This window comes from Aotus nancymaae, unplaced genomic scaffold (genome assembly GCF_030222135.1).
Source record: "Aotus nancymaae isolate 86718 unplaced genomic scaffold, 86718_ANA_hifiasm-v0.15.2.pri h1tg000040l, whole genome shotgun sequence".
Classification (NCBI taxonomy): Eukaryota; Metazoa; Chordata; class Mammalia; order Primates; family Aotidae; genus Aotus; species Aotus nancymaae.
Window position 1 is genome coordinate 128,665,149 of NW_026988454.1, and position 140,650 is coordinate 128,805,798.

General features: G+C 53.0%; 2 protein-coding genes and 1 pseudogene across 5 annotated transcripts; 2 read left to right on the forward strand and 1 right to left on the reverse strand.

Moving 5' to 3' along the window:
* Positions 1 to 9,788: 9,788 nt before the first annotated feature.
* On the forward strand, positions 9,789 to 25,049 carry LOC105723552 (ubiquinol-cytochrome c reductase complex assembly factor 2). Of its 4 annotated transcripts, none has more exons than XM_012461657.2 (6): positions 9,792 to 9,941; positions 21,213 to 21,287; positions 22,121 to 22,190; positions 23,254 to 23,344; positions 23,451 to 23,499; positions 24,877 to 25,049. In XM_012461657.2, exons 1-6 carry the CDS (start codon positions 9,804 to 9,806, stop codon positions 24,994 to 24,996), a joined length of 543 nt encoding a protein of 180 aa, XP_012317080.1. In that variant the 5' UTR covers positions 9,792 to 9,803; the 3' UTR covers positions 24,997 to 25,049. The 4 variants fall into 4 exon arrangements, with proteins under 4 accessions (XP_012317082.1, XP_012317080.1, XP_012317081.1 ...); XM_012461660.3 differs by lacking the exon at positions 9,792 to 9,941 and adding an exon at positions 11,791 to 13,078; XM_012461658.3 differs by lacking the exon at positions 23,451 to 23,499.
* A 977-nt stretch (positions 25,050 to 26,026) lies between these two features.
* Positions 26,027 to 105,308, reverse strand: ITPR3 (inositol 1,4,5-trisphosphate receptor type 3). The gene is made up of 58 exons (XM_012461656.3): positions 105,165 to 105,308; positions 85,143 to 85,213; positions 68,260 to 68,381; positions 66,180 to 66,266; positions 65,386 to 65,544; positions 65,081 to 65,179; positions 64,654 to 64,737; positions 61,294 to 61,440; positions 60,962 to 61,057; positions 60,434 to 60,484; positions 60,109 to 60,251; positions 59,020 to 59,119; positions 58,745 to 58,905; positions 57,953 to 58,094; positions 56,344 to 56,505; positions 55,672 to 55,844; positions 55,024 to 55,143; positions 54,513 to 54,695; positions 52,805 to 53,056; positions 52,566 to 52,710; positions 52,070 to 52,211; positions 51,191 to 51,390; positions 48,382 to 48,511; positions 47,836 to 47,893; positions 46,276 to 46,441; positions 45,185 to 45,349; positions 45,028 to 45,102; positions 44,496 to 44,621; positions 43,298 to 43,420; positions 43,016 to 43,216; positions 41,755 to 42,006; positions 41,435 to 41,560; positions 41,205 to 41,330; positions 39,867 to 39,987; positions 39,115 to 39,305; positions 38,348 to 38,496; positions 38,061 to 38,169; positions 37,847 to 37,937; positions 37,592 to 37,761; positions 37,016 to 37,190; positions 36,722 to 36,906; positions 36,310 to 36,510; positions 36,044 to 36,154; positions 35,470 to 35,565; positions 35,251 to 35,352; positions 35,006 to 35,092; positions 34,379 to 34,489; positions 34,115 to 34,307; positions 33,770 to 33,895; positions 33,165 to 33,337; positions 32,400 to 32,564; positions 31,476 to 31,668; positions 30,870 to 30,974; positions 30,661 to 30,788; positions 29,702 to 29,867; positions 28,847 to 29,007; positions 27,473 to 27,634; positions 26,027 to 26,858 (listed from the first exon to the last, which is right to left on the reverse strand). Exons 1-58 carry the CDS (start codon positions 105,251 to 105,253, stop codon positions 26,790 to 26,792), a joined length of 8,016 nt encoding a protein of 2,671 aa, XP_012317079.2. The 5' UTR covers positions 105,254 to 105,308; the 3' UTR covers positions 26,027 to 26,789.
* On the forward strand, positions 87,913 to 88,941 carry LOC110567157 (TIMELESS-interacting protein-like; annotated as a pseudogene).
* Positions 105,309 to 140,650: the final 35,342 nt, after the last annotated feature.

Consider the following 140,650-nt stretch of genomic DNA (forward strand, 5'->3'; position numbering starts at 1 on the left):
AGACTGATGTATTCTGCTTTTTACGGAGGTCTTCTTGGAGGCAGTGGAGAATGTTGACATTCTCTTCTACCAGGCCTGATTCATCGATATAGTAGCAGCACTGTTCCTGAAGAAACAGACAGGTACCTCCTTTTTCTGCCGTTAGTAGGTCAAGGGCCCATCGGTTTTGGAGAGTTACCTGGGCCAGTGACGTGATTTGTTGCTGGAAGGAGGCCAGGGAGGCAGCTGATGCTTCAATGGCCACACGGAACTTGTCTTCCAGTTGAGCGGCTGAAGTGACACTGTAGCCTATCGCTCCGCCTCCTATTCCAGCAGCCACTAAAGAGGATGCTAAGGAGAGGCTGACTACTATTGGGAGGAAGACAGCTGGTTTGTTTTGGCGTGCAGGGGAAGGCGTAAGGAGAGATAGGAGCTCAGCTTGCCTGTATACCTCTAACTGCGGTACTAGAGTAATGGGCACACAGAGGGAGGTGAGGGAGGCATTTATAACTTTGATTAGGGTTCCATTACACCAAAAGTATCCTCCTGGAGGTGCATAAAGGGTGGATTTTACTTGTGCAGTTGTGTTGCAGCTGGAGCTGTTGGCCGTTCCGTAGCAGAGAAAGAGCTTTTGGGAGTGTACCTTGAACAGCGGGATACCCGTTAGGGTGGTGTCAAGTCCTGTAGATGATTGTGACAGGTTGAACCGGGTCCAGAGGGGAACTGCAGCTAAGGGGGGTTTGTTAAGGGAGGCACATAAAAGCAATTAGTGAAGTTTATGGCTTCGGTTAAGTTTAATATGTTAACACCTTGCTGTACTAGCCTTAACCAAGAGAAAGGGTGGGGGTTGTTGCTCGAGGGCCTGAGTTGGTTAGTTAAGGAGGCCTCATTCTGTAGGATGGTGTTGCCTGACAAGTTGAGTTGGTCTATTTCCACTGGCACAACGCGGGTATAGGACCGAAATATTAGCCACGTACCACTGGGGTGGCTATCTGTAAACCTGGTGTATATTTTACCTGCAGTTCCCTTTTCCCATCGGCTGTCCCAGGGATCGCGGATAATAAGGGACACTTCACCTCAATTGTCGATGAAGAGCATTTCACTTTTCGGGGTAGTGTCTTTTCTGAAGGTTGTGTGCATAACACAAGATGCGTACGGGCATCCACCATAGGTACTGTTCCACAAATGACAAACATCCTTGGTTTGGTCATATAGAAAGCAGAGGCCAAAGTTATTCCAGGAGTTTTTAATAGTATTGGCCTTGGATTTGGGGAATTCAAATTTTATGGCTGATTGGCAGCCTGCGGGCTGGCAATCTGCTTGAGCAATGTATTAGGTTTTAGTGGTGGGGCCTTCCGTCCAGGATTCCTTAAGGTAGAACTGCCAGACACAGCAGGGGTTGGCCTTAAGAGGGGACACTCAAAGGATTGTTAGGAGGAGAAGTTGAAGGGTTAGGAGTTGATGGGCAGGGGCCACGGGTGAGGCGGAGGCAAGTGGGGCCCAGGGATTCGGATTTCCACTGATCATTTTGAGGGGACATCTTGAGGTGGGACATATGATACCACGGAGTGTGACCCAGGAGCTTGGTGGCTGTGGGGGTGGTTAGGATAACAATGTGGGGTCCCGACCACCTGGGTTGCAGAGATCCTGGTTTGAGCTCCTGGAGGAGAACACTGTCACCTGGCTGGAAAGGTGCTGCTGGGTGGGAGTCTCCAAGTCCTGGAACAACGGGGAGAGTGTGATCCATGTGCTCCCTGAGTAAATGGCAAAGAAGAGAGAGATAGGGGAGGTAGGAGCCTAGGGGAGGTGGTTGCACTGGGAGGTTATGGGAGACCAGGAAGGGCCGGTCGTACAGCAATTCAAAGGGGCTAAGGCCCACTGGCCCCCGTGGGGTGGCTCAGACCCGGGCTAGAGCAAGAGGCAGGAGTGTGGGCCAAGAGAGTTTTGCCTCGATGGTAAGTTTGGCCAAATGGTCTTTGAGGATGTCGTGAGCCCATTCAACTTTACCCGATGACTGAGGGTGGTAGGGGATGTGTAGTTTCCAGGAGATGTTGAGATACTTGACGACCAGCTGGACCACCTGAGCTGTGAATGCTGGACCGTTGTCTGACTGGATGGTTGCAGGTAAGCCGAAACGAGGGATGATTTCTTGAACTAAGAGGGAGGCCACCGTGTCCACGGTTTCCCTGGAGGTGGGAAAGGCTTCAATCCATCCAGAAAAGGTATCTACAAAGGTTAGGAGGTAGCGGAGTTTTTTGTGAGCGGACATATGAGTAATATCAATTTGCCAATCCTGGGCCGGCAGGTTGCCACACATTTGGTGGGTAGGAACCTGTGGCCTTAAGCCTCCCTGAGACGAGACCTTAGAGCAAGTAGCACATGTTTTGTGTACCTGCTCAATTATCTGTTGTAGACCTGGTGAAAAAAAAAAAGGCTACACAAAGCGGTGCAACGCCTTGGGCCCTATATGTAAGGATTGGTGGATTTCAGCAATAATTTTAGGGGCCTGTTCCCGTGGAAGGGCAATCCTGTTGTTTAGGAAGATCCAGCCCTGATTAGACTCGGTTCCCCCTCTTAATATGAGGGCCTGTTTTTCTGAAGGCGAGTAAACCGGCGGCGTGGTCATGGTGAGGAACAGGACCGGAGTGGGGGCTAGCCTGGTACTGGTTAAGTATTTCACTGCTGCATCTGCCCTTGCATTGCCCCAAGAAACGGCATCCTGCTGGGCCTGGTGCCCCCGGCAGTGGATGACAGCAACTTCTTTGGGCAGTGACAGGGCCTGCAGGAGATTTGAGATTTGGGTAGCATTGACTATGGGGGACCTCTTTGTGGTAAGGAATCCCCACTCTTTCCAAAGGGCAGAGTGGCAGTGGGTAATAAGAAAAGCATACTTTGAGTCAGCATAAATATTTGCTTGCTTTCCCTGTGCTAGTGTGAGAGCTCGGGTTAAGGCAATGAGCTCTGCTTTTTGTGATGTGGTTCCATCAGGGAGGCGACATGCCTCGAGGGTGGCTGAATCTGTGACTACTGCATAGGCCACTTTTCGTCACCCCTCGGCTGTCACTATTGAACTCCCATCTACATAAAAGGTAATGTCTGGGCTAGAGAGAGGAAGGTTAGACATGCCCTCCCGAGGTTTAGCAAATGCATTTATTAGTTCAGGACAGGAATGGGCTAGGAAGGGGAATGGGATGGAATGGGATGGTATCGGAAGCAAAGTAACCAGGTTGAGTGGAGAAGTGGGAAGAAGACTGACTGAAGGATTTTCAATAAGAGTGGATGAAACTCCTGTAGGCGAGAGGGTCCTAGGTAAGCGAGAGATTTGTGAGAGAGAAGGTCGGTGAGCCAATGGGGAGAAAAAACTGAGATGGGCTGGCCCAAGGTAAGTTTTAGGGATTCCTTGGTGAGTTCTGTTGCTGCTCCCAGGGCCCGCAGGCAAGGCTGCCATCCCCTGACTGTGGGGTCAAGTTGTTTTGATAAGTAGGCTACTGGATGGTACATGGGGCCCAGGGGTTGGGTTAAGACCCCAACCGCAATTCCCTGTTTTTCATCAGTGAACAAGTGGAAGGGGAGGTTGAGATCTGGCAGTTGGAGCGGGGGTGCCGTGGACAAGGCAGTTTGTAGGGTTTTAAAAGCCTGTTTTACTACCCCAGGGTGGGAAAGGGGCCCCATGGGTGTCTCTTTAGCAGCTACATATAGAGGTTTAGCTGGAGAGGCAAAATTAGGTGTCCAATGGAGGAATAATCCTACAAACCCTAAAAAGGAGAGAATTTGGTCAGCCATCTATGGAGGCTGTAGCGAAAGGAGTGCTTTTTGGCGATCTGTTGTTAAGCTTTTAGTTGTAGGGGTGAAGTGAATGCCCAAGTAAACTACTGAGGTGACTAACAACTGTGCCTTGGAGGGAGATACTCGGTACCCTTGAGATCCCAGAAAGTTAAGAAGAGTGGTGATATGCTGTTGAGACATGGAGAGGGAGGGGCTACAAAGTAACAGGTCATCCACATACTGAAGGAGGAGACTGGAGGAGGAGACTGGAAGGAGCTAAGGTCAGCTGCTAAGGCTTGTCCGAAAATATGGGGGCTGTGTCTGAATCCCTGGGGCAAGACCGTCCAGGTGAGCTGTTGTGACAGGTTGGTGTCCGGATCAGTCCAGGTGAAGGCAAAGAGAAAGTAAGACTCAGGGTGTAGAGGAATGGTAAAGAAGTCATCCTTGAGGTCAAGAACTGTAAAATGGGAGGTAGTGGAGGGAATGTTGGATAGCAAGGTGTATGGCTTGGGGACTAGAGGGTGGAGGGGTACCACCACCTCATTGATAAGGCGTAGGTCCTGAACTAGGTGGTAGTCACCGGACGACTTTTGGACTGGCAAGACAGGAGTGTTGCAAGGGGAACTGGTGGGGATAAGGAGTCCCTGGGCTAGGAGTCAGGTAATGATAGGCTTTAGGCCCTGGTGGTGGGTTTTTGAAACGGGAAACTGGGGACGTGAGGGAAAGTGGGTAGGATTTTTGAGAAATATCTTAACTGGAGTGTGACGTCTGGCCACTACAGGCTTAGAGGTATCCCATACCAAGGGATTAACCACATCAGGAGGGATAGGGGGTTGAGGCGAGGGGTTGAGACCAGGCGTAGGGTCGGTTAGGAGGGGCAGTAGGAGGTGAGTGGGTGATGGGTTTGAGTACGGGGGGCCAGTAAGTTGGAGAGTGGCCCCCACAGTCTGGAGAATATCTCGTCCTAACAGGGGAACTGGGCATGAGGGTATGATTAGAAAAGAGTGAGAAAAGGGGTATCCTTCGAGGACACAGGCTAAAGGATGAGTTTGATTAGGGCATGAAGGCTTTCCATCAATTCCCATAACTGAAACCTGGGAAGGTATGCTAGGCCCGGAGTAGGAAGGCAATAAGAATAGGTAGCCCCCATGTCCACTAAGAAGGAAATGGACTTACCCGCCACCTGCAGCATTACCCTGGGCTCAGCAAGGGTGATAGGGGTCCTCGAGTCCGGGTTGCGCCAGTCATCCAGAAGGCCGAGAAGTTCAGGCGAAGGGATTGCTTCCTGCGGACTGGCCTGCCCCTCACATAGAGGTGTGGGGGGTGAGCCTGTAGTCCAGGATGGGCAGTCAACCCTCCAGTGTCCAGCCTGTTTGCAGCTTGGGCAGGGTCCGGGAGGTGGACAAGGACAGGGGCACTGCTGTGCCCAATGTCCCTCTTGACCACATTTGAAACAGGGCCCAAGCGGGGCCCTTGAAGAATTTTGGGAGGGTTTCGATGGACCCCCTCCACTGGATGTTCAGTGGGCTGCCGGCCTCAGGGCTGCTACAAGAGCTCGGGTTTGGAGGCTTACCTTTTGCTGTAGATGGGCCTGTCGGGTGGCCTCAGCCTTTTCCTCTCGGCCATTAAAAATCTTAAATGCCATGTTTACCAGGTCCTGTATGGGAGTTTGGGGGCTCTCCTCAGCCTTTTTAAGTTTCTTTCTTATATCAGCCGCTGACTGGGAGATGAAGTGGGTGGCTAGGACTGTAGCCCCCACTAAGGAGGCTGGATCCAGCTGGGTATGGAGGATCATAGCATTAGTTAATCGGTTAAGGAAGGCGGCTGGGTTTTCATCAGGTCCCTGAGTTATTTCCCTCAACTTGTCATAATTACCTTTTGGGCTGCGCTTTGCATGCCCGCTAGGAGGCACTGTAGCATTTGGTCTCGGCGGCAGCAGCCATCTTGACCAGTCTGATAGTCCCAACTAGGGTTGGCCTCAGGGACCGCCACTGCGCCTACTGGCATTTGATTGTTTGTGAGATGCACCTGATGAGCGTGTGTCTGGGCCACTGTAAGAATGCAGTCATGCTCGTCTGGAGTAAGGGTGGAGGACAGGATTACATAGGTATCATGCCAGGTGAGGTCGTACACCTGGGTGAGATAGCGAAATTCTTTGGTGTAAGCAGTAGGGTTGGTGGCGAATGACCCTAGGCATCTTTCAATGGCTGATAGATCGGAGAGGGAGAAGGGAACATGCACTTGGACAACGCCCTCTGCTCCGGCCACCGCGCAGAGGGGGCAAAGAAGAGAGGTTTCGTTGTTAGGAGCATGGCACGAGTGAGTGTGAGCACTAACAGAAGAGGCCAGGTTGGGATCAGGAAGGGGAGGAGCCGAGGGGGGTTGAGGTTCTGCATAGGGCGGAGGATTATTGGGTCGGGCGGGTGGAAAGGAGAGTTCCTCGGGTGGGTCGGGGTTGGAAAAGGCAGAGGAGGAGGGTGGAGGGACTGAGGGCGAAGAGGAAATTTCTTTGGCTAGGAGCACCTGGGTGGTGGTACAAGAGGAGCAGAGGGTGGGGCAGGAACAAAGATACCAGAAAGCTTGAATGTAGGGGACCTCTGACCATTTACTGTTTTTTTTGGCAAAAGTTGTCTAAGTCTGTCAGGATATTGAAGTCAAGTGTGCCCTCTGGCAGCCACTTGTTGTCTAGAGGATACTGTGGCCAGGCCACGGTGGAGAGGAAGAGTACCTTTCTCTTTTTTATGGAAAGACCCAGTTTGGGTAGATTTTGGACTAGGCATCCTAATGGCAACTTGGGGTCTAGGCGGGACTCCTGATTACCCATAGTCGACTTGGGGTTTAAGCGGGACTCCTGATTCCCCATAGTTGGTTTTTGTGGAGTAGTCGGAGGCAAGGAAGGGATAGGAACAGATATTACACCCAACACGGGCAGAAGTATTCCTTTCCCGGAGGGGTGGCTGAGAGAACTTACAGGCTGCAATGATTATAATAAGGAAGAAGATAAAAAGAGACAGGGCTAGAGCTACCTGCCACATGGAAGTGAGACCTCAGTGGTAGAAGAAGAATAGGAGGAAAAAAGAGAACAGAGTTATTTCTAGGGGCCTGAATTCAGTAAAGGTTCCCTGCAGCCAGTGGTCTGTTACCCACTATAGAATATCTGCTACTTTAAGGGAAGCAGGTTTAAACCAATGTACATTGGCTAACAGGAGTTTAACAAAACTGGCAAATGTACAATAAAGACAGAACCACATATAGGATTGACGGACGACGGATGGGTGCCCCCGAGATGGGAGACCAGTCTGATGCCTTCCCGGCCATGTCCCCAAAGGGATGTTTCAGGGCGTCTTGGCTAAGGTATACCTGTATAACCCCTGGGCCTGGTCACCTCAGAACTTTCAGTCCAGAGGTGAATCACCGTTATGCCTTATGACGTCCCCATGGAACCGCGGGTTGAGGCCCACACAAGCCCTATAGCCGTTAGGCCGTGGGACTACACATAAACTCACTCACTCACTCGTGCCGGGGGTAGGAAGAGAAACTGAAAGTACAGTTACTTAAATAACGGGAGTTTTTATGCCAACGGGCTGGTTTGAGATAAACGTTTTGGTGGCGTAAGCCGGGGGTTTGGTTCTGCTGTGGGGCAGGGCCTGGATTTACAAACGGGGTTTCTGATTACCCACACCTCGACTGCTGCTGCGGAGATGGTCGGAGGAGCGGCTCAGCATCCCGGGCCACACTACCGAACACCGGAGGATACGAGAGGGTTCAGGAAGGTGGGGATGTCTCCTTCAGAATCCTGACCCTGAGAAACCCCTTATGGGGAGAAGACAACAGTGTAGGGACGTCTCCTCTAGGCTCAGGTCCTCAAGACAAGGCCGGGGCCCCGGGCCCACAGCGAGAGATGAGAAGGAGTCCCCGACGTGATTGCAATTATGAGCGGGGAGTCTACGAGGCAAGCAGCGGAAGGGGTTGTGGGCAACAGAAGTCTTATCTTGCAGCAGAACGGCTCCCCGGTCTGGCTTTGAGTGGAGGAATCAGTTTCCCCCAGGAGGGGTCTTACAACTCCTCCCGGGTTTCGGCACCACTTGTAAGGGTTATTGCCGAGTTTAAAATGAGGAAATTGAGACCAGCACAAGAAGATTAAATGCAAATTTATTAAGCTCCTGGGTGAGGTTCTGTGGTCTGAGAAAGGGGCCAGAGAAGTCCCGCTTGACTCCTCTTGGGCGTGGGGTTTTACGGGGAGAGGAGGTGTTTAGATTGGTTGTGGGGAAGCAGGATGTGGATGGGGCAAGCTGCCATTGGCAGGTAAGCAGGATGCAAAATGCTATTGGGCAGGTTTTGGCGGACCTTCTTTTAAATTTTGGAGGGGTTCTTCAACGGTTGGCTAGGTGCTGAGTGCAGAGGCTAGTGTTGAGTGCAGATTTGCATGCTGAGTGCAGAAGCGGGCATGGGGGAGTTTAACGGCAGGCTAGGTGCTGAGTGCAGAGCTTGGTGTTGAGTGCAGATTTGCGTGCTGAGTGCAGTAGTGGGCGTGGAGTGGTGATGTGGTTTCTAGGTGTGGAGGGGGGTGGGCGTGTCTGAGCTCCTGGCGAGGCGACTGGCCTTACATCTATCAAGGGATGCATAAACAAAATGTGGTATATACATGCAACGGAATATTATTCAGCCTTAAAAAGAAAGGACATTCTGACATATGCTACAAAAAAATGAACCTTGAGGCGAAGACATTATGCTAAGCAAAATAAGCCAGTCACAAAAATACTGCAGGATTCCACTTATACGAGGTACGTAGAGTAGTCAAAATCAGAGACAAAATAAAATAGTCATTGCCAGGGGGTCGGGGGAGAGGGGGAAATGGGGATTTGTTGTTTAATGAGTATAGAGTTTCAGTTTTACAAGAGTTATGGAGATGGACGGTATGATGGCCACACAACATTTCATACCACTGAAATGTACACTTAAAAATGGCTGGCCAGGCATGGTGGCTCACGCCTGTAATCCCAGCACTTTGGGAGACGGAGGCAGGAGTATCACCTGAGGTCAGGAGTTTGAGATTAGCCTGGCCAACATGGTGAAACCCCGATCCTACTAAAAATATAAAACAGCTGGGTGTGGTAGTGAGCACTTGTAGTCCCAGCTACTCAGGAGGCTGAGGCAGGAGAATCGCTTGAACCCGGGAGGCAAAGGTTGTGTCATTTACTGCACTCCAGCCCGGGCAACAGAGCAAGACTCCAACTAAAAAAAAAAAAAAGAAAAATTAAGGCCAGGCATGGTGGTTCACACCTGTAATCCGAGCACTTTGGGAGGCCAAGGTGGGAGGATCACTTGAGTCCAGGAGTTTGAAACCAACATGGACCACATGCCAGGACCTTGTCTTTAAAAAAAATGGTTAAGATAGTACATTTTGTTATGCGTATTTTACCATACTACAAAATAATAATAAATTGAAAAAAAAAAAAAAAAAAGGTTTTTCTAGGCCGAATCAACCCAGTTGACATTGCTCAGACTAGAAAACCTGGGTCTCCCAGAGAAAAATGTCTGGCTTATGGGGGGCGGGGCACAGAAGGGATACTAATAGGTGTTGGGCAGAGAGGAACAAGAACTAGGAAGCACTAAAGGAATTGCGGCAGGGTAGCAAGGATAGTGACAGGTACAGGGGCACACACGAACAACGTTCAAACACATCTTCATCCAGTAACCTGTATTTACATGTAAATATATTGCTTTATGCAAAACAGCGGAGGCCTCGGAGGAGGGTTTTTTTAGTCTCAAGCTTCTCCAGTCATTGAAAAAGAGAAGCAAAGCTGTCTCTGGGGTACTCCACGTCGGCCTTGCCCCTGGGAGCTAGGCCGGTTCCAGGAGAACGAACACTGAATTAGCTCTACCTGCAGAGACAGGCGAGCAGCGCCCCTACCCGGACAGTAGCTGGGCGCCTGCAAAGTCGCGCATGCCCACCAGGACTCCCGCCCCCAGCCTTAGGAAGGCTGCGAGACTTAGTGCGCAAGCGCCATCCGGCGGCGCCGACTCCTCCCCCAAGGGCGGGAACGCGCGGGCCCAAAATGGCGGCCAGCCGGTACCGGCGTTTTCTTAAGCTCTGTGAGGAATGGCCAGTGGACGAGACCAAACGGGGCCGGGACTTGGGCGCTTACCTGCGACAGCGGGTGGCACAGGCCTTTCGGGAGGGAGAGAATACCCAGGTGACCGGCGGGGAGGCGGCTGGGACGAGGGGAGGAGAGGACAAGGTAGAGGCGGGGCCGCGAGCGCGCTAGCTGCTGGATATGCGCATGCGCGCGCCCTTCCTTCCAGGCCGCACGTGCGCGCCGTCCCTTCTTTCCCCCAGGCAGCTACTGATAGCGACTCCCCTTCTACTCAGTGCTCTCCCCCGGCTGCACCCTGGAATTGCCGAAGAAGCTTTTTAAAACTCCAGATGGGCCGGGTGCGGTGGTTCACACCTATAATCGCAGCACTCTGAGAGGCCGAGGCTGGAGGATCGCTTGAGCCCAGGAGACCAGCCTGGCTGGGCAATATAGTGGGACCTCGTCTCTGCAGATCAAAAAACAAAATCTTAAGATACCTGGGATCGCTCAACCTTAATGATTCAGAATCTAGGAATGGGGTTTTGGCCTCGGTGTTTTTTTGGTTTTTGGTTTTTGGTTTTTTTTGGAGACGAAGTTTCACTCTTTTCGCCCAGGCTGGAGTGCAGTAGCGCGATCTCGGCTCACTGCAACCTCCGCCTTGCGGGTTCAAGTGATTCTCCTCCTGCCTCACCCTCCCTAGTAGCTGGGATTACAGGCGCCTGCCACCATGCCCAGCTAATTTTTGTATTTGTAGTAGAGACAGGGTTTCACCACGTTGGCCAGGCTGGTCTCGAACTCCTTACCTCAGGTGATCCGCCTGTCTGTCTCCCAAAGTGCTGGGATTACAGGCGTGAACCACTGCGCCCGGCCTTGGCCTCAGTGTTTTAAAAGCTCTCCAGGTGATTCAAGGTGCACACAAGAGTTGAGACCCACAATACCAGTGGCAGCTGGTGACAGCATCAGCTTTTTGCTTCCGTGTCATGGTACCATTATCTCTCAGTGTTGTATATTGACTGAGCTGATCCCCAGTCAACTCCTCAGGCCCCCACTAAGCCTTTGCGTTCTTCTTGAGCTCCTGTAAGCCTATGCATCATGTTTGGGTCCTCAGCTCCGGCAACTATATGTGAGTAGTACTACGCCTACGTTCTAGCTCTCTTCTAGGTTGGTGCTGCAAGCTCTGGGATTCATTCATTCATATAGTTCGTATTTATTGAGCACTTACCATATGCCTGGAACGGGCTAGGGAAACAGTAGTGTTAGGTGAAGTCTTGCCCACATGAAGTTTTACACTGTAGTTCAGGGCACAATAAACAAGTAGGTGTACATAAGACAGAGAAGTACTATGATCGATAGAAAATAGGGTAGCATGATAAAAGTGTAATGTTATAGTTGGGCATTTCTGAGGAGGTGACACATAGGTGAGACCTAAGGCAAGAGGATGAGCCAGCCATGTACACTTGGTGGGAAGGATATTCCAGGCACTGCACATGTCCAGAGGCAGGAAGCAGAGTGACATGTTCAAGGACAGAAAGCCAGAATGACTGCAGGGTAGTGAATAAGGTGGAGTTTGCTAAGTGGAGGTCAGGAGCTAGGCACAGTAGGATATTATCTGCTCTGATTAGGAGTTAGACCTTATTGTAAGGCCAGTGAGAAGTACTGCGGATGTTTAGTGAGGGAACTGATGTGCCCTAATTTACTTTTTTTTTTTTTTTTTTTTGAGACTGAGTTTCGCTCTCGTTGCCCAGGCTGACGTGCAATGGCATGATCTCGGCTCACCACAACCTCTGTCTCATGGGTTCAAGTGATTCTCGTGCCTCAGCCTCCTGAGTAGCTGGGATTACAGGCATGCGCCACCATGCCCAGCTAATTTTGTATTTTTAGTAGAGACGGGGTTTCTCCATGTTGGTCAGGCTGGTCTCGAACTCTCAACCTCCAGTAATCCACCACCTCGGCCTCCCAAAGTGCTGGGATTACAGGCGTGAGACACCACACCCGGCCCTAATTTACTTTTTTTAAAAGACTTCTGGTTGTATGTGGTGAGTGTGCTATAGGGGGCAAGAACAAAAACAAGGAGTCTGGAGAGAAGCTGACTGGTAGTATGAGCGAGAGATGGTGGCGGGTTGAATGAGTATGGCAGCACAGAAGATGGAAGTGGCTGCATTCTGGTTATGCACAGGTGGCAGGTCAAGTCACCAGGACTTGCTGATATATGGGATGTGGGATAAAGGGAAAGAGAGGGCCCGGCGTGGTGGCTCACGCCTGTAATCCCAGCACTTTGGGAGGCCAAGGTGGTCGGATCACCTGAGGTCAGAAGTTCAAGACCAGCCTGACTAATATGGAGAAACCCTGTCTCTAAAAAAGTAATAATAATAATATTTTTTAAAAATCAGGGGAAAGAGAGGAGCCAAGCATAGCACCTAGATTTTTTTTTTTTTTTTTTTGGCCTGAGCAACTAGGTCTAAGATAGTGCCATTTACTGAGAGAGGAATGGGTGGGTGTAGGAAGAATATCTTGAGTTCAGTGTTAAACAGGTTAAACTTGAGATGCCAAGTACACTGATTTCCAAGTGGAAATGTCAAGTAGGCAATGCTATATTTGAGCCTGGGGCTCAGGCAAGAGATCAGATATGAAATGAGATACATACACACACTGTCTGAAGAAATGACTTGTGAAACTTGGCCAAGACCTGTCAAAGCAGGAGCATGGTCTTTTTTTTTGCAGCTTAGCCCAAAACAGAGCCAAGCCAGCCCACCTCATGGAGCAGGAACATGCCCAGTGGCATCCCTGTGACTGAACTACTGATTGGCTGGCAGCCTGGCGAGTGTCTGGCCCAGGTTATGCTTTACCCAGGGCCCTTCCATCATTCATGGTGGTCTTTACTGGCCCAAAGTGTAAAGATTTTTAAGGCAAGAATCTTATCTAGTCCCAGTTCTACAAACCCCATAAACTTTCTGGCTGTGCTCCCTGCATATTTTTAGCATGAGCTTCCTGAAAATAGAGATGATGCCATTTTTATCTTTTCCTCCCTCCCCTACCAGTGTCTAGCGTAGTTCTTGGCCCATAAAAAATACTCAGTAAATGTCTGAATGAATAGATAACTCATAAAAAATACTCAGTAAATGTCTGAATGAATAGATAAGTAAATAATTGGTTATGGCACATGAGACAAAGATATTTAAATATCGTTTCAGATGTAGCAGAACTAGATGGAAGGAAGTTGTGAAGAGTGAGAAGGGAATATTTGTGTGTCCTGAGTGGTAAGAATTGATCTGAGAGCTTACTGTATGGGGAAATTGCAGGATCTATGGAAGAAGGCCATAACCTGGTCCTCACCACCAAGGAGCTTACAGTTGGGCCATCAGAGCATTGATCCTTGGTGAGGCGAGAGAGCATTACATTCACTTGCTTGTTAGTGTAAGAGGAGCCAGCAAGGGGGGAAAGAGTTTTCTGTTTTGGAGTTGTCATCCTTTGTCATCACCTAAGGAAATCGTTCCCGATCAGTCAAAGGCCCACACAGGTTTGAGTCCCAGCTGCAGATGCAAGTCATGCTCCATTGATGATTCTATATCAGCTGATGAATGCATTCCTGGTAGAGTGAACCAGTGCATCACGATGGCAGAAGGTGCATTACTCAGGACCACTGTTGTGGTACCTCATCCTAATGTCACCTGAGAATGCACCTGGGCTTAGTAAATCTTTCTGATAATTTTTGAAGGGTGCAGCCCCTCGCTGGAGTTGGAAACACTACTGTGAGTCACTCCTGCTGACACCCCCAGATCATTTATAAAGACCTTGAGAAAGAAAGGTGATTCTGGTAGGCTCTTCCTTAAACTGGCAGCAGGAGGTGGGGATTAGATCCAGTTGACTGACTACTATGGAGCTCCCTCTTGGTTGTGGACTTGGGGGGACAGTAGCTCTGCTCATGCCATCTTTCCATTCCCATAGAGGATAAAGGCAGTCAGTCCTCTCAGCCTCTTGGCTTCCTTGGTCCTAATGGTCACCCCGAAAGGTGCACAGCACACCTTTGCGTGATAATCTCATTTAATCCTTAGTGCAGCTGAGTGGTAGCCATTACTGTTCCCATTTTACAGATGAGGAAAGAAATCAGAAACATAAGACAACGCACTGAGGGTTCTCTAGCCGTAAGAGACAAGCCAAGTGAGAAACAGACCCAGCCCTCCTGACCCTGGTATGCGCTGTCTCCTGGGTGCCTGGCCTTTCCTCAGCTGCTGTTCCAAGTTATTGTTAGGACAATCTCTTATTCCATGAACGTCAAGCCACTTCCTTCCCCGGTTGCCTGTTCAAACCTTTTTTGGGCCATAGATAGTTTGGGCAGCAGATGGAACTCCCTGTGTTTGCCCACCTATTCTTTGCCCCAGCCACTACCAGTGCAGATGGGAAGAAAGATGGTCCTCGGTGAGACACCAGGCAGAGAAAAGCCAGGTTCACTAGAGGGTAAAGTAATAATTCATACTCAAAACCAGAGTACAAAAACCACTGCCTCCGTTTATTCCACCTCACATTGCCCTCTGGGGAGTCTCATGGTCCACCCGAAACCTACCAAGTGGGGAGGTGGTGGTGGGAGCAGGAACACATGTAACTCCTCTCACACCCCATAGCCTATTGTGCAGTTCTAAAAAGTCAGTGTTTATGGGCTTTGCCCCTTTTGAATACAGTTTTTCTAAGAACACGTGTTTCCTACAGCGCTAGAGCTTAATAAAAGAATCACAGCATGCGAGAAGATGGCAAAACAACTGTAATTGTTGACTTAACAATAGGGAAAGGAGCAGGTCTTTCTAATGAGTTCATTAGGTGCTTCCGAAAAGATCCTGGACGGCACACCAGCACCCACTTATGTAGCATGGGGTGCAGCTCTGAGGGGCGGCCTGCAAGAGCTGCTGCCCAGGAAGGGGCTCGCCCACCCGGGAGTTCTAATTGTATCCAAGTTTAATAACACTGGCCCAGTTTGAAAAAAGTTAAACTTTGTCTTGGGGTTTTAATAATGTAAATGATATTTCCACCTTCTCAGAGGAGAATTCAAAGGTTTTTTTGTAATTCTGTTTTCTCGGTCATGCAGCTGAGGCCTGGTCTTTGACATTCCTCAGCGTGGCAGGAGCTAGCTCCCAAGCCGCCTGGCACATGCTGGCCACAGTGAAGCCATCTCAACGTTGCACACCCCCACTTATGGGTCCCCTGAAGTCATGTTTTTGAAGAGAGTCCTAAGAACAGATTATCCTATTTTTAGTCGTGTATTGAGCCCATCGAAAAACAGGAGTTGTGAGGAGAATCATCTCTAAGAGGGAATGCAAACATCTCCATCTTTTTTCCTCTCCCAATTCTGAAGGCACCCTGCGAGCTAGGATAGTATTCACACTAAGGGGTGGTGTTTCTCTCTGCATATGTAAAGACGCAGTGCTCCTCCCGAAGGGAGAAATTCTTGGCCACTTTTGGTGCGTCACTACTTTATTCATAGATCTTTGGGGTCTGCCTGTTGCCTCCTGGACAGGTGGCAGGCACCTTTCTGACAGCTACAGTGCCTCTGATCCTTGGTCCCAGCCTGCAGTTCCAGCCTTGCCTCTCACCACCCCAACCCAAGCCCAAGGCTCAGCAAGGGTCCCTTCCCATGGCCTCCCAAACTGGCCATGGTACAAACGGTTCTGAACCTTTGAGGCAAGTGCACTGTGAGTCACCACACCCTTACAACCCAAGAAAACCCAGACACAGTTTCTAAAGAATTGGGTGGCTTCCCAGGCTCTTGGAGCCCTCCCTGGGTTCCCCTTAAAAACCTTGCCTGCCTAAAACACCCTTTTCCTGTGCTTTGTTGTGCCTCGTTCTCCCAGTCATTTCTGGTCCCTGTGTCACTCATGCCCATGTTGGCACTCCAATCTGTGTACTGTCACTGCAGTGAAACTCAACCCTTCCCCGCCACACCTCCCTTGCAGCCCAGCCTGGTAGCCAGCTCCCACCTCGAGTCTCCTGCAGCGGCCCGTGCTCGGCAGCTCTGGCTCTCGCTTGCACGCTGCCCCGGGCAGGGTTGGTTTCTAATGCATGTATATCTTGTCTCTGCAGTGTGTCTGCCAGTTTCTCCTCAGCCTGCCTGGGTCGTCTTCTTTATGGTGCCTCACACTCCCCTTGTGGAGCACGCACTCTATAGTAGGTGCTTAAGAAATACATTTTCAACTCAATTGAAGGGAATAGGCTCCCATAACGGAATGAACTCATTTCAGAAGTTCATTACCAAATCTTGAAAACCTTTTTTTAATAGATCCTCCTGGACTGAATCCAGCTGTACCTTAATTAGCAAAGCAATTTGCAACACCCTTTCCCAAAAGTGCTTATGTGTCCCTTTGTGTGACTAGAATAAGGGCCGCTGTACCGATTGCTGTCACCACCCAAAATTCAATTTTGAAAATCGAAATCGGTGCCTGCGGCACTGATGTAGATTTGTATGTATAAAAGTTTAATATGTTAAAGAGAAATTTACTGATGACTGAGCAGGGGAAATGCAAAAGGAGCAAAAACGGAGCCACAAAGGACACTCGTCAGATGAACATCTATTTTATTCACATTTCAGGAGCAGTGCTGAATTTTCCATCATGTTCCCACTGCTGCCTTTTTCAAACCCAGCACTGCTATTAGTCCTAAAACATCCATGATCTCATTAGGTGAGAATGCAAAATCAGGTAATTTAAAGCTTGTATTAAGAATATTTCTGAAAATGCACAGTCCATTTCATCAGAAAAACTGCATTTCAGGACTCAGGAATGTTAGTGCTGGAGTCTGTGAATAAAGTGTAAGGTAGAGGAACGTGGTGAGGCTTCCAGAATCTGACAGATGTCTCCATTGGCATCCTTTTAAGTAGTAAGCATGACTGTGTTTTAATTGCTGAGCTTGAGTTCTCTGTGGCTAGGAACTTAGCATTGACAAAGACTCCGTCACTCCTCAGGCAGTAGGAAGTTGGCTAGAAATGGGCATATCTCAAACTCCTTTTACACCCTCAGACACCTTCTGACCTCAGATGGGAGGCTGTCTGGCAAGTCTGTTTTTAGGACTCAGGTGTTTGGTCTTTTTTCTCAGATTACGATTGAGTCCAGGAATTCTGGGAACTCTCTAGGAGACTATCTCTTTCATGCTGAGGAAGCTTAAGAGATGAGGGCACCTGAGGGTCACTTTGCTTTTTGCACTTAGACTTTGTGCACTTTGCTCTTACAGGAGCAGCGCTCTGCAAGGGTGACCCACTCCCTGTGCCCCTCCCGTCTGTCCTGCTGCCCATCAGGGATGGGAATAGATGTCAAGGAAGGACAGCACCCTCCTCACCCACTTGAGGGTATGGTATAAGGTCACTGAGCAGCCTACTGCTGACTTCTCATTGCTAGAGAAGTTGGAGCAGGAAGGGAAGTTGAGTTGACAGGCGTTTGAGGGTGTGGCTCTGGTCAGAATGCAGGTTTACCAGGAAGCAGTATTGGGAGCCCAGGAGAGAGGCAGAGGCTCTGGGAGGAAAGCTTATCAGCCCGTGGACTCCTTTCCTAAGAGCTTGGTTGGGAAGGTGGTGGGGATGGTGGCAGGAAGGGAAGGTCCAGATAAGCGATCGTCAGGTGAAGACCAGGTACAGCAAACAGCTGCTCACTTGGCAGACCATGGAGAGCTCAGTGACCACTGAGAGCAACCAGGGTCAGTCAGGAGTGAAGCCTCGGCAGTTTCTCATCCATCCTCACTTCTGCCTCCAGTGCCAGGCTCGGCAATGCACATCAGCCACACTGATACACTGATAACATGCTGACCCATTCCCTGGCACTGGGTCCACCTGGTCCTGTGCCTGGAGCGCCCCCACTCCTTGCTGGTACATGCGCCCATCCTCAGCCACTCGTTCTCCAGCACTTCCTGCCTGGCTCCACGGGCCCACAGCCCCTTGAACATGCTGCTTCGTTCCACTCCCACCAGGGTGGTCCTGAACTGTTCTGTCTTTCCCCTCTCACTTTATGAGACAGTCCTGTGTTTACTGCAACTCTTCACTACTAATAACTCACAAAAACTAATCACTCACGTTTATCAGTGTTCCAGGCCCGGAATTCAAAACAGCCCAAGCATTACCTCATTTATCCTCACACCACCCTGCGAAGTAGGGCCTATTATTATCTTTTCTTTTAAAAGAAAGGTTAAGTTGACCAGTATGCTTCCAAAATGTTCAGTGCATGAAAGATAAAGGCCGAGGAACTGTCCCAGATTAAAGGAGACTAAAAGGTACATGACAGGTAAATGCAGCAGGACATCCTGTTTTTCCGTCGATGATTATTGAGACAATTGACAGAATTGGAATATGGACTGTGCATTAAATAGTAGTATTGTATCAATGTTAAGTGGCCTGAATTTGATCACTGAACTCTGGTTATGTAAGAGAATGTTCATAGGAAATGCACACTGAAATATGGGGTGAAGGGGCATTATGCTCCTACTTTCAAGTGGATCAAAAGAAAGATATGTATGTGCAGACACAGAGAAAGATAAAGCAACTGTGGAAACTTTTTTTTTTAAGTGTGTTTCATAGGGAAAGAGTGAGTGGTTTGCCTGACATCCCATGGCTGATAAGTGATGGTGCCAGAATTCAACGCAGGCAGCTTGACTCCACTGCTCCCTACAGCCTTGGAGATCCTTCACCCAAGCATCCCCTGCTCGTGCATGGGCCAGGCATGCTGGAAGGTCTCCATGAATGTCTGTCAAATTTATAGGCCGGGCACAGTAGCTCACGCCTGTAATCCCAGCACTTTGGGAGGCCAAGGTGGATGGGTCATGAGGTCCAGAGTTTGAGACCAGCCTGGCCAATATGGCAAAACCCCATCTCTACTGGAAATATAAAAATTAGCCGGGCCTGGTGGCAGGGGCCTGTACCAGCTACTCGGGAGGCTGAGGCAGGAGAATCACTTGAACAACCTGGGAGGCAGAGGTTGCAGTGAGCCGAGATTGTGCCATTACACTTCAGCCCGGGTGACAAGAGCAAGACTCTGTCTCAAAAAAAAAAAAAAAAAAAAAAAAATATATATATATATATGAGCACATCTACACAAGTATGAAGAGAGAAAGCAAAAGATGAAATGCACTGTTTTCTTTTGAACTAAATACTGTTGTGCACAGAAATCTTTGTGCCAGTATAATTTTCTTTTTCCTTTTGTGTCTTTTACTTCCTGCCCTTCTGTCTTCTGTTAGCTCTTGGTTATGCGTGCCTTGCTGAAGAAATGTTCCACGTGTGTTCATCCAAAGCATGTGCACAGAATTCCGTTCTAGCTGGACTTTCCCTGGAAGAGCTGACCAGCAGCAAGGAGGCACCAGCCTCAAACTTCTCCATTTGTTCTGTCCACTCAGATAATGACTTTGATTATTACGCTGGCCACCTCCTCAGGCCGTAATCCTTCCTCTCCTGATGTATCTAGCTGAACATTCTCATGATGCGTAGCCTGAACCCAGGAATGGATCAGGTAGAACTAAATGATGGATTGTCTTTTTTTGTTTGCTGTAAAGTGGGAACCTCATTTGACATGCACAGAGAGGCAGAAGTGGAGCTGCCTATTAAAGTGCTTTACTACTGGTTTATTTATGCTCTGCCTTCTCCAAGGAAGGATTTAAGTTAGGAAAAAATCCTTCATTTGAATTCTGGGGAAAAAAATGTAAAAGAGAAAGTTTTGTTCTGGGGAGCTTTTCAGAATTCGTGGCAGGAAAATGTGAAGGGAAAGAACTATACATAAACAATAGCAAGGACAGAGCAAAGGGAAAAGACTGCGTCTCATCTGTGCTGCCTGTCTTCCTGAGAATGTCCAGCAGGGGCGCCACTGTCTCTGACACCAGATTTACTTATTTCTCCCTTTCTAAGGCAAGGCCTCGGTGTTCTGGGCCATCTCCTTTCTAGCAGACCTAACTGGGGTCCCGTCTTGGTTCTCCACAGTTCACCCATTTCATCTTAAATGTTGCCTTCTTCGTGTTTCTATCCTTCTTGTAGAGTTTCAGCAAACTCAGATGATTTTTTTTTTTTTTTTTGTCTTTCCTGAAAGAATCTGATCTGAGGCCAGGCATGGTGGCTAATGCCTGTTATCCCAGTATTCTGGGAGGCCAAGGTGGGCAGATCACCTGAGTTCAGGAGTTCGAGACCAGCCTTGCCAACGTGGTGAAATCCCATCTCTATTAAAAAATACAAAAATTAGCTGGGTGTGGTGGTGCATGGCTGTAATCCCAGCTACTCAGGAAGCAGAGGCTGGAGAATCGCTTGAACCCGGGAGGTGGAGGTTGCAGTCAGCCAAGATTGTGCCACTGCCCTCCAGCCTGGCTGGGTGACAGAGTGAGACTCTATCTCAATTAAAAAAAAAAAAAAAAAAGAATCTACTGGTCTGGCCTGAAGCATCCTATGGGATTCCTGCCTCCTCTTCCTTGCTGAAGGCATTGTAAGGTTTGTTCTCGCCAAGTTTAAAAGCGAAGAAACTGAGGCCAGCACAAGAAGATCCAATGCAAAGGGTTTATTCAGGCTCCCGGGTGAGGTTCTGCGGTCCCACAGGAGGGGCCGGAGAAGTCGCACGGACTCCTCTCAGATGTGGGGTTTTATAGGGAGTGAAATAGCTCGATTGGTTGTGGGGGAGCAGGATTGCTATTGGGTAAAGTTACAAGCCTTTGTCTAGGACTTGGCTTGTTGTTGGTTGTTAAGACTCAACTGCTATTGGTTGTCAAGAGGCTAGGGTTACAAGACCTTGTTTGCATACTGGGTTCTTTAAGGGAAGGCCAGGCTGTGCGAGCATGGGAGAAGGGAACATGCCTGAGCATGTCTAAGCTTGCCCGAGCTTGTCTGGGCTTGTCCAAGCTTTTGGAAAAGGCAGGGGGCGGGGGGGCGTCCGAGCTCCTGGCGAGGCAACCGGCCTTACAGGCATCTCCTCCAGGAAGGCCTGCCTTCCTTCTGCTTGCTGACCCCTGTGCTTCCTTCAGAACCTAGCATCATCTCACTTCCTTCATGCACTGACCACTTGAGCGTGTGGGAACTCCCCGACTGAATCCCTGCAGCCCACCCTGCCCAGCACCCGCTTTGTTAGGCACACCCCCAACCTTAGGTTTCTATTGTGGCATCTCCCACTGCAGCTGGTGTGGTGGCTTACAAGCCACAGATGCTCAACAAATGCTTGTTTGCTGGTTAATTAATCTGATTCTTCTGCAGGTTGGGGAGTTGTGAGGCAGAGCTTTGCCTCCAAAAAATAGCAGAGCTGTAGTCCAGGTTTGCTTCCCACAGAATGGAGAAGCCAGTGCTAGCTGCAGGCCTGCTTCATGTGAATGCCTTATTAAGTATGGTCTTTCCTCAAGGTACAGACACTGTGGGAGGCAGGACTCCTTTGCTTACCTCCTTGGGGATTCTTTGCTTTTCAGATTGCAGAGCCTGAGGCCTGTGATCAGATGTACGAGAGCTTAGCGCGACTCCATTCAAACTACTACAAACACAAGGTGAGTGGGCCACCTTGCATACCCCCAGCTTTCTGACAGGACAACTAATAAGAATGAGTGAAAATCTTGATTATGTAATGTTTTGTAAAGAATTGAGTTTGCTGTTTTCAAATGAAACCAGTAATTTCAACCAAGCGAACAGAGGTGCCTGGTAGAGGCTTTTAGCCCACCTAAATAAAAGCTATTTAAAATTGTGAATATAGGGAATGGGAAAAAAAACAAAACCAATTATGAATAGAAGCCATGTATTTGATATGCCAGTGCGTGCTCCTGGGAGTATCTGACAGCCATTGGATTTATACCTATTTTCCCATCCACTCTGATGGAACTGACACCTCCTCGCACTCTGATAAAGATGGGATGATTGGGAATGTGCCCTCCTTTTCCAGAGCTGGGACCCAACGTGATTACTGTTAAATTCCATTTAGAGTGGTTTTTCCGAGACTCAAAAAATATATTCTGTAACTCCACAAATATATGTGGCCATATGCCCATGTGGTAAATGGATTTTTTCTAAATCCTCCCTACTAACATGTGGTCCATGAGCAGCAGTTTGGGAATCACCTGGGAGCTGGTTAGAAATGGAGAATCGGGGGCCCTGCCCATACCTGCGTTTTCCAGAGAGGACTCACGGGCATGTTGAAGTTCGAGCTGCCTCCTGGAGACTGTACTGGTTCTTGCGAGACCAAGTCTTGACCTCAAGGTGGCGCTGCTCTTCTTGCTAGGCCTCCTGGCCTCTGGTTGCCCAGTTCCCAAGTGAACCGCAGTTAGAGAGCAGGGCTTGTGTGCTGATCTCTCCCCTCCCTTCTCTTCCTCTCTGCCCCTATGACCAGTACCCTCGCCCCAGAGAAACCAGCTTCAGTGGCCTGTCATTGGAAGAGTACAAGCTGATCCTGTCCACAGGTAATGAAAGCACAGCTGCCTTTTCTCATTGCTTTGCAGATGATTCTCAGAGTTTGAGTGGCCAAGGGGAATTGTCTAAGAAGACAGCTTTGCTTGATGGAAAGTCCTGTAGAACAGCCCAGAGGAAATTCTGAAGCTACAGGCCTCATGCATTTTGACCATATACTGTGGAGAAGGTCAAAGGCGTTATTTAAAAAGGAAATCTATCTTTAGTGCTTTTAAATTCAAGGCTGGGCAGCAGGGAACAGGGGAATACATATTTGCCAAATGGAAGTAGTTGAAATCAAGATGGAAGGCAAATAATTTTATTTTTATGGTCCTAAGAGGGCTTTATAAACAATGAAGGTTTTAATTAAAACAAAAAGCCATTCAATAAATGTGTTTGGGGATATCCGCCGAAGAGTTATCTGACCCAGGGGACGTGGTCTGTGGGTTAGATGAGTTTACCCAGGTATGTTTTTGAGTCATTGATAGACTGTGATGAACAAGAAAGGAAACACCCTGCCAAGCCCGTCCTTTCCTTGCTTCCCTATCTCTATTGTCCCTAAGGAGGGAGGCAGGAGAGCCAGGGCTGAAGTCGGCAGGTACTGGAAAATTACTATTTTTGTTGCCAAGTATATTATATGCAAAAATAGGCTAACCTTTTCTGGGAGGGCATGGCCCTGAATCATTTCCTTCTGGTGTTCTAGAAATGTGTCTTTCTTCTTCTAATGGCAGCCTTCAGCTACTTAGTTTTGAGGATTTGGGCTTCTAGAAGACATTCTTCTTTTGAGATTAAAACCTGATGGTGTGACCTGCTGTTACGTGTCAACTCTAACCCTATTTTTATTCCAGTACTTGCTGGAAAATGAGGGTAAAGATATTTTGGCCAGGCAGACTCACTTTATTGGCAGTTCGTTTTAATGTGTAAATTTACTCCTGTATCCCTGGGTCTGTGTAATTAACAGCATTGATGCTCATTATTGCAAGGGCCCTGGAGAGTTTGAGCAAAGTTTGAGCTTGAAGTGAGGGTGGAAGTAAGTTCCGAAGACCCTGCCTCTGCCCTCTGTCTGTTCACCCTCAGGGCGGCCTCTGCAGGCGGGTAACTGGCAGCAACGAAGGCCGGGAGATGGAGGCGTCCCCGCCATTGGTCCACGCTGCAGCTTGTTCTGGCTGTGAGTTTAGTTCCAGGAAATTTGCTGAGAATTTGTTTTCACAGCAAGCCTCATATTTTTGTTGCAAATTGCATGGAGTAAGCTTACCAAATGTTTCCTCTGCCAGGACAAGAAAAGACCTGCAGCACCTTGTAGTGAGAGGCTTTGAGGGCCTGGTGAGTCTGAAAGGTGCTGTGTTCTGGGTCACGCCTGTGTCCACCCTGGGATTGGGGCTATGGAAGGCGCTAAAGGGAGGCCTCGGGGCTTGGAGGTGAACGAGGATTCCCTCAGTGACCTAGACTTCTGGAAGAGCCCCATAGCATGGGCTTTTTTCTGTTACCTTTTTTGGTCAGAAACGATACTCTTTTTTTTTTTTCTCCAGTAGATTTGTTAACATGAAAATTCAAGGTGGGAAAGCCAAACAATATTATAAGAATATCTAAAATTGACCATATGCATAAAATTCGATTTCATGGAACATTAGCCCTAGAGACTTGAGACAGATGATTCCATACTGGGGGTGATTTTGGCCCTCAGGGGACGTGGCTATGTCTGGAGACATTTTTAGTTGTCACAACTGGTGCTGGGGGCAGCGGCGCTACTTGGCGGTAGAGGCCAAGATGCCTCAGCACAGCCCTCAGTGATGCACAGGCCAGCCACAAAAAAATCATCTGGCCCAAAGTGTTGGTAGTGCCAAGGCTGAGAAACTCTGCTTTGGCTCTGGCTGTGGGGGAAGTTTGCTTTCTTAAACCAGAGCCCCTCCCGCCTGCGTTGGGGTGGAGACGGCTGCCTTTTCACTGAGTGCAGACTGTGTGCCAAGAAAGTTACTTCCATGATTTTCTTCAATCCTTACAACTCTTGGGGTACCTGTGGTTTTTTTTCTTTTTCACCTCTCCCCGAGTTGTCTGCAGATGTGTTTTTATCTTCATTTTACAGATGAGGAACTCGAGGCGAAGAGGGTTAAATGATTTGCTTGAGGGGACCCAGAGTGGGAGGTGATGGGCTGGGATTCGGGCCCCAGTCTGTCTCCCTCCTGGTGCCTGCTCAACTCCACAGCATGTGCTGGGCCCACACACCAGGATTCAAATCCCTGCTCCACTTCCCAGCGGTGCAACCTCAGCAAGTTGCCTCTCCCCCTGCCTCAGTTTCCACACCTGAAGAATTGAGACAGGAAGGACTGCATGGAGCAGGCCAAATTTTGCGATGAAGCATCTGGTCCTGTGGGCTGTGCAGCGGACAGCACAGGGCCATTTCTTTGCCCTCGTATGGAGCAGGGCGATGAGCAGAACACCCCACTTTGATGCCAAGGTTGAGGGGAGGGGAGAAGACCGCTGAGAGCATGCTGGGCACAGGACCTGGCACACAGTGCTCAGTCACCGCGAGCGGTCACTTCTGTTACCCTGTTTGATCTGCTCTTCAGAAGCTGCATCTGTACTTCCCTTTTTCAGGAACACACTGTGTGAAAAGCAAGGCATGCTTGTGTCGGGAAAGCCCCGGGGTCCAGTCTGTTTTAGACTTCAGTCCCTCTCTCATTTTGTCTTCCCCCCTCGCAGACACCTTGGAAGAGCTTAAGGAAATGGATAAAAGCTTATGGAAGAAACTGCAGGAGAAGTTTGCCTCTAAGGATCCTGAGGAGAAGCCTAAGGCCTGAGCTCTCCTGCCCTCATACCTAGGTGTGGAGTCTTGTGCGTTGCCATCGTCAATAAAACTGCCCGTTTTCCCCTGACCTTCTGCTTTGGGAATCTCCTCTAGCCTTCCCAAAAAGGAAGCCCTTGCTGCTCTAAAGAAAGTTTCAGCCTGAGAAGGGATGCTGATTGAGCCGTCTGCTGTGACTGCTGGCAAGGTTGGGAAATCTCCTGGGGAGAGGAAACGCAGGTTTCCCTCTGAGCCTGACAGGGGAGGGTTGCGGGGCCTCAGCACAAGGTGCTTCCTGCATGGCCACAGGAGCCCCACCCTCCAGCAGGGGTCTGGCGTCTCCTGGCAAGATTCTCAGGCTCCCTTTTGTTGTAGGAGCTCCTGGGAGGAAGCCAAAAATGGCAGTAAATACTGAAAAGGGCATCCTGTAGCAAACATCAGCAGGGAGGTGTGAGGCTGAGGCAAAAAGCCTGCTTGGCCGTCATCCCCACTGACTGAGAGAAGGACAGACCTCAGGCCTGTCCCTGACCTTGCAAAAACCCACATTGCCCAGTTGGCTTAAGGGATGGGGAAGCTATAGACAGGCCTTGGCCAGGCGGGGCCTCAGCTGCAGTTGGCTTCAGCACTGTGGGCAGGTTCTGTAGGTGACCACAAGTCAGAGGCCCTGCTGGCTGGGGACACACACAGGGTCACCTTATTATTCCATGGAACCTTGGCTCTTACTGATAGACACATTCACTTTCCTACTTGAGCATCCATGGACAGTCCCGGGGCCCACAGCGCCCCTGGTGGGTACAAAGTGGAACTTAATCTCCTCTGTATCTAGACTCCTCAGGATATTCTGAAATGCATAAAATAAGATCGACCAGGACTGCAGTAGACACCAGTTATGCCAAAATACAGTTCTGCCCAGGAACCCCGAGGATGTCACTCAGTGCATCTCCCGAGAGCCTGAGGAGAGGCCAGGCCAGCAGGGAGAGGCTCTTGTTCCTGTCTTCTGCCAGTGTTTCCTTTCTAATCCCCACAGCCCCTGGAGGAGTACAGGAAACACAGCCCTTTTTAATGGACTAGATTTCTGTTAATTTATTTAAGGCAATTAACATACTAGTTCTTAGGCCAAAGGATTTGTAAAACATTACACCAAAAGGAGAAAAACAAGCGGTCATGAAACAGCCGCACAAACGCAGCCCAGCCCTTGTTGCCTGGGTGCACAACTCCCCCAGGAAGCCCGGGAAGAGGCAGGTCCCGGGAGCAAGGCTGTCCATCACTGAATCAGGCCACCTGGAGCCAGGCCAGGGAGCGGCATGGACACGACGGTGAGGTCTGCACTGTCTACAGCAGATCTGAGGCACGGAGGGAGCTGTACAGCCATGGGCAGGGCTGAGCACAGCACCCTTGGAATAAGTTAAATAACAAAGCCCTAAAATTACTAGTAACAGCATTACTGCCACCTCCCTCAGAGGTAGGCAGCAGCCAAAATGTAGTGCTTGGAGATAAAGAGGTGACCCCACTCTTAACCACCCACAAGGAGGACTACAAAGAGTTGTCAGTTATTGCTTTAAGGGACAAAGGCTCTAGGATTTATCTTCTGCTGAGGCACTAAGGTAAACTGAGTCCCAGCGAACTTTCAAGTCTTTTTTAAGGGCTCTAGGCAGGACTGCCAGCCCTGATGCTCCCCCTCCACGCTGGTCAAAGCCTGGGTTGGTGTCGGGGTGTCTGGCAGAGTGGAAGTAGAGGCTGGCTGGGCCACTCCGCCAGAGGGAGGGGCAGTGCTTCCCAGTCGCAGTCCCCAGTGATGAGCATCCACTGTTGGGGCCTCCAGTGGCTCTCCTCAGCGGCTCATGCAGTTCTGGACATCCACAAAACCTAGGCGTTGCCTGCGTTTCCGCTGCTCCGTCATCTAGGGTTAAGCAGATCCAACAGGCCTGGTCAGGCCACCTGGCACCTTCTCTCCATGGGTGCTATGGAAGGACTTGGCGCCAGTCTTCCCCCATGGGCCCAGCTGCTATTCAGCACTGGCAGTGGGCCAGGGCCCCTCGGGGTGCTTCGAGGATGTCAGTGTCAGCACCAAACCCTTGTTCTCAATTAGCGTGTCACAAACCCTGGATTTGATGCAGCTGGGAAACCACCCCACTAACACATCTCATCCTGCCTCATCTTCACGCAGGCACTGCCAGATGCAGAGGAGGATGTCTGGGCAAGAACGCCTTAAACTCCCCATCTCCAGTGATGGGGATCCTCTCAGAGGCCCTGCCTGGCAGCTGCAAGAGGAGGGGGACGACAGACACAGGGCCCCACTACCGTGTACTAAGTTTCCACTTGGCCTTGTCTTTAGGGGCCCAAGGCAGGGGTTGTCAACCCCACTCTGACTTGCCTAGAGGGGAGAGTGGGTTTGGAAACTTCCTTCTTATCCAGGCCTAGGGCCAGAGGCCTGTGGGGAGAGGGTGGGGGAGGAAGGATGGAGGCAGGCAGGGGCTGCCCAGGGATAGAGCCCGGGATGGGGCGGGTGCACACCTGCTCCTTGAGCTCGTTGAGCTGGGCAGTGAGATGGGACACCAGCTTCATGGTGGAGTTGAGTTTGTCCTGAAGAATACGAATCTCATTCTGCTCCCCTTCACCCTCATTGCTCACAAGGGACATGGCCCGCATCCGGGGGAACCAGTCCAGGTTCTTGTTCTGAAAAACATCACCAGTGGGGTGAGCAGGCGTGGGGCTGGCCTAGAAAGGCCTCATTTAGAAAAACAGTAATGTGGGGGGAGGCTTCTGCCACACCCTTGACAAAATTACTCGTCAGGGATGTGTCATGGGAAAATCTGGATTGACCTGGTCCTCCCTGGGGCCAAAGTGAGCTGGCAGTCAACCCTCTGCCACCAAGACATGCTGACTTCCGTTAGGCAGCGTCGGCAGCTGACTTTGAGTCCTTCACTGGTATCAGCACCATCTGTTTACTCTCATAACATTCCCTGAGAGGTGAAGGAAGGCCTCTGCACCCAGACAGACCCTGGATCTCCTTCCTTCCTTCCACCCGCCCGCTTGCCTGCCTGACAAGCACGCCCCACGCCCCAGGAAGATGCGAGTCAGACAGATGGCAAATTGAGGGATCAGGAGGCTCCGCTGAGGAGGGCTGGCATCTCACATGTGTCTGGGAGGCAAAGCCACGTTTCCCAGGACAGAGGAGTGGGGAGGGAGGGGGCACCAAGCAATTCTCAAGCTTCCTTGTAAGCTGTGAATTCTTAGACCAACAAGTAAATCTGTACACAAAGATTGGCTCAAAATACACACTTAACATAGAATTCCTCCTTTATGATTCACTGCCTTCACTCCCTTCATTATTATAGAAATTGGGCAGATGACATTTGATTTAAGTGATAAAAGTTTTTCCAGGCTCCCTTTCAGCCCAGGACCATCTAATCCAAACTTTAGGAAGCAGCCTGCCTTCTCACCGAGCTAGAAAACACTCCCTGAGGGTGACCCACAGATACTGGGCATGGGCAGGGTCTCCCTTACCCCACCCCTCCTCAGCATCACTGCACCACCAGCCCAGGGACACCATGCACATTGTTCAGGGCTCATGGGTTTGCTGTGGGATTTTTCCTGACACCTAGAAGTGCGAGGAGGCCCCTCCACAGCAGCCGGTGGCTGGCAGGGCTCCCGTGCAGCCCAGGGCTGCTTCCAGCTGCTCCTCCTCGCCCTGCTGACCTTTCCACAAGTGTCTGCAGCTGTCCGAGCCCCTCCCCCTGGCCTCCCAGGGCAGGCAGGCAGATGTGACCACTCCTCTCCAGAGCCCAAGGTACTCAGAAGCTGAATCCCCAAGGCCTGTAGTGCATAGTGATGCTGACTCTAGAATGGCTGGTTTGGGCCCACAGGCCCCGCAGGCCCTGCTTGCACCTTGATCATCTGGGCCACGTAGCTCTCGGGGCCTGTGTAGTCCGTCTTGTTCTTCACGCGGACCAGCACGATGAAGTACAGGTAGTTCCACATGTTGTGCTCCAGCTTAATGTGTTCCTCAAATGATACCGTCTTGTTATCAAACTTGTCCCTCTCCAGACCTGAGGGTGCAGAGGGCGGGAATGAAACCATCAGCCTTCAAGAGCCACTGCAGAGCCACCTGCTGGAGGGGACCCGGCTTCCGGGGAGTGGAGGCATTTGTTCTCGGAATGAGCGCTTCCGACAGCTTGCTCTGGGCTATTTGGGTCACTGCTATTTAAAGCAGCAGCCACTTAGCGGTGGAGATCCTGCCCGCCGCAGCTGCAGCCCTCCCGCAGCGGCAACCGAGGACTCTAGGAGTAAAGGGCAGAATTCCCCGAACTCGGGAAGCAGGAATGGCTGGATGAGCAAGGTCCTACAGGTCATACAGGTGATGCCTGCCTGAGCCCGAGGTGGCTTGTTCTTCAGGGCTTCTCGGGGTCAGGCAGGCGTCACCTGTATGAGGGGACTAGCACTTCATTTCAGGGGTGGGGAAAAAGCACTGGACTGAGACCAGAAGCTCCAGGCACTGACTGGGCTCATGTCCTCCCCAAGAAACCCCAAGGGTTTACAGGGATGGCCCTGTCTCACTCCCTTCTGTGACTCCAAGTTCAGCAGGGTCATGTTCTCCCAAGTTCCCGGATGGGCAAATGCATGGAATCATCGGCCCCAGGGCAGGGTTCCCCAGGGCGGGAAGGGCTAAACCTCCACTGCCACTGGTGTCAGATGATGTCCCAGCCCCACCGCAGCCTCTGCAGAGCAGGAAGCAGCCCTCACCACAGATGAAGCATGTCGTCTTGAGAATCTCCTCCTTCTTCTGCTTCTCACTGCGCAGGTCAGCAAAGGTGTCGATGATTACCCCAAAGATGAGGTTCAGCACGATGATAATGACGATGAAGAAGAACAGGAGGTCATAGACCACACGGGCTGGGAACAGAGACTCCTGCGGGGCCAAGGAAGGGAGGCTGGGCCAGGTGGTCCCCACATTCACCCAGGCAAGACAGGACTCAGGTGAGGGCCAGGGCTGTGATATTGGGGATCCAGACCCCAGCAGAAGGAAATGAGGGCCTCTGGCTCGTGGGCCATGCAGATGGGAGAGTGGACCCAACCTGGCTCCACAGAATAAGAATTGCAAGAAGCCCCAAGTTTGGGTTAGGAAAGTGTAGACTCAGGACACACCGGGGTAAAGTCTTACAGGACTCTAGTGCAGGGAGGCAGGGCTATGAGTCTAGGCGTGTCTCTGCCCCGAACTTTGGTTAGGGAAAGAGCCAGCTCTGAATACTTCTGCCACACACTCACGACGCCTGGTCTCACACATTCTAGAAACCCTGTCTGGCCAGGGAGGCAGCTTCTCACTCTCAAGCAACAGGAAGGACTGATGTTCGGGAACGTGGCTGCCCAAGCCAAATCATGAGGCCTCCTGATGAAGCCGACTCAGCTCTGCCTTCTGCCTGCCTGCTGTGAGCTACAAAAGCGGGGGTTCGAGGTCCCTAGCCCTGGGGCAAAATTTGGTTGCCAAGGTCTTTCCTTACGGAATGGGAGGGTGAGAAGCAGCTAAGCAGTAACGTCATGGAATTGGCCAGGTATAGAAAGCAGGGAAAAGAGGATGCAAGTTTGGGGGAGGGAGGGTTCAACCCTGAATATCTGATGTGAGGCCAAGGACAGGACTCTCCACAGTTGCTGATCTGGACAGTGGCTTAGGCCCCACGGGTTTGGGAGTGGGCAGGAGTGCTCACGTCTTTCGAGGGCTTGCGGAGAATGTCGCCCACGCCACCACCGTTGCGTAGCCCATGGTTCATGACGGTGACGATGCACATCAGCAGAGTGTCACAGGCCCGCTCTGTGCTGTCCAGCTCCCCGTCCTCTGCAAGCAGAGAGTGTGCTCAGACCTGAGCTGCCTGCTCCCCCTACCCCACCCAGACTTCCACAGACACATCGCCCTCACCTTCCAGGACCTCGGGCACCAAGATCCCCGAGACACAGTCCATCTTGTCCCCGCTGCAAGTGTCCACAAATGCAGCAGCTCCATGTGGCATCCCCAAGGGGCTGGCTGCAAGGGGCATGGAGGAGGTCACCAGGAGGTCCAGTGCCTGGCATTATCACCCCCTGGCTCTGGCCCCAGCATCACATTCTCCAGGAAACCCTCCCTGATGCTGCCAGCCCTCCACTGTCTGCCCACAGTGAAGGGTCTTCACGCCTCTGCCCCCACTGGGTTGCACACTAAGGGCAGGGAGGGGTCTCTGTACCCCTAGGCCTGGCACATGGGCAGCTTCTGCAACTACTGGGTTTAACATGAATGACAGTGCCTGCAAGGGGCTCCAGCTTTCAAGCAAGGGGCTCCTTAGGGGCCAGAGACCCAAGACTCCCTCCCGCTCAGTGTGTTCCAGGAAAGAGTGAGACAGACTGGTGTGAGCTAGACTTCCCCAGAAGCCAAGAGGAGAAAGACGGGGGCCTGGTGGGGTAAGGGCTGCAGCTCATGGTACTGAGGCCAGGCACTTGTGAGACCCAACCTCATTCCCCACAGCCTGCCCAGGAGGGAAGCCTCCAAGACCTCTGGAGTGGTTGTTGGGCAGCCGGTCGACCTCGAGGATGAAGTCATCCTTGAGGAAGAGGAAGCCGACAATAGAGAAGAGGTAGACCAGGATAAGGGCCAGCAGGGCTGTCAGCAGGATGGAGCGGCCATTGCGGGTCACGCTTTTGATGACGTTGAACAGCGTCTCCTCGCGGTAGATGAGGTCAAAGAGCTGCAGCATGGGGGGATGAGACAGGGATGGTGCCTTGAGGGGCTGAGCTGGACAGTCTTGCTGGGGATGCCACTGGAACCCTGAGGGCTGCCTGGGCTCCAGACAGTTTCCCAAGGCTCCTCCAGGGAGGTCTGTGCTTAGTTGGGAGTAACCAAGCTGGGTGGGCCTGTCAGGGGAGCTTCCTGAGGAACCTGGAATTCTAAGGCCACAGAAAGAGAGTGGGCCAGGGGAAGGCACAAGGGGTGAAACTGGTGGCTGAAGACCAGCCGGCTCTGATAATGCACTTGCTGCATGCCAGGCAACAGCCTGAGTGCACTTCACGCATTCGCTCGTCTTATCCTCGCAATTATTCTAGAAGGCAGGGGCTGCTGTTAGCCCCATTTTACAGGTGAGGAAACTGAAGCATGAGACAGTGAAGAAACTTGCCCAGTTGCCCAGTTACACAGCTAGTGATAGCGCAGCTGAGATGCAAAGCCCTGGTCCAGCTTCAGAGTCCGGGGTTGAACCACCACTGTACAGGAGAGGGGGTCAGATGGCCACCAGGAGTGGCCATCAGGGCCTTCAGGGCCAGACTTGGGTCAGACAGAGGAAGACTCTGGAATTCCACTACTCCCAGCCAAGCAGCAAAAGGACTGGACAGAGAAACTGGCGCCAGAGAACTGCCAGCAACTCATGGGAAGCCCCAACCACCCCATGCCCCCCTCCAGCCCCAGCCCACCCGGCAGCCTCACCAGGATGCTGTAGAACAGCTCGTGAGCAAAGAGGCCCAGGACGCTAGTCAGGATGTAGCCCACGTGGTAGAGGAATTCCACGTCCATGACCATCGCCTTATAGCCCCGGATGAAGGTGCCACGGTTGCCCACGAAGCTCACCACAAACACGATCTTGTTGGTCAGCTGGGGGTGAGTGCAGGGCACAAGGTTGAGGGTCAGCGCCCTACCACCCACCCTGAGTCTGCCCACGTGCCCCACAATGCCCATCTCAGAGCCTGGGGGGCATGGCATTCATGAAATTGCTTCCAGAAATGCATCTGGGCTCCTGGGACTCAGAATACAGAAGCAGCCCCTTGGGTCCTCAGTTCCAGGAAGACAAAGGAGGATGGGGACAGAGAAGACCACTGACTGCATCTGTCAAGGAAAAGTACTCCTTGCTCAAGGCATTTTATTTTCATCTGTCAAAATACACGAATCTTCACATCTGCCGCGTAGCAGTGCCTCTGTCAGTGCGCAGCCAGCACTGTGCACGGCCACCCTGACCCTGTTGCTCCAAAAGGACTCTTGAATTTCTGTCTCTGAGTGCCAGCTGCCCTCAGGTGTTGAGGGAGAGGGAGAAGGCACAGAACGGTCCCTGCCATCGGTCTATAAGCAACTTGGGAGCCCAACAGAGAGGAGGGGATGGGGCAGAGGAGTGGCTCCTGGAAGCAGCAGACCAGCTTGCAGTCTGAATGCACAGTGAGCATGGGCTGGTCTGGGAATGGGGGCTCCCTCGGCACTCACGTTGAGGGCACCCAGAATATTGAGTGTGGGCCCGATGCCCAGATAGTAGATGGAGCGCAGGATGAGTGCCACGATGAGGGGGCGGATGCTGTAGCTCTTGGTGAACAGGGCAGCAATGGAGAAGCAGATGAGGATCCAGAACAGCAGCGAGATGAGAGGGGAATCCAGCACGCCTGGGGGCCAGGGACAGGGTGAGCAGGGCTCCCTCAAGCCCACCACGGCCCCAGCGCAGGTCCAACAGGTGCCGAAAAGTTAAGTTCCTGGTGCCTGCTTTTAGCCTCCTCCATTACACCTGCCTCTCAGGCCTAAGCAGGAGGCCCTGCCAGGCTGCGGCTACCAGGTCTGGTTTCTGGCTGACACATCTATGCGTGTACACGTGCATGCATGTGCCATCTCCCATGAGGTCAAAGACCCTGACCATCCCCTTGGACCACACCCGTGTCTCTCCATGATGGGGTGAGATCCCACAGGATGGTTCAGGGGGTGCTTCTGCACACTGTGCGTCTGGTCCCCTCAGAGGTTAGCTGGCCCAAAGGCTCTGCCCCAAGCCAGGGAGGAGGCATGGCAGTGCCCGGGGAATCTGCCGGCCAGCCCTGTGTCCTCACCTGTGGATGCACCCTCCACATAAGGGTAGAAGAAGGCAATGATGATGTTGATAAACACAGCCAGGTTGAAGGAGATACTGCCCCACAGGGTCATGCGGCGGGAGAACCAGTAGATCAGCGGCATGCCTGGGGAGGAGGGCAGTGGCGAGCTGCTGGGGGGCTGCGGTGAGCACCCTCTGCCGGCTGCATGCGGGACCGCTCAGGAGGAAGCCACGCGTGGAAGAGCCCTTCCTTGGGGTGAGGCGGGGATGGAAGCAGGGTACCCACAGGCAGGCGAGGGAGGCCGTTATCATAGGGCGTCAGTAGGCAGCCAGACCGCCCTGCCCTCCCGCCCACGGGTCTCACTGCGGAGCTTGCGTTGCCACTCCATCTCGTTGTGCAGAAAGGAGGACTGGTCGAAGAAGTCGCTCACTTTGCTGCCCTGCTCGTCCTGCTCGGTAGTGGTGAAGAGCCGGTGCTTGGTCTCTTCCGTCAGGAACTGGCAGATGCCGGGCACTGGGAACACGATCTGCTCCATGCTGCGGTCCTGCCGTACAATCTGAGCACACACCGCTCGTGGTCAGGCCCGGCCCAGGCCCCCGTGCCCGCCCCTGCCGCCCACAGGCTCACCTCGATCTGGGATGTGTGGTTCTCGTAGTAGGCCAGGGGGTCTTCCTCTTCCTCCTGTGCTGGCACTGAGGACTTGAGCATCTGTGACAGCTGCTTGTTGTTGAGGCTGAGCTGGAGGTGGGGAGGGCATGGAGGTCAGGCCCTAGCCTCCACTTCCAGGCCTGGCACTCAGCCCCTGCCCTCCCAGGCCTTGGCCCAGCTCTGAACTACACCTCAGTGAGTGTCCCCGCTAAGCCAGACCAGGCCAAGCCCGGCCCAGCTAGAACTGAACCTGGAGAATCTGGTGTCAAAGGGAGGGGAGCTGGAGAGCCATGACCAGAGAATCTCAGAGGACAGTCGGCCCCCCTCCTCAGTCCTGCCCAAGTGCAGCCCAGTTCCTGCTTGAAGCTTGCAGACCTGCCCCAGACCTACCTGGGCCTCACTTCCATTTCTCAGTCTGGGTTTCATCCCTGGCTGCCAGTCCTGATCAGCCCCCTGGGCCCCACTCCCAAATTCTAGCCAGGCTCAAATCCTAGGTCCTCACTCTGTTCCAGGCCACGCCCTCAGATCGCGGCTCCTCCCCGGGCTCCAGGCCCCGCCCCCAGGCCTAAGCCCCACCCCCGCCCCAGTCTTTGGGGCGGCACCCACCATGGAAGAGATACCCTCGGCCTCCTCCTCTTGAATGCGCTTCACAGGCTTCAGCAGGTGCTGCAGCTGTTTATTGTGCCTGGAGAGCTGAGGGAGAAGGCAGCACACTCACCAGGGCATGGTGGCTGGGGGCCATGGCGGCTGGTGAAGATGGCAACTGGGGGGTGATGGCAGTGGTGGGGGGCATGGCAGGAGATGGTGGCTGGGGGGAGCATGGCCATCAGGCACCCAGGGGGCCACGGTACCTGCAGCGCCAGGATGTAGATGTTGTGGCCCACTTCACGTGGGCTCACCTCCGAATTCTCACGCTCTTCCTCCTGCAGGTAGGCCTTCTTGATGACGTCCACCTGGAGGGGCAGGGCCTGTTCCAGTGCTCTCTTCCTGGGGCAGTAGGGCCAGCCGGACCCTCATCCCCATCCCAACACACTCCACCCAGTTCCACCCTCCTGACTGCCCAGCCTCACCAGCTCCTGGGGCCGCAGGCTGATGAGGATGCGCTCAGCGTTTTCACTGTCATGCCGGCTCTCCATCAGAGCCAGGAGCAGCTTAGAGGCATTGTCCTGGGTGGAGGGGCAGAGGGAGGCAGGCCACAGTCTCAGGGTCCCCACCATGCCCCCAACAATTTCTCCCCATTCCTCTCCGTAACAACCTCTCCCACCCCCAAAAATGTCAGGCACCATGACCTTCCCATCCTCCCTCGCTGAGGCTTGCTGAGAAGCATCCTACACAGCCAGCCTACCACAGGCTTGCCTTCAACCCAACTGTGGCAAACAGCCACCCAGACAGCAGACACACGCATCCAGAGTGAGTGTATGTTCCAGCATGCTTGCTCACACGTGCACTCATGTACATATGCGTATATTACACACACAGCCTGCACACATCACCACACACTTGTGCATCTAGATGACACCCCTATCACACAGTGCTACCACACACTACATACACCAATCTGCACACTTGGCACACAAGTCACACATACATGCACGCACGTCACATGCACATCCGCACACTCCCATGCCTGCCACCGGGCCCCACCTTGAGCTGCAGCACCAGATCCATGCGGTACTTGCACAGTGGGCTGATGTCATTGAGGATCAGTGCGGTGATGATGTCTATGCCGTTGGACTCATGCGTCACGATGCAGGTCTGGCAGGAGGCATTGGGGGACGCAGGGCCCAGGCTCTCTCAGAATTGTGGCAGCGCCAGAGACCTCAGCCTCTCTCCCTGCCCCAGCCAGCTCCAACCACCCGCATGTCCACACTGCCACCCTGGCCACCGCTTGAGTGACCAGGACAGCTCACCTGGTTCTCATGGCAGGGGCCCTGGCAGTACTCAGTGAGGGTCTCCAAGGTCTGGATGACGAGGCCCACATTGTCCTCATTGATGTAGAGCCCCAGGAGCCCCAGGCCGCCCGTGGTGCTGCCGCACATGATGTCCAGGAACTGCAGCGTCTCGCACACCAAGTTGTAGTTGGTTTTGTTGTTCTGACAGCGCAGGAAGTTCTGCGGGACACAGAAGGGTTGGGTACCACATGGCTACAGCATGGAGGGGGAGGCTGGCCTGAGGAGCTGCAGGGGTGGGGGAACCACCAGCCACAAAGCAGCGGTGCTCAGGCCAGGGCATACGTGCCACAGAGGGACACCAGCCACAGTACATGGTCTGCATGGCGTCTGGCCGGCGGGGAAAGGGGCAGGTGTGTGGCAAGGCACTCACCTGCAGGTCCCGGTTGTGGTTCTCGCACAGCAGCTGCAGAAAGCGCAGGATGGGCTGCATGATGAGCACGGACGTGCCCATCTCGTTGCTCTGCACACGCTCGCTCACCTCGTGCCCCCGGTGCAGGCTGGGGCTCAGCGAGTAGCGGGATGAGGAAGCTGGCATCGAGAAGGAGGCTACGCGGCCTGTAGGCGAGACCTGGTGAGGCTGGAGCGGCCCACTCCCGGGGCCCCCGCCCTGCACATCTTATGCTGGAAGCCACATCATGCCATGCCCCTGCCCCAGACCCCTGACCTTTGGTGGTGGGGTCAGCTGGCTCACGGTCCTCATGCGGCTGGCTGCCCAGGTCATTCATGTTGACCGCCACCGTGGACTTGGTCTCCTGCTGGGCTCGCTTCATGCGGTCGTGCAGCACCTTGAAGAAGCGCTCTGACTTCTTGTCACTCATCATCAGGTTGTGGAAGGATTTCTGCAGGTGGACAGTGGCCAGGGAGCAGCCTCAGCACTGGGCCCTGCTCCTGCCCAAGGCATGGGGCAGTCATGCCACACTGCTGGAGCCTGGCTGCAGGCCTGGGTGCTGGTGGCTAGCACCCGTGGCCACCCATGGCGGCTCCATGCCCCATATCTGCTCCTGCGTTGCGTGGTCCCTTCCCCACCCCCACACACCCCACTGTCCCAGCTGGGCCTGAGCCCATCTCCTCACCATCCTGCCCCCTCGTGCCCACCCTTCTCACCTCTCAGCCTCTGCTCAGGCCTCCTCCCCTCCTCTTTCACACCCTCCTCAGCCTTCAGTGCCTAACTCAAGGCGCATTTCCTCCAAGAAGGGAGGGAGGCAAAGGAGGGCATGTTCAGGCCCCAGGCCCCCCACACCTGGATCTCCGTGTTGCCGCCGTCCAGCAGGCGGATGGCCAGGCCGATGCTCTCCTGGAAGATCTTCTCATTCTTGGTGCTGGTGATGAGGTCACATACCAGCTTGGTGGCCCCCTCCTTGTCCAGCCGGCACTGGGTGGCCGTGATTGCTGACCAGTCTTGGTCCAGGCCTGGAGGGGGGACTCAGTTGAGGGAGAGATGGTGGGACAGGAAAGTGGAAGGGAGGGCCCAAGGACAGGGGAAGGCGATACTGACCCGTGCCCATGGGGTCGGGAAGGTCCCCCCGCGAGCTGGACTTCCGGTTCTGGAGGTAGTTTTGCAGCAGCATCTTGCGCAGCTGGTTGCCCTGGGGGAGGATGGGAGTGAGGCCCCATGGTGGGTACAGCACATCATTGACCACTGGCTTGACCCTGAGCCCCTGGGCACTCCTGACTGGCCCACGCAGCACTTGCACCACCAGGGCACTCACCCGGTCCCCGTACTTGGTCTTCTTGAGCAGCATCTGCTGCAGGGTCCGCAGCACCTTGATGCACAGCTTCTCCTCTGACTCCATCAGGTCCTTGGTGTGCTGGATCAGCCTGGGCGGGCCGCGGAGGTGGCTCAGGGCAGCCCCACGCTGCCTCCCTCCCGCCACTTCCCCGCCCCATCCCAGGCAGGAACACTCCCAGGCCCTCTGATCCCGTGAGCCTGTCTAGTCCCCACCAGGCCCTTCCCTGCCCCCAGCCTGCTGCCCCCACGCCCCCACGTCTCGCTCACTTGGACAGGAAGCCCCCACTCTCGCAGCGCTGGTAGGCCTCACTGCCCTCCAGGAAGAGCAGCTCAGGCCAGTGCAGGACGTCCACCAGCACGGACAGCTCAGCCTGTACCAGGGGCTTCAGCCGCTCCTCCAGGGCTGTGATGATGTCCTGGGGTGGGCAGGGCAGGGTCATTGCCAGGCCCAAGAGATGACCTGGGTGTGACTGCCATTCCCCTGACCCAAACACCAAACAGCCCCACAGATTGCCCTGCCTCTGTCTGAGGGGCCCACAACCACAGAGACACCCTGAACACAGCATGATGTCTGTCTGCTCAGAGCCCTGGCTGGGAGCCGCAAGGCCTGGCTTCTCTCCCAGCTCTGTGTGACCCTGGGTAAACCCCTTACCCTCTCTGAGCCTCAGTCTCCTCCCATATGAGGAAAATAACCCACCACATCTCTCTACAGGCCAACAAGAGCACACAGAAATGTGCTGCACAGACAGGAGGGCGCTGCAAGAGTGAGGGGTGGTCCCGAGCTCCTCATGAGCTCCAACCCTCTAGCAGGCCGCTGGGTTCTCCAGGCTTCCTCTGGAATGAGACTCACTGGTCCCCTGCTGCAGGGCCAGACCTTAGCAGCCCCAGAGTGGGGAGAAGCCAACCAGCTCCTTCCTGGAAATATGGGCAAGACAGGAAGAAACACCCCCCGAGAACCCTGCCCCTCCAAAGTCGGGGGGCTGCTGAGTCAACAAGCAGTTCCCATGGCAGATGCCAGGCAGCCCCACGCCCACCTGCAGCTTCTCGATGATGTTCTTATAGTCCCACTGGTTGGCGGTGGGGGTGACGCGGGGGAAGGCCCTCGTGGTTGCCTTGTAGCTGGAGGTGTTCCTCTGGATGGCAGCTGCACAGCTGGCTCCACTGCTGAGCATCGAGCTGATGTGGGCGTCCAGGTCCATGGGCAGCAAGATGGCCCGGCCCTTGGCTGGGTGGGAAGGGAGGGAGTGCTGGAGGACTGGTGCGGAGACAGTTTGACCAGCCAGAGGCCAGGCTCAGGGCTGCCACACCAGGAGAAAAAGTGAACTAGACTGAGGGTCTGGGGATAGAGACCCACACCCTGGCCTATGCTTGGGGGACTGAGAGGCCTTCTGCCCCTTGTTGGGTAAAAGGAGAGTTTCTGCCTCTTTGATTCCCCCCTGCTCTACCCTGACTTCCCCTTCCTCTCTCACCTGCCCTCTCCTCTTCCCCAACTGTCCCTAACAAGCCACAAGCCTCCCTCCTGCCTGAGCCCATCTGCAAGCTCTAGCTGGAGTTTGCAGCTGGAGAGTCAGCCAGCATCCTTCTCTGGGGAACGGACCCAGAGGAGAAAACAGCTTCTCTCAATTGCCAGGATGCCAGGCAGACACCAAGAAGGACTTACTGAGAGCCACCTGGGAGCAGGAGATGGGCGAGCTTAGGGATAAAGTGTTTATTAGCAGGGCAGGCATCCCGTGGCGAGTGGAGGGAAGGAGTGAGTTGGAGCTGGCCAGTGCCCTGGCACACTCACCGACCATGGCGAGGGTCCGGATGCAGGCCTCCACAGAGCCCTTGTGCTGCTGCTGTAGCCACGGACACTCGAGGAGCCGTGTGGTGGACTGTAGCAGCTGCACCACGATGGTCTGGTGCGTCTGCAAGAAGCCACAGAGCCCGCTGCTGCAGCCCAGCCCCCCACCCTGGGCAGCCCCAGGTCCAGGAATCAGGGCCCAGTTAGAATGGGCATGGGTGGAGAGAAGGAGCCTCCACTAGCCACCGTGTGCCTTTGTGCCAGTTGGAAAAAGGCACTCGCATTGCCTTCAGCAGTGAACGACTGTACACAGCAGCCCTGTCAGTAACTCCCCAAGGCCATGAGCTCATAGCCATGGTGCTGACCCTCCTACAAAATGTTTAAATGAATTAATGTTATAAAAAGGTCATGGATTTACATGGTTCAAAAGCCAAAAGGTTGTTTAAAAGATAACACTTTCAGAAGTCTCTCCCCCATCACCCTCATTCCCCTACATCCTGAGCTGGTGCTGATCAAGGATGGGGAAAGCTGGTATAATTTACCAGAGTGCCATGGTCCCAAAGGGATCCCAGGACCCAAACAATGTGTATAAAAATATACCCACCCTTCCCAGGAAGGCAGAACTCGGCATTTTTTAAAACCACTCTTAGAAGCACTATCCCCACCCTACCCCAGCCCCTGTGCCCCTAGGTAGCCCCTTTTCTTGGTTCTTTTGCATCCTTCCAGTGCTTCTTTGATTTCGGTCCTGTAGCAGGGCCCTTCCTTAAGGGAACCTGGCTCGCTTTCATTCAAGAGGCTCTGGGGCTAAGCACTGGCTTGAGTCTGGAAATCTGGGGATTGACCGAGGAGCCATGCATCTTGCAGTGATTCAAATCAGGCTTCTGCACACTAGCCTGGAGTTTTTCTGCTTAGGACTTCAGAAGGCTGCCTGCCTATTTCAGTTCTAGGATTGCTGTGATCAACTAGCCAGCAGGAAGGATATCTGCCAGGAAGACTGTCGTGATCCCTGCTTTGGCTGCGACGTCCCATGCACGGCACGTCCACCTATCTTTGTAAGTGCTGCCACTCTGGGATACACCACACCCACCGGATGTAGGACTTCCTGCTGGATGGGACCATTCCCACTGTAATTCTGGCCCACAGACACTGAGATAGTGCATGCATGTTTTAAACTGCTAGGTTTGGGGATAATGTGTTAACACGGCATAGGTAACTACTACACTTACGTATCCTTTCACTACTTCTTTATGTACCATAAGCAAATATGAACATACTTATGTCCCTTCTCCCCTTCACAGAAGCTAGGCAAGTCGGCCCTGGGGTGGGAGAGGAGAAGCCGACCTGCAGGGAGGTGCTGTTCTCGGAGAATGGGGAGCTGAAGAAGGCGTTGATGGTGTCCAGCACGACGCTCAGCACGTACTTCTCCAGGGCGGGGTCAGCCAGGCGCTTCTCACGCTTGCTGCAGACCTGAGGCAGGAGAGGAGAGGGGGATGCCTGGGGGGTCCACCCAGGGGACCCTCCACTCCCACCCCTCCTGGGAGACGTCACCCACACCCCCTAGGGGGACAGACCCGAGCCATGTCCAGGGTGAAGTTCTCAAAGAGCGTCCAGATGTGGTTGCTGGTGTAGATCTCCTTCATCTCCACCTCCGTGTCCACGTAGCAGTGGTTCACAAAGTTCACGTAGGCCATTTTCACCTGGGCAGCGGGCAGGAGGTCACGGGCACGAGCAGGGCCACCCGGCCGGGCTCTCCCTCCCCATTGCTCCTGTCCCCTGGCCTCCCGGTTCCTGCCCACCTCCCTGGCTTTGCTTCACCCGCATTTCCTGTCCTGTGGCTTTACCCACCCCTTTGCCCAACTCCAGCCGTCTCTCCCAGTCCCCTGACCCCCACCTCGGTGATGCAGTCCTCATGCGTCACCACAGACACCACGTCCTCCAGTGGCAGCAGGGAGGTGCACTTGATCTCAGTATAGACGTTCTTGCCCTCGGCGCAGGCAGCCAGCAGGTCCACCAGGGAAATGTGGTACATGAGGGGACTGTGGTCCTCCACGCCGTCGCGAGCGGCCTTCATCATGTCCAGCAGGTGGGCCAGCGACGCCTTATCATTGTAGAACACGACCACATCGTCACCTGCGTTGGTCAGCTGCGGGAGGGAGGGGCACGGGTCACATTCTCTCGGTCCAGCAGGCCCTGGGCTGTCCTCTCCTTTGCTTACCAGGGAGAGACTGGGACTCTGACCACAGCCCTCACTCGAAATCAGGAAAACCCTCCCCGCCTGGGATTTGGGGGTTCCCCAGCTGATGTCTCAGGCCCTCTGCCAGCCCTGTGCCGCTTCTCCCCACTGGAAAGAAGTCCTATGGGGGTCATCTCAGAGGCAGCTTCCTCCAGGAAGCCGTCTCTAATCCCACCCCCGCCCACCCCTCCCTCCCCTGTGCTCCCCCTCGCATCCCTTGCAATTGCTGGCATCCCTCTCGTGCCAGCAATTGCATTATTTGCAGTAATATAAAAATAGCAATTAATAATTAACACCACACGGCACTTCCAGCACATCGTGTCTTGTTTATGATGTCCTAATCTCCCTTCAGTGTTTGCTCCTTTCTCCCCCTACCGCCTACACTGTCAGACGCTCAGGGGCAGGGACCACGTCTGTTCCAGATTTAGATTCAGCCCTTTATCTTTTGTGCCTTCACTCAGCAGTTGTCTCTTGAGAACCTACTATGTGCCACACCCTGGGGCCCTGGTGATGCACACAAAGGACAGTGTCCCTGCCCCTGCCCCCTAGGAGCTGACATTCAGCTGACCTCCACGTGCACGTACAGTCCGTGGCCCGTAGCGGGTACTTCGTGACATTAAATAAACAATGCTAAGTGACAAGTGAAGGAAAGCATGCTTGATTTCTTTCTGGCCTATTGTCTGAGTTCTGCTAGGTGCCTGGTGCTGCTGGGACCCTGCTCAAGTTCTGTCAGGCCCACAGCTTCAGTTCTACCACATCTGCAGCCCCACTTCTCCCTCTGCGTCCCCTCCATGGTCCAGCAGCTGAGTGTTCCTTTTGTGAACCACCGTCCGACTGGTCTAACTCTGTGGACTTCCCGCAAGCCTCTGCTCTGGCTCCCCACCCCAAGATCCCTGAGCGCCCTCGGCCCCACCCTCACCTCAGTCATGATCATGTCCTGGCACTTCTTGACGTACTTGCCCTCGGCCTTGATGACAGTGTGCAGGAAGTCCAGGTACTGCACGTGGCGCCCGTGCGTGGCCAGCAGGTGCACGAAGTGCTGCAACACGGGCTCGCTGATCTCAGAGCAGAGCTGATAGTTGTTCAGGAAGATGTGCTGCATGGTCTCTGCCTCCAGGAGCTGTAGGTGCAGGGGGCGGGATGTCTGTCAGAAGGGGGTCTGGGCCCCGCCCCCACCACCACCCCAGCCCTTCGCCCTCACCCCTGGCGTAAGGAAGAGGTGCAGGTGCTTGTGCAGCAGGGCCTGGTTGCCGGGGTTCCCCGCACAGAACTTCTGCAGGAACTGGTGCGTGTAACGCAGGATCTCCATCATCTTGGCATCACCCTGAGCACAGAAGGCGGGGAGAGGGTGTTGGGCCCACCAAGGAGGGAGGCAAGGCCCCGGCTGAGTTCTGAGCAGGGGTGGATCGCGCTTGGGACTGGGACCTTGAAGAGGCCAGTGTAAAGGGAAAAGTCAGGATGGAAACGTGAGGGGCTGGGGCTCAGTGGCCGAGACAAAGCTGGAGTTGGGGCAAACTGACAGGGTCAGATTCAGCCTCAGGGTGAGGCCTGGGACACACGGAGATCAGGATCAGTCATGACAAAGGGCTGAGGGTCAAAGGTGGAGATGAGACTAAGATTGGAGTCAGGAGCCAGGGTGGGCCTGGGGACAGGTCAGCATAAAATGTCAGGAGGAGGAATTAAAACCAGGGGTCAGGGCCAGGTGTGGTGGCTCACGCCTGTAATCCCAGCATTTTGGGATGCCAAGGCTGGCGGATCACAAGGTCAAGAGATGAAGACCATCCTGGCCAACATGGTAAAACCCCGTCTCCACTAAAAAAATACAAAAATTAGCTGGGCATGATGGCGCGCGCTTGTAGTCCCAGCTACTCGGGAGGCTGAGGTAGAATTGCTTGAACCTGGGAGGCTGAGGTTGCAGTGAGCCGAGATTGCGCCACTGCACTCCAGCCTGGTGCCAGAGCGAGACTCTGTCTCAAAAAAAAAAAAAGTGGGGGGGCGGGGGTCAGGACAAGGCCAGCACTGACGTCATGGGTCATCAGAGGTTGGGTTTGGTTAGGGTCAACATGGGTCAAGGTAAGGAAGCCGAGAGTCAAAAGTTGAGATGAAGCTGAGATTATCAAGGTTAGGCTAGAGAGGAGGAAGAAAAAGAGGTCAAGGTCAAGAATCAGTGTGAGGCCAGGGTTAAATCAAGGTCAAAGGGGATAAGGATGCGGGGTAGAGGGTCAAAGGTTGAGCTGATGCTAAGACAGCGTTCGGGGTCAAGGTGTGTCTGCAAACCAACAGGGCAGTATAAGAGGCCAGGTGATGCCGGGAGAGGTCGCCTGCATTAGGGCCTAGTGTACGAGTCAGGGTTCGGGGGAAGCCGCCCCGGGGAGTCAGAGGTCAGAAGTCAGGGCCACCTTGTCGTAGGGAATCTGCAGCAGGTCCAGCATGACCTTGTGGGCGTCCATGTTCTTCAGCAGCCGCTGCTGCTTCTTCCGCATCTGCTCCCCGACCCCGCACATCTTGTTCAGCCGTTCCAGGATCTGCAGGGGAGGTGGGTGAGCTGGAGTCCCTTCCCTCTGCTACCCTCTACCCGGCCCACCACAGCCAAGTTCCAGCTGGCACTGGGACAGGAAGGGGGAAGGAGGTCACAGGTGCTGAATCAGACCCTCACAACAGGCCAGGGAAGCACTAAAAAACCCAATTCCACCCATAAAAGTAAACAGAACAATATGACTGTAAAATGGAATTTCATGAAATTCCTTCAGCTTTAAAATAATTCCATCTGGACCTTGGCAGGGCTGTTTTAAACGTGTAGCAAAGGACGGATGATGTCTGTTGTGAGGGCCAGTGGCCAGCAGAGGGAGACGCACAGGAGGCTGGGTCAGCAGGAGCCCCCAGGACCATTAGCGCTGCAGAACTCTACCGCGAGGACCCTTGGCCACTCACGCCCTTGACGATCTGGTAGTTCTCACTGCTCTTCTCCCCTGGCGGGTGCAGAAAGCCCTCCTCGTCCGTGGGCCGCTGGGAGCACAGAGAGAACGGAGGTCAGCCAGGCCCAGCCCTGGCAGGGAGGCCTGGCCCAGCCCCCTGCAGCCCCGCTCACCTCCTTCTTGTCCTTGGTGGCACCTGCCTCCGCCTCTTCACCCTTGCCGCTGCCCTTCTTGTCCACCCACAGCTCCGACTTCTCCACCATGGTCCGCAGCCGGTCCAGCTCCGACTTGATCACCTTGTAGTTCTCCACGTCCTGAGCTGAGATCAGCAGCTGCACCTGAAGGTGGAGGATGGGCCCGGCCAGTGAGATGGGCTCCAGGTGCATGCCACTGAGAGACCTCCAGCACCTTCCCCACTCCAGAGTTCCCCTCCCAGCATCACCTACCACCACCACCTGTCCCTCTCTGGTGAGCCAATTCCCACTCAATGTTTCTGGCTCTGCCATAAGCCCACCACGTCCAGGAAGCCCCCCGTTATGGCCACAGGCCTCCCTGCACTGCCTGCCCTGAGCTGCCACATCACCTGGTTTCAGTTACTCACTGACTAGTGTCACATGTGGCTGTGGCCTGTCACTCATCCACTGAGACCCCAAACAGGCAGGCAAAGCAAATTGGCAGCCCTGAACCCTGAAGACCCAGGCCCAAATCTGACTGCCACGGTCCTCACTCTGGGTCAGTGGGCAAGGGAGGAAAGCTCCCTGAGCCTGGATTTCTAGCCCCTCTGGAATGGGGAGAGTAACCATGCTGCCGGGGTTGCCGTGAGAATGCTAGGCAATCATGCAAGTCCAGTGCTCAGTGCCTGATACATGGCAGGCACTTATTTTTAAAGGTCAACACTGACTGGTACAGATATTTCACAGGGAGCTGTTGGGACTGCGTGACATCACAATAGCAAACACTAGTCATGTTAGTGAGGGTTGCCTGCATGCTAGGCGTGATTTGAAGCATTTAGCATAGGTGCACATAATTGAGTTTGCAAACTGTAAAGTGCCGTCCACATGATAAGAAGTGGCAGGCACTGAGCCAGGCCAGGAGACAAAGGTGGCCAAGCCCCAGTCTTCACCTAGGAGCTCAGCAAGGCTGAAAACCCCAAATGTGCATCCCAAGTTACTCCCTGAGCTGTGGGCTCCTTAATCATTGTTTTTTATCCCCCATGCCCAGCGCAGGCCTCATGCTCAGGGCCAGGGCCAGGTGGTCCCATCACCTGCTTGAAGGTGTGCATGGCCTCCTGGCGCTGGCTGAAGTGCTTGAAGAGCAGCTGCAGGGCACCCGAGACCAGTGGCGCATAGTCGTGCATAGTGAGGTGGATGAGCACACGCAGGAACATGCGGCCGCCCTCATCGTCCACCTCCAGCATGCTGCTCGTCTTCCTGCAGACACAGCGGTGCAGGGTGCATGGGTGAAGCTGGCACGCTCCCTGCTGTCCGTGGCAGGTAAGGGGCCCTGGCACAAGCACACTCTCCACCACCCAATTAGCAGATGCAGGGTCAGTCTAAATGTGTTTAAAATATTGACGCTTTCTCAGCAGTTTAACAGCCACTGCCCTGAACCCCCAGAGTGACCCCTGTGTCTCCTGGGATCTCTTGGGACTCCCTTGATTAAGCAATTAAAGCGAAGACTTTTTTTTTTGAGACAGAGTCTTGGTCTGTCGCCCAGGATGGAGTGCAGCCAGTGGCACGATCTCAGCTCACTGCAACCTCCACCTCCTGGATTCAAATGATTCTTCTGCCTCAGCCTCCTGAGTAGCTGAGATTACTGGCGTGTGCCACCGCCCAGCTGATTTTTGTATTTTTATTAGAGACGAGGTTTCACCATGTTGGCCAGGCTGGTCTCGAACTTCTGACCTCAAGTGATCTGCCTGCCTCGGCCTCCCAAAGTGCTGAGATTACAGGCATGAGCCACCATACCCAGCCAGAAGCAAAGACTTTTAACACAGATTCATGGATAGAAGCTGGGCCCATGAACAAATAGATGGAGAAAATGTTACATCTTTATTTTTCCCAACCTCTAACCAAAATACAGCATTTCCTTCAATGAGGAAATATTCGTGGCACCTGCGAGTCTGTCACCAATAAATATCACAGATGTTTTCACATCACCTCAGAGTTAAGAGAAATCACAAAATTTTGTTTATATTCATCACTGCCTTGAAGTAATGGTACTAATTATACCCATCAGTACGGCTTGCTAATTAAAGTGTAAGCAAAGAGGCACATATATGACTGTCACTTCTAATTTGTTTTCTCCAATATTTTGATAACTGTCACTCCAAGCCATTGGTCCCCTTTGTCTTGTTATATGCTTTATTTTATGAGTTTACAATCACCATTCTGAAAAGGAGTCCGTAGGTCCTGCTAGACCCAGGCACAAGCCCAGCCCCAAGATGCTAAGAGCCCCCTGTGAGCCTCTGCCTCCAGCCTCTCAGGGCTGCGGGTGGATGGGCTGCATGTCCCCACACCTCCTCCCTGCCATGGGACCAGGGACGTGCGTCCAGCTACCTGACTTAAGTCCACTGCACAAGTGAGGCACATCTGCCCTGAGTGGGGGCAGGGGAATGGCAGGATGACTGGGAACCAACTGGCCCCCAGATACCTGGGACTGGGGAGGCAGTGGAGGGTCTGAGCACAAAGCCTGGTGAGGGTCTGTCTGCAGGGGGAATGGCAGAGAGGAAGGGCCGGCCCCAGCCCAGGAACCCAGACCAGCCCAAGAGGAGGTGTCAAGCCTCCCAACCCCACACGCCCCTGCAGCTCAACCCTGGCCTCACCCCACTCCAAACATGGCCTCCGCCTGCTCCCCGATGCGATCCAGGTTCATGTTGGCAGCTGTAGGGGAGAGGGACAGATGGCAGCAGGTGATAGGCCCAGCCCGGGAAAGAGGGAAGCACAGGGAGACACTCAAACCACCCTCTTCCCTGCACTGGCTTCACAGCAGCTGCTCTGCCTGCACCTTTCTGGGAAGGAACCAAGTGGGATAGGAGCCACAGCCCCCCACTGCCCTGCAGGGCAGTACAAGCTGGGCAGAGATCTAGCCTGGGAGTCTTGAGACTGGTTCCTGGTCTGGCTCAGTCTCTGACTGTCTGTCACCTTGAGCAAATCCCTGCTCTTCTGTGAGCCTCAGTTTCCCCATTTGGAAAACGAAGGGAAGGATCCCTGCCCTTCTCCCTCACTGAGGCAATTAAATGCAACAATGGAGAGAAAAGGCTTTTGCAGACTAGAAAAAGGAGCAGGGCTGGGGAGCTGGCTCCACCCTGCTGCTGTGTATTCCCGAGGGAGTCGCACAGCCTCAGCCTGAAGGCAGTGCAGGGGCTCACTGGTAGAGTCGAAGGCAGGGGCTGTGCCGTCAGCCCCGCTGTCCTGCATGGGAAACACCTCCACAAATTCCTTCTTGAATACAGACAGCAGATAGGAGATGCGGTAATCCAGGCGGACATTGAGGATGAACTGGAGAAGGGGGAAAGAATAGGGAGAGGGTCACATGAGGATGGGGTGAGGACTGATCTGAGGTCAGAAGGTGTGGGTAACCTCCCATAGAGGCACTGGGGAATGAGAGCTAAGCAGAACCCTGGCACAGTTAGGGCTTGAAGAATATCTCAGTTTATAGTGTTACTACCCAGCTATTTCCTTTTACATAATCCTTTATATTATCATATGTCAGTTTATAGAATTAGGGCTTGAAGAATCCCTATCAACTATCCCTAATAGTTGATAGTATGAGTGCCTAAAGAATATTTCCTTACATATATGTATAATTATATCTTAGTTCATAACCGGAGGAATGCCTAGAGTGGACACAGTACAGAGCATGAATTAAGGAATAAGCAGCTTATAATCGGAGAAATGTCTAGAGCAGACACAAGGCAGAGCATGATTTAAGGGAAAAACAGTTATACCAGGACAAGAATCCATGGCCCAGGCGGCAGCGTTCAGTATCGTAAAGATACTCGCTGTATGGCAGGCTTGGGGTGAGAGCCACTCCTCCTCATAAAGGAGTTGTAGGACCTTGCTCCAGTTCTTGTGGAAGGCTGCCCTCAGACCGGCAATTGCACCTTGGTGACAGTGAACTTTATCAGCTCTTGCTACTATGCTGCTCGAAAAGCATCTTCCCATAGAACACACTGGAAGCTGCCAGCAGGTAGTGGTAACCCTGACAGCTCTGTCATTACTGTGTGACTTAAAGCATCCCCCGATAAATCTTCTTAGAAGTAGTTTGCCCATAGATAGAAGTATTTATTTTATTTTATTATTATTTTTTTATAGAGAGATGGGGTGTCACCATGTTGGCCAGGCTGGTCTCGAACTCCTGACCTCAGGTTTTCCACCCATCTCAGCCTCCCAAAGTGCTGGGATTACAGGCGTGAGCCACCACACCCAGCCCATAGATAGAAGTATTGCACACTGCACCCTCTTCACTGTGCACGGCCCACCTTCAAGCCTCCATGACCTAATGGGGTGGACTCCTTACTGCACATGACCCTTGCCTTGGTGGGAATGAGCCCCTTGCTGTGCACTGTCCACCTCCTAGCCCAGATGACCTAATAGGGGAGGACCTCTTGTTTTATTGCTCACGACCCTATCGCTATCCTTAAAGATGATTTCACTCACTGTCCTGCCCCCTAACCTATACACAATAAATACTCATGCTTCTGGACATTCGGGGCCTTGCCTGACTCCGCTCATAGGTGGCGTGGCCCCTTGAGCCCAGCTGTGTTTTCCTTGTATTTCTGTGTCCTGTCTCTTTATTTCTCAGATCCTGTACCTCAGCACAGCATAAGGCACACCCCACGACCCTGTGGGCCTTCAGCCCTACAAGAAGGCCCTTCCTATTCCATGAGGAATACGGGGACCCCAAATGGGCTCTAGCACTTGGGGTGAGGGGGTCCTCAGCACAGTCGTTTGGGATACTCCAGGATGTCACAGCAAAAAAACACAAGACCCCTCTTCCCAAGGAGGCCCAGGGTGCCCTCTCCCCAGCTCCTGCTCCAATGATGGAGGATGGGGGGGCCTCCTCTCAGCATGAGGCAGCGAGCACCCCTGCGCCCAGCCCAATCAGTCCCTCTTTCCCAGGATAGACACTGAGAGGAAGGGAAATGAAGCCCAGGTCCAAAGGCTGACTCTTGTCCTATCCTGCTCAGCCAAACAGACCCTGGATACTCACAGGAAGGAAAACTGAGGCCTGCGAAGGAGCAGGAGAAGCTACTGTGGGGCAGACATGAGGATGCGGGGTTTGCAGACATGAGTGAGTTACACAGCCTCAGGGGGCACAGAGCCTTTGGCCAAGCCCCAGGATGCAGACGTGGAAGTTCCCAGCCCCCAGAATGAGTCAGAAGCTCCCTCTTCTCTGACCACCCCCTTCCCCCCTGCCAGAGGTCCCCCATGGAGGTCACTGCACTACCCTTCCTGCCCTCTGGTGACAGCAAAGCCAAAAAAAAAAAAAAAGCAAGCATCCTCATTCCTCTTTGGGGATGATCCCCTTCCTGGGGTGTGGCTGGGGAGTCTCAGATAAGACCAGAACAGGGATGACTGTGCCCACCTCGCCGAGAAATAGGTTCTTAAATCTCCAGCTCTGCTTCGGAATCCCTGTGACCTTGGCAAAGTCCCCTCCATGCGTTTACTTTCCCATTTTGTAAGACAGGAGAATTGAGCTAGACTTCAGTGCACATCACAGTCACCCGCAGGGTTTGTCACAACACAGCCCACAGGCTCCTCTCCAGTGTTCCTGACTCAGTAGGTCTAGGGTGGGAGCCTGAGAATGTGCATTTCTGTTTTTATTTTTATGTATTTATCATTATTACTGTTTTTCCAATAAAGATGGGGGGGGTCTCACCCAGGCAGGTCTTGAACTCTGAGCTCAAGCAATCCTCCTACCTTGGCCTCACAAAGTGCTGGGATTACTGATGTGAGCCACGCCCAACTAAGAATGTGCATTTCTAACAAGTTCCCAGGAGAGGTTGGCCCAAGAACCACACTGTGGGAACCGCGGGGCCTGACAGCCAATCACGATGGAGCCTTCCAGTAGGAGATACTGAGATCTGAATGGATTTGCCCGCCCAGCCTCCCTGTACCTGCCCCATCGCCCTGCCCCTATCCCCAACACCTCCCCCAGGGTCCTGGCCAAGGCACCTGAAGGATTTCCAGGATCTTCAGCTTGGTCTCCATCACCACAATGTCCTCATTCTCCTCAAACTTGCTTCTGTCCAGCGACTCCGCAGCACTGGCCCCGGTAGGCAAGCTGGGGGCACCGAAGACGGACTGCTTGCGGCTCAGCACCATGGTGGACATCATGTGCCCCACGCCCTGGATGGAACGCCGCACATTCTTGCCTGTGGAGCGGGGAGCAGAGGAGGTTGCCTAGGAGTTGTAGAGGGTGTACAGTGGGGGGTTCCTGGTCTGATGAGGGAGGCAGAGTGTGCATACTCAGTTTATGTCAGCTGCAGCACAAAGCCTTGCTGAGGAAGGGACAGGGCTAATCCAGGAAGGCTTCCTGGAGGATGTGAGCTTTAAGCCAAATCTGAGAAAAGAGTGTCAGGGCAAAGGTGAGCTGTGTAAGCAGCTACGCAGCCTGGGGACTGAGGGGACACTAAAGGGGGAACAGCCCTGAAAACCAGTGCCAGGCTCTAGGCACCTTTTTAGATGAGTTTATTCAGCCTGGGGGTAGCTGGGAGGGCAGGGATGCCCTCATCTCTCAGACAGGCTGTGCCTCCCTCCTCACACCCCCTGACAGGGATGTCTCGCTCCTCCCTCACTGTTTCCTCTCAAGACTAAGCAGCGTGGGAGGGCAACTCCCCCAGACCCAGGGTCTCCAGGGAGTCCGGGCAGGGACCCCTTTGGTCCCGCTGAGGTGGGAGGGGCTTGAGCCCAAGATACCGGCTCGCGCTTGCAGCAGAGCCAGGTTGGGTGGGCGGAATGCCGGGCTGGGTCAGGTGTTGCTCTGAGGGGACTTCCTGTGCTAGGAGGAGGCTGAGGACCTCCAGGCTGGCCCGAGCCGGGCAAAGGCCTCACCGCCGGGGTCCTCGTAGGCCTGCAGCATGGCCGGGGGCCCCTGCACACAGTCGATGATGCCCAGCAGCGTACGCGTGAGCCGCAGCAGCTCGCTGAAGCTGTAGAAGCCGAAGTAGATGAGATTGTGCGCCAGGCTGACCACCTGCGGAAGGGGCGGGGCCGATGTGAGGTGGGCGGGGCCGCTGCACGGAGGCGGGGCTTCGTGGAGGGCCGGCCGGGATGGGGAAACTAGGGCGAAAGGAGCGTCTTGAGGGCGGGGTTCCCGGGAGGGAGAGCGGAGCAGGGAGAGGTCGCCCTTTCTCAGGCATTGGAACAGAAGCCTGCCTCTTAGAGAATCTCAGCCGTCTAAGTGGTGTCCCCTCCCTCCCGCACTGGCTGGGGACACAGAAAGAAGTGGGGTCGTGGATCCCACAACTCACTCCTGAGTGCAGACTGAGGCCAGTGTGGGGCCAACCAGAGCCCCACAGACCCCAGCCCCTGGCACTCCCCCAGTAACCTCAAAAGTGAGCTTGTTCTTCTCCTCGTTGGCAAAGGGCACGGCCTCGCTGACCACATTGTTGAGGTAGTCCTCCACGAACTCCATGGTGCTGGCAAACTTATTCTTCTTGTCATCTCGGGACGCGTTGAGGTTAGAATCATAGCTGAGGGTGGGGGCCATAAGGCATGAAGGTCCCTGAGATGCACCCACCCCAGCCTCTGCCCCTGCCCCGCCCACCCTGCCTCCACCCCTCTCACTCCTTGATGGTGATGGCTGTGGGGATCTCAGTCCAGAGACGGGCGAACTTTACGGGTGTGACCAGCTCCTGGGGGTCACGGTCCACATGCACGTGCAGCATCAGGTGGCAGAAGGAGGCGCGCAGGTCGAAGGGCAGCATCTCATCTGCCATGCACAGGAAGATCAGGTCCACGCCCAGCTGCTGGGAGATCTCATCGATGGCCAAGTACTGGCGGTCCAAGCACATGCGGGCAAAGAGCTTCAGCTGGTACCTGCAGGACAGGGAGGACGGTGAGGACACGGCAGATGGCAGCCGGGGGCTGCTGGCATTAGGCGCTGGGCTTCGGGAGGATTCAGTGAAGTGGCAAAGGGATTAGATTAAAGAGGCACCAGTGAGAAAGGTGAACAGAAAACCTGTCTGTGATGACGAGTACTTGGGATTCTCCCCCTCCTTGCTATCAGGCTCAGCCAGGATGGTCTATGGGAAGAGGAACGTCTGAGAGATGAGGGAAAGGGTGAGAGACGGGGGAGGGCAGTGAAGTGAGAAGGGCCAGCCTTGGGCAGGGAGGGTGAGGGCAACATGGGGGGGGGTGGGGAGGTGGTGAAAGGGGTGCGACCTTGATGAACGGTATACAAAAATGAGGAACGTAGGAAGCTCTGTGCTGCCCTGGCAATGCCAGGCCCTCTGCCTCCTCCTCACAGACATGACTTCCAGGGGGCTCTGGAGCCAGACAGCCTGGGTGTGAGCTGTGACTCAGCACCGATGGCTGTGTAACCGTGAGCAAGTCCCTTTACTTCTCTGTGCCACTGTTTCCCAGCTTTACAACAAGAGTAACTATAGTAGCTACAACAAGGGTTGTCGCGTGGCTCAAATGAGCGATCCTGACAAGTGCTTAAAACAGTGCCTGCTACTTGGCAAGCATTTAAGAAGGGTGTCTGATGTGACTATTTTTAATTTTTATTTTTATTTATTTTTTTAGACGGAGTTTCGCTCTTGTTACCCAGGCTGGAGTGCAATGGCGCGATCTCGGCTCACCGCAACCTCCGCCTCCTGGGTTCAGGCAATTCTCCTGCCTCAGCCTCCTGAGTAGCTGGGATTACAGGCACGCACCACCATACCCAGCTAATTTTTTGTATTTTTAGTAGAGACGGGGTTTCACCATGTTGACCAGGATGGTCTTGATCTCTTGACCTCATGATCCACCCGCCTCGGCCTCCCAAAGTGCTGGGATTACAGGCGTGAGCCACCGCGCCCGGCCTATTTTTATTTTTTAAGACAGAGTCTTTCTCTGTCACCCAGGCTGGAGTGCAGTCGTGTGATCTCGGCTCACTGCAACTTCTATCTCCTGGGTTCAAGCAATTCCCATGCCTCAGCCTCCCGAGTAGCTGGGACTACAGCTGTGCACCACCATGGCCAGCTAATTTGGTGAGATTATTTTAATAATATACACGTTTGGAAACAGGTTGGGTTTCTTTGAAGCCTGGTTCCTGTGCTGAGCCTGGCCTCAAGGCTGCCCAGTGCTATTCAGAGCACACAGTCCTCCTTCATTCAGCCTTCCTGAAATGAGGCTGTGTGGCAGGGGAGTGACAGTAGGGATGCCTCTTCCAAGGAGGCAGAAGCCCCACTTGAGGCTGTCAGAGCTCATCTTCAGCAGGGATTGGCCAACAGCCTACTGGGAAGGCCCAAAGGCACAGGAAGAGGGAGACGAGGAGCTGGGGCCAGGGCACCTGTAGTAGCTGAGCACGTTCTCGTCGTGGGCGTTGCCAGCCCGCGCCTCCTGGGCCAGCTGCCTCACACTCTTCTCATGGTGCTCGTTATTCTTGTCGGTCCACGTGAGCCACACTTCCTCTTCTGAGTACTCAATGCTCAGGTACTCATGGGATTGGGCCATCTCCTTCACGGGCCGAAGCCTGCAGACCACCAGCACCCTGTCACAGGGAGCCCAGGCCAGGGTGCCATGCCTGGAACCCTCCCCGGCTGCACAGTGCCAGTCACCATGGGGACCCAGACAGGCCATGAGCATCTTAAGGACAGGGTCCATGGCTCACTCTCCTCTGCGCCCCTTCCCCATTCCCCCACAGTGCCAGGCACACAGCAGGGCACGTGACAGGCACAGGGATCACAGCTGCAGAGAGCAAGGGTGCTAGTTCCAGCCTAAACCCAGACAAGGCCTAAGCTCTAAGACAGCTGGGGGCCAGCAGCATGGAGCCCGGGTGCGAGCAGGGGTGCAGGGCTCACTCGGTCCGGATGAGAATGTCGCTGTTCTTGGGGTCCAGCACACACTTGCAGATGAGCTCCTGGGTGACGGGGATGGCGATGTGGTTGGACACACACAGGTCAGAGAGGTAGTCCAGGAACCTGGGGTGGTGACAGCCAGGGGTGGGTAGAGGAGCTCAGAGGCTGGTCCCTCTAAGGACAGAGCCCACCCTTCCCCTTCCCCAGCTGGGAGCACCACCACCCTGGAGCTCCCTCCCAATGCTTGGAGATGGGTGGGATGGACTCCAGCTCCCCAAAGAGGGACAGTCCTGGGGCATCACCCTGGGGTCAGGGAAGGCTAGGTGGGAGTTCAGGGGGTCAGGGTGAGAAGGTGCAAGGGCAGAGGTGATATTCAAAATATTTAACAACTGGTTCAATACAGGTCCTGACTTTGTCACTAGAGAAGGTCTTGGGGGCCTCCCATGGTACCAGGAGTCATTCCCATTGTTGTTAGAGTGGGCCAAATTTGGGAGGATCCCAGAGAAGAGCTAGGGGCGCTAGGGCCTCAGGAAGTTGGCAGTTACCAACAGGTGCAGGAATAGTTCAGTATTCTTAAAACCAGCAGACTTTCTACCCAGGGAAGGGACAAGGGAGGGGCAGGCACTGGCCACAGAGGGGGTTCGGGCCCACCTGGGCTCTCGGTTCTTGCGCACAAGGCTGACGAAGGTCTCCACCTCGGTCTTGGTGATGTGCTTCTCCAGGAGCTTGCGGTTGTTGTGCAGCAGGGCAGTGATGGTGTCCTCCGCCAGGATGTCATAGCCAATCTGGGACTGCATCATCCCAAACTGCTTGGCGATGTGCTCCTGGGGGGCAGACAGGCTGGCGGTCATAGCGAGTCACGGGCGGAGCTCGGGGCCCAGCTCTGCTATGGAACACTGCCTCCAGACCCCCCGAGGTAGGGACCCAACACCCTAGAAAGGCAGAGGTCCAGAAGAGGAAACAGCGCTGGGCAGAAGAGTGGCTTAAATTACATAGTTATTTAGCTTGTGGGCTGTTTCCCACCAGGGTGAAACCTCCATGAGGACAGAGTCCTTATCTGTCTGGAAGGATTAGTGACATAACTTGTAGGGCCCAGTGCAAAATGAAAGAGCAGGACCCTTGCTCAGCAGCAGAGCATCTAACCCAGTGCAAGGCCCTTGTGAGTGCCAGGCCAGGTCCCATTCCCATGAACCCGGCCTTGTTGTCTAGTGCCCTACCGGACCCCAGGCCCCAAAACAGTGCCTGGCACAGCACATGCACCCAAGGAAATACTTGCTGAGGACGTAAGGCGTAGCCAGCGAGTGGGCAGCGGGCGGCGCGCACCTGGTTCTTGCGGTAGTCCTCCTGGGAATGTCGCAGCACGCGGTAGCACAGGCGGAACATGTGCTGGTAGGGGGCGTTCTTCTGGTCTGACAGCTCTTCCAGCCGCACCAGGGGACCTTCACCTCCCTTCTCACGGAACGGGGCCTTCAGAATGCCGAAGATCTGAGGGAACACAGAGGATGAACTGATTCCCCCACACCCGTCTGCACCCTTAAGTCATCCCACAAGCCCTGAGCCCCTGCTGACTCTGCCCCAAAGCCGCCTGGACATCAGCCTTGAGCTGATTTTTTTTTTTTGAGACAGAGTCTTGCACTGTTGCCCAGGCTGTAGTGCAATGGCGTGATCTCGGCTCACTGCAATCTCCACCTTCTGGGTTCAAGCAATTCTCCTGCCTCAGCTTCCTGAGTAGCTGGGACTACAGGCGTGCACCACCATGCCCAGCTAATTTTTTTGTATTTTTAGTAGAGACGGGGTTTCACCATGTTGATCAGAATGGTCTCGATCTCCTGACCTCATGATCCACCTGCCTTCGCCTCCCAAAGTGCTGGGATTACAGATGTAAGCCACCACACCCGGCACCTAAAGCTGATTCTAAGCTGGACCACAACCCCAGCCCAGCCATCCTCAGCCCCAGTTCCAGCCCCAGCTCTCCCCAACTCCTTGTTGGAATCCCTAAGCTGATCCCAGCCCATGCCTCCCTGATTCGGATTCTAATCCCAGCTCAGATCTGGGGCTTGGGGGAAGAGCAGAGGGTCACTGCAGCTCAGGGTCTGAGGCTAAGAGAAAAGGCGAGTCAGGCTGCTGTGGCCAGGGCTTAAGAAACGAGACACAGGCTTTCCTTGTCCAAGTAAAATGTTACATTAATTACAAAAATTTTTTAAAGGTTGGGGTTTGGTGGAGAGGTGAAAAATTGTTCTGGAACAGAGACAGAGCAACAGAATGGAATGAAAAAACCTTAATTGAATCTTCATTTTTTAAAAAAACAAGCTTTACAAAGACATTCTGGGAACATTAGAGAAATGTGCTATGGACTTGGTATTGCTAAAATTTTCTTATGTGTGATAATGTACTATGGTTATATAAGGCAATGTCCCTATTGTCAGGGATGCATGCTGAAACTTTTGGGGGCAAAATGCTGCCTATTTTGAAATGTGTAGACGGCAAGATGGATGTGTGAAGAGAACTACATAAAGCCAAGGCGGCAAAACGGCGACGCACCTTGTTCCCTGTACTGTTCTTCCAGTACTTTCTCACTATTTGACGATTCTCATAATAAAAATTTAGAAAAAAAAATGTGAAGCACAGCTCTGGACCTGACATCCTGAGCTCAAATCCTGGCTGCCGCTTCCTAGCTGGGAGTCCTAGGTCAAGTGAGTCTGGTCTGCATCTCAGCTTCCTCACTAGCAAAACCAGGTAAGAATCATGGCACCTCCTCCAGGCAGTGAGGATCAAATTTGTCAACACACGTGGGGCACTTAGGGAAGTGCCTGGCACGTGGTCCTTTCCAATAAATACTGATTTTTGTTAAAGGGGTGCTGAGCCGGCAATTCAAGGCATCCTGCTCCCAGGCACCCGGCCTCACCTCGTCCCCTCCTGAGTGCACACGAACCTGTTTGAGGATGTTCTGCTCCCTCATCAGCTTCTGCCGTTCCCGGTTGGGCTTGGTGACCATGATGTCCAGGACATTCTGCCCATTGTTGGGGACATCGCTGACAAAGAACACCAGGTCTTCAAGCAGCTGGATGACAAACCTGGATGAGGGGACCCGGGATGACAAGTGTGAGATGCCCACTGAGCAGGTGCCCCTAGTGGGGAGTCAGTCTCTCCCAAAGCTTGGCTTTCCTGAGTTCACTCAGCAGCCCCCAAAGCACAAAACCCATCCTTAGCCTACAACTCCTCTCCCTGGCTTTCCCCTGAAATGCTCTCCAAACACGCCCAGCCCCACCCACCCTGGATTCCAAAGTGCCCCCAAGACACAGAATCTCAGAATATACCGGCCTGGAAAGGAAGTGCAGGGCACAAGGTGAGGAGTTTGGTGTGGAGGGGGCTGCATTTGCGTCCTGACTCTGCCACTTACTAGCTGTGTGACCCTGGGCAAGTCTTGTGACCTCCCTGAACCTCAGCCCTGTCATCAGTAAAGCAGGGTTAACTGGCCTTGGGACCAGGCTCAGCACAGTAACCAGCTCCATCATAGGGTAGTTCTGGGAGTACCTGAGCCATGAGGCAGGTCCCAACTCCAGGGTCCCGGGCTCAGTCAAGGCCCTGCAGGGGCCAGCCCCTCCCTCTCTCTCTTGCCCCAGCCCAATTTGCCTGGCTTCTGCTTCATGACTTCTTTCTTCATGAAATGCAGGCCCTGGGAAGGCAAAATCACTCAGAAAACCTCTGTGCCACTGCGGCCCACCTGCGGTCATTCTGGCTGATGAAGCCCTCGTTGAGTTTCTCCACGGCACTGGCCAGCATGGAGCTGGCGTCATTTGCAAAGTCCAGGTCTCGGATCTCGGACACAGGCACCGACACAATGGCAAAGGCCTCCTTGTCCTCCTTGGTGGGGCAGGTGCCCAGCTGCAGGAACAGGGGTCAGCAGGACACCTGAGAACAAGCTCCAGCCCTGGCCCTGGCCCCAGCCCCACACCCTCCCCCACCCCCACCCCCACCCCCACCCCCAGGGACCCCCACCATGAGCCTGATGGGCCGCTCCTCCTCAACGTCAATGGGCACGTTGGTGCTCTGGATCCAGGTGTTGGTGCAGAGGTGCCGCAGCCGGACGTAGGAGTTCCTGCAGGCAGTAGGAGGGCGGGGACTTAGGGAGTGCACCATGGAGCCTGTCCTGCTGCCTGCCGGCCTACCTCCCCAACACTGTCACAGCTTCCGCCCCACTCCACACCCTCCACAGCTGTGGGACAGGGGCCACTGGTGCCCCTCCAGGTGAGGAGGCCGAGGCCAGAGAATAGCAGACAGAGCTAGCCCTGTGCCCAGGCCCCATCCTGACCACTGCACTCACGCGGGCCCCGGCCTTGTCCATGCTTCCAGAACCGAAGCATTCCCAGGCACCCGGTCAACTTGGGACCAAGATTCATTTGGATAAATGAGGCTATTTAACTATTTATCCCCTTAAATGTCAAGATGTACACATTTCATAGAAACACATGCATGACACAAAAATACTCAGTGTCTGTGATTACAAAATACAAGGTTAACTTTCCGAAATGAAAAACAATCTGAATACCAAATTCCTCTGTCCCTGAGTTTCAGGGAAGGGACTGTGGGCCTTTGTAGTGACTCACTTAACTCTCCCATTAGCCCTGTTGATAGGGAAACCTGATGTTCCCACTGAAAAGATGAGGCAGAGTGAGCAGTGGCCTGAGGTCACACAGCTTAGGAAATGCCAAAGCCTGGACTGGCACTGAGAAGTTTCTCGAGGTCTGTCCTAAATCCCAAGATTGGAGGGATCTCAAAGGCCAGAGACTCTGGCATCCCCACCCAGTGTTTGGGTTCCCCGTGCTGCTGTGTCTTGGACAAACTGTCACGCAGCCTGCGCTTGAGCACCCAGACCGACGGGCAGGCGCCGGGCACGTGGAGGTATGCAATGGTGGTCAGCCACCGACAGACCTCAGAGCTGCATCCCCAGAGGGATGGGACCTGCAGAGACCCCGGAGGCCGAAGGACCTCAGGAGAGTGGAGGAGTGTAGGGTTCAGAGTCCCACAGACAGAAGGGCCCAGCCTGAGCACCACCAGCCAACCCCCAGGCACACGGCGCATACCCACCGGGGCACCAAAGAGTCAGTTTTCTGCAATGTGGTGGGGTCCAGCTCAAAGAGAGAGGCGATGTCGTTGCCATGAGGCACAGCCACCAGGCGGTACTTGATCTTCTCCCCAGCATTCCTGCGGCCTGCACGACCCTGGGCCCCCTGGGTGAGGACCTCAGATCAGGTAGGAGGCCCTCCCTCCTCTCAAGCCCCTGAAACACCTGGGATCCCATCTGAGGGGCTGTCTCCCTCCAGCCCACCTCCCAGGGTCTCACGGTATCCCCTGCCCCCGCCTACCCCCACGGCAGCCCCAGGTCTCGCTGGAGACCTGCTTTGCTCCTCACCATTCCTGCTGCCTTGGGATCCGAGGCATCACCTTTGTAGCTGGGGTTCTCCTGGACAGAGATACAAGATGGTTGGGGGAGCTGCTGGACACCAAACTATACCCATGCGACCCCACTGCAAAATATGGTCATCTACATAGGGCCCTGGGTTTGGGCAGGCGGCCTCTACCCTCCCAGGGGTGCCCATGTCATTCCAGGGGATCCCTTCATGGCCCCTCCCCATAGAACCACAAATGAATACACACACACAAGAGTGTGCATTACAGACAGACAGGAAGTTTTGCTCACTCTGTATCCCCAATGCCTCAAATAGTGCCTGGCACATAGTAGAAGCACAGTGATATTTGTTAAGGCTTCTTCACAATCATGCCTTTATTTGATAATGTTGGTTAAATGCATGAGTGCAGAGAAGTCGGGGTCCATAGGCACATGTGCCACATATACAGATATGTGCACGAGTGCTCCTGCATACCCATGTGTACATGCATATAACATGAGCCCCCAGGATGCCCTCTGCCTCCCGCTCACCTCAGCAGCCAGGTAGTTGCCCGTGGCTAGGTGCTTGAAGCGGTACAGGCCATTCCAGTGCCCAGCTCCTCCACGGCAGGGGTCGTGGTGGACTACCTGGGGACACACAGGGGTGAGGCAGGAAGGAGGGACTGGCCAGGCAGCGGGAGCTCAGACCCCGGGGAGGCCTGAAGATCTCTGCGTAGGTGGGTTCTAGACCCTCCCTGGCCTTTTGACTCTGGAGGGGCTCAGAGGGAGGTAGGGTCAATATCCCACCCTCCAGGATGGTGGGGAAGAGGGAGGGGTGACATCCAGGGCTGAGTCTAGGGTGCCAGAAGAGGGGCTCTTCTGACCTCCACCTCCCAGAGGGCATTGGAGCTGGTGGCTGAGGTGGCAGACTGGCGCAGCGTGGTGCGCAGGAACACCTGCAGCTTGCCCTTGTACTCGTCACACGTCAGGAACTTCTCCTGCTCCGCATGGAACAGCCGAACCACGTCTCCCTGCAGGCAGTGGGGTGTGGCTCAGGATGGCTGCAGCCCCTCCAGGCTCAAGGACCTGCCCAGGGCCCAGCCCCACCTGCCTCAAACACGGGTGGCTGCTGGCAGGACCCCTATTCCAGAGCCAGCAAACAGAGTGGGGGGATGCAAGCTGAGGCTCCCCAGAGAACAGCCAGAGCCCAGGCACTCTGCCCTCAGCCCGCATCCCAGAGCCCTCACAGGCCTTCCCATGTTCAAACCCACCCTGGACGGCCTCCCTCCCTATCTGTACCTCTAGATACCCTGCCTAACCTCTTACGGCCCATCTCCAGTCTCCCCCTCCATGAAGGAGGGGACCTCACGCCCTCAGTGTTCTCGGGCTGTGGCTGCCCTTCTCCCAGGGTCCTCTCTGCCTAACTATGGGTAGGCTGTGCCCATGTCTTTTGCTCCCATGCTGGACTGGAGCAGCATGGAGGGCATCTCCATGGCTTTGGACAGAGACCAAGTTTGGATGCTGTCTCTGCTTTTTTTTTTTTTTTTTGAGACAGTATCGCTCTGTTGCCCAGGCTGGAGTGCAGTGGCACAATCTTGGCTCACTACAATCTCTGCCTCCTGGGTTCAAGCGATTCTCATGCCTCAGCCTCGCATATAGCTGGGACCACAGGTATGTGCCACCATGCCCAGCTAATTTTTTGTATTTTTTAGTAGAGATGGAATTTCACCATGTTGCCCAGGCTGGTCTCAAACCCTGAGCTCAGGCAATTCACCCGCCTCAGCCTCCCAAAGTGCTGGGATTACAGGCATGAGCCACCGTGCCCGGCCTCTGTCTCTGCTCTTAAAAGCTGTGTTGTCTGAGCCTCAGTTGCCTCTTCTGTAAAATGGGAGTACTACGACCTCCTTGCAGAAATTGTGAGGATTACAATATACATGATGAAGTCACACTGCACACTTAGCCACTGTGCAGGTGCTTTACAAGGACTTTCTTACTCGATCCTCACACCAACCCTCTGGGTAAATACATCATTAGCCCTATTTGATGGGTGGAGAAACTCAGGCATAGAAAAGGTAAATATCCTGCTGAGGGTCATGCAACAAATGGCAAATGGGACATGAATCTGTGGCTCAGTTCCAGGGCCTATACCTTAATCACTCCATCACCTTCCTCCCCCAGCGAGCCTGCCACCCAGCAGGCACTCCATGCATGGCTGCCACTCCTGCTATCATCACTAATAGCATTTTCTGTCTTCCCTCCACTAAACATAACACTAGACACAAAGCATTCAGTGGATACCCGCAGAGTGAATGCATCGGTGAATGCAAGAATGCATGAATAAATGATGATACGCAGGTTGGGTCAGTTACTATGGCAGAACCTAGTGACTTTTGTGCCCCAGTAGTGCAGGGCAAGGGCAAAAAAGCATTGGACTTAGCATGAGAAAGCCTTGCTTCTGAGCTGCCTTGGAACCATGGAGCCATGACGGATTCCCCAGAAACAATTCTATGTAGACCACAAAGTAAGGCCCAAGTCATGCTTCATATTATTTATTTATTTATTTTGAGACTGAGTCTCACTCTGTTTCCCAGTCTGGAGTGCAGCATGGTGCAATCTCGGCTTACTGCAACCTCCACCTCCCAGGCTCAAGTGATTCTCCCGCCTCAGCCTCCTGAGTAGCTGCGATTACAGGTACCTCCCACCATGCCCAACTAATTTTTGTATTTTTAGTAGAGAAGGGGTTTCGCCATGTTGGCCAGGGCTAGTCTCGAACTCCTGACCTCAAGTGATCTACCTGCCTCAGGCTCCCAAAGTGCTGGGATTACAGGTGTGAGCCACCACACCTGGACAAGATGCTTCATTTCCTAAGTGCTGCACAGATTCGGGGCTGGAACATTAGGGAGGGCTTCTGGGAGGGGCAGTGCATGGCTGGGCCTTGACTAATGTGTGGACAATGTGCAGGCTTAAGAGAGGGAGGGAGGGAGAAGGCATTGGGGTGGTGCATGGGTAGACGGGAAGCAGCCTGGGAGGTGGGAAGGATGAGAAGGGTGGGCAACTGAGGCAGCCTGAGCAGGGCAGGAGACTCTAACAGAGCAGCTCGGCGGGGGGAGGAGAGCAAAGGGAGCCACTGCAGGCTTCTGAGCAGGGAGGTGCATGAACACACAGCCTCCTTAGGTGGCTGCTCTTGGGCCTCTCACCTGTCCCTCTGACAAGTTTCACTGCCGGGTGTTCCTGCCTGCTGCCCTAGCTGGAGAGCCTCAGGATCTTTTGAGATGGAGTCTTGCTCTGTCGCCCAGGCTGGAGTGCAGTGGCGCAATCTCAGCTCACTGCAACCTCCGCCTCCCGGGTTCAAGCAATTCCCCTGCCTCAGTCTCCCGAGTAGTTGCGACTACAAGCACGTGTCACCATGTCTGGCTAATTTTTCGTATTTTATTAGAAACAGGGTTTTACCATGTTGGCCAGGATGGTCTCAATCACCTGACCTCGTGATCCGCCCACCTCAGCCTCCCAAAGTGCTGAGATTACAGGTGTGAGCCCCCACGCCTGGCCAGCCCTGCACTCTTTACAAATCTGCCTTCCCACAAGACCATCTACACCCTGTCTGCTGGTTCCATTCCCTGTAGCCCCACCTAAGAGACAACTGAACTCTCCTCTCTTGCCCACATCTGGTGTTCAGGGTTTCTCGAATGGTCTCTCTGGTGGCCCCAGACAGCTCCTTCTGCCCTCAGTCCTGGACCTTCCCAAAGTCTTCGCTGCAGTATTTCCCAGGCCCCTCTTCTCTCCCAGATCCCACACTAACGTGTCTGGGACCAGGAAGGAGACAAGCAATGACCCCTAACTCAGCAGACAGGGCAGCCTCACTCCCTTGCCGAAGAAGGCACAGGGCAAGGGGCAGGGGGCCTGGCGTGGATCCAGGCAGCAGGAGTCAGGGAGAGGATGGTGCTCAAAGGCTCTGGGTTGGGGGATGGAGACCCCCAGTCTGACACCCCTTAAATAAGAGAGAAAACATAGGCCAGGCAGGACCCAGAGAGGATGGAGAAGGGGGCTGTGGCCAGAGACGAGAAAAGGGGCGGTCCTGGTAGAACCATGTGGGTGGGGCCCTGAGGAGGTTTCGGGAGGCTGGAGGGCACAAAGCCGGGGAGAGGGTAAGGGCCTGAGGCCTGGTGGGTGGAGAAGGCTGGAAGAGGGCCCTTGTGGGGAGGACTGGGTGGCTAACTGGGCAGGGCAGGGGTTCCAGTCCTTACCCCCTTCAACACCTCCTCCAGGTGGTCCCGGAACTGCATAAAGAGGTTGATCTTCCAGCTGGTGTTGCAGTTCACAGAGTTGACCTGGGGAAGGGGGACAGACCCATCATGCCAGGCAGGCCCCAGCCACTGAGGGCCCAGAGAGGGTCTGAAGGGAAGGACGAGCCCAGCCACCATTATAGCACATGGACAGGTGTCTTCTCCCAGCCAGGGTCCCCAGACCCCAGCCTGGCTGCCTTGGGGTCACCAGCCTGTGGGGTGGAGATTGGGGGCAGTGTTGGAAAATGGATGCAGGAGCCGTGAGGCCCACTTGTCCAGCGGGTCAGATGGGGCTAGAGGCAGAGACTATGGCGGGCAGCGGGGTGTCTACACCACCAGGGGTGTGTGGATGCCCCTGCACTGCACAGCTGACCCTCCACCCACTCACCTCCTTGCAGCCGGCGTTGTCGCTGAGCTCGTAATTGCTGGCATGCAGAGGCTGCCCAGCGTTGACAGGATTCAGGATCACCTTGTCGCCCACGACCACCTGGGCAGACAGGCAGGGCAGGTGAGGTGGGAAGGGCAGGGCCCTCCTGTCGCCACACCTCCAGGCCTCCCTCTGGTCTCAGTCTGTCCTTCTAAGAAATGGGCATGACCTTATCCAGTCTCCACACCAAAGACCCTAGAGAAGTCCCTCTGGAGTTGTGCCTGGCACCTTCCACCAGGCCCCTCCAGCCCCAGCCCTGCCCTCACGTTGTCCCCGTTGCTCCGCAGCTTCCAGAAGGGCTGGATGAAGAGCCAGGAGCCCTCGTTGCCCGTGGCATCCAGGGTCACCCGCATGGCGTTCTTCTCCAGCAAGGCCGGAAGCCGCTTGTTCACCGTCAGGTACTTGTTGCTCTTCATGTGCAGGAGCTGGGGGTCAGGTGGGTGCAAGAAGGTCACTGGGGCCCAGGGGCCCGCCCATCAGGGAGGGGACATGGGGTGATCCACTAGACCCTTGGTCACATCCTGGCTGCACACATAGTGTCAGACACCTGTCACAAACACACAGGCTGACACCCACAGCCACAGCCACACACAAACATGCACGCAACAGGCACACCCCCATGGACACCCCAGTGATCACAAGAAAGAAGAGGTTCTATATACTTTACATAGATTAGCTCAAGTCACCTACAACGATCCAAGAAGGAAGTACTATTACTGCCTGATTTCACAGATGGGGAAACCGAGGCACCAGGGGACGTTTAGTAACTTGCCCAAGTTAACTCTGCCACCATTAAGAGTGGCAAAGCCAAGATTTGAACCCAGACAATGCGGCTCCAGACTCCATGCTGATGACCACCATGCTGTCAACACACCCATGGCACAGCTACTCAGGCCACATAGCAACAGGCATACACACAGTCAGACGCACAGCCACACAGCTGGCCCCAGGGCCACTCATTCCCCAGGGGACACACATGCGCAGAGGGCATTGCCTGCTGGCAGCCCTCACTCAGCACCAGCACAGCCTCTTAGGCAGGGAGAGGGGTGGGCGGCCTCACCTGGATCACACTGCCGTACTTCACCACATCCCCATGCACCTTCTTGTTCTCTGTGTCGTTTTGCTTCTGCTCCATCTGGGCGGCATGCTGGGCAGACACACGGAAGTGAAGGGTGGGTTCAGAAGCTGCTCCTAGAGGGAGACATACTCCAGGCCCCCACACACACACGCACCCATGCACACAAACACACACACACAGTCACCTTGGGACTCCTGCCCCAGCTCCTGGTGCTGCACCCAGAGTGCTGCCCTCCAAGTGCAGATGGCAGCCTGAGGTCTCACATCACGCACAGCCCAAGGAGCCAAATTGCTACCCGCTCCCCAGCCACCTCCCCTGGAGAGGGCATGCCAGCAGGACCCTGAGCACCCCCACAATCCCCTTACACCCCCAGGAACGTATAGCTGTGCCTCACCACCCACCCCCATCTCACCAGACTCCCAGTGCCCCAGACACGGGACCCTGTCCCAGTCCAAACCCTGGCAGGAGCTGCTTGGTGCCATTTCCTGGTTCCCTCCACCACCCCGACTCCTCTGCGACCTTCCCTCCCAAAACTGTGTGCACTCAGCCGACTGCCTCCAGGCGACCCACCCTGACTGTCACATCCCACTCTGATGGATCCAATGCTGGTGGCCTTGAGGATTTGGGCTGCATCCCATTAGAGACAGCTTTTTTAGACTCTTCTGTCCTGTTAGACTGGAAGTTGCCTAACTATAGGTGCCCTGTCTTCTCCACCAGATTAGGGGTTCCTGGACGGCAGGAGCCCTGTCCTTTCCATCACACTGGCACTCTCTGAGGGCAGTGGTCTCTGCCCTTTCCTCCTCAGTCCTTTACTGAGACCAGGGGAGGGTGGCAGCTGGAGAGTCTTGCTATGGACCATGTGACTTTCCACAAAGCAGCAGCATGTGGCTGTGTGACCGCCTGATGTTCTGATTACATGGTTCTGCACATGTGAATGCCCTCCCCCCAGGCCAGATCCCCAGCTCAGCCTCCACCTGCCAGCAGCAGGGAGGAAGCCTGTGGGACCCCCACCCCAGGAAGAGAGCTGGGGTAGTAATAACAGAGCTCAGGCAGCCCACCTGCAGCTCCCTCCCTCCAGCCCAGTCCACAGCTATAGAGTGTAGCCCAATGCCCCCATTCTACACCCACCTCCACCATGCATGGGGCTCAGGGGAAGGGGACAGAGGGAAGCAAGGTTTGTATGACAAGGGGTGGGACAACAGGGCCCAGGGCCCTGGCTGCAAAGTTCCTGACCACAGTCAAAGCCTCCCACTCTCTTTGTGGTTTGGGGCCTGAGGTTGGGACCCCGACATCTGCCCAGGATATGAACTGAGCCACTGCCCACAAGGGGCCCATGAGCGACCACATCCCAGCATCACAGCATGATCCACATGTCTGAGGAAGCTAGGGAGAGTTAGAGACCTGGGGCCATCTAGGCTGTACTGCAGACAGACTCACAGCATGACTGGTCAGGCCAGTCCCATCTAAGGGCCCCAGGCTCCAACTCTATAAAACAAGGGGAGAGGGTAAGACTAGATCCAGGGCTCCCAAATTGGGCTCCTTGGAGCCACTGTCTCTAGGAGCCACTGGGAACTCCATGGACAGCTGCACAGGTTGTTCACTGCTCTAGGTGTCAACATTCCACTCTCTGAGCCATGCACTCTGTCATGGGGCTGTGCCAGCCTGGAGGAGGGGAAACTTTCTTCTTATTGACACAACAGAGTTATACAGACCGGTGGGTCACTGGGAAGGGACCCTAACCCCACACACACATCCCCTCCTTCACAGCAACTCACACCAATCTCTTGCATATTGGAATTTTAATTTTTTATTAATTTTTTGTAGAGTTAGGGGTCTTGCTATGTTGCCCAGGCTGCTCTCGAACTCCTGACCTCAAGCAATCTTCCTGCCTCGGCCTCCCAAAATGCTGGGATTACAGGTGTGAACTGCCACGCCCAGCTGAGTTTTAGAAACCGCTCAGCTCAGCCATGGAGCCCCTACTGGCTCCAGCAAGCAGTGGCCCTGCATGTGCACCCAGGCTCCTGGCGCATGCGCACAGATGCATGCCTGCACACACACATACCTGCAGCTTCTGCAGCAATACCACGTCGGCGATCTTCTCCTTGTCCTGCTTGGTCTGCTTGGCCTTCCAGTACTGCTTCTGGGCCGAGTAGCGGTTCATGGGGCACACCTTGAAGAGGCAGTCTGTGGTGGGGCAGGAGGCGGGTAAGGGGAATGGTTCATCTAGGGCTCAGGGCCCTCCCTGGAAAAAACCCCAGCCTGCAGCTCTGCTCTCCCAACCCCTCCCCACCCGCCTTCCGCACTGCAGGTAAAGAGGAAGTGGTTGGAAGAACCTCATAGAATTTGGAGCACCGTGGATTATGCTGAGTAGAATGGGGAGGTTCAGAGGCAAGTTTGAGAGCAGTGCTTCTCACTTGGTGGGGTGGGCATGTACCCTCTTTTCCTGGGAGATTTACCAGAGGCTGCTAGAGCCTCCCCCTTATGCCCTGTCTGTGCCTAGCTTTTGTGAGTATTGGCAGCTAACAGCCCACATCTGCATCCTTATTTAGCTAATCGCCTTGGTGGATAGAAACCATCTTGCACATAGATGCCTGGGAAATTACATACCCCCTCCCCAGGGGCAGCCCCTATCCAGTGACTGACACAGGTGTAGAACAGCCCAGCCTCTGGAGGGGACTGTCCAAGGGGCAGCTCACAGTCCCAAGCTCCCTGTGGGGTCAGGCTGAGGAGCAACTTCCCCTGAAACCACATCCTTGCTCAACTTCTTCCCCTGCCCTATACAGAGAGGAAGAGGCTCCCTCACTGTGTTCTCCTGAGGACTTCCTCAATAATTCACCCATCTTAGGCTTTGCTTCTAGGAATCTGACCTAAGACAAAGCAAATCCAAAGTCCAGAAACATGTTCTCTAGTACAATTTTTACTTCGGCAAGTAGATAAAACAACTGTCATTCCCATAAGCCTAAGCTGCAGGAAGGGTGTCTGATTTTTCTGCTTATCAAAAGGAGGCATGAGTTGGAAAAGCCTATTCGAAAGCCTGTGGGGAGGGGAGGGAGGATTCTGGGTGTTGGTGAGGGGTTGGTGTGGGTGACGGGGCCTTCGTGACAGTAGCCTGGGCTGGGCTGGGAAGCAGTGAGCTCCCCATCACAGGAGGGATCCACAGCCCGAGCAAGGAGCAGGACTCAGTGGCCCTGAGATCCCTCTCATGCTGCAGCTGTGTGAGCCCTTGATCGCACAATGCTCCGGCAGTGTGGAACAGAAGGGAGACGGCTGGGCTGGGAGACTGGAGGGGGACAATGGAGGGTCCCAGAAACAAAACCCCTTTTTCAGGTCCTTTCCTGTTCCCTCTAAGAAAGCTGTGTCTTTTTTTCTGGTCAAAGCTGGTCATCCAGTCCCAGGGACCAAAGAAAAACTGGATATTCCACCCAGCTTATAAGGAGGCAAAGGCTCCATGGGACCATCAGGAGTAGAAACTGAGTGAACCAAAGATCAAGGAAGACAGAATTTCCTGGAAAGGAAGGGAAAAAAATGGCAATTCCACAAGCAGATGGAGCCACCAAGGGCCGCCCCAACTAGCCCTGCTCAGCACTGCCAGCGTGAGTGGACATCACTTCTGAAAGAGCACCCAGTTTGTTGGAGAGAGTGTCTTTTTTTTTTTTTTTAGACACAGTCTCACTCTGTAGCCCAGGCTGGAGTGCAGTGGTGCGATCTCAGCTCACTGCAACCTCCAGCTCCCAGGCTCAAGCAATTCTCCTGCCTCAGCCTCCTGAGTAGCTGGGATTACAAGCATGCGCCACCAAGCCTGGCTAATTTTTGTATTTTTAGTAGAGACGTGGTTTCACCATATTTCCCAGGCTGGTCTCAAACTCTTGGCCTCAAATGATCTGTCCACTTTGGCCTCCAAAAGTGCTGGGATTACAGGAATGAGCCACCACGCTGGGCTGAGAGTGTGTCTTTTATGGGCTCAGCTCAGCCCTCAGGAGGCAGCTGGGTCTCCTGCTTCTTCCGGCTGGGTTGGCACTCCCAGGCTTTCTCGATTTCATTTTGTGAATCTCACTGCCTTGTTAGAGGCAGGTGGTTCCCAACAGAGTGGTGGGAAATGGGGCCACACCAGGGAATGTTCCAGAAATTCAGTGGGCAAGGAGTGATTCGGATTGTACCACCGATTGTCACAGTGGCACTAAATGAGCAGAACAGGGATGCCGGACAGCTGCACCATGAAGATTGTCCTGGGTGATGCCTGATTGCAAATGTCCTGCCCACACACATAGGTGGACATCTGTGAGTAGTGTTCTGGGCCTAGAGTTATACACAGACGAACAAATATTTTTTTGCATGCATTTTAGCAAACACTGAATTTTCCAGGAACACAGCTCCAATATAAACCAAGGGAAAGTTGTCCTTTGTGTTGTTCAAATTTTCCCAGGAGTTTTCTGCTATTTTAGAAAATACATCACTCATGGCCACACCAAATGGGTGCATGTGTGGCTGCCACATTCATGATTTAAAGGCAAGTGGTCTGGGTGCAGTGGCTCGCGCCTGTAACTCTAGCACCATGGGAAGCCGAGGAGGGAGGATCACTTGAAGCCAGGAGTTCGAGACTGGCCTAGGCAACATGGTGAAATCTTGTCTGTACAAAAAAAAAAATTTTAATAAAAAATTATCGGCCGGGTGCAGTGGCTCACGCCTGTAATCCCAGCACTTTGGGAAGCCGAGGTGGGCAAATCACGACGTCAAAATGTGGAGACCATCCAGGCCAACATGGTGAAACCCCATCTCTACTAAAAACCACAAAAAATTAGCTGGGCATGGTGGCGCGCGCCTGTAGTTCCAGCTACTCGGGAGGCTGATGCAGGAGAATTGCTTGAACTCTGGAGGCGGAGGTTGCAGTGAGCCGAGATTGAGCCATTGCACTCCAGCCTGGCACCTGGTGATAGAGTAAGACTCTGTCTCAAAAAAAAAATTATCAACAGGCAGCAAGTGATGGAAAAACTAAAAATAATTTTAAAAAAATAAAATATTAGCTGGGCATGGTGGCTCACACCTGTAACCCCAGTACTTTGGGAGGCCAGGCGGGTGGATCACTTGAGGTCAGGAGTTCGAGGTCAGCCTGGCCAACATGGTGAAACCCCATCTCTAAAAAAAATAAAATTAAAAAATTAAAACTTGGCCAGGCATGGTGGTGTGTACCTGTAATCCCAGTTGCTCAAGAGGTTGAAGCAGGAGGATCATTTGAGCCAGGAGTTCAAGACCAGCCTTGGCAATATAGTGAGACCCTGTCTCAACTAAAATTCAAAAAAATTAGCGTGGCATAGTGATATATGCCTGTAGTCCCAGCTACTTGGGGGACTGAGGCAGAAAATCACTTGAGCCCGGGAGGTCAAGGCTGCAGTAAGCCCCGATCGTGCCACTGCGCTCCAGCCTGGTGACAGAGCGAGACTCCCTGTATAAAAAAATAAAAATTTTTTTTTTTGGAGATGGAGTCTCGCTCTGTCACACAGGCTGAAGTGCAGTGGTTTGATCTTGGCTAACTGCAACCTCCGCTTCCTGGGTTCAAGCGATTCTCCTGCCTCAGCTTCCCAAATAGCTGGGATTACAGGCAGGTGCCACTACACCCAGCTAATTTTTGTATTTTTAGTAGAGATGGGGTTTCACCATGTGTGGCCTGGATGGTCTTGATCTCTTGACCTCATGATCCAACTGCCTCAGCCTCCCAAAGTGCTGAGATTACAGGTGTGAGCCACTAAACCTGGTCAAAATATTTTTTTAAAGTTATTTTCCTTTCTTTTCTCTTTTTTGTCACACTTAGGACATTAAACTAGTTCATTCCCTCCTGCTGGCTCCAGGCTCACTCAGACCCTGCTCTAGACCGCCACCATTTTGCATTATATGAATATGGATATGGATAAAGTATATTATTTATGAATTCCACTGTGTTTTTTGCTACCCTCACCAGACCCACAGGTGGGCAGGTGGGCAGGGCCTGGTTGAGCTCATCACTGTTCCCCAGTCCTAACCTGGGGCTCAGCAAGCAACTGCCGGATGAATACATCAACCCTGAAACGACTTCCTCCTGTATGAGGAGGTGGGGTTTGATTTAGCCTTGGAGGGAGGAAAAGGTTATGAGGCACACAACTGGAGGAAAGGGCAGGAGGTGGGAGAGGATATGGCACATCTGGGAACAGGACAGAGGTGCCTCCTGGCAGGGGCAGGGAGCTCATACAGGAAAGAGGGGCCAGGCGGGGGAGGTGCTGAGCTGAGACCAGAGGGACTGAGAGGTACCGAGCCCTGCATCTGAGCCCACAGGTCTGGGGATTGTCAGCTACCCAGTCTCCACATGGCCCACCAGTCCCTTCGACCCCTAGTCCAGATAGGAGAAAAGGCAGAAAGGGACAGGTACAGCCCCAGGTCACCCTAGAGCAGGGGTCTCAAGCTTTTCCAACCTTGACTCATTTAAGAAATACAACTGGCCGGGCACGGTGGCTCACGCCTATAATCCCAGCACTTTGGGAGTCCGAGATGGGTGGATCACGAGGTCAAGAGATCGAGACCATCCTGGTCAACATGGTGAAACCCCGTCTCTACTAAAAATACAAAAATTAGCTGGGCATGGTGGAACGCACCTGTAGTCCCAGCTACTCAGGAGGCTGAGGCAGGAGAATTGCTTGAACCCAGAAGGCGGAGGTTGTGGTGAGCTGAGATCACTCCATTGCACTCCAGCCTGGGTAACAAGAGCGAAACTCCATCTCAAAAAAAAAAAAAAAAAAGAAATACAACTTAGATCACCACTGCTTGAAACAGCATGGGGGCTCCCCGTTCCCAGTCATGGTATGAGGCTCCAGGTCCAACAGTGCTGAGAACCATGATGACCACCAATCAGGACCAACCCAAACAGAAAGCAACAAAACAACGGGATTTTTAAAATGTGTGGTGTGCGACCAGGCGCAGTGGCTCATGCCTGTAATCCCAGCACTCTGGGAGGCCAAGGCGGGCAGAACATGAGATCAGGAGTTCGAGATCAGCCTGGCCAACATGGTGAAACTCCATCTCTACTAAAAATACAAATATTAGCCTGGTGTGGTGGCGGGCACCTGTAATCCCAGCTACTCAGGAGGCCGAGGCAGGAGAATTGCTTGAACCTGGGAGGCGGAGGTTGCAGTGAGCTGAGATTGAGCCACTGCACTCCAGCCTGGGTGACAGAGCAACAAAAAAAAAAGAAAAGAAAAGAAAGAAAGAAATATATGTTGTGCTAAGACTTCTTAAAGAATTGATAAGACGGTGAAGAAGAAGAAGAATTGATAACCAGCCAGAAGAGAAGATTGAAAGGGAAACAAGAGATCTAGAAACAACCAGCTACTTTTGCCCTGAGGTGACTTCCTGATTCCAGGAAGCATGGACTCTTACCTTGACAGCTTCTTCAGGTGGAAGGGTCAGAGATCCAAGCCCAGGACCGGTCAACAGGAGACCGGGACCCTAAAGGGCTTCAGCCTCAGTCAAATGCTGAACCCACAGTAGAACAGCTCCTACCAGGCGCTAAAGATACCAGCTGGTATCTTTGAAGCCAGATGGTTCAAGTAACCCCAAACTTGAGCTGGGCTTCAAGTGGGCTTGAACTGGTGAAACTCCCCTAGGAGTCTGGCAGTAGGAGTATCAGGGCCTTCCTGGAGGAAGGTGCCTTCAATCTAGACTCAAACCAGACTTTATAACTGCAATAACCAGTATATGCTCAAAGAGAAGCAGGAATCCTTGGGAACCAGACACCACGAGGGAGAACAAGCCCACAAAACAGACACTAAAAACAGACACGTGCAGAGACTTCAGATGCAGACATCACCCATAAAACAGATATTCTTCTCTGCTTCAATCAATAAAAAAAGCTTGAAGATCCCAGCAGAGAACAGAAAACGATAAAAAATGACACAGCAGATTGAAAAAAAGAACCAAGTAGAACTTCTAGAAATAAAAAACGTTGCAGTAACCAAAATTTTAAACTCACTGGATATATTTAATCTTCAGCCAGAGCTGAAGAAAGAATTAATGAAACCATAACAGCCCTTATAGGGTGGATGCATTCCAATTCTATCCTATCCATTTCTGTCAATGATGGCTGAGCCAATCCAAGTGACTTCACAGCCCACTAGTGGGTCAGAGCCTGTGTCTGCATGACATGCACTGCCCTGAAGCATCCCCCGGAGAGGAACGAACTCAGAAATGAGCTCTCCCTGCTCCCAACTCCTCTATATCTTTCTTGGAAACTTAATACCTGGAACTTGTGAGATTCCACTTTTTCTCTCACATGCCAGAAGATGCTGAGTGAATGAATAAACAAATGAGTAGACTAGAGGCCCGTCACCATGCACATTCCATGCTTGCTCCTTGCCCAGAGGCAGCCCTGTCAGAACCCTGACAGGGCGCTAAAAGGCAGAGACGGGCAAGGTGGACAGGTAGCCAGGAGACTGGGCTCACACAGGAGCTGCAGGATCAAAGGCATGAGAAAAGGTGGAGGGACCAGGGAGGTTTCTAAAGTAAGGATTGTGTGTCCCGGGGTGTGTACCTGTGGATGAGGGGGCACAGGGCTGGTGAGACTGCAGACAAGAGGGTATTCATTTATTAAATAAGGTCAGCCAACATTCACCCAAAATTAAGGTGCCTACCACTCCAAACGCCCACTGCCACTGCATTCCATCATTCCAGGGCAAGGGGAATAGCTTTAAGATATACAAACTCGGGCCAGGCGTGGTGGCTCACGCCTGTAATACCAGCACTTTGAGAGGCCAAGGTGGGCAGATCATGAGGTCAAGAGATCAAGACCATCCTGACCAACATGGTGAAACCCCGTCTCTACTGAAAATACAAAAATTAGCTGGGCGTGGTGGCACACGCCTGTGGTCCCAGCTACTCAGGAGGCTGAGGTAAGAGAATCGCTTGAACTAGAGAGACAGAGGTTGCAGTGAGTGGAGATCATCCACAGCACTCCAGCCTGGGCAACAGAACGAGACTCCATCTCAAAAAAAAAAAAAAAAAAAAAAAAAAAAAAAAAAATATATATATATATATATATAAACTCCCAGGTCCCACAGATCTTGGCAGGTCTGGGGTGAGGCCTAGGAATATGCACTTTTAAAGACACCTCTCCCCCACCCCCTTTCTACCCCAGATGGTTCTGCTGCTCAACCAAGCACCCGTATAGAGAGGATCCAAGGCAAGGACAGAGCACAGAGCAAGTTATACATCCCAGTAATGGACGAGCTGTGCATGAAATAATCCCTGCATCTGCTTCCAATTGTCTTCAGTGTTTAGACTCAACCTGTAGAACAAAACACTGCATGATTCCACTTAAATGAGGCACCTAGAGTAATCAAATTCATAGAAACAGGAAGTAGAATGGTAGTTGCAGGGCCTGGGGGAGGAGGAAATGGGGAGTTATTGTTTGGATATCAAGTTTCAGTTCTGCAAGATGAAAAAAGTTCTGTGGATGGATGGTGGTAATGGTTGCACAACAATGAAAATGTACGGAATGCCGCTCAACTGTACACTTAAAGATGATTAAGATGGTAAACTCAGCCGGGCACGGTGGCTCACACCTGTAAGTAATCTCAGCACTTTGGGAGGCCAAGGCAGGCGGATTGCCTGAGGTCAGGAGTTTGAGACCAGCCTGGCCAACATGATGAAACCCCATCTCTACTAAAAATCCAAAACTTAGGCCAGGCGTGGTGGCTCACACCTATAATCCCAGCACTTTGGGAGGCCAAGGTGGGCAGATTACGAGGTCAGGACTTAAAGACCAGCCTGGCCAAGACGGTGAAACCCCATCTCTACTAAAAATACAAAAATTAGCCAGGCATGGTGGCAGGGGCCTGAAATCTCAGCTACTCAGGAGGCTGAGGCAGAAGAATCTCTTGAACCCACGAAGCAGAGGTTGCAGTGAGCCAAGATTGCACCACTGCACTCCAGCCTGGGCAACAGAGCAAGACTGCACTTAAAAAAAGCATCCAAAAATTAGCCAGGCATGGTGTTAGGTGCCTGTAATCCCAGCTACTCAGGAGGCTGAGGCAGGAGAATCACTTGAGCACAGGAGAGGAAGTTTACAGTGAGCCAAGATGCTACTGCACTCCAGCTTGGGTGATACAGTGAGACCTTGTCTTAAAAAAAAAAAAAGACGGTAAACTCTTTGTTATGTGTATCTTACCACAATTAAAAATAAGTGACCTTTGCCAGGCACAATGGTTCACACCTATAATCCCAGTACTTTGGGAGGTTGAGGTGGGCAAACTGCTTGAGTCCAGGAATTTGCTTATTTTCCAGCTTAGGCAACATAGGGAAACCCTGCCTCTACAAAAACTAAATAAATTAGCCAAGCATGGTGGCACGCACCTGTAGTTCCAGCTGTTCTGAAAGGTGAGGCAAGATTGCTTGAGTCTGGGAGGTCAGGGCTGCAGTGAGCCATGGTGTCACTGCACTCTGACCTGGGCAACAGAGTGAGACCTTGTCTTAAAAATAAATAAGTAACTTTTTTTTTTAAAGTTTAAGACAAATTACTATGTCATTTGTAGGAGACTATTTTCTCATGGTTGTCTAGGATATGCAACGAAAATACATATATACTTTTTTTCCATCTTTTTTTTTTTTTGAAACAGGATCTCACTATGTCGCCCAGGTTGGAGTGCAGTGGTGCAATCACGGCTCACTGCAGCCTTGACCTCCCAGGCTCATGCGATCCTCTCACCTCAGCTTCCTGTGTGGCTGGGACTACAGGCGTGTTCCACCACATCCAGCTAATTTTTGTATTTTTGTAGAGACAAGTTTTTGCCACGTTGCCCAGACTGGTTTCAAACTCCTGGGCTCAAGTGATCCACCTACCTCAGCCTCTCAAACTGCTGGGATTACAGGCATGAGCTACCACGCCCCACTAAAGTGAATATACTTAATGAAAGAGAGAAAGAAATTTGAGCTTCTATATATTAATAGAGAAAGATCTCCAGTACGATCTGTCTACAGCAAGATTTATAAAGCAAAACCAGCAGAAAACAGAATAGTATATATAAAATGCTATCTTTCTGTAAGAGAAGGGAAAATCTGGATATATGTTAGTGTTTGCAGAATGGAACACTGGAAGAGATCTAAGAAACTAAAGACAGTGATGACCTAAAGGGACGGGGTGGGGGAGGTGGGGACAGGGTGGGAGCAGACTTTCAGAGTGTGCTTATATGATGTTTTGATTTTTTTCTTTTTTTGAGATGGAGCCTCACTCTGTCACCTAGGCTGGAGTGCAGTGGTGTGATCTTGGTTCACTGCAACCTCTGCCTCCTGGGTTTAAGCAATTCTTCGCCTCAGCCTCCCGAGTAGCTGGGATCACAGGCATGTGCCACCATGCCCAGCTAATTTTTTATTTTTAATAGAGACGGGGTTTCACCATCTTGGCCAGGCTGGTCTTGAAGTCCTGACCTCGTGATCCACTCACCTAGGCCTCCCAAAGTAAGTGCTGGGATTACAGGTGTGAGTCACCTCGCCTGGCTTGATTTTTTAACTGAATGAATAAATTATCTACTTAGATTTTCTTATATGGTTATATGGTTGCCCTGGAGAAGGGGAAAGGAGGTTGGGTTGAGGAAGATAGAGCGGGGACCAGGCTTTCCTCTTGATTCTAGACCATGTATTTGTCTTACTTTTATAAAAAAGAAAAAAAGGAATAAGAGCACATTTTCAGTGACCAAAAAACTTATGAAAAGATGCTCAACTTCACTAGTAGAGAAATGCAAATCAAAACCACAGTAAGATGCCATTTCACACCCAGCAGGCTGGAAGAAATTTAAGTTGGACAAAACCAAGTGTGGCAAGGATGTGGGCAGAGCGAGGGGAGCTGCCCCATGGTCACCACAGGATCACTTCTCATGCCACAGAGGCGCGTCCCTCCCACCTAGTAATCCCCCTACTCAGAACATACTGGAGGAACCCGAGCACACGAGCCCAGGGAGGTTCACTGCAGCATCGCAGGCAATTGCCAAATGCTGGAAATGAGCTGAAAGTCCATCTACAGGAGCGCCAATGAAGGGATTCAATTTATCACCCAATGGAATGTAACACTGCAATTAAACACATGAACTAGAACCATGTGTACCAACTCAGATAAATCTCAAAAACAGTACAGAATTTATTTATTTTATTTATTTAAGATGGAGTTTCTAAAGAAGAAGCCTGTGGGAAAGAAAATTTAACAAAATTTAAAAATTAGGCCAGGCGAGGTGGCTCAAGCCTGTAATCCCAGCACTTTGGGAGGCCAAGGCGGGTGGATCACGAGGTCAAGAGATCGAGACCATCCTGGTCACCATGGTGAAATCCTGTCTCTACTAAAAATACAAAAATTAGCTGGGCATGGTGGCACGTGCCTGTAATCCCAGCTACTCAGGAGGCTGAGGCAGAAGAATTGCCTGAACCCAGGAGGCGGAGGTTGCGGTGAGCCAAGATTGCGCCATTGCGCTCCAGCCTGGGTAACAAGAGCGAAACCTCCGTCTCAAAAAAAAAAAAAAAAAAAATTAAAAATTAAAAATTTTTTTAAAAGATGGAGTTTCTCTCTTGTTGCCCAGGCTGGAGTGCAATGGTACAATCTTGGCTCACTGCAACCTCTATCTCCCGGGTTCAAGAGATTCTCCTGCCTCAGCCTTTCAAGTAGCTGGGATTATAGGCACGTGCCACCATGCCCGGCTAATTTTTATATTCTTAGTAGAGATGAGGTTTCACCATATTGGCTAGGCTGGTCTTGAACTCGACCTTGTGATCCGCTTACCTTGGCCTCCCAAAGTGCTGGGTTTATAGGTGTGAGCCACCGTGCCAGCCCTATTTTTCTCTTTACTATTGTGTACACTTGAAATATGTCTTAATCGCAATAACAATAAACCAGGCTTGGAGCAGGGACAGTTAGAGGGTAGAGAGGAGGTGCAGGCTGGGGAAGGGGGTGTCCAATCACACAAATGGAAGGCAGCCACCTCATCATTCCCCTCCTTGGCACCTGCCCCCACACATTTGTCTTGTGGGCATTGGGGCTGGGGGTGCAAGTTCTGAGCTTCCCTGAGATAGACTTGGAGACAAGGGCTACCCAAGTCCATGCCCCAACAGGAAGGGGAAGAGAAGGAGAAAGGGCTAGGGGAAGGAACACGCCCCAGGCTCAGCCCAGTCAGCAGCTCGGGACTCATGGCAGCCACAGCCAGAAACCTTACAGTCAGGCAGAGTTCGAGGGCTGGCCTGGTGTGGGTGCCATACACATCAGGGCACAGCAGCCTGGGCCTCCCAGGGACTTGCCAGCTCTGGAAATAATTCCCTGAACATGTTGGGGCTTAGGGTGGCTTCGAAAGTGGCTGGAGCTGAAGCTACAAGCAAGGAGCCGTGCAGGGGTTCCTTCCCGAGATGCGGGTGGCGGGGGCTTTGTAAGCCCAGCCTCCAGGGTCAGGAGGTAAAGGAGGAGCTAGCAGGGAGCTGGGCAGGCAGCTAGAAGTCCCAGCAATGGCTAGGCTCACCCCAGGATGGTCGAGGGCAGAACTTTTGGGAGTCTTCAGGACAAGGCCATTTCTGATGACCACCAGCCAACTTCTAAAACGCCTGCCATAACCCCACCCCCTTGCTAGGTCCCACGCCCCCAGGCCTGGGTGTTTGCAGGAGACACGGAAACAGTGAAAGCCAGGACTCCTGGCTTGAGGCCAAGCCCCATCTTTGTCTTCTCTGGGCTCCAGTGTCAAAATTGAAGAGGGTGTATAGTCCATGTCTCTTGTCCCACATTCTAATGCCCCAATTTGTACCCGCCAGCCACAGGGTGCATGGAGACCTCGCTCTGTCCCAGAAGGTAGGCTCCGCTCAGGTCCCAACAGGGCCATAGGGAGTCCAGAGGGGCCTCTGCCCACCTCATCGAGACACCAAGGAAGCAGGAGCTGGGGCACAGAAGAGGGGGAAGGAGATGGAGTCTGAATCTTTCTTTTCCACGTCACTTTGCTGGATGGACCCAGCATGGCTATGGGACCACAGGGTGGCCCAGGTGTTCTGGGGTGGGCCCCACTCACAGGCTTTGGGAAAACAGAGGGGAAGAGATGGGGGGCCTGGGGGAGGAGAGAAGGGGAAGGAGTGATGAGGGCAGAGGGCAGGAAGTCGAAGTAGCATTTGTTCTGCTAAATGGCTTTGTTGTCAAAAATTGGCCCCAAACTCTGTCCACTAGCAGCCTAGGGCAAGTCTTCCTTGGTCACACATACCTCCTTGTCACCAGCCTGTCACACCACACGGCTGCACACACACACCTCGACACACATGCAAACCTTCCCTTTCCAGTCCTGGCAAAGCCCACCCATGGGACCCTCACCTCTCTCTCTCACCTCTCTCTCTCACCTCTCTCTCTCACCTCTCTCTCTCTCTCTCTCTCTCTCTCTCTAAGTTCCTTACAAGAACTAGACTAAATCCTGCTACTAGATGGCAGTCCACCCTCCATCTGCAGCCTCAACACCCTCCCATTTCCTACTCCAGGAGAGGCCCAGGCCTCCTGTCTCTACCCATCCTTCAGGGAACCGGGACAGGTGAGGTCAGAGTTTTCCTCACCTGATGCCTCCAAGTGAGCACATGAAACCCACAGAGCCTGGGCCCCACTGGGAAAATTCTGGGTGGGTCACAGTCACAGGATATGGAGCAGCCAGGCCTGAGTGAGGGGCAGGGCCAAGAGGATGCCAGGGAGGGGCCACGTACATGCACTGATGCCTCATATGTGCTGGGGGCACCCACTGTGTGACAGACACTGCAGGCAAAACAGCAAACAACGACAATGACACAGAAATCCCTGCCCTGGTGGAGCTGACATTCTAATGAGGGAGATAAATGGCAAACACAAATAAATAAAATACACAGAGCATGGCAGACTCATGCTACAGAGAAAAAGAAAGCAGGCAAGGGAGGTGGGGCCTCACTGAAGATGTGAAACCTGAAGCCACTGAGTGTCAGGGCAGCGTGGGTATTTGGAAAAAGAATGTTCCAGGCAGAGGGAACAGCAAAGGTGTGGAGGCGGGAGTGTGGCTGGTGACGATGAGGAATGGTAGGCGGGGGTGGGTGTGGCTGCAGGGAAGTGGAGAGGCGCAAGGGGGAAAGGATGAGGTGGAGAGGCACTGGGGCAACAGCGCAGGGGGAGAGGATGAGCTGGAGAGGCGCCAGGGCAACGGTGTAGAGGGAGAGGATGAGGTGGAGAGGCGCAGGGGAGAGGATGAGGTGGAGAGGCACCAGGGCAACAGCGTAGGGGGAGAGGATGAGGTAGAGAGGCACCGGGGCTAATGGTGTAGGGGGAGAGGTGGAGAGGCGCAGGGGAGAGGATGAGGTGGAGAGGCACCGGGGCCAACAGTGTAGGGGGAGAGGATGAGGTGGAGAGGCGCAGGGGCCAACGATGTAGGGGGAGAGGATGAGGTGCGGAGGCGCAGGGGAGAGGATGAGGTGGAGAGGCGCCGGGGCTAATGGTGTAGGGGGAGAGGATGAGGTGGAGAGGCGCCGGGGCTAACGGTGTAGGGGCGCCGGGGCTAACGGTGTAGGGGGAGAGGATGCGGTGTAGAGGCGCAGGGGCCAACGGTGTAGGCGGAGAGGATGCGGTGGAGAGGCGCAGGGGCCAACGGTGTAGGGGGAGAGGATGAGGTGCAGAGGTGCTGAGGCTAACGCTGTAGCGGGAGAGGATGAGGTGGAGAGGCGCAGGGGCCAACGGTGTAGGAGGAGAGGATGAGGTGGAGAGGCGCAGGGGCCAACGGTGTAGGGGGAGAGGATGAGGTGGAGAGGGGCTGGGGCCAACGGTGTAGTGGGAGAGGATGAGGTGGAGAGGCGCAGGGGAGAGGATGAGGTGGAGAGGCACCAGGGCAACAGCGTAGAGGGAGAGGATGAGGTGGAGAGGCGCCGGCGCAACGGTGTAGGGGGAGAGGATGAGGTGGAGAGGCGCAGGGGAGAGGATGAGGTGTAGAGGCGCAGGGGCCAACGGTGTAGGGGAGAGAATGAGGTGGAGAGGCGCAGGGGCCAACGGTGTAGGGGGAGAGGATGAGGTGGAGAGGCGCAGGGGAGAGGATGAGGTGGAGAGGCGCCGGCGCAACGGTGTAGGGGGAGAGGATGAGGTGGAGAGGTGCAGGGGAGAGGATGAGGTGGAGAGGCGCAGGGGCCAACGGTGTAGGGGAGAGAATGAGGTGGAGAGGCGCCGGGGCCAACGGTGTAGGGGGAGAGGATGAGGTGGAGAGGCGCAGGGGCCAACGGTGTAGGAGGAGAGGATGAGGTGGAGAGGCGCAGGGGCCAACGGTGTAGGGGGAGAGGATGAGGTGGAGAGGGGCTGGGGCCAACGGTGTAGTGGGAGAGGATGAGGTGGAGAGGCGCAGGGGAGAGGATGAGGTGGAGAGGCACCAGGGCAACAGCGTAGAGGGAGAGGATGAGGTGGAGAGGCGCCGGCGCAACGGTGTAGGGGGAGAGGATGAGGTGGAGAGGCGCAGGGGAGAGGATGAGGTGTAGAGGCGCAGGGGCCAACGGTGTAGGGGAGAGAATGAGGTGGAGAGGCGCAGGGGCCAACGGTGTAGGGGGAGAGGATGAGGTGGAGAGGCGCAGGGGAGAGGATGAGGTGGAGAGGCGCCGGCGCAACGGTGTAGGGGGAGAGGATGAGGTGGAGAGGCGCAGGGGAGAGGATGAGGTGGAGAGGCGCAGGGGCCAACGGTGTAGGGGAGAGAATGAGGTGGAGAGGCGCCGGGGCCAACGGTGTAGGGGGAGAGGATGAGGTGGAGAGGCGCAGGGGCCAACGGTGTAGGGGGAGAGGATGAGGTGGAGAGGCACCGGGGCAACAGTGTAGGGGGAGAGGATGAGGTAGAGAGGCACCGGTGCCAACGGTGTAGGGGGAGAGGATGAGGTGGAGAGGCGCAGGGGAGAGGATGAGGTGGAGAGGCACCAGGGCAACAGCGTAGGGGGAGAGGATGAGGTGGAGAGGCGCAGGGGAGAGGATGAGGTGGAGAGGCACCGGGGCTAACGGTGTAGCGTGAGAGGATGAGGGGGAGAGGCGCAGGGGAGAGGATGAGGTGGAGAGGCGTAGGGGAGAGGATGAGATGTAGAGGCGCAGGGGCCAATGGTGTAGGGGGAGAGGATGAGGTGGAGAGGCGCCGGGGTCAACGGTGTAGGGGAGAGGATGAGGTGGAGAGGCACCGGGGCAACAGTTTAGGAGGAGAGGATGAGGTGTAGAGGCGCAGGGGCTAACGGTGTAGGGGGAGAGGATGAGGTGGAGAGGCACCAGGGCAACAGTGTAGGGGGAGAGGATGAGGTGGAGAGGCACCGGGGCAACAGTTTAGGAGGAGAGGATGAGGTGTAGAGGCGCAGGGGCTAACGGTGTAGGGGGAGAGGATGAGGTGGAGAGGCTCAGGGGCCAACGGTGTAGGGGGAGAGGATGAGGTGGAGAGGCCCCGGGGCCAACGGTGTAGGGGGAGAGGGTGAGGTGGAGAGGCGCAGGGGCTAACGGTGTAGGGGGAGAGGATGAGGTGGAGAGGCTCAGGGGCCAACGGTGTAGGGGGAGAGGATGAGGTGGAGAGGCACCGGGGCAACAGTGAAGGGAATAGGATGAGGTAGAGAGGCACCGGGGCCAACGGTGTAGAGGGAGAGGATGAGGTGGAGAGGTGCAGAGGCTAACGGTGTAGGAGGAGAGGATGAGGTGGCGAGGCACCAGGGCAACAGTGTAGGGGGAGGGGATGAGGTGGAGAGGCGCAGGGGCTAACGGTGTAACGGGAGGGGATGAGGTGGAGAGGCACCAGGGCAACGGTGTAGGGGGAGAAGATGAGGTGGAGAGGCGCAGGGGAGAGGATGAGGTGGAGAGGCCCAGGGTCCAACGGTGTAGGGGGAGAGGATGAGTTGGAGAGGCGCAGGGGCCAACGGTGTAGGGCAGAGAGGCCTTACGGTCCAAGGCCAGGGCAGTTCCCACCTAAGACCTCCACCAGCCAAAGCCCTGGCTCAGAGCCCCGTGATGGAAGCAGGAACAGAATTGCACATGGAAGCCCCTCTGTGGGTTCCAAGGGACGGGCAAGGCCCCCAGCAGCCAGCCTGCCAATGATGCCATTGGATTGTCTCAAATCCCACTCCCCTCCCAGCACCCCCATCAAGGACAATCCCAGCTAAGCTCTCCCCAGAGGAGCAGCCACACGGGCAGACTTTGTGGCAGCAGGCCCAGCGTGTTGCTGCCTGTCCCTACCCTGCCCACCAGGCCCAGGACCTGTCTGTCTGACTGTTGGTCGGTCTCAGACCTCACGGGTAAGCACAGCAACAGTACCTCACCCTGGCTTAGCACAATCACAGCCAGGATATTGTTTAATCCCCACAAAGGCCCTCAGCCTGATGGGCAGTGGAGGAGCCCACTGACCAAGGAGGACAAGGCCCCACGAACGAAGTCACTTGGCCAAGGTGAACTCTCACCAACTTCCCAGCAAGGGGCTTTGTTAGAGCTTCCTGCAGAGCAGGACTCACGCACAGGATGGGGCTGAGGACAGAACCAGGGTCAAAAGAGTTCTGGAAACCGGGGTCCAAATCGCTTACCATGCAGACGAGGAACTGAGGCACAAGGAAGGGCTGTCACCAGGGCCTCCTAAAGCCTCAGACAATTCTCTTTTCCACCCGTTCCCTCAGAAAACATCCAGTAACGCAGACACAGAAAGCCCTGCGGCTATGGGGATTTTGAGGGGAGAATGGTCCCCTGGCCAGCAGTGGGTGTGTCCCTGAAAAGTGGGGTGTGGCCCCAGAAAATGAAGGGAATGGTGTGTCTGTGCCAAGATGGCAGCAGTGCAAGCCAAGGGGGATTCTGCCGACAGCAGAGTGAGGTCTGTAGGGCAGCCACATCTAATCCAGCTGCTGCAGCTGAATGCAGTTGAATAAATTCAGTCGCAGGTCGAGGGCCCTGCAGCCTGGGAGGGGCGGGGGCAGAGGGAGTGCAGATCTTACCTCGGAACTTCTTAGGGGGGTTGTCCAGGTCCCCGGCCGCGGGCTCCACCACACAGCGGTCATCCACCAGTCTGGGGGACAAGGCAGTTTGGTCAGCAGGAGAGAAGAGACCCATCTCCCACAGCATCCCTCCCCTGGAGCAGGGGATTCCAGGGCACCAGTAAGCCCCTAAGATAATTCCTCCATCACTAACAAGCCCCCACCATCAAGTTATTCTTTCCTGGCACCACTGTTGAAAGGCAAGGTGTCTCTTGGGTGGCAAGGGGAGAACCCCAGGAAGAACACAGAAACACACCCAGCCCACCCCGACCCCTTCAGTGGAACTGCAGCTGTCCTGGGGGGACTCTGCCACCAGTCGGGGCTGTCACATGCTGCAGGTGCATCTCTTGTCCCAGTCCTGAGACCCTGCTACCCTGATGGGAAGGGCAGTGGGTGAAGCAGGCAGGAGAGGAGCAGAAAAACAACGGCACAGAGGAGTGGGAGGGAGAGACACAAAGAGAGTCAGAAAGATAAAAAGGACGAGAAACAGCAGCAGAGAGAGACCAGAGACAGACAGATGAGAGACGCATAGGAGACACCAAACTAGCGGCATGAGTCTTTAGGTCTCCAAGGAAGGACAATGAGTCTCACACCTTCCCAGTCTCAGTTAGGCCTCATTTTATATTCTCCTCTTTGCTTCACCTTAGGACAATTTCCCCTTATAGCCATGCTGCGGTTCATCTTGCATCTCTCCCTCTCTCTCTTTTTTTTTTTTTTTTTTTTTTGAGATGGAGTTTTGCTCTTGTTCCCCAGGCTGGAGTGCAATGGTATGATCTCAGCTCACCGCAACCTCCACCTCCCAGGTCAGGCGATTCTCCTGCCTCAGCCTCCCGAGTAGCTGGGATTACAGGCATGCGCCACCATGCCCAGCTGATTTTGCATTTTTAGTTGAGACAGGGTTTCTCCATGTTGGTCAGGCTGGTCTCAAACTCTTGACCTCGGGTGATCCACCCACCTTGGCCTCCCAAAGTGCTGGGATTACAGGCGTGAGCCATCGTGCCCAGCAATCTTGCATCTCTTGAGGACATTCATTTACCCATCCATCTATCCACCCATCCACTCATCCCTTCACCCATTCATCTACCCAACCACCCATCATCCATCTATTAATCCACCCACCCATGCACCCGTCCATCCACCACCCATCCACCCATCTACCCATCCAGCCACACTTCCCTCATTTAAAATTTGTCAATGCTTCTCCAGCCTTCAGGATAAAGTGATGCTGATCACCCACAGTGTCAAAGGCCAACTCTGTCTCAACACCCTCATGCCTGTTGCCTCTGAATTCTCACCAACTTCCTATCAAGAGGCTTGTTTTTAGTGCCATTTTGCTGAGGAAAAAACTGAATCTGAATATTAAATAACTTGCCTAAACTCACAGAGCTGATTTCAAAGCCCATGCTTCTTCTGTGCCTCCCCTCCCTAGGTTGGTTAACAAGGTCTTTTGTGATCTGACCTCCACCTCCTCCATAGCTGGCCTCACTATTTCTTTGCCCCAACTCTACTAAACAAACCTCCTGTTGATCCCAAGGTCCCTGAAGCACTCATCTCTCCAGAGGCAGTCCTGGCAGCCTGCAGTGTTTCACACCCGCTCCACCCTGGCTCCATGAAGCCACAGGCCTAGCAAAACTCCATTCTTCTACCCTCAGCTCTCCTACTCTGCAAAGCCTTCCTTGGCCAGCCACTATGGGCCTCCCTCCTCCGTGTTCCGGCACCTGGTCCTGGCCTTTCCTGCAGCAGTGTCTCTCCCCACTTCTATACTTGCTGTATCTACACTCTGAGTTCCTTGAGATCCAAGCCCCAGTGTGTTTCATTTGGAACGACTAACATTCTGCACAATGCAAAATGACATAATAGAAACATATATTTGGTCTTGATGCAGGCTCCTGACCAGAGTTCCTAAGTGTAACTTCCTAAGTGATAAGGGCAAGAAGAGTTACAATGTTCAGATTTTTGTATCCAGTTCCTGAAATAGATAGGAAGCAATAAAGATGAAATGGCATGAATTCTGTTCATACCAAGCCTCTTTCAACCACACCTGGTTTTATGTTAATGACTTTTGGAAAGCCCCTGAGGATGGGGCTGCCAGGGGAATAACCATCTAATTAGAGGGTTCCCATTTTCGGCCCCACCCCCCTCACAACCTCCTCCTGGGAGGAGAGAGCCGCTGAAGGTTAGGTTGGCCACCAATGGCCAATGGTTTAATCAATCATGCCTATGTAAGGCAGCCTCCATAAAAACCCAAAAGGGGCCAGGTGCCGTGGCTCTCACCTATAATCCTAACACCTTGAGAGGCTGAGGCGGACTAATCACCTGAGGTCAGGAGTTCAAGACCAACCTGGCCAACATGGTGAAACCCCCATCTCTACTAAAAAAAATTACAAAAATTAGCCAGGTGTAGTGGCGCACACCTGTAAATCCAGCTACTCAGGAGGGTGAGGCAGGAGAATCGCTTAAATCCAGGAGGTAGAGGATGCAGTGAGCTGAGATCATGCCATTGTACTCCAGCCTGAGCAACAGAGCAAGACTCCATTTAATTAATAAATAAATAAATAGGCTTAGTCTGCACGCCAGGGTCCGCGCTGTGGCGCCTGCTTTCTGGGTGTGGTGAGAGTTGGCTGGCAGAAGCCCTAGGATGGAGTCTTGGATACTTAATAGCCAGGTTAGAAGATAAACCTACAAAGAAAATCCAGGACTCTCCAGAAAGGGAGGGAAGCCAGAGGAAAAGATGCTAGAATCAGAGGATAATGGATTGATTGATGTACCAGATTATGAGCACGTAGAAAATGAAATTTTTCCTCCTTTCCCACCTCCAGCCTCTCCAGAGAGACAAGATGGTGAAGGAGCTGAGCCTGATGAAGATTAATTTCAGAGAGAGGACTTCTAGCCTTAAGGCATGTATTCGATAAGGCAAAATTCAAAGGTAAAGGTCATGAGACCTGTTTAAAATGAATTTGACTTGATCTTCCTCTTTTACATGAAGATTTTGTTAGCAATAATGGTGAAATTATGGAAAATAATGAACATGATGTAACTGCTAGTGAATTAGATCCCTTTTTGACAAACTCATCTGAAAGTGAGATGTTTGCTTCTGAATCAAGTAAAAGCCTAACAAAAGAGCAACAACAAAGAATTGAGAGAAATAGGGCCGGGCGTGGTGGCTCACACCTGTAATCCCAGCACTTTGGGAGGCCAAGGCAGGTGGATGACGAGGTCAAGAGATCGAGACCATCCTGGTCAACATGGTGAAACCCTGTCTCTACTAAAAATACAAAAAATTAGCTGGGCATGGTGGCGCGTGCCTGTAATCCCAGCTACTCAGGAGGCTGAGGCAGGAGAACTGCCTGAACCCAGGAGGCGGAGATTGTGGTGAGCCGAGATCGCGCCATTGCACTCCAGCCTGGGTAACAAGAGCGAAACTCCGTCTCAAAAAAAAAAAAAAAAAGAATTGAGAGAAATAAACAACTGGCCTTGGAAAGAAGGCAGGCAAAGCTGCTGAGTAATAGTCAGTCCCTAGGAAATTATATGTTAATGAACACACCCAGGGCACAGACAGTTGAAGAGCTTAATAGGGATGAGGATCAAAAGGAGGAGTCAAATGGATTAAAAGAAGACATTCTAGACAATTCATGTAATCATACTAATACTTTAAATGTAGAGGAGGAAATAAAATTAGGGGAAACACTGCTGGACCAATCTTAAAAATGTGCAACAGTAACTTGATGCTTCATCCAGAAATATTACTGAAGCTGGTTAAGTTTCCATTCAGAGAAAATGTGTCTGTTAACTCACCATCCTGCAAGCTTGGTGTTACTATGCATTTTTCTTCTTTGAGTGAAAATCCTTAGGTAGTAAAAAATTTTTACAGATTATTGTTTAAAATCTGGTAATCTGGTATTTGTTTATAACTATGCTTGTCCCTTTAGTTAAATCTGTTCTCTTTAGTGTTTGTTTTTATGTAGGTATTTCTTCATAAAATGATTAGTCGGTAATAAGCAGTTTCCTTTGCTGCTCATCTGTTATTGAATGCCTTGTTTTCACTAAGTTGGGAGGTTTTGTTTTTGTTTTTTACTGCTCCTTGCAGAGCAGGGCTAACCCATGGACAGTGTACCCAGAGTAGCCTGGGTGAAGTTTTAACATGTACATATATATTGAATATTAATGTCAATTTTTTTCAAGGGAGTAAAAATTATCTTAAAAGCTAAAAAAATAAAAATAAATAAATAAATAAATAAAAAGGACCAGGTTCAGAGAGAGCTTGTCTGGTGAACACAGTGAATACATGGGGGTACTAGGAGGGGGGGCACCCCTGGAGAGGGCCTGGACGCTCTACACCTCCTGCTCCATACCTTGTTCTGTTAATCTCTTCCACCTGGCTGTTTTTCTGAGTTCTGTGAGCCATTCTAGCAAATTATCAAATGTGAAGAGGAGAAGGGAAGATGGAGATGGAAAACCCCTGATTTATGGGAACCCCTGATTTATGGCTGGTTGGTCAGAAGCACCAGAGGCCCAGACTTGCGATTGGTGTCTGAAGTGATGTTAGTCTTGGTGGACTGAGCTTTCCACCTGTGGGATCTGACACTAACTTCAAGTAGACAGTGTCAGAATTGAATTGAACTGGAGGACATCCAGATGGTGTCCTCAATACTGGAGAACTGCCTCATGTTTTCATATATTGTTACTTAAGTTTCTAATTCTACTTTGTTATTTCCATTTTGCAGGCAGAGAAAGCAGAGTATGGAGAGGATAAACAATCTGCAGAGTCAGGCTTTGAAGCCAGGTAGCCCAGCGTCAGAGCAGGCGCTGTGCAGGACCGCAGAGTGACAGGGAGGGCAGAAGGTCCTCTGTCTCCTTCTTCTCCCAGCCTCCAGCATCTGCTCAGTCCTTGGCCCTCTTCCCTTCTGCATCTGCACTCGAGTCCTTGGGCATCTTGACCCCGCTCAAGAACTTAAAAGCACCACCAACTGAGAACTCCTACCTTTACCTCCCCCAAACTCTAGCCTCAGAGATCTAAGTGCCTATTTGACATCTCTACTTGGGTGTCCACAGGCATCTCAAACTCAGCCTGTGCAAGCTGAGCTCCTGGCCTCCCACCAGAATATGCTCCTCTGGAGGTCCTCCCCATCTCAGTCGACAGCAACTCCATCCTTCCAACTGCTTGGTCCAAAAAACCTTGGACCTATCCTTGGCTCCTCTCTTCCACTCACACCTCACCTAACCTGTCAGGAAATCCTGTGGGCTGCATCTTCAAAATGCACAATCAGGTGAAGAATTGGACCTCTTCTTGTCACTTTCACCACCACATTGTCCAGGCTCCCACCAGCTCTCACCTGGATTTCAGTAACTACCTCCTCATTAGTCTCCTGGGTTTCCCCTTCACTCCCTACAGCCTATTTCCCACACAGCAGCAGGTGGATCCCTTTAATTTTTTATTTTTTTGAGATGGAATCTCACTCTATCACCCAGGCTGGAGTGCAGCGGTGTGATCTTGGCTTACTGCAACCTCTGACTCCCAGGTTCAAGCAATTCTCCTGCCTCAGCTTCCCAAGTAGCTGGGATTACAGGCACCCACCACCATGCCCAGCTAATTTTTTCTTTTCTTTTCTTTTCTTTTTTGTAGTTATTAGTAGAGACAGGGTTTCACCATGTTGGCCAGGCTGGTCTCAAACACCTGACCGCGGGTTGATCTGCCTGCCTCGGCCTCCCACAGTGCTGGGATTAGAGGCGTGAGCCACCACACCCAGCAGGGGGAGGATCCCTTTAAAAGATAAGTCAAATCAGGCCAGAATCCACTCAGAACCCTCCAGAACCACCCATCTCAGAAAAAAACCAAAGAACCCACATGGCCTGAAAGATCCGCATGGTCCATCCCCCTCATCCCTTTGATAGCATCTCCTCCCTATCCCCTTCCCCTCACCCCTCTGCTCCAGCCCTGGAGCCCCCTCAAGGCTCCTTAAAGCCCCTCAGGGAACTGGACACAGCTCTTTCCTCTGCCCAGAACCCTCTACCTCCAGATCCTCACCTCCTTCAGATCTGGGCTCAAACAGCCCTGTTCCTATGAAGACCCTCTTCCCATTTTTATTAAAAATTGCAAACTGCCTCCTGCCACACTCGGTATGCCCCTCCCTGTGTAATTGTTCTCCATGGCCTTTGTCACCACCTGGCTGGCTATTTTACTTATTTTACTTACGATTCCTTACCCTTACCCCATGGGATGTAAATTCCACGAAGGCACAGACATGTCTATTTTGCTCCCTGCTGTATCCCCAGCACCCAGACCACTGCCTGGTGTAGAGAAGGCACACATAAAATACATACTGAGTTAATTAATTGGTTTTACTAGCTGTGCAGTAAAGTACACAAGAAGCAAAAGACGAGGTCCCTGCCTCAGGGAGTTTAAAATCTCATTGGGAAGACAAATCACATACTCAGAAGATAAAAAACATAAAGAATATGTATCAGAGCCAAATGGTGGTACCAGCCGCGGGTTTGCTCCGAATTCAGGGAAGGGAGAGGTCAGCACTTGGCCAATCAGAGAAGGTGTGGGAGAAGCAGGAGCTGCTCAGAACCTTGAATAATTCATAGAATTACCTGTAAGATATTAGTGAATCAGACTAGCTGGTTGTCTCTTAGCAAAGCCCTGAAGAATGAATTTTGAAGGTGGGAGGAAGAAAGCACTGACCAGGGGTGATGGAACCACAGGGCAGCATGAAAGTTGTGCAGCTGGAGAGAGGCTGGAGGCAGTCCCCACAGCCCCCATCTTGACCAGCACACAAGGTCGGGGGGAAGAGGAAGAGGCTGCAGAGTCCCCTTCCTCAGAGACTGCCTGTCTGACGAAAAAAGCCCATACTCATTCCTGACCCCTCCATGCCTCTCCTCCGAACTCTTTGTCTGGGTCACAAATGAAGGAAAGACATGCAAATTCGGGGTCCAGAGTGTTTTTCCTCACCCCTCTGGACAGGTCATTATGTGGATGTCCATCTGTCCCTGCCCATGCTGGCACAGCTTTTGAAGCCCCGCCTCTCCAACTCAGCCCCTCCCCATCCCAGTGCCCGGCAGTCTGCAAAGCAGGGGGTGCAAACAGAAGCCACTTAGGCTCACCCCTGTAATCCCAGCACTTCGGGAGACCGAGGCAGGCGGATCACCTGAGGTCAGGAGTTGGAGACCAGCCTGACCAACATGGAGAAAACCCATCTCTACTAAAAAGACAAAATTAGCCGGGCGTGGTAGCACATGCCTGTAATCCCAGCTACTCGGGAGGCTGAGGCAGGAGAATCGCTTGACCTGGGAGGTGGAGGTTGCGGTGAGCCAAGATCACACCATTGCACTCCAGCGTAGGCAACAAAGAGCGGAACTCCATCTCAAAAAAAAAAAAAAAAAATCCAGAAGCGGCTTAGAAAAGAGAGGGAGCATGGCCTCCCGAGGGGAATTCAAACAAGATTGGGAAGGGAAGACATCCCAGATGTGCAGCTGAGCAGGCTAGAATGGTCTGTGTAAGGGACTGGAGGAGAGAAACAAGCCCTGGAGGGGGCTCTGGAAAGCAGGGAGTGTCGGTCAGGAGTGAGGACTTGGGAGGCAGGAGATGGGACCTTTGGCATTTCCTCCTCGGTCCGCGAGGACCAGCAAAACAGGCATCATCTGGGAATGTTAGGTTCCATTCTGTGCCCCCCCAAGAACCTCCAAGGGGTGGCACCTTGCCACCTTGCCTTCCTTGTTTTATTCTCCAGCTAGTGTTTAGCGCAGCCCCCATCTGATGTGTGTAGGCAAAGAAGGTGGCCCTGGGCAGATGTTCCCAGGGTCCCACCGTGTCCCCAAGCGGCCCTCCCCCATGTCTCCGTGCATACTCATTAGACCTAAGGGATCGCAAAGTGATCTCCGGCGGGAGGGGGGCGGGACGGGAGGGAGCGTCGGGTGACGTCATTAACAGATCAGCAGAAAAGCTCTTATTAGATGGGCTGTCGGGAGGAGACCTGGGACCAGAGGGAGTCTCGAGGGCCGGGACACAAGTCAGGTAATTTTGATGGAGCTCCACCCGGCGAGACCGAGACCTCCCCGTCGCTGCGTGGAGGCAGCGGTTCTGGATCCGCGCGGCTCTGGAGCGCGGGGGTCTGGCCGCCCTGGCCCCGCCCCGCCCCGCCCCGCCCCGCCCACGCGCTCTGGCCCCGCCCCCCAGCCTGGCCCGGCCATCGAGCTCCCGGCGTCCGGCCCCGCCCCCGCCCCCGCGGCGGAGCGAAACTCGCCGTCCCACGTGCAGTCATCTCCCCCGCCGCGCCGCCGCCGCCAAGGGAGGGCCAACGCGGCCTCGCCCCGGCCTGCCTCCGACTGCCGGCAGCTGCCAGGACGCCGCGCCTCCGCCAGGAGCGCCTGGGGGCGGGGCGGGTGATGTGCTGCTGCGCCCGCGCTTTCCTGCTCTCCCCGGCTAAGCTGCCCGCGGAGGGCGGCCCCGGGGGACCCCTCCCCACCCGCTGGCACCGATGCCCTGGCCGTAGCGCCCCACCCCGACTCTTCCTCATGGCGGGCACCTGTGTTTATCAAACCAGCTGGGCCGCAGGTGCCCTACTGAGTACGCACCTAGCGCTGAAACCAGAGCCGCGCTCTCCAGGGGAAAGTGGCCGCGTCGCCTCACCCCACTTCCGAACGCCTCCCCACAAGGTCCCTCCGCCCACGGGCCTCGGAAAGGGCCTGTTCCCACCCTCTTCCAGCCCGCCGATCTCACCGTCCAGCCTCTACTAGGATGAAGCCCCAATCCACTCCTGCCATCGCAAGGCCGAGCTGAGGCTCCCGCGTGGCTCCCTGCCCACGCCTACCACTGGCATCGCCCCTCATCTAGAGGCCAGTGGTACCCCAGCCAAGATCACAGAAAAACTGTCCTTCTATCGCTCGAACTCTATAGTTTATCCATCGTTTTTACATCCAGTATCTCATTGCGTTCTTACCATAGTCCAGTGTGAGGCCCACAGAGTGGACGGAACCCCGGAGCCACACAGTGGCTCAGAGAATGGCACAAACACAACCCAGTCTACCAGGGGCCTTGTCTACACCTGTGTATCCCCTTCTCCCCTCCATTCAGAACCAGCCCAGCTCATGGCCGGCACCTGTGGGCTCAGGAGCCCAGAGGACAGTCCCTGCAGTGCGCCTTTCATCCACTGGGAGGCACAAGACCAGTCTGAACAGCAGAAGGGACAGGAGGATGGGGTCACAAGGAAAGGGTCCTGGCTGGAGGCCTGTGGGCAGGCAGAGCCGTCTTGGGCCTTCTGGAGAGGAGCTAGTTGACAGCTTGTTCTAAGGTATGAGGAGGACACAGTCCCTGAAATGCTCACGGGGTCTACACTCCAAGACCTTGATTTGAGGTAGGAAAGGAAGACAGCTGCATCTCAGGACCTGGGTGGCCCCATTCCACCCAGCGTGGACTTTGGAGATCCAGGTGGACGCCATGGGAAAGGCAGCAGGGTGGGGCAGTGCTGTCTGGAAAGATTAGATAAGGAGGAGGAAGGGAGCTAGATAGAAGTGGGGCAGGTGACTATCAAGGAGCCTGACTCAAAACCTGCACCTACCAGCTTGGCCACCATCAGAGCACCATTGGAGGGGGAGTCATAGACTCGGGAGATCCCCAAGGGACCCTGAACAACCCCCACTCCATCCAGCTGCGGATGAGAAAACTGTCCCTGGGGCATGGAGAGAAAACTGACCAGCCCAGGTCACACAAGTTAATGGAACAGCAAATTCCAGATCCCAGGTCTTCTGACTCCCAGCCCTAGACACTGGCCACCACTCCACAGATCCAGGCCAGCCCCAAGGAGGCCACTCCAACAGCAGGCACTGTCTGAACACTGGGTTGGTGGTGGGTGGGAGGCCTCCAGATATCCAAACTCACACCTACTAGCCAGAGGTGAGGCAGGAATGTTAAGAGAGGAATCCAGATTCACTGGTTGGGGTTCCTGGCTCATCAGAGAAAAGAAATTAACTCCTGCATCCCTGCAAAAGCAACTACTTTCTTTGCCTCTACATATCTTTACAAAGAATCCATCCTGTGCCAACCAAGGGGCCAGGCAGTATATGGAATATATGGAATTTTAAAACAAGTACAGCTAAAGCCTTCAGAAAGTTTAAAGTCTAGAAAGGACAATAAGCAGCACACGCAGAGTACCCCAATAGTCTCTCCAGGAAGAACGGAGATAGCAAGAACAACTCAGTAGAAATGAAGGTTGGGGCCAGTGTGCCAGCCTGCCTCTGCCACAGGCCTGGGTTTCTGGCTGTAAGGGGCAGGTGGGCTCTCTGACAAGTCCTGGGGTCTCTATAGCAGTGCTGGGTGCATGGGAGAACATATCTGTAAGGACAAGGAGAAGACAGGGAGCAGGAGACCAGAGGGAAAGCTGGGAAGAGAGGAAGAAAAGATGTAACCACGGGCTGCCAGCCTGCCCTTGCCTCGAGCCCTGCCAGCCCCAGGCTTGTCTCCCACTCTCCATAACCCAGAACTGGACTCTCAGTCTTTCTCACCTGACAGAGTAACTGAGGCTGTAGGACCCTCGGCAGAGCAGACCCTCAGGCCTGCTCGCCCTGGCTCCAGACCTCCACAGAGCTCTCTAGTAAACAAAGCAACAAAGGCAGCAATCCAGCAAGTGAGGCAGCCTACAGCACAACCCTGCCTTGCCAGAATTCAGTGCTCATGGTGGGAAAGGAGATGGGGGCGGGGCGCTGTTTTAGATTAAAGGAAACTGAAGAGGCATTAGAATCAAATGTAATTTGAGCACCTAGATAGGATCCTAATTTAAAGAAACAATGGTCAGGCCAGGCAGGGGTTGGGAGGCTGAGGTGGGTGGATCACCTGAGGTCAGGAGTTCAAGACCAGCCTGGCCCAACATAGTGAAACCTCATCTCTACTAAAAATACAAAAATTAGTCGGGCGTGGTGGCTGGCATCTGTAATCCCAGCTACTCGGAAGGCTGAGGTACCTGTAATCCCAGCTACTCAGTAGGCTTTCACTTTAACCCAGGAGGCAGAGATTGCACTGAGCTGAGATTGCGCCATTGCACTACAGCCTGGGCAACAAGAGGGAAACTCCATCTCAAAAAAAAAATAACAAAAAAACTCTGGCAGGTCGCGGTGGCTCATGCCTGTAATCCCAGCACTTTGGGAGGCCGAGGCGGGCGGATCATGAGGTCAGGAGATCGAGACCATCTTGGCTAACACGGTGAAACCCCGTCTCTACTAAAAATACAAATAATTAGCCAGGCGTGGTGGTGCATGCCTGTAGTCCCAGCTACTCAGGAGGCTGAGGCAGGAGAACTGCTTGAGCCCAAGAGGCGGAAGTTGTGATGAGCGGAGATCACACCATTGCACTCCAGCCTGGGCAACAAGAGCAAAACTCCGTCTCAAAAAAGAAAAGAAAAGAAAGAAACCAATGGTCAGTCTAACACAGACTAAGGCCAGGCACAACCCAGCACTTTGAAAGGCCAAGGCAGGAGGATCGCTTGAGTCCAGGAGTTCGAGGTTACAGTGAACTCTGATCATACCACTGAGGACAATGGGCACATCTGACTATTGATTGGGTCCTGAATGCCATTAGAAAACTATTAATTGGTGTGATCACAGCACCGTAGTTACATAGGGATGCATAATAAAATACTTAGAGGTGAAAAAGGTGCAATGTATGTAATTATTCATAAAATACCTCAGCAAAAAATACACATAGCAAATATGACCACTGTAAACAATTATTAAGTCTAGGTGGTAGGCAAATCGGTGTTCTAAAAGGTTCTCTCTACTTTTTCTGAAGTATATTTACGCCTCAGGCTGTGATAGCATTCATAAAGGCCAGAGCCACCCAATGTAAGTGATCGGTAAAGTCTATCCATTGCCATCATCATCATCATCATCATCATCATCATCATCATCTTTGAGTCACAGACTTAATTCTCCCTCCCATTACCTATATCACCCCCATCATCTATTTCTAGACTTCTACTGGAGAAGAGGGCTCTCCTGCACCGTGCAGGAAGGGGTAATGGCTGGCTGGCTGGCTGAATGATGGAGAGAGTGATTTGCTAACCAAATATGCACAGGTGTCTGCCTCAAGCACCTGCAGCTGCTCCTGGACTGAGATTTGTGTTCATTGCCCCTTCTGGCTCTGTCCATCTGCTGGCCAAAAAAACATAACACTCTGATCATTTTACTCCCTCACTGAAGCCTCTGCAATGAGTCTCTCCTGCCTGTTTCCCCAAGTGGAAATCCCTCAGTAATGGGGCTCCACCCAGTTCCATCCCCAGCCCACACCCTGGACTCACTGTGTTGTGAACGCCCAGCCTCATTTCTGCACCCACATTTCTCTCCTAGTCCCTGGTCTGAAAGGCCCTGCAACCTCCTCTCCTCAGGCCTCTGCTTCGTGACCCCAAGCTCTCTAAGCCAGGGTCCTGACTGCAGGGAATTGTGACTGCAGGTACGAATGCTGGGTGCCACTGGCACCTTTCGTGTGACCAGCCTGACGTACCCAGGGGTTCAGAGCTCACATTCGGAGGCCTGTGATGAACTTAGTGGAGATCTGGGTTCTGCTTTCCTCCTTCCCCCACCCCAGATTTCTTCCCCTCCACTCACACAGCCCCCACTCCCAGAGAGGGGTGCCCCGGCTGCACATGGGGTGAAGTTTAGAGAGCAGGGCTGGGGGTGGACATGCAGGGACTCCAGGCATGTGTGCAGAGGTCATCGAAACCCAGAAACCTCCCCGCAAGCAGAAAGCAGAAAGCTGGTGTGGCCCCACCCTAAAACTCAGCATGTGTCCCCATCCCCAACCCAAGCCACCACCCCAATGGACCAAGCCAGGGAGAGGATGTGGGATCAGGAATGTAGGGCAGGACAGAGTGTGAGCAAGTGGCTCCAGCAGGATTCTTTCAGGCCGGCAGGATTCAGGCCGAGGAGCTGGATGCAGCCGGAGACCCTGGAGTCCCAAGGTGGACGTGTGGCCCTGATTCTAGGCTGAGCCAACCCCACACCACCCTTTCTCCACTTCATCCCTTCTCCAGCACATCCTTGCACTGCCAGGGAAGTGCCTGGTACCTCCGCAACCTATCCTCAAGGGCAGAGGCTGATCTTACTCCCCACACGCTAGTGTAACATTTACACATGACATGAATCAGGTTTGACCCTCTGTGGCACAAGTTCTGTTCCTACACCCCTCCACCACCACAGAAACACAAAACATTAGAGAGCCTAAGAGGTAAAGGTGTACCTTGTCTTTGGTCTCCATTTCTGGAAACTTATTACCTGAGAGGATACCTATACTAGACAAGTGTTCAGGCATGTATGGACTAGGATGTTCAGGGCAAATGGTTCATAACAGCAAAAATTTACAAAGAGCCTGAATGCTGAATACTAGAGTTGCTTAAATAAATTAAGGTGGCCAGGCACAGTGGCTCACTCCTGTAATCCCAGCACTTTGGGAGGCCGAGGTGGGCGGATAACAAGATCAGGAGATGGAGACCATCCTGGTTAACAAAGTGAAACGCTGTCTCACCCAGAAAAAATTAGCCGGGCTTGGTGGCATGAGCCTGTAGTCCCAGCTACTCAGGAGGCTGAGGCAGGAGAATTGCTTGAGCCCACAAGGTGGAGGTTGCAGTGAGCTGAGATTGTGCCACTGTACTCCAGCCTGGGCAACAGAGCAAGAGTCTGTCTCAGAAAAAAAGAGAAAAAAGTTGTTTAGTGCCAGGTGCAGTGGCTGTAATTCCAGCACTTTGGGAGGCCGAGGTGGGTGGATCACAAGGTCAGGAGCTCAAGACCAGCCAGGCCAACATGGTAAAACCCCATCTCTACTAAAAATACAAAAATTAGCCAGGCGTGGTGATGGGCACCTGGAGTCCCACCTACTCGGGAGGGAAGGTCATAGAGAATGTTAATGTAAGTCACAGTTAATGTAAGTCACTTAGAGAATGTTAATGTAAGTTACAGATTTTTTTTTTTTTAGCTTTTCACATTTTCTCCATGGAATGGATTTTTTTTAAATCTGAAAAAATATATATATATTTTCAAAACACGAGTTGCATGGATTAGGCTGAGACCAAGACTCTGCCTTGGGGTACAGAAGTCTAACATCTCCTTCCAGTGAAATCATAGCTAAATGAAAGCCAAGGCAGGTCTGAAATCCACCCAGGGAATGCAGTCCGCATAGGAGGGGCAGTCTCACATTCCTGGAATTACATGTGTCTCAGAGACTTAAGGTTCAAAGGGTCCCACTGCACAGAATGGAACAAGCTGGACATGTGCCTTGATTACCACTGATTCCCCAGTGCCTAAAACAGTGCCTTGCCTAGCACATGGTAGATGCTTAATAAATGTTTGTTGAATGATATTATAAAGTCTGATGAGGAAAAAGAGATGGGCCTTCTGGGCTGAGGAGCAGGTAGACCCAGCAGGCAGGCTTTCCTCATAGACTGTCAGCCTGGGAGGGCCCCCAGATAGGGATCCAGGCCCCAGGTACTCATTAAAATCACCTGGAGAGCTTTTTAAAAATCCAACACCCAGGCTGGGCACGGTGCCTCACGCCTGTAACCCCAACACTTTGGGAGGCTGAGGTGGGCAGATCACAAGGTCAGTAGATCAAGACCAGCCTGACCAACATGGTGAAAACCTGTCTTTACTAAAAATACAAAAAAATTAGCCCTACGTAGTGGCACACATGTATAATCCCAGCTACTTGGAAGGCCGAGGCAGGAGAATCGCTTGAACCTGGGAGGCGGAGGTGGCAGTGAGCTAAGATCGCACCACTGCATTCCAGCCTGGGTGACAGAGACTCCATCTCAAAAAAAAAAAGAAAAAAAAAATCCAACAATCAGACCCCAGCCTTAAAGATGGTGATTCAATTGGTCTGGCATGAGACTTGGGAGCTGGATTTTTTTTTTAATCCCTGGGAGATTCTCAGGTACAGCCAGAGCACAAACACCCAGCAACACCCAGTAACAGCCATACACGGTGACTCATGCCTGTAATCCCAGCACTTCGGGAGGCCGAGGAGGGAGGATCACTTGAGCCCAAGAGTCTGACATTAGCTTGGGCAGCAAGGGGAGACCCTGTCTCTACAAAAAAATACAAAAACTAGCCAGGCGTGGTAATACATGCCTGTAGTCCCAGCTACTGGGGGGAACTGAGGTGAAAGGATTGCTTGAGCCCGAGAGGTGAAGGCTGCAGTGAGCCCAGATCGCACTACTGCATTCCAGCCCGGGGTACAAAGGCCCTATCTCAAACAAAACAAAACGAAAACCACCCAGCAAGTTGTTGATGGAACACGAGACTGACACTGTTCCTGAGAGCCATGCCCCTGAGGTTTCCAATGCAGGGATCATGAGCCTGGAAACCTGGGCTTTCTCTATATTCACCCCCATACTTCTTGGGTCCTGACCTCCAGGGAAGCGGGTCAGGCTGGCAGGTGGATAGGGAACCCCATGTGTAAGAGGCAGGGTCCCTTCTGATCCTACACACTATGGTCACCCAGCCCCGGGTGATCCAGGTCCAGAGGCCCTGAGAGCTCCAAATGGGGCACCAAAGCCCAGCCATGGGTGGGAAGAGGCACTTTGACAAATGTTGAAAGCTCAGCTCCAAGACCCAGTTCACCTGCACTCCCCCAGTCTACTCTCTGTGGGTCTGGGGCCACCCCTCTGGGTACTCAAAAAAGATCTTCACCAGGTGCAGTGACTCACACCTGTAATCCTAGCACTTTGGGAGGCCAAGGTGGGCAGATCACCTGAGGTAAGGAGTTCGAGACCAGCCTGACCAACATGGAGAAGCCCCATCTCTACTAAAAATACAAAATCAGTCAAGCATGGTGGCACATGCCTGTAATCTCAACTACGCAGGAGGCTGAGGCAGGAGAATCACTTGAACCTGAGAAGCAGAGGTTGAGGTGAGCTGAGATCATGCCATTGCACTCCAGCCTGGGCAACAAGAGTGAAACTTCGTCTAAAAAAAAAAAGATTTTCGGCCGGGCACGGTGGCTCACGCCTATAATCCCAGCACTTTGGGAGGCCGAGGCGGGTGGATCACGAGGTCAAGAGATCGAGACCATCCTGGTCAACAAGGTGAAACCACATCTCTACTAAAAATACGAAAATTAGCTGGGCATGGTGGTGCGCGCCTGTAGTCCCAGCTACTTGGGAGGCTGAGGCAGGAGAATTGCTTGAACCCAGGAGGTGGAGGTTGCAGTGAGCCGAGATCGTGCCATTGTACTCCAGCCTGGGTAACAACAGCAAAACTCCGTCTCAAAAAAAAAGATTTTCAAGAGATGACATGAGATCCTGACGGGTCCATCCTATGTACCCAAGGTCAGTTCTTCCTAGCCACTGACCTGAAGCCCATTAAATCCTCCACTTTTTGTTGGCCCTAATCAGCTACTCCAGCCTTGGCCTCTGCTGCTCCCCCTGGGGTGAGGGATAAGGCAGTGGCATTGGCCTCACTCTCCTGCCAAGAACAGGCGTGGGCCTGCTTTCCCTTGCTGGCCAGCAGTCTCACTGCTCCTGAATTCACTCCCTGAACTCCTCCCGTCCTTCCGACCCATAGTTAATGTACAATCCTCACCAGGACCTCTAATTCTCCAGGAGGCTCTAATTGGCCTCCTCCACTTTGCACTCAACAGTTCTGGTGCTGAAGGCTGCCCCTGCCTCCCTCCCCAACCAATGCCCCCTTCCCATCTCCCAGGTGACCTGGCCCATCTGCCCACCAAGGCCACCCTTGCCTTCAACAAATGCATTTTATCCAGCGCTTACTGGGTACCTCCTGGGACCAACACACTGGGCACTGGGTTAGCCCAGGAATTCAGTCAAATCAGCCTCAGGGTTCACAGACATGGGCACCAACAGCCTTGGGAAAGGCAGAGGGGACCAGAGTTGAGAAAGGAGGCACCAGTCCCCTGGGGATCTTAATAAAATGCAGATTTTCATTCAGTAGGACTGGGCACGGGGACCTGATATTCTGCATTTCTGACAAGCTTCCTGGTGACGCTGAAGTTGCTGGACTGATTATTTACAGCACTTACAAATCATTCCTTCTTTGACTCTTAAGTTCCAAGGAAGCAGGAAGCACAGCTCCTTTGATCACCACCAAGTCCCCAGCACCCAGTACAGTGCCTGTGGACCTGCTAAATGTATGAATGGTGTTAATCCTGGCAAGGTGTCCGGCATTAGATGGGCATACAGGGAAGCCTCCAATATGAGGGACACTAGAGAGTGGTTTGTCCAAAGCAGTTCAAAAGCACAGAGGACAAAGGGTTAATTCTGCCCTGCAGGTAGGGGAAGCTGGATCTCTCAAAAGAGGCCACTTTGCATTAGGCCTTAGAGGGTGGGACAGATTTACCCAGGTGGAGACTGGCTAAAGGGCAGGAACGACACAAGAGCAAAGGAAAAGAGACTCAGAGCGCGGGACAGGTTGACAGGTTGCAGTAATGCAGTGCACCTGGAGCTCCAGGTGTGTGGGGAAAAAGCCCCAGAAAATTATGACACAGTAGGCCGGGCGCAGTGGCTCACGCCTGCAATCCCAGCACTTTGGGAGGCCGAGGCGGGCAGATCGCAAGATCAAGAGATCTAGGCCAACATCGTGAAACCCCGTCTCTACTAAAAATACAAAAGTTACCTGGGCCTGGTGGTACATGACTGTAGTCCCAGCTACTCGGGAGGATGAAGCAGGAGAATCGCTTGAACCCAGGAGGCGGAGGTTACAGTGAGCTGAGATCAGGCCACTGCATTCCAACCTGGTGATAGAGCGAGACTCCATCTCAAAAAAAAAAAAAAAGAAAAGAAAAGAAAAAGAAAATTATGATGCAGACCTGCACAGGCCGATGCTAGAAAGCCATGCTAGGAGGGTGGACGCCTGCTGGTGGAAAATCAGGAGATGTTGGAGGTGTTTGCAGAGGGAGGGAGTACCCAGTCATAGAAGAGTGCTCTAGAGGTCACCAGGACCTGCCCCAAGATCAAGGTGGGTGGAGGAAGCAGTTCCTGGAGCAGGAAGGGCCGAGGTGGAAGGAAGTTACAGAGGCAACAGAGGGAATCCTTGGGAGGGAGTGAGGCCTGCACGAGAGCAGGGGAAGCAACAGTAAGATGTTTTCCCTGATGTTGTTAAATCTCACAGGTGCTAGGCAGGGCGCGGTGTTTCACGCCTGTAATCCCAGCACTTTGGAAGGCTGAGGCGGGCGGATCGCTTGAGCTCAGGAGTTGGAAACCAGCCTGGGCAACATGGTGAAACCCTGTCTCTACAAAAGAATACAAAAATTAGCCAGGTGTGCCTGTAGTCCCAGCTAGTTCTGGGGGCGCTTAGGCAGGATTGTTGAACCCTGGAGGTCGAGACTGCAGTAAGCTGAGATCGCATCACTGCACTCTAGCCTGGATGACAAAGTGAGACCCTCTCTAAAAAAAAACCTTACAGGTGCTTAAAAACCACAGTGTGTTCAGCCTCGGGCCAGGCACTAAGCAACAGAGGTGGTCATTTCCCAAAAGTCCTTGGTCCTCTTCACTAGGAGGAGACTTCCCCAATAGTTCCCTACGTCCCTCCCAACCCCCACACCCTCTGCTCCTTCCCTCAGCTTTATCAGAGGTGTTTACTCAGTGCCTACTATGTGCAGGCCCTGGCCTCAGGGCAGCCAGAGACTAGTCACTGCTCTCTGGAGGAGGCCTGCACAGATGCTGGCCCAGATGTTGCTCCACCCCCATCCTTTAGGGAGCTGGGAACAAGTCAGATATGGTGGAAGGGGGGACAAGTAGCCAGGGATTCCACGTGTGAAGGAGAGGTCACCAGGAGGGACTTGGATGGTTCTTCGAGAAGGGGACCAGGGCACGCTGGAATGCTGGGTGAGAACTCCCTGCTGACAGAGTCAGCCCTCCAATCCCACAATCCATTCCCTTTCCAGGAAGACCAAAGCTAAACTCCCAGCAATGCTGGGGGAGACCGGTGACCCCGCACCTCCTAGGCTTGGGGTGAGCTACGCCCTGTCCAGAGCCAGTCCTGAGCTGAGTGTGCCAGGTTGTCCTCCAAGTCCCCTGGAGGCACCACCAGGCTGGCTGGTCCCACTGAGTGGGTCAGCAGAGGAGGGAGGTGTCCCCTAGAGGGAAGCTATGTGTCGTTGGGAGAATGAGACAATTTAACCTAGGCTCCCAGACTGAAAACAGGAAAAAGGTAGCAGGCCCTGCTCTGGGCCTTGGCTGGAGAAACCATGCTATACTCCCAATCACCCAGCTGCTCCTCTGAAGATAAACCCATCCTCTCTGCCTAATTTCTCTCCTGCTCCATCCCTGCTACAGGCCTGGCCCTCTCCAGGGACATGAATTGATTCCCTGTTTATCCAGCCCAGACCCTGGGAGGTGGTGGCCAGAATTAATTAATGTTTGTGAAGTGCTGGAGAGAAGCTAGAACCAGGGACCCAAGGGCGCCAGATGACGGGCGCAGGAAATTGAACGGGAGAGGCGGGGAGAAGGGGCAGCTGGCCAGGACCTGGAAGCCTAGAAGGGGAGGGCTAAGACACTCCTACTGAAGCTGGAAAGAACAGGGAGAGAGCTGTGAGGAGGAGGTGCGACCCCTCAAAGGCACCACGGAGGATTCCGGCCTCCAAGCAGAGCCTGCCCACCGCCCACAGCTCCGCCCTGAATTCAGAGCTGGGCACGTCCAGGCCCGGCTGCCCTTCTCCAACTCAGCCTCCAGCCACCCACCTGCCCCGTGGACCACCTGCAAAGGAAGTCTCGGCCCCTCCGCCCCCTCCAAAGGCTTGCGCAGGAGGGTAGAGGCTGCGCCGATGGGGGCGCCTCCTGCCAACTCCAGTAAGGCGCCCGAGTCCTACCTGAGCAAACACTTCACTTCCTTTCTCTAAAAGAAGGAGGCGAGGCATTCCCCGCTCCTTGAGGCTGGGGGGACTTCCAGGCCCTCTGTCGGAGGGCGGCGGCAGGACGCACGCAGCTGGCACCAAGGCCCAAGGCGCCCCCTCTTTGCCCGCGCCCCTCTCGAGCTAGGCTTACTCACCCCAAAGTGCTGATGAAGCCATTGACGGAGCCCTCGGCGTAGAGGGAGACGATGTCCCCGATGTGGAGAAAGCTGGACATTTCACTCATGGCTGCGGCCCTCCGGAGCTCGGGGCGTGGGGGGCGCCCAGGGGCGCGTGGCCAAGCTCAGTGCTGAGGACTAAGGCGTCCGGGGGGCGGGGAGGGGCGCGCCCCCACCTCGGAGCCCGACGCTTGGGGCGGCCGGGGCGGGCTGGTGGCCACGGGAGCCAGCAGGCGGCGCGGCGCGGCCCGGGGTCCGGGTGAGGAGGTGCCCACGTCTGGGCGCGTCCGCCGCCCGCCCGCCCGGCTCGGCCCGCGCGTACCTGCAGCGTAGAAGGAGCAGGAAGTCTGGGGCCGCCAGATACATGCAAATCCCGCCTGGGAGGCGGGGAGACCACACCCCGCCCCCCCGCCCTCCCCCGCCAACGGCCCGCCCGCAGGCACCCATGTGCACCGGCCCGCCTCCCGGCGCCCCGCGCTCCTCGCTGGTCCGGGTCCTGGCCTCCCGGACGCCAAATGCGCCGCCAGCCCTCCTGGTCCCCAAAGGCGTCCTGCACCGCACTGGGGAGCCCTGGGTCCAGCGGGCTCGCGGAACTGCCATACCTGGGAGGCCCAGGCGTAGTGGGGAGCTCTCTGCCCTCGGGGTTCCCGGAGTCCAACACTCCCGCGGGCGCTACCCGGGAGCCGCGCGCGGAGGACGCGCCCTGGAGCGCCCTGGCCCCTGTGGCCACCGCGCGGTCCCTGCGCCCAGCTGAGAGCAGGGTAGCGCCCAGAAGCGCGCTCATCCCTTTGCAGCGCAAATTCGGGATTCATTTTTCTCAACGTGAAAAAAGCCTTCTCATTGCACAATAGAAAGTGCTCGGGCTTGGAGGGGAAATGAAGCAATGGGGTGGGTTTTGTTTTTTTTTTTCCTCCGCATTCCTGTGTACAAAGAGATCCAACTTCCGAATCAGTTCAGCCGCTCCCTCTCCAGGAGTTGGCTCCAAAACTCTTGGCTCCTGCCGTCTTTCCTTTCAAAAAAAAAAAAAAAAAAAAACAAACAGAAAGTTACCTTCGCTAGTTGATAGCGCACCCAAGCGCTAAGGATGCCAAGTCTGGGTGCCGGCCCTCTGGGAGTGACCCGCTGCGGCGGCGCCGTCAGGCTCTGGCTCCCGAAGTCCTGCCCTCAAATTCGCGTCCCCGGCTCGCTTACTTTCTGTTCTGTTTCCCGGTGCTTGGGTGTTTGCTTTCTAGTCCTTTATTTGAACTTCTAGGATAGGGTGCCCATTGCACCCCCATCCGATCACATTCGCTCCCTTCAGACCCCCCACCCCCACTTCCTGAGTTGTGGGGGGGGCGTTTGTCCCTGGAAGAAAGGGAGGAGGGGACTCGGTGACTGAAGCAGGAAGAAGAGAGGCTAGGGGAGTGGTGGAGACAGCTAAGAGCAAAGAGACAGCTGCTGACCCCGGGAGAAGAGCCCCAGGCAGTGGCGGGAGCGGGGGGTTCTCTTTTTTATTTTTCTTTCGAGGACCCCCAGGAACTTGGGAGGGAAGGACACTTCCAGGATCGCTGAGTCCCGTGTTTTACAGTTTTGTTTTGTTTTTCACCAGGGCAAACAGTAACAAGTTTCACAGCAGACCAGTCCACACCTTCATCTATATATAAGCAAAATAATAGTTTCGCCAAACAATACTTACTCTTACGACCTTTGATGCCCGCTGATATTTTCTATTCTATTTGAATTGTGTTGGTGTTGTTGCTTTAATGCTGATTGTAACCCACCGAATTGCTTTTTTTAGATGTTCCAAATGGGTTGCAAACTGCAGTTTGAAAAACCTCATCCAGTCCATTGTGCCAGAAAGAGTTGACCAAAGCCCAGAGAAGGAGCACCACCCATCAAGAGCACACAGCAGGCTCCTGGCAACTGGAGGCAGAAGCTAACCAAGCTTCTGATTTTTAGCCCGGTGTTCTCCTTCTACCCCACACCAACTGAGCCACAGCAGTGGATCACTGGAACCTCACTGAGAAGGGCCAGCCCCTGGGACAGTTTCACTTGCTCCAGAAGTCATGCCTCCTGTATCTTCCCCAAAACTTAGAAGGAAAAAATATGCATTCATTCCGTAAGCATTTATTGAAGGCCTGTTATGTCAGGCCTCTGCTGGGCATCAGGCTTTGATCAAGCTGTCGGCCTGGACCCAATTGCCTTTTTCCCCTCCCCAGACCATGAGGAGGAAGAGGGACAACTTGTCTCCTTCCCTGACATCCATATAGATGGTTCCATAACTCAGATGAGGTGTGGTAGCCGGGAATGGAGGTCACTCCACTTCGGGCCTCTCTGGACTAAAGCACATGGCCTTGGTTCTCCCCACCCCTCCCCAGCCTAGGAGTACTTGGAACCTCTGTCTCTCCACCAACCAGGAGGTCTCAGCGGGGAGGGCTCTGGGACCCCGTCACTTCCTTCTGCCAAATCAGCTCCACTGTAAGCTTTTATATACCTGGGTTGTGAGTTAGAATTTGCTTCAAGAAAAGTTCAGTTGGTTAAAAAACAACAACAAAAACCAAAGTTTAAGAAACAGATGGCGGCCGAGCGTGGTGGCTTTCCAGCTGGCCAACAGAGCAAGACTTCATCTCAAAAAAAAAAAGAAAAAGAAACATGGTGCAGGGCGTGGTGGCTCATGCCTGTAACCCCAGCACTTTGTGAGGCTGACGTGGGCAGATCACCTGAGGTCAGGAGTTTGAGACCAGCCTGACCAACATGGAGAAACCCTGTCTACTAAAAATTCAAAATTAGCCGGGCGTGGTGGTGCATGCCTGTAATCCCAGTTACTTGGGAGGTTGAGGCAGGAGAATCGCTTGAACCTGGGAGGTGGACGTTGCAGTGAGCCGAGATTTAGCCATTGCACTACAGCCTAGGCGACAGAATGAGACTTCATCTCAAAAAAAAAAAAAAAACAAAAAAAAAAAAAACGAAAGAAAGAAAAAAAAAAAAAGAAACAGATGGTACAGCTGCAGTGAGTTCACTCCCCTGCTCCCTACGTGAAGCCTTCCTATGCCTCCTCACTGCCCACAGAACAGTCCACAGACCCGAGCCCAGCACACCGGACCCTCAAGTCTTGCTGTCCTCCCACCCTCTGCAGACACCACCATTGCTCCTCAAGGAGGATCCATGCTGTGGACTGACCAAGAAAGAACGCAGGCTCTGACTCTTACAGCCTCGTTAGAGTCCCCACCCTGCCACTTTCTAGAAGACGTTCTCTCAGCCTGTGTCCTCATCTGTTAAATGGGTAAAGTGCCATACCAACATCTGAGAGAAGTGTGAGCCTTCAGCACAGCATCCCACGCAGGGGTGAGAGTATGTCCCTTCTCATTTCCCCGGGACCTCATCCACTCATATGCCTGTGCCTGGGCTCCTGTGGCTCCCTCTAGCACTTCCCCTTTTCAGTTTCCCAAGATCAGAATAAAGTCTTCTTCCCTAAGTTACTGGAGCACCAATCTTTTAAGTACTATTATGAAACATTCTAAGAAGTAATAGTTAAAAATACAGTGAGTGTGCTGTACCTTTCCTCCAACTTTGCCAAATCTTTGTATTTTGCCAAATTTGGTTTCATTTTTTTTTTTTTTAAGAATTAAAATTTAGGTGGGGTGAGGTGGCTCATGCCTGTAATCCCAGCACTTTGGGAGGACAAGGGAGGCAGATCACCTGAGGTCAGGAGTTCAAGGCCAGCCTAGCCAACATAGTGAAACCCCGTCTCTACCAAAAATACAAAAATTAGCCTGGCAGGCTGGGTGTGATGGCTCATGCCTGTAATTCCAGCACTTTGGGAGGCCAAGGAGAACGGATCATGAGGTCAGGAGTTCGAGACCAGCCTAACTAACATGGTGAAACCCCGTCTCTAATAAACATACAAAAATTAGCCAGGCATGGTGGCACATGCCTGTAATCCAAGCTACTCAGGAGGCTGAGAGGCAGGAGAATTCCTTGAATCTGGGAGGCAGAGGTTGCAGTAAGCCGAGATTGTGCCATTGCATTCCAGCCTGGGCGACAGAGCCAGAGTCAGTGAGACTAAAAAAAAAAAAATTAGCTAGGCGTGGTGGCGTGTGCCTGTAGTTCCAACTACTAGAGAGCCTGAGGCAAAAGAATCACTTGAACCCAGGAAGTGGAGGTTGCAGTGAGCCAAGATCGCACCACTGCACTCCACCCTGGGCAACAGAGTGAGACTCCATGTCAAAAAATAAAAATAAAAATAAGGGCCGGGGGCAGTGGCTCACGCCTGTAATCCCAGAACTTTGGGAGGCTAAGATGGCCAGATCACCTGAAGTCAGGAGTTTAAGACCAGCCTGACCAACATGGAGAAACACTGTTTCTACTAAAAATACAAAATTAGCTGGGTATAGTGGCGCATGCCTGTAATCCCAGCTACCCAAGAGGCTGAGGCAGGGAATGGCTTGAACAGGGGAGACAGAGGTTGCAGTGAGCCGAGATGGCGCTATTGTACTCCAGCCTGGGCAACAAGAGCATGATTCCGTCTCAAAACTAATTAATTAATTAAAACTTAAAATTTCGTTGTGGCCAGGCAAGGTGGCTCACATCTATAATCCCAGCACTTTGGGAGGCCGAGTCTGGAGGATCACTTTTGCCCAGGAGTTCAAGACCAGCTTGGGCAACATGACAAAAACCTTGTCTCAGAAAAAAAAAAAAAAAAAAATGCACACCTGTAGTCCCAGCTACTTGGGAGACTGAAGTGGGAGAATCACCTGAGCCTAGGGAGGTTAAGGTTGCAATGAGCTATGATTATGCCACCTCACTCTACTCTGGGCAACAGAGTGAGATCCTGTCTTAAAAAAACAAACAAACAAAAAATTCAGTTGAAGTTCCTCACGCCTCATGCACTCTTCAACTACGTTCTTTCCCTCCACAGACAGCCACTATCCTGATTTGGGTGGGTTTCATTTCAGGTGGGTTTTTATGTTTGTATGGCATTTCAATGTATCCATAAACAATGCATGATATCACTTTGCAGGATCCCTGTATAAATGTTATCACCCTGTGTGCATCCTTTGATACATAGCTATGGTGTGATAGTCTACTTCCTGGCCACATCACAATTACTTTATCCATTTTTTTGGATAAAGACTTATCTAAGTTTTGCTATTGCAACAATGTTGCAGTAAGCATTCTTGTCTCCTTGTGCACATGCATGCCTGTCTCTGGGGCAGTGTCCTTCAAACTGTGGATTGAGGCCCATTAATGCGATAGGAAATCAACTTAGTGGGTGAAGATCAGCATTTTTAAAACTCAAAATTGACTACAAAGTATCAATGTTTGTAATACATCATCAGGGTAACTAGTAGGGTGAAAGTTGTCTGTTGTGTGGTATGTGTGTTAGGGGTCACAATATATTTATTTTGGAGGATACCTGTCAAAAAGCTTGAAATGCCCTGCTCTAGAGTAAAAACTTAGAAAGTACCATTGCTGGATTACTTCCTAGGAGTTGCCAAATTATTCTCCAATTTGGATTTTTTTTTTTTTTTGAGATGCAGTCTCACTCTGTAGCCCAGGCTGTAGTGTAGTGGTGCAGTCTCAGCTCACTGCAATCTTCACCTCCCAGGTTCAAGCCATTCTCCTACCTTAGTCTCCCAAGTACCTGGGACTACAGGTGCTTGCCACAACACCCAGCTAATTTTTTTTTTTTTTTTTTTTAGTAGAGACAGGGTTTCACTATGTTAGCCAAGATGGTCTCCATCTCCTGAGCTCGTGATCTGCCCACCTCAGCCTCCTAAAGTGCTGGGATTACAGGCGTGAGTCACCAAGCCCGGCCTTGGATATTCTAATTTACTCTCTTGCCAGCTACATAGGAATGTGCCCACTGAACCATATCCTAAACCAACACAGAATTTTTAACATGATATTTCCTTATTCCCCCACTATCAGAGAACATATCATGGACCATCTTGGATTGAAATACTCTGTCTTTTCTGGCCTCCCTGAGCCAATTGTGAGCTGGATGAAGGAAGCTGTGTCCTTCACTTTGTGTCTCCAGGTCAAGTCAGGAAAATAGTAAGTGGTTGGCGGGGTGAGGTGGGTCACGCCTGTAATCCCAGCACTTTGGGAGGCCAAGGCAGGTGGATCGCTTGAGGTCAGGAGTTTGAGACCAGCCTGGCCAACATGGTGAAACTCTGTCTCTACTAAAAATACAAAAATTAGCTGGGCGTGGTGCCATGCACCAGTAATCCAGCTACTCAGGAGACTGAGGCAGGAGAATCGCTTGAACCCAGGAGGCAGAACTTGCAGTAAGCCAAGATCATACCATGGCACTCCAGCCTGGTGACAAGAGGGAAACTCCGTCTCAAAAAAATAAAAGAAAAAGAAAATAGTACGTGCCTAATAAATCTGTGTGGAATTGAATTGTCAAGGAGAAAGAGGCCGGGCATGGTGGCTCACGCCTGTAATCCAAGCACTTTGGAAGCCAAGGTGGGCTGATCACCTGAGGTCAGGAGTTCAAGAACAGCCTGACCATCATGGTGAAACCCCGTTTTTATTAAATAATAATAATAATAATAATTTTAAAATGGAGAAAGAGGTGGGGAAAGTATATAAACTACACCAGGAGATACATACACAAGGAGACCGTGGGAGCCCCAGCTTGGGGTGTCAGGTGCCTGGATCCCCTGGGTGGAGAGCACAGAGCTCCCAGAGATGCTCTAAGGAACTGGGAAGAACTGATGGACTGCACCTCTTCTGAGTGGCTTGAGTGGAACGCTGTTAAGCTGGGGCCAAGTTCAGGCCCAGGAAGGAGTCACCATCATCCCCCTCATGACCAATCTGCCTGGCCCAGGCCCCAACCTCAATGGCTGGGTGTCTCCCAGCACCCACCAGCCCCACCTCCCAAGGCTCCTCTTCCAGAGAGAATAAGAAGCTCTGATCAGGATTCCCGGGAAGCCAGTGATTTTAGGGGCCTCTGGGTGGGAGGTCTGGGGACCAGGGACTGGTAAAAGGATCACTTTTTACCCTCTCTCTTTTTAAAACCTTTGTTGGTGTTGTTATTACCCAGTCTGGAGTGCAATGGCGCGATCTCGGCTCACCGCAACCTCCGCCTCCTGAGTTCAAGCAATTCCCCTGCCTCAGCATCCAGAGTAGCTGGGATTATAGGCATGCACCACCACGCCCAGCTAATTTTTTGTATTTTTAGTAGAGTTGGGGTTTCACCATGTTGGTTAGGCTGGTCTCAAACTCCTGACCTCAGGTTATCCACCTGCCTCAGCCTCCCAAAGTGCTGGGATTACAGGCATGAGCCACCGTGCCCCGGCTTTAAAACTTTTACCTTTCAGACTATGTGGATGTATAACCTATAACCAAAAATAGATACAAATAAAAGATGTTAAAGCATCACCCCCAAGCTCCAAGTGCCAGCAGGAGGTCCCCAGGAAACCCTCCTCCTACACTCTGTATCCAGCCTGGGCCTGAGGAGGCAAGGAAAGAAAAGCAGCAGTGCCCAGACCTTCTGCCTGACTCAGAAGGGGACACTGGGGCTGGGGAAGGGGACTGGGATCTGGGGAGGGGCAAGCTGCTCCAAACCTACGCATCCTCCAACAGTGGCCTTCTTTCCCCTCCACCTTCTGGAGACTTGCTCTCAGCTCTGCTATGTGGTTTGCACAAGGACCAGGCCTCTCTGGGTCTCAGAGTCTGCCTCATCGTAAGCAGGGTTCACATCACCTTCCCAGATTCCTCCCTTGGCTCTGACTGTTTAAGCTCTGACTGGCCCTCTCTGACTGTGATTGGGAGGCGTAGGAGAACGTACTCTTTATGCCAGCTAGTTGTGCAGACAGATAGTCTCGTGGTTGGGGGCAGATAACAAGGAGTTCTCAAGGGCTCCTCTGCCCTGCAGTCCTGATTTGACAGCAGGGCCAAGAGGGTGGGGCGAGGCCAGGCCAGAAGGGCTGACTCAGTGTAGCAGCCACCCGGCTGGGTCACCCTCCGTGGGTGGGGTGCCAAACCAGGCCCGCTGGGGTTCCCAGAGAATTCCTTCCCCATGCCATAAGCTGCCCTGGGCAGGCACCCCAGCCCACAGTAACCACTTAGCCGCAGCCAGGGAGAATAATATACAGGGCTTCCTGGCCCAGGAGCGCGCACACACACACACACACACACACACACACTCCCTCATACACTTTCACACTCATACACCAACACTTTCACTTGCATACTCAGACACACTGGCACACCCGGCTTCTTGGGAAGGCTATAAAGAAGACAGAACTTGTTCTGTTTTCCTCACCCCCCACCCCCATGCCCCAGTCATCAATACCACATCTATTTCTTTCAGATGTTTGCTAACCACCTACCACATGCAACGGACTGGAGGAATGCAGCCAGCTAACTCCAACACGTGGTTCTAGCCTGGTGAAGCAAGAGATGAAAGCCAGCCGCTGCTGAGATTCCCACCAGCAAAAAAGAAAGCCCGACTCCCGCCCCTTCTGGTGTTGGCCTTGGAATAATTCCCCTGGTGCTGGAGTCCTGAAACCAAGGGGCTTCTATGCCAGGTTTTCTCAGGCTGATACCCCATTACTAGGCGACCCCTCCTCCTCTCCCCTGAGAGGATAGGTCATAGGATAGGTAACCTATGACCTCCCAGGGCACCTTCACAGTCACAGTGGAAAGTCCTGGAGCAAAATCACTGCAGTCCTACCTGTAGCCACTAACTGGGCAGAGAAGCTCCCAGACTCTCTGGGTTTCCATTTCCTTCTGTGTAAAATAAAAATGTAGACTGTATCTAAAGGTGTTGGCAAGAAATTGGCAACACACCCTCAACAGTTGATTAAAGAGAGGTTAGTGGACCGACACGGAGGCTCATGCCTGTAATCCCAGCACTTAGGGAGGCCAAAGCAGGTGGATCACTTGAGGTCAGGAGTTTGAGACCAGCCTGATCAACAGAGTGAAACGCTGTCTCTAACTAAAAATACACAAATTAGCTTGGCATGGTGGCACATGCCTGTAGTCTCAGCTACTAGGGATGCTGAGGCACAAGAATCGAGTGAACACAGGAGACAAAGTTTGCAGTAAGCCAAGATCGCACCACTGCATTGCAGCCTGGGTGACAGAGTGAGACCCTGTACCCCCCACCAAAAAAAAAAAAAAAGAAAGAGGTTAGTGAATGGAGTTGCAGAAGTGTGGGCACCAAGGGTAGTGCAGCACCCTGGAGCTGGCAGCTGCAAGAAGGTCTTACCACTCAGACCTGAAAAGGCCAAGGAGAGGAGTACAGCCTTCCAGAGGGCAAGGCCCAGCCACCGCCAGCCTGGCCTTGGAAGCGGGGACCTGATGGAACAGATACCCCCACCTCTCTCTCCTCTGCTCTCCAGTCTCTTACCAGTGTCCTCCATTGGCACGGCTTAATGGGAAACCAGACGGTAAGGGAGCTGAGTGATTCAGGTCACAGAGGTCAGCCTCCTGGGGCACAGAACAGAGCCAGTGCAGAAGAGTGAGCAGAGGAGCTGGAGGGGCAGATGGAAATATCTTGCACAAGTGACTACTTTGTAAAACACCTAGTTTAGTCAAGAAATATTGCCTGTAGGCCAGGCGTGGTGGCTCACGCCTGTAATCCAAGCACTTTGGAAACCAAGGCGGGCAGATCGCCTGAGGTTGGGAGTTCAAGACCAGCCTGACCAACATGGTGAAACCCTGTCTTTTTTTTTAAAAAAAAAAAAAAAGAAAGAAAAAGAAATATTGCCTGTAATTGCCATTATTTGCCTAGACCTGAAGAGTCTTGTTCTTTTTTTTTTTTTTTTTTTGAGACGGAGTCTCCCTCTGTTGCCCGGGCTGGAGTGCAGTGGCACAATCTCAGTGCTCACTACAACCTCTGCCTCCTGAGTTCAAGCCATTCTCCTGCCTCAGCCTCCCAAGTAGCTGGGACTACAGGTGCACGCCGCCACACTCAGCTAATTTTTTGTAGTTTAGTAGAGATGGGAATTCACCGTGTTGCCCAGGCTGGTCTCGAACTCCTGAGCTCAGGCAATCCACCTGCCTCTGCCTCCCAAAGTGATGGGATTACAGGCATGAGCCACCACGCCAAGCCAGACCTAAGAATTGTTTTAAAAAGAGAGAGAGAGAGGGAGGGAGGAGAGAGAGAGAGAGAGAGCACTAAAGGAATGACCATCTAATGGTGGAATTTTGTTTCAAATGGATGACCAAGAATAGGACATGTATAAGGCAAAATTTTAACAAGATCTCCACAAATCAGGCCTCCAAGTCCCCTTCCCTGTTTAGTAACCAGTTTTTGAGTGCCTGTTATACCCGATGGTTAGGAGAAGGAAGCTGGGGGACTAGGCTGAGCTGCCAAACCCCCTGAGTTCTGAGTCTGAGTTGGGAGTGGTGGGGATTGCAGTGGAGGCTAATTACAGTTCCCAATTGTCCTCTGAAGTCACCCCATCCTGAAGCCCAGGTTGGCATTTTGGCAGGCGCTCCCAAAGAGAAGGGGTGGCCTCTGGCCATTCTTTCTCTCTCCAGACGCCGGAGGTGGACGCTGCACCAAGAGGGAAGCGGGGCAGGTTTCTGTGAGTATGCCCAGGCCTTGGCACCTCACCTGCCAACAAGAAAGGTGGGTTGGGAGGGGGAGCATCAGTCCTGTAATCCTGCTGGGAAAGGAGAGCAGTGTGGAAAACTTCCCCGGGGGCAGGGCCAGGCAGGAAGGAGCAGGCTTTGTCTGAGGGAGACAGAGGTGAAACGCATGACGTCAAGTCCACCTGGGCTGGGCCTGGCCTCCAGCCGCACCCCACCCCACCTTGGCAGAACTGAGGCCCTCCCAGCCAGTCCTTGCCCTGGCTGCCTGGCCAAAGCTGGGAACGATGAAATGGAGGGGTTCACCCACTATACAAGACCTGCTCCCTCGCTGGGCTTGTCAGCCTGTTTCTGAATCGTTGAGAAGGAAAAGGTCATGCATGGAGGGCTGTGCCTCCCGAGGGGGCAGGGAGGGGTCACAGCTGAGGCTCCAGAGTGGAGAGGGAGAGAAAGGCCTGCTGTTTGCCCAGGAGCTGAGCAGACACTGGGGCCCTTGTCCTAGGGCAGTTGGGGGAGGCTGCTGGCCAGATGGAGAGCAGCCGGCCTGGCCTGAGCAGTCGGCCTCTTCCTCCCACAGCCCCACTGGCTGCTGGGCCAGCCTGAGAACAGAGGAGGCTTGACTGAGGTCTGAGGGATTGCAGCTCCCAAACCCCCAGGCATCACAATGCAGAGGCAGCCAGGGCTCAGAAACATCCCAAGGTGCTGAATGCAGTGCTGCCTTCCGGAGGCCCCGGTGCTGCAAACATCCTCAGAGTCTGGCCTTCAAAGTTGGGCAGGTTTCCTCTGGAAGGGGCTCTCCAGTCTGTGGTTGACCAAACCCAGCCTCTGACTTTCGAGGCAAGCAGTCTGGTGTGGAGGCTGCGTTCAGCCACTTGACATTGATTGAGTCTGCGCTGTGTGCTAACTGCTGTACGGGATGCCGAGGTACTACAGTGACCCCAAGTAGACACAGCCCGGCCCCCTTGGAATTCAAGTTTGGATGCAGGTCTGAATCACTTACCTAAATTATATTGCAACTTTGCCATGTGCTGTGGGAGAGTGGGGTGTGGTGATACAAGAGACTGGAGCTCTCCCAGGGAGGCTACAGCAGTAGGGGATGGGTGGGGAGGCAGGGAGAGGCAGGAGAGCTTCCCAGAGTAGGTGACACTTGAACTGACACTCCAAGCACTGGGGAATGCGAAGTGCAAAGGCTCAGTGGCAGGAAGGAACACAGTGAATATGCATCAGAAAGGAGCAGGCAGTGCAGCTGTAGTGGGGCAGGAGGGGCCCCATCGAGAGATGGGGCTAAGGCCAGGACTTGGAGCCACAGGAAGGCATTGGTCTTTGTCTTAAGCAATGAGAAGCCACGGAGGGCTTTTTCGTGGGAGGACTGGCTGGTAGCTGGGTTTTGAAGCCCACTCCCAGTATCTGAGTGTGGCACTGCTTGGAGGGGCTACCACAGGGTCCAGGCAGCAGGTGCCGGGGCTGGGTGAGGGGAGGGAAGCAGGAAGGGAGAGAAGTGGACAGATTCAAGGGAGTCAAGAGCAAATTACAGTGGTCCTTGGAGATAACAGAGAATGGGGGACGAGGATGACTTTTCTGCCCTCGGGGGCCCCCAGCCTGAGGGGGTGATGAGGCATGTCACAATGTAGGAGCTGACAGAACCAGACAGGCTGTCATATGTGGCGAAGTGGCTTTCATCCTCCCTCCACACCTGCTTCCCCTCCATAGCCTCCCAAGGGCTTTGGGACGTGCAGGGCATCCGCCTGGTTCACAGGAAGATTCTAACCTCCTGAGTCCCCACTGTGACCAGGCCAGTCCCTCCTGGAATCCCGGGCAGGGAAGGATCCAGTGGTTTAATTGTCCTGCTGATTAGCTGACACATGTGGCAGGCTGGTCAACCTCGTCCTCCGTTCTGACCCTTATCCAGGGTGGGTGGGACTCCCGGGAGAGCAATGCCGAAGAGAGCCATGTGCTGGCTGCACACAGATTGTTCCTTTTCTTTTTTATTAAGAGACTTTATCTTTGCAGAATGGTTTTAGGTTTACAGAAAAATGGATTAGCTAATATATAGTCATCATATACCCCCTCACCCTCTCACAGATTCTGCTATGATTACCATGGTGCTGTGGTGTGATATGGGTGTTACAACTGTGGAACCAATATTGATACGTTATTATTAAAGAAATGCCAGTCTACATGAGGGCTCGCTTTTCGTTTTGCGCATTTCCACGGCTTCTGAAAAATGTGTCATGTCACGCATCCACTGTTGCAGTATGCAGATAGCTTCACCATCTCAGGAGAGCAATTCCAGAGGAAACCAGCCAGGTGCTCCCAGCCCATAAACTGCACTCCACCCTCCCAGGCGACGCTACCCCCGCTACCCTTGCCACAGTGGAGAGCAGCCCACATGAAGACAGCAGGTGAGTGAGGAAATCGAGGCTCAGAGACGTTATTTCGTTCATGGCCACAGAGCCGGAAGTAGCAAAGCTCGGGACCCTGGCTTCATTTGTGTTCCTCTAAAGTGGACCCTGAGGCCAGGTCTTGGGGATAGCAGTTTATTTGGGAGAAGATCCCAGGAAGCACAAACCTGGTTGGCACTGGGGCTCGACCCTGCTGGCGACATTCTCAGGGCCTGTGCCTTACAGCTTCAGGTTGTCCCACCAAGGGGTGGAAGAGCCGAGGTGGGGAGCAGGTTGTTTAACCACTAACTCCTGCACTTGTTGGTTCAGGGTAGTACTAGGGCGTTAATCCCAGCATCCCCATGTCCCTGTGGAGAGAGAGGAAGCCAGGACAGAGGAACAGCCCAGCAGAAACCATGGAAGGACTCAGAGGGGCACTGAGGGCCCCAACCTAGGTCTTCTGCTTTTTTTTTTTTTTTTTAAGATGGGATTTCACCGTGTTGGTCAGGCTGGTCTTGAACTCACGACCTCAGGTGATCCGCCTGCCTTGGCCTCCAAAGTGCTTGGATTACAGGCGTGCGCCACCACACCCGGCCGGTCCTCTGCTTTTTCCTCCGCATCTCCAATCACTCATTCATCCAATAGACCCCCAGTGGGTTGCCTGCTGCGTGCCAGCCCCATGTGGGACTCATTTCACAGGAAACATTCAGATCCCTGTCACTTTGCTGCAGGAAGCAGCAGAGTGTGGAATCTCAAGGTCCCTGGAAGGGGGTCCCCAGGAACAGGAGGGCCTGTGGTCAGTCTCCTTGAGCTCCAGAGGGTGGTTCCCACAGTACAGAGATGGATTCCTGCCAAGCACTGCCCACACTCAGCTGAGTTCCCGGGTGAACCAACCCTGAAAGACCATTGCACTGGCATTCTCCTCTCCCCTCCCAGCCAAAGCAGGGGCATGAAGGGGAGGACTCCCCAAGGGCCTAGGTGCCCCTGGTTGCTGAGGCCCCGAGCTGCAGCCCAACTCCTTACCCCCTGCAAGCCTGTGGTAGACATGGATTGGGCCAAGCTGAACATCAGAAGCTCCTTCCTGTGGTTGGCACTGCTGTCATTCTATGCTCTATTTCAAAGCGTAACCACTCCCAGGAGTGACCCCAGCATACTAGCAGCCCTCTGTGTTTGTCCGGAGTTGGCTGGAGGAGCAGAAAGGAAAGCTACCCAGAGCGAGGCACGTGGGGAGGATTCAGAAAGGAAGAACAAATAACCAACCATCGCCACACCCGATGCCCCCCCAGGTGGTGCCATGTGCTTAGGTGTGTTGGTGCTTAGTCTTAACTCATTCTAGTCCCCATTTTACAGATGAGGAAACTGAGGCTTACCAAGCTGTTGGGTCTTGCTGCCAATCAAACAGCTAATGGATCATTCCTGTGCTCCAGATGGGGAATGGAAACTCAGCTGTTTGGTGAAGGCTGTACAGCAAGGCATCCTCATTTTTCACATAAGGAAAGCTCAGGGAGGTGAAGGGGTTTGTTCAATGTCACAATCTAGTAAGTGACAGAGTTGGGACTTTAACTCAGGTCTGCTTGTCGCCAGAGCCTGTAGGCATCACCTCCATGCTGCAGAAGAGTCACAGCTGGGGAATCTGGGAGGATAATCTCTTTTCACTCAAGAGTTACGCTCAGACAAAGGCATGGCAGCCCGTCAGAGGACCCCTCACAGACCCTGCCCTGAACACTTCCCCAGCAGTGGCTGGGAGGAGCCTCAAAGTTGGGACAGGGACTTCACCAAAGCCTATCTCCAGCCTCCACCTGCAGCTGCCTCCAAGATCTTCTCTGATCCCACCGTCCAGTGGGGGCCCCTGGCCCACTCCCTCCATCCTGAGCCAGAGAGGCTTTGAGCCCAGGGTGAGTTTTCTCTGGCACCATAGTCTGTGGACCACACACAGGCTCCACCTGCCCTGCTTCCAGCTGACTCCAAAGCCAGTCACCGAGATTCATTAGCTCTCCCTTTGCCCCACAGACTAAATGCACAGCAGGAAGATAAGAGGTTAGACAGCAGGGAGGACTTCCAGGTTGTTGAGAATGGAGATGTGAAGATTGGGTGACAGAGGTCCTGGTGTTCTTTGAAAAAGGAAAATGCAGGAATGCAGGCTGCCTGACTAAAACCCCAAGTTCAGGAGTTCCAGACTGATTAACTTTTTTTTTTTTTCAAGACGGAGTTTCGCTCTTGTTACCCAGGCTGGAGTGCAATGGCGTGATCTCGGCTCACCACAACCTCTGCCTCCTGGGTTCAGGCAATTCTCCTGCCTCAGCCTCCTGAGTAGCTGGGATTACAGGCACGCGCCACCATGCCCAGCTAATTTTTTGTATTTTTAGTAGAGACAGGGTTTCACCATGTTGACCAGGATGGTCTCGATCTCTTGACCTCATGATCCACCCGCCTCGGCCTCCCAAAGTGCTGGGATTACAGGCGTGAGCCACCGCGCCCAGCCGTTTTGTTTTTTTTTGTGTGTGTGTGTGTGTGTGTGCCTTTGCAGCTCTCTCCCTTCAGGGCCTGGGTGCTGGGAGTGGGAACTGGAAGGCTGCCTCTGGAACCTGTTCAGACCTCCAACCAGGACCACACCCGACAGCTCACATTGTTCCCATTCATAATAATAATTAGTATTTAGTGAACACTTACTACAGGTTCTTTATGTCTATATTAACTCAATCCCCAAATGGCCCTATGGGAGGGGAGGGGTCCTATTATCATGCCTACTTGACAGATGAGAAAACTGAGGCCCAAGGCCCTCCGCAGGACTCTTCATCTTCCCAACGTCTGCCCATCCTTAAGGTCTCCCTTCCTGAAAGGTCATGCCAAGGACCTCTGGCCTCTCTCTTTTCTACTCTCCACAATGCAGTCAGTGCCTAGGGACTCCCTGTTTGGGCCTAGGCTTTCCAGGCCAACCTGCCACTGCCTAGCTCTTAACCTTGAACAAAAGCCTTCTCTAAACCTCAGCTTTCTTTTTTTTTTTTTTTTGAGACGGAGTTTCGCTCTTATTATCCAGGCTGGAGTGCAATGGCGTGATCTCGGCTCACTGCAACCTCCGCCTCCTGGGTTCAGGCAATTCTCCTGCCTCAGCCTCCTGAGTAGCTGGGATTACAGGCACACGCCACTATGCCCAGCTAATTTTTTGTATTTTTAGTAGAGACGGGGTTTCACCAAGTTGACCAGCATGGTCTCGATCTCTTGACCTCGTGATCCACCCACCTCGGCCTCCCAAAGTGCTGGGATTACAGGCTTGAGCCACCGCGCCCGGCAACCTCAGCTTTCTTATCTGTCAAATGGGGACTACGAAGGTAGAGGACTGATATGGTGTGGATATTTGTCCCCTCCAAATCTCATGTGGAAATGTCATCCTCAGTGTTGGAGGTGGGGCCTGGTAGGAGGTGTTTGGGTTAAGGGGGTGGATGCCTCTTGAATGACTGGTGCCCTCCTCATGGTAATGAGTGAGTCCTTGCTCTGGGTTTGTACAATATCTGGTTGTTTAAAAAAAAAAAATGTGGCACCTCCCCCACCTTTCTTGCTTCCTCTTTCACCATGTGACATGCCTGGTCCTGCTCTGCCTTCCACCATGATTGGAAGCTTCCTGAGGCCTCACCAGGTGCAGATGCTGGTGTCATGCTTCCTGTGCAGTTCCTGCAGAACTGTGAGCCGATCAAACCTCTTTTCTGTATAAATTACATAGCCTTAGATATTTGTTTTATAGCAATGCAAGAATGGACTAACACCGAAAATTGGTACCAAGAGTGGGGCATTGCTATAAAAATACCTGAAGATGTGAAAGTGGCTTTGGAACTGGATAATGGGTAGAGGCTGGAAGAGTTTGGAGGGCTAAGAGGAAGACAGGAAGTTGAGGGAAAGTTTGGAAATTCTTAGAGACTGGTCAAGTGGTTGCGACCAAAATGGTGATGGTGAGATGGATACTGAAGGCCAGGCTGATGAGGTCTCAGATGGAAATGAGGAAGTTATTGGGAACTGGAGCAAAGGTCACCCATGTTACATCCTTGCAAAGAACTTGGCTGCACTGTCTCCATGCTCTAGGGATTTGAGGAAGTTTGAACTTAAGAGTGATGACCTGGGGTATCTGATGGAATAAATTTTTAAGCAGTAAAGCATTCAATATGTGGTCTGACTGTTTCTAACAACCTGTTATCAGATATGGGAGCAAATAAATGACTTAAAGTTAGAATTTATATTTAAAAAGGAAGCAGAGTTTAGGCATGAATCTGAAGTTCACATCTAACTGCAAGAAAAAATAAAAAAAGGAAGCAGAGTTTAAAAGCTTGGAAACTGGCTGGGCGTGGTGGCTCATGCCTGTAATCCTAGCACTTTGGGAGGCCAAGGTGGGTGGATCACCTGAGGTCAGGAGTTCAAGACCAGCCTGGCCATCATGGTGAAACCTCATCTTAAAAAAAAAAACAATTAAAAAAAAAAAAGCTAGAAACTGCAGCCTGATCATGTGGCAGAGAAAGAAAGCATTTTCTTTTTTTTTTGAGACAGAGTTTTATGATTTTGTTGCCCAGACTAGAGTGCAATGTCATGATCTCGGCTCATTGCAACCTCCACCTCCCGGGTTCAAGTGATTCTTCTGCCTCAGCCTCCTGGGTAGCTGGGATTACAGGCGTGTGCTACCACGCCTGGCTAATTTTTTATTTTTAGTAGAGACAAGGTTTCTTCATGTTGGTCAGCTGGTCTCGAACTCCCAACCTCAGGTGATCCACCTGCCTTAGCCTCCCAAAGTACTGGGATTACAGGCATGAGCCACTGCATCCAGCGCATTTTCTTTCTTTCTTTTTTTTTTTTTTTGAGATGGAGATGGAGTTTCATGCTCTTAGTGCCCAGGTTGGAGTGCAACAGTGCGATCTCAGGTCACTGCAACCTCTGCCTCCTGGGTTCAATCAATTCTCCTGACTCAGCCTCCCTAGTAGCTGGGGCTATAGGTGCCCACCACCAAACCCAGCTAATTTTTTTTTTTTTTTTTGAGACTGGTTCTGGCTCTGTTCCCCAGGCTGGAGTGCAATGGCACGGTCTCAGCCCACTGCAACTTCCAATTCCTGGGTTCAAGGGATTCACCTGCCTCAATTTCCTGAGTAGCTGGGATTACAGGCACCTGCCACCACGCCCGGCTTATTTTTGTATTTTTAGTACAGATGGGGTTTCACCATGATGACCAGGCTGGTCTCAAACTCCTGACCTCGTGATCCACCCACCTCATCCTTCCAAAGTGCTATGATTACAGGAATGAGCTGCCACGCCTGGCCAATTTTTTGTATTTTTAGTAGAGACAGGGTTTCACTTTGTTGGCCAAGCTGGTCTCAAATTCATGACCTCAGGCAATCCACCCGCCTCATTCTCCCAAAGTGCTGGGATTACAGGCATGAGCCACTGTGCCCGGCTCATGAAAAAAGTATTTTCAGAAGAGGAATACAAGCAGGCTGTGGAGCAATCACTTGCTAGAGAAATTTCCGAGACTAAAAGGAAGCCAAGTGCTAATATCCAAGACAATGGAAAAAAAAAGGCCTCAAGGGCATTTCAGAAATCATTAGAGCAGCCCCTCCCATCACAGACCCAGAGGCCAAGAAAGACTGGTTTCCTGGGCCAGGCCCAGGGTCCTGCTGCCCTGCCCAGCTTTGAGACAGAGCTGCCCACATCCCAGCTGCTCCATGTCCAGCTATGGCTCAAAGGGCACCAGGTATGGCTTGGGCTGCCATTCTGGAGTGTGCAACCCGTAAGCCTTGGCAGCTCCATGTGACATTAAGTTTGCATGTGCACAGACTGCAGGCACAAAAAAGGCTTGACAGCTTTCCCTAGATTTCAGAGAATGTATGAGAAAGGGTGGGTGCCCAAGGCAGAAGCCTGCCACAGGGGTACAGCCTGCTACAGGGGAGGAGAGATGTGGAATTGGAATCCCCACACAGAGTCCCCATCAGGGCACTGCCTAGTGGAGCTGTGGGAAGGGGGCTGCCATGCTCCAGACCTCAGAATGGTAGAGCCATGGGCAGCTTGCATCCTGAGCCTGGAAAAGCTGCAGGCACTCAACTTCAACCAAGGGCACCCACAGGGGCTGCACCCTGCAAAGCCACAGGGCAGAGCTACCCAGGGGGACAGGGAGTCAAAGGAGAGTATTTCAAAGCTTTAAGATTTAATGACTGCCCTGCTGAATTTAGGACTTGTGTGGGGTCTCTTGCTTCTTTCTTTTGGCAAATTTCTCTCTTTGGAAATGAGAATGTTTACCCAATGCCTGTACTACCACCGTATCTGGGAAGTAAGTAACTTGTCTTTCATTTCACAGGCTCACAGGTGGAAGAAATTCATCTCTGGGTGAGACTTTGTACTTGGGACTTTTGATTGATTGATGGTGGAACAAGTTAAGACTTTTGGGGACTATTGGGAAGGGATGATTGCGTTTTGCAGTGTGAGAAGGATATGAGATTTGGAGGGTCATGGGGCAATATGATATGGTTTGGATATTTGTCCCCTCCAACTCTCATGTCGAAATATAATCCCAAGTGTTGGAAGTGAGGACTGGTGGGAGGTGCTTGGGTCATGAGGGTGAATCCCTTATGAATGGCTTGGTGCCCTCCTTGCAGTGACGAGAGAGTTCTTGCTCTGAGTTCATGTGAGATCTGATTGTTTAAAAGAGTGTGGCACCTGGCCGGGCGTGGTGGCTCACACCTGTTATCCCAGCACTTTGGGAGGCCAAGGTGGGTGGATCACATGAGGTCTGGAGTTTGAGACCAGCCTGGCCAACCTGGTGAAACCCCGTCTCTACAAAAAAAAAAAAATAATAAATAATAAATAAATATAAATAAAAAAAGAGTGTGGCACCGACCACCACTTTCTCTTGTTAGCTCTCTCTCTCTCTCTTTTTTTTTGTTTTTTTTCTTAAAGACGGGGTTTCACCATGTTGATCAGGCTGGTCTTGAACTCCTGACCTCAGGTGATCTGCCCGCCTTGGCCTCCAAAGTGCTTGGATTACAGGCATGAGCCACCACGTCTGGCTGCTCTCTCTTACCATGTGAGACACCTGCTTCCCTTTGTCTTCTACCATGATTGGAAGCTTCCTGAGGCCTTCACAAGGAACAGATGCTGGTGTCATACTTCCCGTACAGCCTGCAGAACCATGAGCCAATGAAACTCTTTTCTTTATGAATTACCCAGTCTCAGGCATTTCTTTATAGCAATGCAAATGGAGTAACACAAGGACTCTGGTGAGTATTCAGCAAGATAAGAGACACTGAGCCCAATGACCAGTCCCTGGCACAGAGCCTGTACTTAAAAGAGGCAGGTTCATCTTGGCTAAATTTATTATATATGTTCTATTATTATTATTTTGAGAGGGAGTTTTGCTTTTGTTGTCCAGGCAACTTCCGCCTCCCGGGTTCGAGCGACTCTCCTGCCTCATCCTCTAGAGTAGCTAGGATTACAGGCACCCGCCACCACCTCCAGCTAATTTTTTGTATTTTTAATAGAGACGGGGTTTCACCACATTGGCCAGGCTGGTCCTGAACTCCTGACCTCAGGAGATCTGCCCACCTCGGCCTCTCAAAGTGCTGGGATTACAGGCGTGAGCCACCGTGCCCGACCCTGCTTTCTTATTATTAATAGTACTTCATTATCATAACTCTGTGGATTTCATCTCCCAGCCTGATTATAAGTTTGTTGAAGACTCATCTTGGTACCTCTGTCTTGGTTTGGGCTCCCCAGGGTGCAGACCCTGAGACAAAGGTTAGAGGACGCACACTCGAATGGCGGTGGCCATGGCAAACACCAGCAGAGGAATGGAGAAGTCAGACGGGGGAGGGAAGGATGCCAAGAATGGAGACGTCATGGAACCAGTCACCACTGTGAGCAGTTATAGCTCTCTGGACAGCTCAGAGAGCCAGGCTAGAGTATGCCTCAGAGTTGACCCATGCCAGCTGCCAGGCAGCGAGGGGTTTGTTGTTTCATTAATTAATTATTTTGAGACAGGGTCTTGCTCTGTCATCCAGGCTGCAGTGCAGAGGCACAATCATGGTTCACTGTAGTCTCAACTTCCTGGGCTCAGGTGATCCTCCTGCCTCAGCCTCCCAAGTAGCTGGGACTATAGGTGCATGCCACCATGCCCAGATAATTTTTTACCTTTTTTTTTTTTCTTTCAGCTGGAGTTTTGCTCTGTTGCCCAAGCTGGAGGGCAATGGCACAATCTCGGCTCACTGCAACTTCCACCTCCCAGGAACAAGCGATTCTCCTGCCTCAACCTCCCGAGTAGCTGGTAGTACAGGTGTGCGCCACAATGCCCAGCTAATTTTTTATATTTTTAGTAGAAACAGGGTTTCAACATGTTAGCCAGGCTGGTCTCGAACTCTTAACCTCAGTTGATCCGCCCTCCTTGGCCTCCCAAAATGCTGAGATTACAAGCATGAGCCACTGCGCCCGGCCCAATTTTTTACTTTTTGTAGAGACGTGCTCTCATTATGTTTCTCAGGCTGGTCTCAAACTCCTGGGCATAAGCAATCCTCCTGCCTCAGCCTCTCAAAGTGCTGGGATTATAGCAGTGAGCCGCCTTGCACCCAGCCTCTTTTTTTTTTAAGAGATAAGATCTTTCGGCCAGGCACGGTGGCTCAGGCCTGTAATCCTAGCACTTTGGGAGGCTAAGGCGGGCAGATCACCTGAGGTCAGGAGTTTGAGATCAGCCTGACCAACATGGATAAACCCCATCTCTACTAAAAATACAAAACTATCGGGGCATGGTGGCACATACCTGTAATCCCAGCTACTTGGGAGGCTGAGGCAAGAGAATCGCTTGATCCTGGGAGGTGGAGGTTGCAGTGAGCTGAGATCACGCCATTGCACTCCAGCCTGGGCAACAAGAGGGATACTCCATCTCAAAAAAAAAAAGAGACTTCAACTTAAAAAAAAAAATCTTGCTCTATTGCCTAGGCCTGAGCATAGTGGCAGGATCATAGCTCACTGCAGCCTTGAATTCCTGGGCACAAGTGATCCTCCCACCTCAGCCTCTCGAGTCACTAGGATGACAGATGCATGCCACCATGCCCAGAAGGGTGTTTTTTCATCAACTGCTGGTCGGTCATTGCTTGAAGGCTGCTTCTTTAACTCTCTGGACCTCCGGCCTGCCCTGTGACCATGACCAGCCATCCTCCCACAGACAGAAAAAAGGCAGAGAGTTGCCCAAGAGCTCAGTAAACAGTCTTCATAGGTAGGGAGGAAAGCTGAGGGATGCAGGCAGGCACCCAGGGCAACTGCCGCAACTTTCTCCCGTTCCCTTAGCCTTCCTGCCAACAGGCCACTGCGAGGACACTGCAGTCCCCTCCCTCACAGGTGACTGTTTTTGCTGCCATCTATCCATGTGTTCATATAAGCATGTAGGTGTGTATTTGGACCCGGTTTCACAGTCACAAGGAATGTTCAACTGGTAATAAGGTGAACAGGGGGCTGGCCATGGTGGCTCACACCTGTAATCCCAGCACTTTGGGAGGCTGAGGCTGGCGGATCACCTGATGTCAGGAGTTCGAGACCAACCTGGCCAACATGGTGAAAAGCTGTCTCTACTAAAACTACAAAAACTAGCCAGGCGTGGTGGCACATGCCTGTAATTCCAGCTACTGGGGAGGCGGATGCAGGAGAATCGCTTGAACCCAGGAGACAGGGATTGCAGTGAGCCAAGATTGTGCCACTGCACTCCAGCCTGGGCAATAATGAGACTCCGCATCAGAAAAAAAAACGGGGCACACAGGAAAACATCTCCCTCCATCAGCCCCAGACATTCCCTCCCCTCCAGAAGCAACCCTGTTACCAGCCTCCCTCTTATATGCCCTCCTCTTGCCGGTCAGTCTTTCTAGTGTTGACTCCAGCCCCAGCCACATCTAAGGCCTCAGTTCCCTGAAGTTGGGAGCCCTGGTGACGGCTCATCCTGTTTTCATCCGGCTCCAGCCCTGCTCAGCCAGTAGGCCAGGGATAGGAGCTCAGGCCTTGGAGATGTGGGGTTCCAGAGGTTGAGGGCAGGGCCTGGTTAAAGGCCAGCATGGGCACAGAGGGAAGCATCAGGGATACCTTGGTCCTGGCCCAACAGTAGGGCCTGGGGTAGGACACACTGCGAGTGGCTCATCTGTCAGGTGCGTGGCTGCTCACTGCCATCGGGGTTGGCCAAGGCCTTCCTGTTTACACCCTGGGGGCTGGAGGAATGATGGGCAGCCCGCCTCACTCCCTCAATCCATTTTCAGAGCCCAGTGAGCCATCGCCCAGCTTTGGGTCTAGTCCAGGAGAGGTTCAGCCTAGGAGCCATGGTAGGCAGGGACTAAGGAAAGAACCAGGAAGGACTTTGAGGCAATGTTCCGCTTACTACACCAGGCCTCTGTATCTGCGCCTCCACATCCGCAGATGCAACCAACCTCAGTTTGAAAATATCTGGGAAAAAAGCTGGGCATGGTGGTTCACGTCTGTAATCCCAGCACTTTGGGAGGCCGAGGCAGGCGGATCAAAAGGCCAGGAGATCGAGACTATCCTGGCCAACATGGTGAAACCCTGTCTACTAAAAATACAACAATTAGCTGGGCGTGGTGGCGCGTGCCTGTAAGCCTACCTACTTGGGAACTGAGGCAGGAGAATCGCTTGAACCAGGGAGTTGGAGGTTTCAGTGAGCCGAGATTGCGCCATTGCACTCCAGCCTGGCACCCATGTGGATTTCATCTCCCAGCCTGATTATACGTTTGTTGAAGACTCATCTTGGTACCTCTGTCTAGGTTTGGGTTCCCCAGGATGCAGGCCCTGAGCACGGTGGCTCACGCCTATAATCCCAGCACTTTGGGAGGCTAAGGTGGGTGTATCACCTGAGGTCAGGAGTTCGAGACCAGCCTGGCCAACATGGGGAAATCCCATCTCTACGAAAAAATACAAAAATGAGCTGGGTGTGGAGGCAGGCACCTATAATCCCAGTTACTCAGGAGGCTGAGGCAGGAGAATCTTTTGAACCCGGGGGCAGAGGTTGCAGTGAGCTGAGACTGCACCACTTCACTCCAGCGTGGGTGACAGAGGGAAACTCCATCTCAGGAAAAAAAAAAAAAAAGGTAGATTCTGTATTATAATGACTGTAATCTAGAGATAATTTTTTTTTAATTTTTAAAAAATTTTGGCCAGGTGCAGTGGCTCACGACTGTAATCCCAATACTTTGGGAGGCCAAGGTGGGAAGATCACAAGGTGAGGAGTTTGAGACCAGCTTGACCAACATGGTGAAACCCCATCTCTACTAAAAATACAAAAATTAGCTGGGCATGGTGGTGTGCACCTGTAATTCCAGCTACTCGGGAGCCTGAGGCAGGAGAATCGCTTCAACCCAGGAGGTGGAGGTTGCAGCGAACAGAGATCATGCCACTGCACTCCAGCCTGGGCGACAGAGTGAGATTCTGTCTCAAAAAAAAAAATAAATAAATAAAAATAAAAATTTTTTTGAGACAGGGTCTCACTCTGTCGCCCAGACTGGAGTGCAATGGCACAGTCATGGCTCACTGCAGCCTCAACCTCCTGGACCCAAGTGATCCTCCTACTTCAGCCTCCCAAGTAGCTGGGATGACAGATGCATGCACCACACCCAGCTAACTTATTTATTTTTTAAAATTTCTAGTAGACAAGGTCTTGTTATGTTGCCCGAGCTGGTCTCGAACTCCTGCCTCAAGCAATCCTCCTGCCTTTGCCTCCCAAAGTGCTAGGATTACAGGTGTGAGCCACCACGCCCAGCTAGAGATAATTTAAAGTATATGGGATAATTTAAAGTATATGGGATAATTTAAAGTATAAGTGATAATATAAAGTATATGGGATAATTTGAAGTATAAAGTAAAGTATATGACAGATAATTTAAAGTATATAGGTACAGATTATACACAAATATGTCGGTTTTTTTTTTTTTTAATTAATTAATTTATTTTTTTTTTGAGACGGAGTTTCACTCTTGTTACCCAGGCTGGAGTGCAATGGCACGATCTCGGCTCACCGCAACCTCCGCCTCCTGGGTTCAGGCAATTCTCCTGCCTCAGCCTCCTGAGTAGCTGGGATTACAGGCACGCGCCACCACGCCCAGCTCATTTTTTGTATTAGTAGAGACGGAGTTTCACCATGTTGACCAGGATGGTCTCGATCTCTTGACCTCATGATCCACCCACCTCAGCCTCCCAAAGTGCTGGGATTACAGGCTTGAGCCACCGCGCCCGGCAAATATGTCGTTTTATATAAGGGACTTAAGTATCCTCAGAGGGGAATCCTCTGATGATCCAAGTGGGTTCCTGGACCGAATGCCCCGCAGGTATCTAGGGATGACTAATGCTACATAACAAATCAGACAGGCTTAATGGCATGAAATAGCAGTCATTTTTTTTGGTCTAAATTTTGTGGGTCAGGAATTCAGGAGGGGCCTGGCTAGCAGTTCTCGTTTGGGGTCTCTCATGTGATTGCAGTCTGATGTCAGCTGGGGTTGGAGTCATCTGAAAGGCTCAATTGGACAAATGGCGCAAGACAGCTCCCTCCCATGGCTGGCAGGTGGTGTTGGCTGTCAGCTGAGAGCTCAGCCAGGGCTGTAGATCAGAGCGACTCCACCTGGCCTCTCCAACATCACAATCTCAGGGCAGTCAGACTTCTTACATGGGGCTGGCTTACCCCAGAGCAAGTGTCCTGAGAAAAGAAGATGAAAACTGCATGGCCTTTTATTACGTATCCACCCAACTTTACTTACAGAAGCAGTCATAGCCTCCCAGAATCGGGGAGGGGGACACAGATCCTATCTCTCAATGGGAAGAGTGCCAAAGAACGTTGGCGCCACGTTTAAAACCATCACAGATGACATCTCAGCAATGGTCTCTCTTTCTGTGCTAACTGGGACCTCAGAGGTTAAGGCCCTGGAGCACACCAGGAGACCTTAGACTAGCACCTGTGGTGCAGATTCAAAGACGAGGCCAGAGAGCACGGAGCCTGGCCCACCCTGCCTGTTCGTGACGGTGAAGGCCACAGACAGCAAAAGCCTCCTGGAGGGAGGGGCCAAGTCAGTAATGCGTGCTGGGAAGAAGGAGGCCTATGAGCATGGGCAACACAGCAAGATCCCATCTCTACAAAAAGCGTTTTTAAAAATTTGCTGGTGGCATGCGCCTGTAGTCCTGGCTACTTGGGAGGCTGAGGAAGGAGAATTGCTTGAACCCGGGAGGCGGAGGTTGCAGTGAGCCGAGATCATGCCACTCCACTCCAGCCTGGTAAATAGAGCAAGACTCTGTCTAAAAAAAAAAATTGCTGGGTGCAGTGACTTACACCTGTAATCTGAGCACTTTGGGAGGCTAAAGCAGGTGGATTACTTGAGCCCAGGAGTTCGAGACCAGCCTGGGCAACACAGTGAAACCCTGTCTCTACAAAAAATACAAAATATTTAGCCAGATGTGGTGATGCATGCCTGTAGTTCCAGCTAATTGGGAGGCTGAGATGGTACGATTGCTTGAGCCCGGGAGTTTGAGGCTGCAGTGAGCAGTAATTGTGCCACTGCACTCCAGCTTGGGCAACAGAGTGAGACCCTGTATTGAAAAACAAAACAAAACAAAACAAAAGGCCTGTTGGGGCAAAGGGGCTGGGAACCTGCACCTGGGTTCTCAGGTTCAAAAGAAGCTGAGCTGCAGGCAACCAGTCACAGAAACCCAGCCAGGGCAGGGACTGTTCACAGCTGTACTCCCAACAGCTTCTCAGCAGAGATTTGTTGGCCAGGTGCAGTGGCTCATGCCTGTAATCCCAGCACTTTAGGAGGCCGGGGGGTGGTGATGGGGGCGGGGGTGAATCACCTGAGGTCAGGAGTTCGAGACCAGCCTGGCCAACATGGCGAAACCCCGTCTCTAATAAAAATACAAAATGGCCTGGTGCAGTGGCTCACACCTGTAACCCTTACATTTTGGGAGGCCGAGGCGAGTGAATCACCTGAGGTCAGGAGCTCGAGATTGGCCTGGCCAACATGGTGAAAGCCTGTCTCTACGAAAAATACAAAAATTTAGCCCATGTGGTGGTGGGCACCTGTAATCCCAGCTACTTGGGAGGCTGAGGCAGGAGAATTGCTTGAACCTGGGCGGCAGAGGTTGCAGTGAGCCGAGATTGTGCCACTGGACTCTTGCCTGGGTGACAAGAGCAAAACTCCATTTCAAAAAAACAAAAACAAAAACATTAGCTTCCTATAATTGGGAGTCTGAGGCAGGAGAATCGCTTGAATATGGGAGGTGGAGGTTGCAGTGAGCTGAGATCATGCATTTGCACACCAGCCTGGGCAACAGAGCAAAACTTGGTCTAAATAAATAAATAAATAAATAAATAAATAAATAAAGCTGGGCACGGTGGCTCACACTTGTAACCCCGGCACTTTGGGAGGCCGAGGTGGGCAGATCACAAGGTCAGGAGTTTGATACCAGCCTGTCCAATATGGTGAAACCCCATTTCTACTAAAAAATATGAATATTAGCCAGACGTGGTGGTACGCTCCTGTAGTCCCAGCTACTCTGGAGGCTGAGGCAGGAGAATTGCTTGAACCCAGGAGGCGGAGGTTGCAGTGAGCCCAGATCATGCCACTGCATTCCAACCTGGGTGACAGCGTGAGACTCCATCACTAAATAAATAAATTAATTAATTAAATAAAATAAATAAAATAAAAATAAAAAAATTAGCTGGTCATAGTGGCAGGTGCCTGTAATCTCAGCTACTCAGGAGGCTGAAGCAGGAGAATCACTTGAACCCAGCAGGCAGAGGTTGCAGTGAGCCAAGATTACTCCACTGCACTCCAGCCTGGGCAACAAGAGTGAAACTCCGTCTCAAAAAGTAAAAATAAAAAAGTAGAGATTTGTTGACTGTGAGGAGTAGGGCATGTTGGGGAAGGGTAGGGATCTGCCCTGGTCTCTGGCCCTTGCTCCTCTCCACCTTGCCGCTGCACAGGGTAGCTGCCAAGGTGGCAAATGCCCAGCCCCTTGCCCACTCCAGGGGCCTGCCCAGGCTTCTGGGCACTTCCTGAGCAGCAGGACACATCCTGCCCTTCGTGGCCCTGAAAGGAAGCAGCTTATCAGAAGGGTAAGGACACTCTGTTCAGGCCTGGCCATCTTCCTGGGCTAGAGGAGCCATGTCTAGGAGCTGGTAAGCAAAGCAGGCCTGGGTGGAAGGGCCTGGGGAAGGCAGATGATTGAGGCTTTGTGCCCAGGCCAGGCCAGGACCCCAGCCTCTCCCAGGATCCACTCAGCCCCTGCACTGCTGTCCACCATCCTATCTTCTCTTCATTTCCTTCCTACTTCTCTGACTCCTGGTAGTTTTTCACTCATACCATTCATTCAAGCAATACTTAAGGAATATTTTATGTTTGATTTTTGTTTGAGACAGGGCCTTGCTATATTGCCCAGGCTGGTCTTGAACTCCTGGCCTCAAGCAATCCTCTGGCCTCAGCCTTCCAAACAGCTGGGACTCCCCGTGTGAGCTACCGTGCCTAGCTTTAGTTAAGGAATACCTTATATATGCTAGGCAGCTGGGCTCACAGCAGCAAACAAAACAGGCAACAATGCCTGCCCTCATGAAACTTACATTCCAGTTAAGAGAGACAGTCAACGAGCACATAAACAAACTAAATATATGATATGTTAGATGATGAAAGTGATCTGAGGAAAGATAAAGCAGGGCAAAATAGGCTAGGCCGGGTGGCTCATACCTGTAATCCCAGCACTTTGGGGGGCCGAGGTGGGCAAATCACTTGAGACCAGGAGTTCGAGACCAGCCTGGTCAACATGGAGACCAGCCGGGCCAACATGGTGAAACCCTGTCTCTACTAAAAATAACAAAAATTAGCCATTGAAAAATTTAAAAATCACCTTGTTGCCCAGGCTGGTCTCAAACTCCTGGGCTCAAGTGATCCACTCACCTTGGCCTCCCGAAGTGCTGGGATTGATTGTCAGTGTGAGCCACAGCACCCATTGCCTTTTTTTTTTTTTTAAATTTTGTGTGGTTTAGAAATACTCCTTTAGTTGCACACATGTTCTGCAAAAAATAAAAAATAAATAAAAATAAATAAAATAAAAAAGAAATACCCCTTTAGAAGGTGACCGCTGAGCAGAGACCTCAGGAGGTGAGGTAGTGAATCACATAGACTCCCAGAGGCAGGGCCTCCAAGGCAGAGGGAACAGCAAGGGCAAAGGCCCTGAGGCAGGGTAAGCTGGGTGTGGGCAAGGAACAGCAAAGAACCCAGGGTGCAACTAAGCATGGTGACTCATGCCTGTATTCCCAGCATTTTGGGAGGCTGAGGCAGGCAGATGACCTGTGGTCAGGAGTTCAAGACCAGCCTGGGCAATATGGTGAAATCCCATCTCTAGTAAAAATACAAAAATTAGCTGGGCGTGGTGGCACACGCCTATAATCCCAGCATTTTGGAAGGCAGGATCACCTGAGGTTGGGAGTTTGAGACCAGCCTGACCAACATGGAGAAACCTCGTCTCTACTAAAACAAAAAATTAGTCGGGCGTGGTGGCCTATGCTTGTAATCCCAGCTATTCAGGAAGCTGAGGCAGAAGAATTGCTTGAACACAGGGGGACGGGGGAGGGGGGAGGCGGTGGAGGTTGCAGTGAACCGAGATCATGCCATTGCATTCTAGCTTGGGCAACAAGAGCGAAACTCCATCTCAAAAAAAAAAAAGATGAGGAAACCATGTGCAGAGAGGTTGAGTGACACTCACCCAGGGTTCTTACATGGCTAAAATACAGAAGAGCCAGGCCTCAGCGTGGCTCCAAGAGTTCAGGCTGAGATATGCTCCATTTCCCCGCACCCTGCAGGCAATTCTCTGGGTTTTCCTCTAGGGCAGGGTTTCTCACCCTCAGTACTGTTGACACTTAAGGCCAGATCACTCCTTGTTATGGGGGCTGTCCCGTGCATTGTAGGATATTTAGCAGCGTCCCTGGCCTCTACCCACTCAACGCCAGTAGCACTCCCCAAGTTGTGACACTGGTGTGTCTCCAGGCAATGCTCGATGCTTGGAGGGGGGGCGAAATTGCCCCCAGTTGAGAACCACTTCTCTGTTTTCCTGTCCACCCCACCTGCCACTGTCCCAGCTCACTGTGACCACTGTGACAGCCTCCATATTAGCCCTCTGGCCCTTCACCAGACATCTTACCAGGCCACTCTCCCAGGTCTCCAGCCCTCTCTGGCTCCCATTGCCCTGAGGATGAATGCCAAGCTGCTTAGGTTGGCATGTAAGGCTTTATGTAGTCTAACCACTGCCTGCCTCTGCAGCTCTCACCCACCCCATCCTCAAGCCTCCTGCTGCACGCCACCCTCTGCTCATTCAGTCTAGTGTCATATATTGAACCTGATGCCATGCTGGACACTGTAGACATGGAGACAAAGCTTCCCTGAAACCTCTGCCCACACCCCCAGGGCCTGCCTTCATGCTGCGTCTCCCGTGGCAAGAGCAAGTAATCACATGCAGTGAATCCTGTTAGCCCTAAAACCAGGCAGCTGTGAGGAAACCAGGGCTGGAGCAGGTGCTATGGCTGAGAGGTACAGGATGGGCAGGGGTTATAGAGAGGGAGCAAGGAAGAGAGCACCCTGGCAGTGGTGGGGCAGATGCCTTGAGAGGATGGAAGGCCAGGGCGGTGATTTAGGGCTCCAGCAAAGGCAGAGAGTGGGGGTGTGGAGGGGGATGGATGGCGGGGAGAAAATGGGCTAAACATAAACAGGTGGGCCGGGTGTGCAGGCTCACACCTGCAATCCCAGCACTGTGGGAGGCCGAGGTGGGCGGATCACCTGAGTCAGACGTTCGAGACCAGCCTAGTCAACACGGCGAAACCCCCTTCTCTACTAAAAATACAAAACTTGACCGGGCGCGGTGGCTCATGCCTGTAATCCCAGCACTTTGGGAGGCCAAGGCAGGTGGATCACGAAGCCAAGAGATCAAGACCATCCTGGCCAACATGGAACCCCGTCTCTACTAAAAATACAAAAATTATCTGGGCGTGGTGGCACAGGCCTGTAGTCCCAGCTACTCGGGAGGCTGAGGCGGAAGAATTGCTTGACCCCGGGAGGCAGAGGTTGCAGTGAGCCCAGATTACGCCACTGTGCTCCAGCCTGGCAACAGAGCAAGACTCCGTCTCAATAAAAAAAATAATAATTACCAGGCGTGGTGGCACATTCCTGTAATCCCAGCTACTCAGAAGGCTGAGGCAGGAGAATCGCTTGAACCCGGGAGGCGGAGGTTGCAGTGAGCTGTGATCACATCACTGCACTCCAATCTGAGCAACAGAGCGGGACTCCATTTCAAAAAATAATAAAATAAAACAAAAGGGTGGACTAAACAAAAAGGCCCAGGACAAGAGAGGAGTCCAATGGTTCCTACTTGGTCAGGAAAGTGGACAGTGGGGTCATGGTGCAGACTGAACACTTCCCCATCACAGACGGTTCGCCTGGCAGGCATGCCCTCCCCTTATTCACCTGTCAACTTCCTCCTCCTGCTGCAAGCCCAAATCACAAATGGTGCCTCCTCCTGGAAGCCTTCTGGATTCCTCTCTGCTGTCACTGCTTGCCCCCTTCTCTGCGCTCTGCAAACTCTACTACAGCAACATGATCATCTGGTTCTTATTGCGCAGGTCTGTTCCGGCCCTCCCACCACTGACTGCGAGTTTCTGGAGCCCTGGGAGCTGCCTTCAGCAGAGGAGGCCCCGCGCTCAGCTGCCGCGGGTCGATCTCTGAAGGCCAGGCCAGAAGGAGCGGAAAAGTGGCACGGCTTGGCAGTTCCCAGATGCGCGCGCCCGCCCAGGTGCGCACGCTCCGCAGGAGCCAGTGGGGGCCGGGCAGTCTTGGCCGAGACTTATTTGCTGCGCTTCGGTGCGCACAGGCCCTGCGGTGCCAACCTCCTGGTCCCGCCCTCCCGCCGCAGGCGCTCACGCCTGGGCCGCTCACAATCCTTTGACTCTTCCCGGACTCCAGACCCCAGACAGCTCCGCTCCACCCTGCGGATGAGGGAGACAAAGTTCCTTACAGGCCCCTCACTTGGGGCAAGGTGGGAGGTACACCTGGGGCGGGGCCTGGCTCCCCACTGAGCAGAGGTGCTGGCCAAGGCCCTCCCCCTAGTGGTAAGTACTCCCTTGGTTCCCCCTCATAGCCACTGCCAGACGGCCCCGCCCCACGTCGGAAGCAGCCTCGGAAACCTGCCTCCCTGTTTCAGGCCCGCCCCCTACAGCCTTTCCGCTCGGCAGCCCAGCGAGCTTTAAAAATGCAAACCACAGGGCTGGGCGCGGTGGCTCACGCCTGTAATCCCAGGGTTTTGGGAGGCGAGGCGGGCGGATCACAAGGTCAGGAGTTCAAGACCAGCCTGAATATGGTGAAACCCTGTCTCTATTAAAAATACAAAAATTAGCCGGGTATGGTGGCGTGCGCTTGTAGTCCCAGCTACTTGGGAGGCTGACCCAGAAGAATCGCTTGGACCTGGGAGGCAGGGGTTGCAGTGAGCTGAGATTGCACCATTGCACTCCGGCACTCTGGCACTCCGGCCTGGGTGACAAAGTGAGACACTGTCTCAAAAAAAAAAAAAAAAGCAAACCACATTGCATCACTTCAGGTGGGCCCGGCGCAGTGGCTCAGGCCTGTAGTCCCAGCCTCAGCCCTTCGGGAGGCCAAGGTGGAGCCTGGCCAAGATGGTGAAACCCCGCCTCTACTAAAAATATAAAAATTAGCCGGGTGCGGTGGCAGGAGCCTGTAATCCCAGCTACTCGGCAGGAGAATCGCTTGAACCTGGGGACGGAGGTTGCAGTGAGCCGAGACTGCACCACTGTACTCCAGAAATCAAGCCTGGTGAGGTGGAAGGTGCCTGCAGTCTTCGCTGAGGTGGGAGGATCATTTGAGCTCAGGGGTGGAGGTTGCAGTGAGCTGTCATCGCGACACTGCACTCCAGCCCCAGTGACAGAGAGAAAAAAAAAACAAAAAACCCCCAAACCCCTGATCAGTGAAGCACATGACCTGCACACTTCCTTTCTGACCTCACCTCCCGTCCCACCCGCTCCTACTCATGCCCTTCCAGCTGCACAGGTCCCTTTCCTCAAACCCACCAGGCCTGCTCCTGCCTCAGGATGACCCACTTGCTGTGCCCACGGCTGGCCTTCCCCCAGATGGCTCCCTCCCTGGCTTCCTGCACATGACCTCCTCAGCAAGGCCTCCCCGTCCCTCTGTGATATCCCCACCACTATCCAGTCTCACCTTTCTTCATAGCACCTGTCACCCGGCATATCTGTTTACAGTTGTCTCACTAGCAATAATGGAAGTCCCTCAAAATGGAGGTTGTGTATGTCTTCTTCACTGCTATATTCCCCAGTGCCTAGAACAGGACTAGGATATAGTAGATGCTTCATAAAAAAATTGTTCCATGGATTTTTTGGACGGAGTTTCACTCTTGTTGCCTTAGGTTGGAGTGCTATGGTGCAATCTCGGCTCACTGCAACCTCTGCCACCCGGGTTCAAGTGATTTTCCTGCCTCAGCCTCCTGAATAGCTGGGATTACAGGGGCCCACCACCATGCCCAGCTAATTTTTTTATATTTTTAGTAGAGACAGGATTTCACCATGTTGGCCAGGCTGGTCTCGAACTCCTGACCTCAGGTGGTCCACCTGCCTGGCCCCCAAAGTGCTGGGATTACAAGTGTGAGCCACTGTGCCCAGCCCCATGGATTCTTGGAGAACCTTCTATAAGCCAAGCAGCTGTTTATTCAGCTCACATGAGAAGCCTGTGATTCACCCATTGCATAGAGGTGGAGGCTGAGATTCAGAGGTATGAGACTTGTCTGCCATCATATGAGTTTGCTGCAGTGGGAGCCGGGTTTCAACCCAGCCGAGTCTCTCCCCTCTGCCTCTCTGCTTTCCAGCTCATCTCCCAGCTGGAGAACGATGCAGCTGGTTTTGCCCTCCCTTCACCCTAGCGTAGGCGAGGCTGCCTCCCAATGACCCCAGACAGGGCCTGAGGCACCATCTCCCCAGGAGGTGCCAGGGGGACACAGGAGGGGAATCATACAGTGTCCTGAGGTCGACAGGCCCACCTTTGGCCCTGCCCACATTTTCCTGGGACCACCCACCCTGACCCCCAGCTCCTAAATGACCCAACCTATTGCCTTCCTTTCAGCCACCAGAGTCCCTAAACTCTCTCAGAATGGACCTGATTACCTCTTTGCTTTTGCCTTCATCCCATCTGAGATACAGTGACAGAGACAGAGACACAGGGAGACAGGGGGAGACAGAGGGACAGGGACAGAAACACAGAGACACACTTACATACCAACAGAGATCTCTCTCTGGAGATCTCTGTCACAGGAGAGTGACAGAGACTTGGCAAGTCTGGTCACAGTGGTCCAAATCTCATGGGCCCAATCAGGGCCACTGCCAGCCCAATTGTCCCTTTTGAGCAAGTTAGGAAAGGTACCCTCTGGGGGGATGCTACCCCTCCCAGGGCCTGGTGAGTGAGTCCAATTCGCTGGCCCTTTGGCTGAGTGTGCGCGCTGGTGCAGGAGGATCCGTGGAGGCTGTCCCCAGATGTCTCTACCAGGGGGATAAGGCAATGCTGCAATGCTCCCAGTCTTCCAGCCGCCCCGCAGGCCTGGCCCTGCACTGTTCTCTGAGGCCTTTCAGGAATGCTTGGGCTCTCCCCATTCTGACCTTGACCGGATCCCAGCCCTCTGCATGACCCTCGGGGCCTTCCCCACAGCACGTCCTTGGACCATGTCACCTCTGCCTTCACCACCCAGGAGCATCAATCCAGGCCCATCCACAAAACCAGCCCGGGACGCTGTGTGGCTGGGAAGAGGTGCTCAGGCCCGCTCCAGCACGCAGACCCCCGTCCTGCTCCAGGGACAGTGCCTGGAGCTGGTGGGACAACCCCACACTTCCCAGCCTCACAGACCCCCGCAGTTCAGAGGAATCCCAGAAGTGAACGAGGAGGTGTCACAGGCCTCACTGGACAGACAGGGAAAATGAGGAACAGAGGGGAAGGGTGACCAGCCCAGGGTCCCACACCCTGAACCAAGGTTTCTCCTCGCCCCCACCCCCCATCCAGGTGCTCCCAGAGAAGCCCTACGAGGCCCCACCCTTCCCATCAGAGAACGCTCTGGGAGGAGGAAATGATTAACAGGGCAATTAGGGCACAGGTGAGTCATCTGGTCACAAGGCCACCTCCTGGCTGACTCAGGGGGACAGTCCAGATGGGCCCTTCCACTCAGCCCCAACTCAGGGTCTGAGTCAAGCACTCCATGGGCTCTGGCCAGGAAGCCAGGAGAAAGCCCCCTGCCCTCTCCAGGCTCCACCCACACCCTGCAGGCTGAGGGACAGAGGCAGGGATTCCCACCTTCACTAGGCTTGCCTGGGCCAGGGGCCAGGGTAGGGGACCACGCTGCTACAGTTTCCGTCTCCCCATGCCAAGCATGTGGCCCCAGGGCCGGCCATCCAACCAACAGCTGTTGGTATCAATCACAGCGATTAATAAGAATGGCCATCAAGTTCTGATATTG

Coding starts and splice junctions, on each gene's coding strand:
- LOC105723552 (XM_012461657.2), top strand. CDS start 9,804: ATGGCGGCCAGCCGGTACCGGCGTTTTCTTAAGCTCTGTGAGGAATGG. Junction 21,288..22,120: donor CAAACTACTACAAACACAAG/GTGAGTGGGCCA, acceptor CCCTATGACCAG/TACCCTCGCCCCAGAGAAAC. Junction 23,500..24,876: donor TGAGAGGCTTTGAGGGCCTG/GTGAGTCTGAAA, acceptor CCCCCCTCGCAG/ACACCTTGGAAGAGCTTAAG.
- ITPR3 (XM_012461656.3), bottom strand. CDS start 105,253: ATGAGTGAAATGTCCAGCTTTCTCCACATCGGGGACATCGTCTCCCTC. Junction 68,382..85,142: donor CCCCCCTAAGAAGTTCCGAG/GTAAGATCTGCA, acceptor GCCCCACCACAG/ACTGCCTCTTCAAGGTGTGC. Junction 39,306..39,866: donor CCGGACCCTCGCCATGGTCG/GTGAGTGTGCCA, acceptor CTTCCCACCCAG/CCAAGGGCCGGGCCATCTTG.